Source organism: Rhinolophus hipposideros (assembly GCF_964194185.1).
Source record: "Rhinolophus hipposideros genome assembly, chromosome: 5".
NCBI lineage: Eukaryota > Metazoa > Chordata > Mammalia > Chiroptera > Rhinolophidae > Rhinolophus > Rhinolophus hipposideros.
In genome coordinates this window covers 52,848,924-52,993,102 of record NC_138051.1, presented here as the reverse complement: position 1 = coordinate 52,993,102, position 144,179 = coordinate 52,848,924, and the positions used below count along the sequence as shown (strand labels likewise).

The following is a 144,179-nucleotide window of genomic DNA, read 5'->3' as shown; positions in this document are numbered from 1 at the left end:
TCCTGGATCTGTTTCTGGAACTTCGTTCCTCTGGATGTGTCTTTGCTGTTGGGGCATGGGGTGGGACTGTTTTCCCCTCTGGGTCGCATCCTTATTTTGTGGTTATGTGGTTTTTGATTGAGATTGTCTGAGACTTCAAAGGAACCCCTAAAACATGCCAGAGAGGATAAGGAAGAAAAGCGTATTGTACATGGTGTGGTTTGGCTTATTTTCTTCCAGCTGTAAAATTTGGCCGAATGTCGAAAAAGCAAAGAGACAGCTTGTACGCAGAAGTGCAGAAACACAGAATGCAACAGCAGCAGCGAGACCACCAGCAGCAGCCTGGCGAGGCCGAGCCGCTGACTCCCACCTACAACATCTCGGCCAACGGGCTGACGGAACTTCACGATGACCTCAGCAACTACATTGATGGGCACACCCCCGAGGGGAGCAAGGCAGACTCAGCCGTCAGCAGCTTCTACCTGGACATACAGCCTTCCCCGGACCAGTCCGGTCTTGATATCAATGGAATCAAACCAGAACCAATATGTGACTACACACCAGCATCAGGTTTCTTTCCCTACTGTTCTTTCACCAATGGAGAGACTTCTCCAACTGTGTCCATGGCAGAATTAGGTAATGGCTTCTGTGTTTCTACTGGGGGGGTGTTACTTACGCCCTTTGACGTGAATGGGATATGTTTGACTTGCCTCTACTGAGTTACATTATTAAAATAGTGCAGCCAGAAGGGCAATTTACCATTACCATTTGGACCACTTCATAATTCCACCCTGCCTGCCCCCTCGCTTTGGACTGTCCACTGTTTCCCGTTGTAGGTCCAAGAAATACGTTGACCCCTGGGCATCAGAGATAGATCAACATGAACTTAAAGCAGTCTTAGAATCCCACAAACATCTGTTAAGCTTAGGGAACAGGCCTATTAACTCTGTTAGTTATTCTCTTTAGTTATACTCCAGGTAATGCTGTATACCTAAAGTCATAAAATTAGCAGTCCACAAACTGGACCTAGTCCACAGGTACGTGTGTGTTCTTGACCAATGCAAAGTTTTAAATTGTTGAATCAGTTGGCAAAATTTTAAACCTGGACAAGTCCACAAAAATTTCAGATTTTCAGCTTCTTGTGGGAATTTAAAACTGAGGCACTTACAGGGGATCAGCATTTGTGAATGGCACCAAGTGACTGGGACCAGGTAGGCGCTAGCACCTTTAGATGGGCCAGCTCCACTCTTACCATGCGTATCACTGCCCAGCCCCTGCAGGTATCTAAGTTTTGCAACCCTGATATATTCTCTAAATGGTAAAGTGAAATTGGCTTCTTTACCTGCCATAATTTTTCAGTGATGGGTATTGGTGACAAAACTGATGTATTTCATACAAGATTCACCGTCCAAAAAAAAAAAAAAAAAACCCAAAACTGTCATTTCCTTATTTCTGTGACATTGTTGCTTCTTGGGAGATGTGACCTAGAAATGTTGATAATACAGACAATGGAAAACTGCGTTTCAAGGAAGTTGGATTAGCGTCTGTGATATTTAATCAATTTTTAAGTCTAGCACTATTCTTAGAGAAACTGATAAGAACCTTTGCAGTTTTGGAATTTGATCTGTTCCTCCCCATGAGTCCTCGCACAAGGTTGTAATCCTTTGGGATATTTTAGTTACTTGCTGGGGAGGTGACAAAGTTAATATGAGGTTGGTGCAAAAGTGATTGTGGTTTAAAAGGTTAAAAATAATTGCAAAAACCGCAATTACTTTTGCACCAACCTAATACAAGGAGAGAATGAAGACTTCAGATGGGAGAGAACCAGCAGGTTCTGACTTGAGCACAGAGATCCTCAGTTCACAGAAAAAAAAAAACGGTTGTGTTCTTTAGATGGCTTCACCACCTCTGTACCCCATAAAACATTTTTTTAAGTGAAATTTATATTTCCAGTAAAATCTTTCTCCAAATAGAACAAATTGAATGTTCTTTACGGTTTTTACACAAGCACCTCTTTATGGGTCTAAATTTAAATCCTCAAGAGCAGGGACATTTTAAGCCTGGTCTTTAACCACTGAACAGCATTAAAGGTGTATCACAGCTCTTTTGATTAACAGAGAAACCTCTGAACTAGAAGCCAAGCTGAGCAGAGGTAGGTTTGATTTTATTTTTCTTGAACTAGAACAAAAAACCTTCCATTTTTGTCATGAAATCTTGGTTGGCTGAGCCTTAAGCATAACTGTAATGAAAGTAAAATTTTCAGAAATGAATAAGGATTTGATTGAAAGCTGACATGATATCATAAAAAAATGACCTGGCTTACTTTAGGTCTGCTTCCAGCTTATCATAAATACTAGTGGCTCTATTCTGTTTGCTTGTCAAATATTCAACCCTGAAATAAATCCACAGGACTTAGCCAAAGTGTAGCCCTTGAATATGACACTTTGGTTAAAAATGCACTAATACCTGAGTGGGGCCAAATATGGCTAAGCCGGTTCCCCCAGTTCTGCTTTCCCCCCACAAATCACTTTCTCATCCATACTTGTCACGTCCCATTGTAGTCTGAGGGCCCTTATGCCCTCATACTTTCTCCATGTTCTCCTAAATTAGGGCATTTTCACATGTATTATGTAATTTTCCACGATGGATAAAATTAACTTGTCACTAGGATTAGTTCCAAACCCAAAACGAAACAAGAATTTATTTGAAAATGGTATAACTGGGCTCTAACTTTCTATCTCATGTACATATACAAAATAGTTTGAAGAGTTAAGAGTAGCAAAAAGTGGCCAGACTTTGCTGCTCTTTTTCTCTTTTCCTTTGGGGCTTAAATCCCACTCTCTTTAACTAAGACTCTTGACTTCATTTTAGGCTAAATTTTGTCATCAGACTTTCAACAAATGAAAACAATTACTCTATTGGAAAATAAATTGTAAATTAACATATCCGAAGCCTAATTCTGTCTTTCAATAATAGTATCTACAGACCATTACTTTTAGTGGGAATACGTCTGCATTCATGGCTATGAAATTTTGTCCTTGATGTACAATTAGTACCTGAATTATACATTCCAGATAAGCAATCTGGGTTCATTAAAAACAAAAACCTAACTGCACTTGTTACTATAATCAATAACTAAAGTCTTGTGCAGGAGAGATAATGACGTATTGGGCAAAACAGGAGAGAAGTCAGCTTGCATGGGTTGTGGTCCTAGCTCTGCGATAGGTTGTACAACAGTCTAAGTGTAAGTCATGTGACCTCTGCAAGCTACAGTATCCCTGCCTATTGAATATGAAGATTAAGAGTGCAGACTCTGGAGCCAAATTCTGTGTGTTTAAATAATTGGCCACTTGCCAGCTATGACATCTTGGAAAGGTCACTTCATCTATAAAATGCAGATAATACTTGATAACCCTCCGAGGGCTGTTATAAAGATTAGGTAAGAAGATAGATTGATTAATTGATAGATAGGTAGATAGATAGATAGATAGATAGATAGATAGATAGATAGATAGATAGACAGACAGATGTACTCAGACTATATATTATATGAGTCTGGCACATAGTAAGTGCTACGTAAGTGTTAACTATTATCACTATTAATGTTGTTATCTGTAAACTGAAGAGAGTTTGGACCAGATGAAGTCTAAAGTTCCTTCCCACTACGAAAATCTGGGATTAACTCAGCAGTCAGGTTTTTCCGTCTGAAGTATTGGCGAAGCAATCGTGGTCGAGGAGGTGACTTGAGTTGCCTGTCACAAAGTGAGTTACCCACTGAACTCAGACCAGAAACCAGGTCTCCTAACTCCTAGTTCCAAGGTATTTCACTATTCCAGACTGTTTCTCTGAGAGGCCATACTACGTAACCTTTACTCAGTCTGACCATATTCTCCTGTGCTGAAATGGAGATTTAAAAACAGTAGTGTCTAAAATCTTACACTTGGCAAATCAAGTGTGGACTGAGAATCAAAGGCAGTTGGTGAGCATGTGGCCACTGCCCTCTACTGGTTTGTCACGTACATTGTTTCATTCCTTGGCACTTAAAGCTGGACCCAGAGAGGTAGGGATAAGTGGGACCAGTTTTCAGGATGAAGTGAAATAACAAGATGCAGACCATATAAACTAGAAAAGAAGCCTAATCTGGAAGAGAACTCTATAAGCCTCTTCCCATCCTTCACTTCATAGGATCCCCCTGCTTTCCTGCGGGATTTTCTTCGTATTGGCAAAACTTGGTTGACAGTCTAGAATCGGCCTTGTAGAGCGAGAGTTCTTTCCATAGACGACAGTTTACTACCTTATGGACACACTTGTTTCCTTGTTTCTAATTTCCCTTTGTTTTTGTCTTTATTCTCCTCTTCACAAACATCGCTGATTCTAAGACCTAATTTACTGGCTTCTCCTTTCTCTCAGCTTCTCTGTCTCTGGCCTTTAAACTCTTTTGTTTATGTTTTATTTTTTTGATATTTATTTATATTGTTTTGTGTCTGTGTGTTGACAATAGGGCCATTAAGGTTTATTGTGTTCTTGTGCTCGCTTCGGCAGCACATATACTAAAAACAGGTTTATTGTGTTCCAATGTCTCTACAGAGATTCTAGTTTCAAGCTTTATGTAGGTGAATCTGCTCTGTTTTCACACAAACGCGTCTGATTCTGCTTGACAGACACAGTAACAAATTTCCAAATAAATAAACACTCTTACGAGTGTTGCCAAGTCTGCATTCAGCATCATTCATTTAAATAGCTTCCTATTAAATATGCAAGACCCTAGGAAGGGGAATCACTTTTTAGTATGGTTTCACATCCACAGAATCTTACCGAGTCTTCTTCTAAATATTTTTCATCATCCTTTCCTTCCGTAACTGATTATGAACTGTTTCAAGCTCTTGGTCCCTCACATCTAGAGTCCAGCAGCCTTCTGATTGGTCCTCCTGCCTCCATCCTCTCCATCCTCTAATCCTCTGGTCACAAAACTGCTAGTTCTCGTTCCCCAGATACAGTGCTCAGTATGTCAGCTCCCCCTAGAGAATCCTGCTGATTCCTTTTGTTACATCAAGTCCAAACTCTCAATCCTAACTTTCAAGATCCCATAGGATCCTTCAGGATTTAGAGTCCTACCTACTCATATTTCTGTTTTGACTCTATCACTTTATCACATCTGCCTGCTCCTATAAACGCCATGTTATTTCCTTCACCTACCGTCCTTTGAATGTAGAACTGGCCTACCTCCTCACATAGCTGGCCTCAGCCTACCAAATCCTACCCATTTTTCAGGGTCCAACTCAAATATCCCTCTTTGGCCCAGAAGCACCCACCAATTCCCCTAAGCCAGCATTCATCTCTCTCTTCCCCAGCAGCACCTGTTATTTTTTCTTCTTTCTCTTCTGATATAATTCATACTTTATTGTCTAATGGCTTAAATCATCCTTTCAGCATGTCCATACTTGTTCACCGGATTGTAAGTTCCTAAAGAAATTTCTTTGGCCTCTATTTCTTTTAATATCTTCAAACTCCCTACACTCCAGTATAAGAACTAATGTTTAGGTAGCACACATTCTATAGCCCTCCCTGTTCTAAATGCTCAACTCATTTAATTCTCACAGAAGCCCTATGAAATAGATAACAATTGACCTCATTTTGCAAATGAGGAAACCAAAGCACAAAGAGGTGAAATAACTTACCCAAGGTCACACAGCTAGTAAGCAGCAGATTCAAACCCAGGCAGTCTGACTCCAGAGTTCACCTCTTATCCACTATACTATATGTAGTGACATAGTAGGCCCTCAGTAATGCTTGTTCTGCTATAGAAATACTTAGTTGTCATCATAAAAGAATACCATTTCCTAGTTTTTCAAGAGTAGTCCTTCCCAGGTCAATGGCGGATGTGTCTTTATAAATATGCCAAAAAAGAGGCTGTGTCAATAATTTCCCACACTTATCGAGGTCAGTATTTGTTAATTCCCAGAGGGACAAAAGGCACAGAAGAAGGTCAAGGTCAGGAGGGTCTTCAAAGTCACCAAGACTTAATGCTAACTGTTGGTTTTCCTTCTCCTTCATTCTTATGTTCCAAATTACAGAATAGTTCCAAATTGCTTACTTAAATGTTTAAAGATAATTAAAACTGGTTAGCGTGTTGCTTTTTGTTATTTTTTAAATCCAGTATTAAGTAAGGAAAACACTGATTATCCAAAGAAGGACTTGACTTTTCATGTTGTGATCTCTTGTTTTCTCCTTAGAACATCTTGCACAGAATATATCTAAATCACATCTGGAAACTTGCCAATACTTGAGAGAAGAGCTCCAGCAGATAACGTGGCAGACCTTTCTGCAGGAGGAGATTGAGAACTATCAAAGCAAGGTATATACCCTGGTGAATTTTACTTAAGATTGAGGCAGCGTTGAGAAGGGTGCTCATGCAGGTGATTTGATTAAGACTACAAACAAAGGTGGAATGCCTTTCATCAGACTTCTGTTTTTAAAAGTCTTTCTTACACAACTGATCATGTACTTGAGGCTGTGTTGTCTTACTGAGATGCCAGCAGATGAAATTTCTGCGATAGCAAACAAATTCCATTGTGCCTCTGATTATACACACATCTCCTGTCATTTATCAACAGGGGGCTAAATGAAGCAGTTTCCAAAAGCCTAAAGGAACTGGGATTTGTTCCGATATCATAATGGAAGGTTTCAAGGTCAGGAAGTTTGTGTAAAATAATCTCAGCCTCTCGTTTCTAGAGGTTAAGAAGAAGGAGTTTATAGAGAATGGGTACACAAAAAGGCTTGGAAGCTGTGGTCATAGCCACAGTCCAAACCTAGCAATAAGAGGCTGACAAGTGCTGCTAATTGTGTTTTTCTATAAAACACTCTAATCAACAAACCACCAAAATGGAAGGGCAGGCCTAGAGAAGGAGAACTTTTAATTATCTGTTCTGCCTTTGGATAAAGAAAATGCTGTGACTTTTTCCAATAATCATAGAAATTCAGACTTAGCGAAGACCATAGAGATTATCTAGGCTAATTTTCCCCTTCATTTTAACATAGGAGGAAATTAACATCTTTTGGCATGTGGCTGGGAAGTGCAAACATCAGGACTAGACCATGACTCCTGGCTCCTAAATCAATATTTCTTCTACCTCATCATATTGGTGGAAACAGTCTTAAACTAAGATTGGGGGAACAAGTGAGCAACACAACAGATCCAGCTCACCCTGTCACTAAATTGGATAGTGGGTGGACAAAAGGAATTAAACAGGACAGGTTGGGGAATAGCAACAGATCAGTTTGTTTGCCTTTGAGAGGGCAGATAACACCGGCAGCCAAAGTTACAAAGGGAAGCAAGAAAGCAGTAAGAAGCAGCAAAGCTTATGGAATGGGATTCAGAGTTAAAGATACTGTCATTTGAATCCCAGCTCCAATACCTACTCGCTGTGAAACCTCTGTGAGCATTCACATCCATTTATGGAGAATGGAAAAATGTTTTTGTGAAAATGAAACAAGGCAAAGATGTCATCAAACACCTAGCTCATAGTTGGTGAACAATAAATGTAATGGACTCCCCCTTTTTTCCCTTCCCTCAGTAAAGTGGTATGAAATTCCCCAAGGCAAAATAATTGCTTAAAAGAAGATACTGCTTTGATACTCTTCGTGACCCAGGGTTAAAGCAGTGGCATGCATTTACATCTTCTGCTACATATATGCTCATAACGTCTTCCTCCTCTCCCTTTGCCACCACAGAGGTAAGAGAGGAATTGGAAGAGATGAGAAAGGACTTGGAAGCAATCGCTATAACCCCCCCAAAAACTGTCTAACTGTTTATTTTTGAGCCTCTAGCCTTTTTTTCAATCCATTTCCAAAGGAGGATTTTACAAAATAGGAATAGTTAAACCGATGGTGCCAAGGATGTGGGTAACCATTGATGTTCACGTGTCTCCCTCTTTAACAGCAGCGGGAGGTCATGTGGCAGTTGTGTGCCATCAAAATCACAGAAGCGATACAGTATGTGGTGGAGTTTGCCAAACGCATTGATGGATTTATGGAACTGTGTCAAAACGATCAAATTGTGCTTCTCAAAGCAGGTATGTGCTTTGCAAGTGAATTTTGAGATCTCTTCCTAACCTGCTTTCACCCGCTTATTAAAGAAATGCTTGGTAAGGAAGGTGTCGGGAATAGTTTTTTTCCAATGATAATAGCTCGGGTTTCTCTTAGCAGAAACTGAGTTCTTTTGAAAGCTTTAGGAGCTATTTGCACGAAATATTCCCTCCATTTTGCTTCTCCTCTGGGTAGAAAGATTAATTTGAAGAACACCTGCATTCCCCAATTTTACCATCGCCTGTGTTTTGTTTTTACACTCTAGATCCTGGGGAGGTTACGATTAGTTGTCAGGAGGAAGGCTGTGGAACTCAGAGAGACATCCCTGGATTTTTTGTTTGTTGTAATAAATATGAATAATTGTTTTCCTGAGACTTTATATTGCAAGACAGAAGAGTGCCAAAGAAGTAATTTGTAAATCAGTCCTCTCTTCAGTCAACCAGGCCTTCGCTTCAGCACAAGCATTTAATTTACACTAGTGAACTTCACCCTTTTAGAGAGCTAATGTAGTAACTGATGGTCCACTAGCTAAACAGCACAGGACACCCCGTGCGCTGACTCAGAAATGGGTCTCTACGTGACTGAGGGCCTTCAAAACAACTCACCAAGATGGAATAATCCACATCCTCTTCTGCTTTTGCTTAGGTTCTCTAGAGGTGGTGTTTATCAGAATGTGCCGTGCCTTCGACTCTCAGAACAACACCGTGTACTTTGATGGGAAATATGCTAGCCCCGATGTGTTCAAATCCTTAGGTGAGGAAATCTCTGGGTGTTTGGTCTTTATGTCAGGTCTACAGGAAAAGATGGGAGCTGGGTGAAAGATCTTATTGAACAAAATGGAAACTGGTTATTTGGAAACAAAAATTACAGGATGTTATCTTACACCTATTTTACTTTCTAGTTAGTCACTGTAGAAAATTCACACAGGTCAAACACTTTTGTCTATATTATGTGTAAGGTTTAGCATTTCATTTTATCTAGTTGGTAATCGAAGAAATTTATATTATTTCTCCTCCCCCAGGTCCCTTCCAGATTTTAAGAACCAGATAGGCAGGGGATATGTTATTCAGATAAACTAGAAAATGTGATTTGATACATAAAATCAAGCAAAAAGCTAAAACTGTGCCCTTCCATACTCCTCAAATAACAACCATTAATGAGAACTAAACGTAGATATTAACTGTAGAGAAATAAAGTATTTCTAAGTGAAACTGATGTAAACTTTTTAAATAAATTATTTTGGATTTCTACAAATTACGTAAAGTAGGATATTGTCATTAAGAAGAATGAGACAGTATTTAAGATATGTTATGTGATTTTAAAACAATTAAATGACAAAAGGTACGTATACTTAAGTATAGTGGCCTATTGCCATTTAAATATGTATACATAATATGCAATCTGAAAGAATAGACACCAAACTTGACCAGTCTTTGGGGATGGATTATTTTATAGGACTTTCACATTCTGTAACAATTATGATTTTACCACTACAGTGTATCATTTGTTAGTTTTTTAAACAGTGTTTTAGATCAAATATGGTTGAAAACAAACATGAGTGAATTTTACGTTTCAGTTAGATTGTGGCTATTACACTCTGTTGGTTAAGAGTGAGCTCTGAAGTCAGGCAGCCTGATCTTGCATCTCAGGATGTTACTTCCTACATGTGTCACCTTAGGTACATGACTTTTCTCTCCAAGTCTGTTTTTTCACCACTAAAATGGGGATAATAAAAATAATACCTCCCTCATAGGGCTGTTGTGTAATAGGAGGAAATCCAGAGAAATCTCTTAGAGCACTACCTAACATACTAATCACACAGCAAAAGTTCACTCTCGTTATTTTGAATGATGATGATGTGGCCATGGTGGGGATGGTGATATTGGCTTGACAGATTTTCCTGTTAAGATTTCAAACTCTTAGACTAGAAATGTTTTCACTATCCCCGCTGATCTTCAACTCCTAGATCCCTCTTCACCTGCTTCCATTTCTCTCCTGGGGTAATAACCAAAATCCTAAACTGTCTTTATTTTAATTTTGGCAGGTTGTGAAGACTTTATTAGCTTTGTGTTTGAATTTGGAAAGAGTTTATGTTCTATGCATCTGACTGAAGATGAAATAGCATTGTTTTCTGCATTTGTACTGATGTCAGCAGGTAAGATACCAAACATAAATAAAATGGTTAAAAAATTAGGTGAAGAATGTTTACAAGGCACATACCTTGTAGAATATTTGGTGAGCTACCGAGAGAGGTTTCCACATTTGCTAAATCTATTTTTAATGTTTTAATAACACCCTCCCCTCCACACACACATACATATATATACCCCTTTATGAAGACCGCATGCCGTTCTGATAAAATCTTAAGAAATCAGAATTGAATAAAACCGAGTCCACAGTTAACCTCTTGAGAACAAGATAAATACTGTCACAGATTTGGGTTGCCCTTCTTAACACCAAGTCTCCAAAATAACGTGTTTTGGGGTTTCGTTTTTGGTTTTGGTTTTGGTTTGTTTTAGTTTTAGTTTCAGGTGTATAAAACAACTTAATGATTAGACATTTACACCCCTCACAGAGTGATAAACCTCCCTCCCAGTCTACCCCTCTGACATTGCATATAGATGTTACTATACTATCGTATATAGCTGTGACTATATTCCCTATGCTATACTTTACATCCCACAACCAGATATATATATATATACGTATATGTATATATGTATATATATATGCATATATGTATATAGTTAATTATAGTTGACATTCAATATTATTCTACGTCAGTTTCAGGTGTACAGCGCAGTGGTCAGGCATCTACAGAATCTATGAAGTGATCCCCCCGAGAAGTCCAGTACCCATCTGACACCCTACATAATCTATACAACATTATTGATTATATTCCCCATACTGCATTTCACATCCCTGTGTCTATTTTCTAACTACCAATTGGTACTTTCTAATTCCTTCACCTTCTCCCCCATCCCCAAACCCCACTCCCATCTAGCAACCATCAGGTTTTTCTCTGTATTTCTGAGTCTATTTCTGTTTTGTTTGCTTGCTTATTCTGTACTTTAGATTCCATATATAAGTGAGATCATATGGTATTTGTCTTTCTCAGTCTGACTTATTTCACTTAGCATAATATTCTCTAGGTCCATCCATGTTGTTACAAATGGCAAGATTTCATTCTTTTTTTATGACAGCATAATACTTCATTGTATAAATTTACTACAATTTCTTTATCTAGTCGTCTATTGATGGGCATTTGGTTGTTTCCATATCTTGGCTATTATGAATAGCACTGCAATAAACATAGGGGTGCATATATTTTTTCGAATTAGTGTTTTGAATTTCTTTGGATAAATACCCAGGAGTGCAATTGCTGAGTCATAAGGTAGTTCTATTTTTAATTTTTTGAGGAACCTCCATACTCAAAATAACATGTTTTTTAAGACATTGTACTTTTCCCTACAATCTATTTGTATGTCATCCACAAGTTTATCTAAATTTAATCCATATTTTCAACCAGTGTTGCCTTTTGGGGATCATCAGTTTTGCAAATTTACCATCTTTTACTTGGGCTTCTTACACATGAAGCCTTTATCCTAAATTAACAACCCTTAAGTCATCTGGAATTCTGTTGACAATTTTAGTTGCCTTGGATTATAAGGTTATTTTCATATTTTCCAGAAAGGCTAGCAGGATAACAGTGTTTCATTCAGAAATGTAATTCTTAGAAAAGCTTGAGGGGTATTGGTGATTTCATTGGACTTGTATGAGTTTGGCCTTAGTGTAAATGGCTATCTGTTGGAAGCATGGGTTGGGAGTGGGAGGAGGCTCCCTTCCTTTAAGTATCAGTAGAAATAGAAAGATTTAATACCCTGGTAGATCAGTTTTCCACTTCCATAGGAGCAGATTTTAAAAAGAGAGTGGAACTGGCCTGTTAGTCTCTTAACTCTGCTTTGTGGTATACTATGGATCTAAGAGTCAGGAGGAATTGGGGTGTTCCAACATCATGTTGGAGGAATAGTAAGGAATATCATCTTTAATGTTTAGATCGCTCGTGGCTGCAGGAAAAGGTAAAAATTGAAAAACTGCAACAGAAAATTCAGCTAGCTCTTCAACACGTCCTACAGAAGAATCACCGAGAAGACGGAATACTAACAAAGGTGAGAGCCAAAGGTTTCCAGTTAGCATAGCCTGAAGGGCCATGGTGATTTCATTGGACTTGTATGAATTAACCCTTGCCACATATCATGTTGCCAACCAACCTTGTAAGTCATCTGACTAGCCACCAAAAGCATCAGTAAGCAACAGGCTACTGAAAAGAAACAAATATCTCCATTTCAAAAAGTCCGTATTTCTCTATCTCCAGATCTCTTCTTCCACAGTGATAGAGAGCAAGGTTTGAGATGGTAAAAAAAAAAAAAAAAAAAAAAGCATGTCGGAGTAAGAGGGGAAGGTGAGACTTGGGTTCTCGTCTCGACTGCCACTTTTACTTATGAGCATCTTTTCAGGTTATTGAATTATTTGTCTTCAAAATCGCATTTAAGGTATACCTAGTATTCTATGATACAGCTATATCATCATTTACTTTTACCAGTCCTCTATTACTGGGCATTTAAGTTGCTTCAAGTGTGTTTCACCATTCTAAGCAGTGTTGTAAAGAGCATCCATATTCCCTGAATATTGATTCTAATGTCTGTTCTCTCCTGACAACATGTCTTTTCTTCTCTTTACAGTTAATATGCAAGGTGTCTACATTAAGAGCCTTATGTGGACGACATACAGAAAAGCTAATGGCATTTAAAGCAATATACCCAGACATTGTGCGACTTCATTTTCCTCCATTATACAAGGAATTGTTCACTTCAGAATTTGAGCCAGCAATGCAAATTGATGGGTAAATGTATCACCTAAGCACTTCTAGAATGTCTGAAGTACAAACATGAAAAACAAACAAACAAAAATTAACCAAGACACTTTATATGGCCCTGCACAGACCTGGAGCGCCAACACACTGCACATCTTTTGGTGATCGGGGTCAGGCAAAGGAGGGGAAACAATGAAAACAAATAAAAGTTGAACTTGTTTTTCTCATGCATATGATTTCCATTATGCCTACAGATATGGACCCTTTTTCTGTCTCGACTTCTTGATCGTTGACCTCTGTTTACAATATAAGGAGGGTACTAAAGTTGGAGGATTTCCTTTTCTTGTAGCTCACTGCCCACAGACTTTCTACAGAGTCACCCATCTATCAGTAACAACAGAGAATCCAGCAATAATCGGTGACTGGTGTGCATAGCGGAGGTTGCAGCATTACTTTGCACAACTTGCTCTTTGTTTCATGAAGGAAGTTTCTGTTTTTTTTCACCGATTATTGCCAGTCAGCAGGATGGCACGAAAAGGGTCCATAGCACTAGCAACAATAGCATTATAATATATTACAGGGTAAATGGGCATGAAGACTATATATAGCTAAAAGAGATATTGTTTATATATTGTTTTAATTAATATAAAATGTAGTTACTGGTGTAGCTTTTCCTGTTGAATTGATAAGGCACTTTCATTTTGCACCTTTTTCTTTAAATTAAATGCTAGCGTGTTCACTGTCGTGTCGCATGTGCACCAGAAACACAAGTTTAACTGAGAAGGCTTGGAAGGTACGTCAGGAGGTATTTATGCTGCTGTTTACAAAATTACTTTTAAAAGACTGGCTGGTCATATCTAGAAATCACGATGTTGGCTTCTTTTTTTTAATATGTGAATTTGGAATTAGAAACAGAACTCTCCCTGAATTATACTTTGCGTTTTGGTAAGTTTAAGGATAGATGTGTTTATGCTTCATACAAAGTTGAATGATGGATTGGTGCTGTGGACTTACACCATCGTGCACATGACTTTTAAAAAGCTTTTTCAAAATGCCGCCTCATGGAGGTAAGGGGGGGGAGGCTCATTTTATACAATTCAGTAGTTACATAGACTCCGTCTCATCTTGGAATGCTCATGCTTTGAGAACAAATCAGTAACCAGAATATTTATTGGACTTTAGCCTTTATTATAAGAAGGACCCATAGATTATATCTGGAGCAAACGCACACTCCCCATGTGAGGACATGGAGCATTCACTTTATGAATGTTTGTGTTCTTGATATAATCTAGGAACCCTAAGAGTATATCTCAGAGTGAACTATTTCTAGACTAGCTGCCTCCGAGTGCTGTAATTCTAGACTATTGCTCTCCATATTTCATAGACGGAATAGCAGAGTGAGGGAGGCATGCCATGTTGTACCAGTTTCTCTTATTTAACTATCAAATATTTTAAGCCTTTAAAGTGAAGTCAATGCTAGCTGCAAAGATTTACTTTTGTATTTATCGTCACTAGAAAACTGTGGAGTGTAATTTATTTTATTAAATATTTAGAAGATTGATTGTTTTGGTGTTCAGGTGAGAAATATTGAATTGTTTTTCTTTAATTCCATGGGTGTTTTAAAAAAAAATAATAATTCCCAATGGGGGAAGGGAGAAGGAACAGCCTGATATACGAGTGTGCATATTTTAGAAATAAGTGACCTTTGGGAATGTAGGCATTTAGAGGATAACTTTAATCCCACTTGGGCTAGAAGTCAAACTTCTGGTCTTACATCCAAGACCATGTTTGTACAGAAAAGGAAACATCCTCCCATAGTGTAAAGGTAGGAGTTTCCGAACAGCCCTTGACAGCAAAGAAAGTGTCTCCTTTACCAGCAGGGTCCCTCCTGAATCTCTGGCAGGAACTGTGACTCCTGATGTGAGGCTGGATCAAAGTGAGGGCTGCCCAGAGCCCTTCACTCCATTTTGGACTCCACTGACTTTCTGACTTGTTTCCTGAGGGACTTGGAAAAGGAGAAGGAATTATTCACACAGAAGTGTGTATGAAGCCTAAATAACATCTAAAAAATTTTTTCTAAAGTATAGTAAGGGTGTAACCATAAATAGAAGAAGACTATTTACTTAAATTCCTTAGAAGCATATAAAATTTTATGTGTTTATATAGAGAGGTTAACTATAAGCATATAGTATTTATATTTGGGCAAGAAGGGTTAAATCAAATTTTTAATTTAAATAAGCGTAGTTCCTTTAAAGTTCAATAGTATTTATACTCTGAAAAGAGTCCCAAGCTTCGTTCAGTTATTTATTTGTCCATGTTTTTTCCTATTGTTTCTCCTTTGGGGGAAAATAGTGTGTTTTTATTTTGGTTTGGTTTGGTTTTTTGTTTTTCTGTCATTCTGATTCACTAAATTTGGGGATGGTTTTATTAAAGTATATTAACTTCTTTTTAACCAAAGCTTTCTGAATATGACCAGCCTCAGGTGCTAGCGCATTAAAGAGCAACTAAACCTAATTCCAGTGTCCATTTGTGAAATGATCAGAGCTAATTGAATTTCTCTAAGGGTGAGAGAGAACTTAATGTTGAACTTAAAAGCAATTCTATTCTTTTTCCCAGAAAGGATTTTGCATGTACCTAATGCAAAAAAAAAAAAAAAAAAAAAAAGCTCTAATCTCAGTAATAGTCACATCATGGTGACATTGCTTTTAGAGGAAACCAAGACACATTGACATGATGCTGCTACTAGGTCTTTCTGAAAGAAAAGCAGCTGTGGACTTGTAGAGCAAAGTACATCGACAGTATAGGAGCAGTAGTAGAGGCTTGCTCCTTGAAATGAGCGAACGGCTATTATTTGGATTGAAGTTGGGATCTGAAGTTAAACTATAAATTCAGTTGGAAAAAAAACAGGACGTCTAGAAAAGGATGTGAAAAACTTTGCATTTTTATTTTTCTCCTTGTTATAGAAATACCAATGTGATGACAAAATACTTGGTAATACAGAACAATTACGCTCAATAGTTCTTAAAATTAAAGTTTCCTAAACTTAAATGTCCAAGTGTTTTAAAGATTAGAATCATTGTTATCCCAGCTGCCATAAGGCCTTGTATACAAATTTTTACATAGAGTAAATGAGGCTTTTCTACAAATCCTGAATACGTTCGTTTACAATGGTGTCCAAATGGTTATATTGTGAAAAAAGTGGCTTTGGTCACAATGAAAACAAAAGTGCACGTGAAAGTGCTTTTTTGGACAGTTTGCAACTGTGTTAAAGCTATGGATTTTTTTTAAGTGTTCAGCCTAATTTACATTAAAGCTATGGATTTTTTTTAAAAAGTCTTCAGCATCCTAATTCACCCTTCCTAACTTAAGGAAAACATGACTTATGACACTGCTTCTAAGTTTGGTTGTTCTTTATAGTATGGATACCCAGATGTCTGTGAGCGTATAAGGGGTGGGCTGAGGGTCAGATGAGGATGGAGTGTGTGTGTGTGTGTGTGTGATATTTTCGTGTGTATGATGTGCGTATGTCGGACCGCTTCTAGGCTACTAAGTGTCAATGGAAAAGAAAACGTATTCAAAATACTTAAATCAAAACTAGAAGATGGGAAAAAAAAAAAGATTTATTCTATACAAAGCCTTGTCTGGACCACTTTAGAGAGACTTCTATTTTTTTAACCCTTCTATAAATATTTGATGGCACTTGAAATATTCCTGCAATAAAATGTGATTTGTGTAAAGAAAAAAAAAAAGATTTTGTAATGTGAAACAAAGAAAGAAAGTAATGTAATTTTCTAAAAAAAAAATACAAACAAACAAACTTTGTATTATTTTCTTGATGGAATTTGTCTATCTGTCTTTGGAAAACTTTTTATTTCATTGAATGTGCCATAGTAGAAATATGTGTTTTTAGTTTTAGACTAAGGAATAGCTGTTTGTGTTCCGACATTCCAAAATGCAAAACAACCTAGTAGAATCTTTAATGAAAAGGTTTAAGTAGGATGTAAGCTTCTCTCATTGTTGCTTTTTTGCACATTTTCTTCATTCCTCTCTAGTGCAATATATGTACATAGAGCACTTGCGGGTGTACCTTGATCCCTCAGGGAAAAATACATATTTGTACAGTTGTGGTTGTTGTTGTTTTTTTCTTTTTTTGTTTTTTTTTCTTCTTTTTTTGGGTTTTTTTGGCTAAGGAATGTCGATTGAATCACTTGTTATTGTTGAGGGGCAGCCAGATAATAATCCTAAAGCCACTGTTTCCAACATTGATTGTTTAAATCATGTGTCCTTCCAGTGCTATTATATTAAGATAATAATAATAAAAAGTTATTTTCTGACAGTTCTTTGTGCTGATTGGTGAAAAAAAAAGGGTAAACAAGCACCTTATGATTGACTTACTGTGAAAGACAATCCATCTTGATATCAACAATAGAAGCCCTATCATTTTGAAGTTGGGGTTAGGAGTCAGAAACAATGTGCTCAGGGATCTTCTAAAACTCTTAAAACAGGGTGGCCAGTACTACTGGGACAAATTGTGTTTTTTGTTATTAATAATAATGATAATACTATCCCTCCAGGGCACAAGTGAACTGTGTAGAACTGCATGTGTGTGTGAACTCTTCACTGTCATCTCATTTTGTTGCATTCGAAATGTATGTGTTCTCCAGGCTTGTGTGCTTAAAAACATTGAGTAACTTCCAGAGCCGTAGAAAGTTATGCCAGTATGTTCAAAAGATAAATGAATAGGTAATATACCAACAGAGAGCATCATTCAAACTACAATCCTGCATCCTCCATTTACTGTTTCTCTAATCATTAAAATTAGCATTATATATTAAAAGCTATTTCAAGTTCTACGTAACATGAATAAAAATTTTTTTTTATGAATAAAAAATTTAAAAACAAGTATTGAGATGAGAGCCCTGCCTATCAGTGCAGTGAGAGAGGTAAAAGATAAAACGTGTTTTTTTTTAATGCCAGCAAATAACTATCAATTTCACTATGTTCTCCTCTAGAAGCAAACAAACAAAAAATCCTTTATGTAACACAGTTCTTCTACACTTACACATTTGTAGTTTTTAAAATGTTGAATTAACATAAGAGCTAATGTTTAAAGACAAACAAAACCCACAAGGTAACAGCGACATAAGCCAGCTTTTAGGGTTACAGTTTGCGTTTTTGAAATATACAGTCAGTGAATCTCAGTGTAATTGTTGGCTTTGATTCTTCCATTCCACACTTGGAATATATATTCAGAAGAAGTTTTACATATTTTTCTTACTACCACAGAAAAGCAAAATTTGGGAAGACTTTCCATGTCATTTAGATGAAAAAAAGAACAAAAACATTTACCTTGTTGTTTTTGATAATAGACTATAAAAAATGGCAGAAATCTCTCTCTCTTTCTGTCTCTCATATATATATACATGCGTGCACACACACACACACACAAGTTATTGACATTTTTACATATAACATTTGATTGCCACTTCTTACTTACAAAGAAATGACATAACCCCATAAAAACAACTTTATACTGTAGATTAGATTAAGTGCCCAGAAATGCAATTGCAACAGTAACTCTTGATCTATTGCTAATAGTCTATGATACACGCCTTCATTCTGTCCCTAAACACTAGTATTATTAAAGAGGTTCCACCAGATTTCATTAGAGACCTTCCTATGATTGTTTATTCTTAAGAGATGAGAAGGCAATGTCTTTACAATGCAGTTGGTTTCAGTTCTGGGTCTGTTTGCTTATTTGTTAGTGTTTTAAGTGATAGCAGTTTTGTCAGGCTCTCAAACAATTTTAAAAATAATCCACAAGCCTGCTTCCTACCAAGAAAACGGAGATGGTGGGGGAGGGGTCTCCATGTTTATCCAGACCCTCAGAACTTAGAGCAATAAATACATTCAGTCATTTATTTACAAATGAGTGACAGAATATTCAATCCAAATAGAAACATTTTTTCTGCAGTGAACCATAACATGGAGTCTTGTATTAAGAAAATGAATATGAATATTTTAAATAGATGCCTAGAGAATCTGTTTCCTGTTTACATTTAGTGTGTTTACCACATTAGAATCACATTTTCTATTTTCCTTCTAAGAACTAATGAAAGATAGCTTGCTCTTAGCTTTGACATGCTGCACATGCCATTATGTTGTTCTCTAAGCGCAACTAAATTCTCTCCAGTGTTCACGTGTGAGTCTTTTCTCATTATTACTTCCATGTGAATGAATACTATTTCTAGGAACTTGGTTATCATTGAACAGATTGCATATGTAAATGCAGATAATTCTTGAGCAATATAGTGAATGTGATTTCACAAAAAACAAAACAAAAACAAAATATCTGTATGTACTGTACACACCTTCGTGAATCCAAAATTCTCTTCTTACCCACAATAGTTTGAAATCTCATATAAAACAGTGGTAAATTTTTAAACATTAGGACATTAGCTGGCTGCTTCTTTAAATGTACCTGTATTGTCTGCCTGCTCCTTTTGTGGAGATGTGTTTTTGTATTGGATGTTTGGGCCAATGGGAGGCTTCAAGCTACAACATATTTTCCCAGTTTAAATATATTTAACATATGACAAACCCCAGACAAGGCTTTTAATATGTATAAAGAACTGCAGTGTTAGGTGGTTTATTTGCAAACCGTTTTCAATGTTGTCCATTTTTATGGCACCTTTAACAATATTCTTGTTTCCAAAGTACAAAAAAAAATAGGTTAAATAATCTAGCCATAACTGAATGTCAAGCAATAAAACAAATGACTTTTGTGCATAGACTTAAAAAAATACAAATTTTAGACATCTGCATGTAAATGCAATCTCTTGTTTACTGCTTTCTTCAACTTGAGCAATTGATTCCTTATTTACTATTAACTTAAGAACTTGTAATGGCCTGTAAACATTTTCTCTCTTACTCTTCTTTCAAATTTACCTTCGTCGCTGCTTTTGAGTCATAATATTTAATGTTCTGCACATCTCTATACAGTTAACTTTTTGGCTTTCATTCTGTATAGATAAGAAAATGTTATATTATAAACAGCCTACTCAGTGCAAATATTTATCTGTTTATCAATTCCACAATATGCTGTATAATACTGGTTTTACTATATAATCTATTTTAGACATAGCTGTTTAGAACTAGAGTGTGCTATTTTTGTGTTTTTCTGATGTGTGGTGCTAGATAAGTTACTTTTGTGAACAAAAAATACCCTTTTATTCCTAGACAATACCACCTTTGGGTCTTGTTAATTTCACTGAGTATAACTATATATTTGTATATATATACATATATATATATATCTCTACCTATGCCCAACTGGCAGCTGTATCAGAGTGCTGGATTTGGGACATGCTTTTCTCTTTAAATACATAATATCATTATATAAATTATTCTAGAGTGTATTTAATTAGGATAAAATTACTTCCTTAGTATGGATATTTGACATCTATAGGGTGAATTTGTTTATAAATATGGATATATGAAAACTTATTAGCATTTACTTTGTTTGCTACTTGGCTTTATATCATATCTCCTGAGCTAAAAAATAATTTGCCAGGCCTTCAAGATCCTAAAGAAACACTTTAGTTTAATGGAGTAATACTTTTTTTTTTTCTTACTAAGGAATTATATTATTGGCACCTGACAGGGTTGTGTACTTAGCTCCTACTATAGATAATAGGCATTTATATAAAATATCCTTGGTGGCTTGATGGCAGAATAAACCTTTCCCCTCCTACCTGAGCCATGAGAAGTCTGGAGACTAACACTGTCATGGCAGAACATGGGCCATAAAGCAAATTCAACAAGGGGTGTTCTGTTTTAATATGACCTCATTCAGTTCCATGAACTGAGTGAAGGACCTTCATTTTAAGTCATTTAGTAATGAGCTTAGTTAAACTCTTTCACCTATTCTCCCAAGACCTATTGGCATTGTTAAAAATCGAAGTATATCAAATATCTAACTAAGGATGTAGTTAACCTTATTAAATATTGATTAGAATTGTTCTGTAATATTACTGAATTTGTAAGATCTTTAGCAAAGATTTTTGAGCAATTTATAAATATAGAGCAAATGGTTCTGTTTACTGCACTTTTGTAATTGAAGGTGATAAATTCTCAAGCCATGGTTATTGGCTTCCATGCACTGCATATTTACCCACCATTCTAGACATTTTCCATTTTTTTTGGAAGAGTTGCTGTTACCTTAATTATAAATGCAATCATGTGGTTAATGAGAGCTAATGCTAATAGTTAACCTTTTAAAGTGAATTGGCTACAGTTTAGGGAGAAATCTCTTTTAACACAAATCACTTCATTCCTTATTGCTTCGCTTAGAAAGAGATGGAAACTTTTTTTTAAAGCACCATTTAGTATCCTACGCTTCCTGAAGATAGAGATTGTATTTCTTTGTGTCTGCACAATGGCCAGCACATGTCAGCATTTGATAATTGTTAAATGACAAGTGTGCCCCAATTCAAACTCTTTTCCTGGGTTGTTACGGTAAATTTATAAAGTATATCATGTCTTACGGTTAACACTTTTGTCTAAAACGAAGTATTAAATCCATATTTGCAAAGACCACATGAAATGCTGATTCTAATTGTGTGTGGGTCTTGAGGATTAAGCACACGAATTTCACGAAACTCTGTGAGTAACAAACTCAGCCTTCTGTAAATATACATGCAAGTTTGGAAACAGTAATACTGTACCTATAAATATATCTGTCTGTTTTGTGTACAGTATGTAAAAATTCCTTTTCTGCCACACTAAAAATGCAAGCCATTTATGGGTATCCTAAAAATAGTATTGTACTAAAACTTTGCTAATGGTCTTTATTAGAGGATCATCCAACTTTTCATATACATTGGGTTTTCTTTTCAATTCACTCTTACAGTATTCTGCTTATTTCCAGCTGTTTATTTTATTGAGTCCTGAATTTAAAAAAGAAATATTTTGATTCATTTTGTAAATACAAGCTGTAAAAAAAAGAGAGATTTAATGTTGTCTTTTAAATACTCCGATTTTCATTCTAATATGAATGTTGTTATATTGTACTTAGAAACTGTACCTTTAATATTACATTACCTTTATTAAAAGTGCATTGAACACATCAATTTTAGATGTGCTTTATGTACTGTTATCCTATAATAAAACTTCAGCTTCTAATGGAACACTTGTTTTTCTTCTTTATTCTTTGTTATTGAGTTGCATTGCACATCGTTTTCTAGCTTATATCTTGTCTCCAGAAAACAGTCTAGTACAACCTTGCTACTCAGTGTGGTCCACAGACCAGTAACACTGGCATCACCGGTGACCTTGACCCTATTGGAAATGCAGAATCCCAGGTATCACTCCAGAACTACTAAATCAAAATCTGCATTTTTACAAGATCCCCAGGTGATTGGTTTGCGTATTAAAGTTTGAGAAGAACTGGTCTGTAGTATAGTACTTTTGAAAACATTCATGTCCATTTTGCAGGGGAAAAAAGGTATACAAGGATCAAGCGGCCCTTTTGATCAGAGAAGGCAAAGAAAGAAGTTTCAGCTTGTAAGATAATGTCTACTGATTGGCAGTAGCTGCCCGAAGTGCAGAACTGAAGTTTCTGAGGCTGCTTCCTGTCTCAAAGTAGGAGGGTGCCATGAACGTAGGAGGGGAGCAGTCCTGAATGCACACCATACTTTGTCATCTTGCTTTCAAAATCATTAGAATGGGATCTCAGAAATGATGCTGCAGGGGTGGCCAGTTAGCTCAGTTGGTTTGAGCATCGTGCTAATGACACCAAGGTTGCCAGTTCGATCCCCGCATGGGGCACTGTGAGCTGCCCCCTCCATAAAAAAAAAAAGAAAGAAAGAAAATAAATGGGGCCACAGACTTTAATGATGCCAGAGACTAAACATCTGACCCTACCTGGGTTAGCTTTGCTGCACTCCAGCCCCATCTCTTCTCTTGAGTACATTACATAAGAGTGAATCAATAAATTTAACATCAACTAAGTATCACACTAACATAAAAGTGCAAAAACCTTACTAAAGTATTTTTAAAGTAATGACAAGGACATTCAAATCATAAAATATTCTGAAGTCCAAATAAAGGCAACTAAGTCGACGTTTTCTTCTACACACACACAATACCTAAGCATCTCTTACACTCAGTAAAATAAATATTTGAATTGCTCCCCCAAATTGCCGAATGTAACAAACAGTCCCTAATCCTGTTTTTATTTCCAACTACCTTGGAGAAGAGGAAGAATGACATTATGTCTGTGAAATATTTGTGGACTGTCAAATCTATATAAATATTTACCACCTTTCAGTATCTCAGGAAATTGAGAGTTAATAGAAATAGTGGAGTTCAAAATGTGAAATCTGTCACCTCTAAGCCTTTGGCCAAACTCATGCATAAGCTCCTCATAAAAACAACAGTTTACACTGACCTCTCCATTGTGAGTTAGCTTGCTCCACTTCAAGAGGGGTCGTTTAAAAAAAAGAGCGTAAGAGGCACATACAGTTCTGTTCATACTGATCTTATGGGAGAATTAGAAAGGAAAACAAGTGTCAGGTTATTATTAAACTCTTGGAGAGAAAGCCAAAGTAATAATCGTAATCAGTAAGATCTGACCACACATATGTCTTATTGCTACTGTTACTACTAAGCTTTATTTCATGGGGCAAAATCAAACAGGTTAGCCCCTCAAAATTAGACTTCTGCTTCTAATGTGCATTTGGATCAAATGGACGAGTGCAGAGCAAGCCTCTTTCATGCCAGGTCTGTGAAAAGACCAAACCATGCGCATGTGCTGGGAAGGGTGACTGCTGAGATGCTGAGAAACAGATGATCGTGCACATTTCTGTCTTGATTTGGCCCACAAGAAGAAACATACACCTAGTAACAATGACGATAACTTCAGTAAACAGGTGCTTGCAGTTTGAAGTGTTCTTTTGGAAATTTTGGTTTGATGAAACATTTTACAAACAAGAATAAAATGATACAATCTCTTTGGAAAACAGTTTTGCAACCCAGCAATGCCACTCCTATGTATCTACCAAAGAGAAATGAAAACACAGAGTTCACAGAAAAACAAAGTTTACACAAATGTTCGTAGCAACATTATTCATAATAGCCAAAAAGTGGAAACCATCTAATGTCCATCAATTGTCAAATGGATAAACAAAATGGGGCTTATCCATAAATGGGTAACTATTCAGCTATAAAACAGCTACTAATAATACAACATGGATTATCCTCAAAAATATTCTAAGAGAAAGAATCCAGATGAAAAAGATTATATAATGTGTGATTTGATTTATTTGAAATGTACAGAAAAGGCAAATTCTATAGAGACAGAAAGTAGATTAGTGTCTGTCTGGGGTTGGGGGTGGGAAGAAGAATTGACTGCAAATGGGCAGAAAGGATTTCCCAGGGTAATGGAAATGTTCTAAACTTAGTAATGTTGATGATTGCAAAATTCCATACAGTCACTGAAAGTCACTGAGTGATACAACTGAAATGGGTGAATTTTACGCTAGGTAGATTACACATCAATAAAACCATTTCTCACACACACACACACACACACACACACACTCTCTCACACACACAACTGGTTTCCTCATCACATAAAATCAAAAATACAAATTCCCTAGCATGGCATGAAGACGCTCTAGCTCCTCTCCCCCTTTCCAATCCTTGGACCTTCATTCCCTGTGCCCCCCACATACAACAAAGCAGTAGCTTTCCCCTTCCCCAGAATATGCAGCACTGTTTTACACTTCTGTGATTTTTCACACCTAAAAATCCATGTTGCTTTTTCTACCTGCTGAACTACTACTCATCCTTCAAGACCTTGAAGGATGTAAATTCAACTTGGCTGAAATAGTCTCTAAAGTGTCTCAGTCAGAATGAGTTCCTTCCTCATGTTCCCATAGAATCTTCTACATTATGTGTGCATGTGTGTATATCATTTCTTGTTTGTATTATAATCGTTTATTTACAATGTCACCTCCACTGTGTTATGAATTCTTTGGGGGGTAGAAAAAGCATATAATAATGGCTACTATTTGTTAAAAATTTACTCTTGACATATTATGTTTTCACATATTTACTTTTTTACATATTCTAGTCTTCACAGCAATCCTGTAGGTAATCTATTACTGTCTCTATTACTCAGATGAGGAAACTGAGGCTCAAAAAGGAGACACAACATGTCTAGAATCCCACTGCCAGTAAGCAGGAAACTGAGATACAAACATATATATGCTGGATTCCAAAAATCATGTTCTTTTCACTAAACTGCTTTATGCAGAGCATAAAGAAAAAAGGATGGGGCAGCCCCTAAGCTCAGTTTGTTAGAGCACGGTGCTCTTAACAAGGTCGCCGGTTCGATTCCCACTTAGGCCCCTGTGAGCTGCGCCCTCCACAACTACATTGAAACAGCTACTTGACTTGGAGCTGATGGGTCCTGGAAAAACACACTTAAATAAAAGTTTTTTAAAAAAAGGATGAATCTTCTTTAAAAAAAGAAAAGAAAAAAAGGATGCATATATTTAATATATTGTAATGGCAAAAGTTATGAGACCTGATTTTTAGTATCAGCTTTATCACTGATCTTGACAATCTGAGCCTCTGTTTCCTTATCAGGAAAACAAGAGGGTTAGACTAGATAATCTCTAAAGTTCCTTCTGGCTCTAAAAATTCTGATTCTGTGTGCTATCTTGCAACCACGGGAACTCAAGATACTCCAAATCAGAGCATACTGCTTGATGATAATCTAGAATCTCAACATAGGCCGTATCTGGTGATGTTACCACAGTACACTACTGTGGGCTGGTGCATGTCAGCAGCATGAGAGCTTACACAATTCTTGAGCTGTCTTTGAGCAGTTGCTGAAGACACCCAAGTCTTTCTGACTGCACCCTTTGTGAGATAGTACCCAACACATGAACTGCTACACCGCTTTGATGTCCTTCTCTGTCCTAGTACAGGCCATCAATATCACTCACCTACGAAGAAATGCTACCTGCACAGTGCTAGGCATTTGATCTGCAAGTATTCACAACCACCGTCTCCTAACGCATTTCATACCCTGCCGGATAAACTTTCCTGAAACAGGTGGGCTGATTGTGTCATTCCTATTTATAAGCTCCCCGGTTCCCCCAGCCTTCCATTTCTCATACAACGAAGTCAAAATCCGTAGTCTGGCTTGTAGTCTTTTGTGGAATGGTCCCAACCTATTTTCCAATCACTTTTCTTCTACGACTCTTCATAAATCTTGCATTCCAGGCAAAATAAACTATCTAAGGGTCTTTATATTTAAGGGAAAATTTTAACCTAAGTATAATTTTTATGTTAACATAATTTTAAACATCATAAATCATTCTGAAATCTAGAACTCGCTTTCCGGATAGCACACAAACTGGACTCTGTTCATGCAATAAGTTTATGCAGCTCCTTGTGCTGGTCTTTGTCTAGCATGCCTTTTCCCATCATCTTCATACTTCAAATGCTTCAAATGAGCTGACATGTCAAGTGGGCAGTGTGGTAACTGTCATGTATAACCAACCCCTCCATTGAAGTCTTTCGCTATTCAACGTTGCTTTCTGTCCCTCTCGCTAGTAACTCCTCTCCCTCCCTGTATTCACACGATCTTTCCATAGACATCTCCGATGCAGCTTATCATTTTCTGTTTTATGATTACTTAATGTGAATGTCTTAGATGCCCAACGATCAAGAGCTCTTGGAAAAACCTGTATTTGGTCTCAGTCCGATGTGTCCCCAGCACCAAGCACAAATCATAAGTGCTCAATAAGTCTTTCCTTAATGAACGAGAAAAAAGCTTGTGCGAGAGACAGAGCAACCGCTGGTGGAAACGCATCTGTAACCGGATGGGGATGGAGTGGAGAAGCTACTAAGGTGCAGGTACTGTGCTGAGCACAGTTCACCCCTTATTTCATTGAGTCCTTTCAAAACACCCTACTACGTAAGCATCTCTATCTTACTGATGAGGTGTCAGAGTTAGGGAAGTTAAGACAGAGGGCTAATGTCACAAAATGAGTCTGTTTGGGACTTTCCAGGGCTACACTTGTCGCCGGTCCTCCCTCCAGTGTATCATCGTCGCAAGATGGAGGACTTTTTAGGGAAACACGCGGCCCCAGCTCCTTCCACCCTGCATGCCTGGGCACGCCTCGTCTCGCAGTCTGCGACCGAACCACGGCTGGGGGAGCGGCCCTTCGGCTCGCCCGGGCCCCGCCCACTGCGTCGCTGGCGACGTCATCACGCAGTGCCGCGATGGCGCGGCCACGCCCTTTAAATACGGGCTTCCCAGCGCGCGCACGGCGGTGTGTGGAGAGGGGACGCGGCCCGGGCACGGCTGCCGCGGCCCGCGAGGTGGGCGGAAAGGCGGCTTTGCGGCCCAGACGCGGAAGGGAAGGGCGCTGCTGCCTTGCGAGCGGGCGCGCTCGTGAGGGGCGGGAGGAGGGAACATGGCGGGCCCCTCGGCCTAGCCGGGACCCTGGGCGCCTGCTTCTGGCGCGGCCGCCGCCCTCGACTTAGCTCGCCCCGTAACCTGCCTTCCTGGAGCCTCGTGTCTCTTCTCCTCGAGTCCCCTTTCCCGCAGGCACTCCGTGTACCTTCACGGGTCCTCCCACCCCGCCGCTACCGCGTCGCAGTGGGAGAGCTCCCTCGAGCGCGAGCTGGTCAGGCCTGTGCAGGGCCCAGAGGCCGGCGCCTAAGTTGGACCCTGAAGTTTCTCTCCCAGACGATCAGGCCGCCCGGGGGGACAGGAGAGACACGGAACACGGGGCAGTCAACCCAGATTTGTAGTCCAGGCGGTTCCTCGGGGCGATCCTGTGAAATGTCCCCGAAGTCGCCTGGACCTCGGTCTCCTCAAAAGTCAGGTTCTCTTAGAGAGAGTTTTGGTCTCCAGGAAGCTTTTGGCTTCCGGGGCGCGCCAGCCTCTTCCCCCATCACAGGGGACGGCTGCAAGGACGGCAGCAAGGTTTATTTTGGCAGGAAGGGAGCTGGCGGGAGAGCCGAGTAAGACGCGCAGCCCCGGGCCGTCCAGGGATGGAAGGGAGCGTGAGAACACCACGTGTTTCGGCTCTCGTGTCACAGGGTTTTGAAAGGGACGTTCCTGGAGTGAGTTACGTGGACGTTCCTGGAGTGAGTTACGTGGACGTTCCTGGAGTAAGTTACGTGGACGTTCCTGGAGTAAGTTACGTGGACGTTCCTGGAGTAAGTTACGTGGACGTTCCTGGAGTGAGTTACGTGGAGAAGGCCTTCTCCGACATCATCCTTGCTGCTCTACCGCAAAGAAGCCGCTGCAGTCTGTTTTCGGTGTCATTTGAGGGCAGGTGTTAGGAACAGGTTCTTCCTCACAGAAGTTAACACCTGGCTGGGCCCTTCACCTCTTTTATTTTATTTTTATTTTTATTATTTTTTTTAATGTTGACCTTTTGTTTTTCTTCAGGTGAGTGTTGATTCTGGAGACACCCCGCTTCTGTTGGAGCCTGCACTGCCAGGCAGCAGAATTGTGAGCTCCGCCGTGAAGCAGGTATCGTAAGACGATGAGCTCTGTGATGGCGGTGGGGGAACCAACGCTGAGCTGGTGAGTTACATCTGGTTGTCATCACCTGAAGAGAATGGAAGTGGGACCGGGCTGGGTTCAGAAAGGAGAGTTTCTGACTTGGAGAGATTGGGAGGAAACGGAGAAAAAGATACGAGTTCAGCGGCTCCCAATTTGCACCCTATCCTCATCGTCACATACTGAGCCTTTTTGAGATAGATGACTGCATTTTCTCTCCTAAAGTGGCACTCAGGTTGCTACTAGGTATAATTCCATCATGTATTTATAGTTGGTCTCTCAGTGAAGGAGAAATGCTGGAATTTTTATGTGTCTAAGAACGTTGCCCATTTCTGTGCAAGTAATAAAAAGACACGCTTCTTTAAGAATAGACAAGCTTCTTTTATATTGGAATCTACATCAAGTGATAATGTAAATGCATAGACGATATTTCCCTTTGTTAGCCAAGGAGAATACAAAAGTTATGAGAATATAAAGATGATGAAAATAGTGCCTGACAAATAGTGCCTGACTCAAAGAAGATTCAATTAGTACATGCGCAGTAAGTATTTGTTTATTGCAAACAATGCTCCCTCCCTCCAAGGAGCTCACAATCCCTAAGGCCCATGACTTTGTTTTTGGATGATGTGCAAAAAGCTTAAAATGGAATGAGATGTCACAGATACAGTACCGTAATAACTGTGCTGGTGCACAGCGAGTAAGTCATTCTCATGTTACCATTTATACCTTAATGGCTATTGTTTCGGATAAATGCCTTTAAAAACAGTAAGGAATGAATATGGAGCAAATATGCTACAATTTCCCATTTTGGGAATGGGCCAGCCAGAAGTTGCTCTTTGATTAGAAGTATACACATTTACGCTCCTTGCTGTAAAGTATGTGTTCAGATGCAGCACAGATGCTCTTATATACCATTGACATTATGAGACTACATGTGATTTAGGGCCTTTGTATAGTATCGTGGTCTTGGAACTGTTCTTTTCCTACTAATCTATGTCCTCTCAGATTAACAGTCCTCAGTGTTTTTAGTTTTTAAATTTCTCATTCAACCAGCGTTGGACGATTACTATATGGAGAGCATTAACTATAATATGTAAGTCTCTAAATTACTTATGTTATGGAAAATCATATAAGACCTTAAGATGGGTTTTAGGAGAGACACACCATTTATCACATTTGCCAAGTTAATGAAAATAGGTAGGACATGCCGTCTTTGTAGTGTCTTTTGGCCTAGCATAATAGGGCATGAAACAAAAATAAATTGAGAAGCATTTTCTGTCAGTAACCAAGTATCTTAATGTTAGGACCAGAGCCAGAAGTGAGCCCTGTTCCTGCCAGACCCTTCACTGTACTTTAATCTGTTCTATCTTTAACTCTCTAGTAGCTCTGGCATTTATTTAATTGGATACTAAAGGAAAAGCAAGGCTGGTTATTGGAACTGGAGAATTTCAGAACGGGCCTAGGCTAAAGCTACCCAAGAAGGAAAACATCTAAACTCACAGATCTGGTACATGAAATTAAAATTATCAAGAGGCGACAGTCTAGGAAAGGGGATGTAGAGGGCATGTAGTTATAGTTACAATTGTACCATTATGCTGCTTAATCTAGCATGAGATTTTGAATTGTCAAATGCAAGTAAATTACTTTGCTTCACAGGGATGTTTCCTCAAAAAATGGCCTTAAGACATTTTTCTCTCGAGAAAATTATAAAGATCATTCCATGGCTCCAACTTTAAAAGAACTATGTATTTTATCTAACAGGTAATATGTTTATTTATTTGGTTATCTGTTTCCATATTTGATTGTTATTTTTCTGTTAGCTGAAGTTTTACATCTCTCTATATCCACTACTAAACATTCAAATTATAGAAATGTAAAAATTAGAAAATAGAAAAACCCAGTACCCAATGCTGACCACTCTTTGGTATGTGTCTTTTTAGACCTTTATCCACATGTAAACAGATACATATTAAAACAAAAATGGGATCATATTATAAATACAATGAGATCTATAAGAACTGTAAAACTGTTTCACAGTTTATTTTTTCATTTAAAATAATATTTCATGTATTTCCATACCACCTGCGTATAGCCCAATTTTCTTAATGGTTGCATATTACTTCATTATATAGATATACTTTCTCACTCATTTAGCTAGTTTTATATTGCAAAATGTTTGTGTTCCTCTTTTTTGCAATTATAAGCAATACATTGATGAACTTTTTGTAATTATTTCTGAGGTAAATTAATATAAATTGAATTGTTTGGTCAGATGGTTTATATGCTTTATATTTTAATAGATACTGCTAATTACCACAGACTTTCTCCACCCCTCCCCTGTATGAAAATGCCTATTAAGTGATCATTTTCCCTTCTCACTGCTTGCCTGCCTGTAACAGCTTCATTCTTTTGTGATTGCCTATTTCTACTGTATTGTAGATGAATCTTGAAACCAAGTTACCGGGTTTACTAGAAAGGAGTGTAAATATGCCAAATGAGAAATTAGGAAACTCCTTTAGGGGAGCTCAACTTCTACTTTCAACCTTTTCTCTACTGCTGTTGTGATGGAGGAAGTATATTTCCAGCCTTTGCATCAAATGGGATTCCATCTTTTTCTGCCTTCTCAGTATCCTTTCTGTCTATTAGCATCCCCTTATTCCTGTATCTTTGTTCTGTCTTGATCAATACAGGCATACCTCATTGTATTGTACTTTACAGGATATTGTGTGTTTACAAATTGAGGGCAAGACCTTCCACTTGCAAAAAGATGATCACTCACTTAATTGCGAAACTTGCTTTATCGTAGTGGTCTGGAACCAAACCCGCAAGAGTCTCCGAGATATGCTTATATTTACGCATGCTCAATCCCTGTCTTAATCCCTGGACTTCAGGTTCTCTCCTAGTTACTTTCTTACCTCTGCTCATTTGTACTTCTCCTTCTTTAAAGACTTATGCATGCTTGCTGGGAGGGAATGAGGGACAAAGAAACTGTAAAACATGCAGAAAGCAACAAAATGGCAGTAGGATGTCATTCACTATCAAGAATTACTTTAAATGGATTAAACGCTAATCAAAAAACAGATTGAGATAATTGATTTAAAAAAAAAACTTTCCTTCAGTGCACATCCCGCTGGACTTGGTTTCACTGAACATCACTCTCTTAATTTGGCCTCACTAGTCTACAAAGAGTGCCCCCCTCTGAAGATCATCTTTGAGTTCTTGACTGGAGATACCGCACTCTCCTAGTTTTCCTCCTAGTTTTCTGGTGACTGTGGTATTTCTCAGTCTCTTGCCGTCTTCGTCTTCAGGCTTCCTATGCTGGCTCATCAGATTTTGAGCTTTCAAAGAATACTGATTTTGCACTCTTCAGCCCAGCCTTTTGAATCCGAACCTTTGAGGATATGTTCGTGGGATCAGTTAATAGACAACGTTGATACTCATTGGTTGTTTCCATTCCTTTACTATTACAAACAATGAACATCCTTTTTATACATGTACTGGTATAAGTACTGGGATAGATTTCTATAAGAGGTGGGTATGTATGTGTTTTTTATTTTGATAGATATTGCTACATTGTCATTAAAAACATTAAAGAAACAAGTGTTTTTTGATTTCACCAATGAATAAATAAGTTCACATAAAAGCAAGCAGAGGTTGTATTAGAGGCAATTTCAAAAATAAATATTTCAAAAGAGGCAATTTCAGAACTAACATTCTTTTTGCCAAGCTGCATAATTATCATGTCTTTGCTAATATCACCTATAGAAGGTTAAGACAATAGATTCCTTACAAATGTGCATGTATGGATTTTTTTTTAAAAGCTATTTCTATTATTCAACTTGTACCATTTCTTGGGGATAACTGATTTCTTAAAACATGTCAGTTAAATAAAGAATTCCCTTTGTTTGACTCAAAGAATGCCTACCAATTCTAGCTGGGATTTAGTGAACATGTATCTCTTTACCTTAAAAAAACAAACAAACAAACAAAACTCACCATTTTCAGAACTTTTATCTCAGCCTTCATCTTTTCTTCATCAGATTAAATTCTTCTAATATTAATTTTCTTTATCTTGCCATTGCTTCTTAATTATTTTAATGGTTCTTTTCAAGTACAGTTCTCTTCAGCATATCCCAGGCATGGGTTATGTAAGGGAGAGGACATCTTCCTCTCTAGGAAACAACACAGAAATCTTTTTCCCCTAGAATATGCTTGTCTTTCCTTGGATTTCTATATAGCACAAAATAATTTTTAGTATAATTTACCTTTTAGTATAGAAAAAATAAAGACGCAGGCATTGAGTTCATGTTTCTAGTCTTTTTTGCTAACTTTGAGTTTTATTAAGTTTTGTTACAGTAAGGAATGGATTTTCAGACTGTTAATTTACAGCTGTTTCTTGATGGGAAACTAGGAGATTGTAAAATTTTTATTAGCCATAGTTTTGTATTTTTTATGTTCTTTAACATTTTGGAAAATATTAATACTTTTAATTATATTACTTTCAACAAAGTGAGGTTTTTATTCAACCCTTCTGCCTCCACTGAAAAGTAAACATTTGCCTTTTTTTAATTAAAGTTTATGATTGTAGATATTTGTAACTGAATTTTAAGCCAACAAGGGAGAAAGTAGCTTTAAATAGAAAAAATATTATCAAATTTCAACGTGTTTAGTGTAGAAAAGTGAATCAAACTCAGGAGGTACAGGTAGACTTTAGATGCAGAGTCTAGAAGCACCATCTTCAAATGCTACTTAAAGAAGCTTCCCAAACCAATAGACTTAAAAACTAGGAAACTTGACGTTTTGAATTCTGCCTTTTTTCCATAAAAACTTTAAGTAAAAAAGGAGAATAGGTAGTTGACAAAATGAAGGGGGAAAACTTCAAACCATCAACTGAAATAAAATATAATGCTGTAAATGTGGATAGAGAAACCCTGTCAGATGCTTTTGGCTTGCCCCTGATGAAGATTTTGACAGCACTGCACATGGAAATGATCTTGATGTGCTGCCATTTCATTCTTTGCTGAATGTAGCCAATTTAAACTGCTAGAATTTCTTGACATTCCTACTCTGGCATATCTGAGTCAGCATCTTGTTGCTGCAGCAGCTTAATTAAATTTGCCAGTTTGTGCCACAAGGACAGACATGTTCTCATATTCAGAGAGACAGCTGTGAAGCAGTATTGTTAAGAGTTGCGGACACAATACTGTTAGGTTTGAATAGCTCTCAAGACATTTTCTAGTGAGAAATCAATTTGCTGTAATACATTTCTCCCAAGATCAGCAGTTAATATTCATTTTGTTAACCTAAAATATGCTTATTTTTATGCAGTTATTGGAGAAACTTTAGTTGTTAAGTATGTCTTTTTTCACTGTATTATTTTCAGAGCCAATCTAAGCATCCTTATTTTCATTTCCATAATTCTTTTCCCATTCACTAACCACCTCTTGATTAGTTTTCCATCCATAGTTTAGCTCTAAAGAGTGATCTTCAATATTTTTGCTTTATTTCGTGGCACCATCTTTTTCTAGAAATTTTGGAATTTTTTTACTGTATTTATTTTAATATTACAAAGTTTCTTTAAAACAAATTAGTGTTAATTTTGGATGGGGCTTAACCCATACTTTGTCCAGACACAGATCTAGGGTGGTAATTCTCAACCTTATCAGGCCAAAACCCTCCTGCTTATAACAAATATTTGTAAGAAATAAGAAACCACCACCTTTACTACCTTGAATTGAAATTCATAGATAAGAATAGCTACAGACATAATATTTAGAAATAATGTCCTAGATATATTAATGTAAAGTAGAATAATAATTTATGTTCTAATGTGTAGTTTAATATGTAAATACATGGATACTGCTGCACTAGAAGATACAATGAAGTAGTCAGGTGCACCAGCTCAAGTGGATAAGGTTGGATCTAACAGAAGTAAGATAAACTATAGCATAAAGGAATCATAAGAAAAATTAAAGAGAATGAAATGTATTATTAGGATAAGTGAAAACAGACCAGACTTATTTGTATGTGATAACAGAAAGCCTGAAAGGACCTTTGAAAGTTGTGCAGGACACCACAGTACATTACAGGCGTGTAATATTCCTCACCTCTTAAATGCCTTTAATTCTCCCCCTTTTTTGACAGCTCAGATGCACCCAAAGTCTTCTAAAATGCCCTGAGGGAGTTAATACTGTCACAGTTAAGAACCCCTGGTCTGGATATTTCTTACCTCTCCCCTCTTCCCCCTCTTAATCCTGATTTCAATGTCCTTAGGATTCTTTTAAGTCACCTATTCAGTATGTTCAGTTTGGAAACCTAAAACTACCATGGTCACATTGTATTGATGTACCCTATTTACTTTTCTGTCTTCTCCATTCATTTGTCTGATCCACTTGATTGTAAGGTCCTAGGAAGTGGAGATTGTATTGTACTCCATGTTGGTTGTATCTCCAGTACCCAGTATAAGGCTGGCACATGGTAGGTCGCTTAGTAAGGATAAATGAATGGAGGAATGACAAATGAATCAACAGGCATCCTTCTTTCTCATTTGTTTCCCTTCCTCTTGGATTATTGTTGTTTAATTCGGAACCAATTAAGGAACCAATAAGGAACAGTTCAACTGTGGTGGAAATTAGAATTATAGAAGCTAAGGAAGTTCAATTTGTGTGTCTGTGTGTGTGTGTCTGTGTGTGTGTGTCTGTGTGCTTGCTTGAAAACTATTAAAACTGTAGATTACAACAACTGAATAGCAAGAATAGAGACATTGTGAACAAAATAAGACATTTGTATTCATATCGTGTTTCCCCGAAAATAAGACCCAGCCAGACCATCAGCTCTAATGCGCCTTTTGAAGCAAAAATTAATATAAAGGTGCATTAGAGCTGATGGTCTGGCTAGGTCTTATTTTCGGGGAAACACAGTGTACCTTAACTGGGGTAGTAAGGTGATTTTTTTTTTTTAATTGGAGGTAATGATTCATAAACAACTATGGTAACAGGTTCTCTAGCCACTCACTACTTTTCTAATGTATTTCAATATAAATGCACTAAGATTTTTTTACATTCGTATAAAAACATAAAAGATATTTCCATGGATTCAGCCATGTACATGAGTGATAGAGGATTGTACAACTTTTCTAAAACCTTTATTGCATCCATAAGATATGGCACATGAGTTGGAATTTTCTTTTTAAATCTTGAGATAATTAAAGCAGAGGAAACCAGAGAATTTAGAATCTCAGTGAATTTGTTAACTTCAAGCTTGTGACTTCATCATATCCTGCTCTTTGTAGCTTTTGTTAATTATGTTAACTGATATATCTTACTGAAGAAATTAAGCATTAAAAACAATTTGCATTGTAATAAAATGTAAACACAAAATACCTGAATATGTAATTGGAAGAGTGATTTACCCCTCTTCAGTAAAGGGGAAAAAATTCCAAATTGCATAACTTGTCTATGGATTGTATCTTCCTCTCCATCACATAATTGAAGGTAAGCTTGTAATCTGATCCTATCCTGCAGAATACTTAATTTACACCAAATAGCTAAACATCAAAATGCAGGTGGCAAAGTTAAATGATAATCCAGAATTTACTGTGTTAATCATACTATATTCTCCCTGGTGATTACGAATCATGAAGTTCCATGATAGTAATCTTATGTGAAAAACACTATTTGTAAAATTTTTTTTCCAGACGTATAGGAGAAAATTCGAATGCCTCAGCAAGTTCTGTAGAAAATGAGCCGGCAGCAACTCAAGCAAAAGAAAAAGTTAAAACCACAGTTGGAATGGTTCTTCTTCCAAAACCAAGAATTCCTTATCCTCGTTTCTCTCGTTTCTCACAGAGAGAGCAGAGGAGTTATGTGGACTTGTTGGTTAAATACGCAAAAATTCCTGCAAGTTCCAAAGCTGTTGGAATAAATAAAAATGACTACTTGCAGTACTTGGTATGTATTCTGTTCTTCAGCTTCAGTAAAAAATATTTAAAAGTTAATCAGGAAGTAGTTTAAATTTGCTTTTATGTTTTTAGGTACAGTCATATTAACAAAAATGTAAGTAGTTTAATTGACGGACAAATTGGTGCATTAATGCTTTTGTTCTATTGCAATTCAGCCATTTTGCTCTAGTTCTAAGCATATTTCATCCCCCTTAAGTACTAGCCATAGAGCTTTAGTTGGGTCATTGAACCAATTTAAAATTTGTGTTTATGACTTTAAGTAATTTCCAGAACTTTGACTTTATAAATGATGTTGTGCTGAACATCATTGTTGCAAACTCTGTTCATATCTATGATTGTTTACTTAAGATAAAATTTAAAAAATAAAACTGTGTTACCAAACGCTATATGTGTTTTTAAAGCTTTGATCTGCAGTTACACATGGGTAAATTGTTCTTCAAAAAGTTTAAACCAATTTGTATCACTAATATGGGGCATTACCTTCTTGCCTCTAATTTTACGTTAATTTACAATGATTACTAATGAAAATAAGCATTTTTCCATGTGTAATGTGTTTATAAGTCATTTGTATTTCTTTTGTAATTTGCCTATTCGTTTTGTTTGCTCATTTTTCCATTTGGGTATTTTTTTAAATTAAGAGCATTTTATAAAATAAGCGTATTAATTCAAGCATGTATTGTAGTTATTAGTCATTTGCTTTTTAATTTTTGAGTTTTTCATAGCAAGTTTGTCTTTATTATATAATAATTTTTATTAACTTTTTCTTTGTGATTTTACTTTGGATATGATACTTTTTATTGTTCAGTTTCAAATTAGAGCAGTGATTGAGAAATGATTGTTTTTAACCAACCTTCTTATTCCAAAACATATCTACTTTTTAAAAATCAGGATATGAAAAAACACGTGAACGAAGAAGTTACTGAATTCCTAAAGTTTTTACAGAATTCTGCGAAGAAATGTGCACAGGATTATAATATGCTTTCTGATGACGCACATCTCTTCACAGAGGTAAAAAAAAACATGTTTTCTTAAACTGCCAAGTAATAGGCAATTGTAGCATTTTACAATGTGTGATGATCCTGCCAAAAGCATATGGAAATACCAGTATTATCAAGTTAGAGACCAAATTGTATGTAGGTCTTTTATTCCTCATGTGTTTAAATAATAGAAATACTGTATTGACACTTCAAAATCATGTACTGTGTAGTATGTTCATATTTTTTTCTATTAATAATTCAACTACTATATTTGAGAGTTATATTTTTACTCACATGGATGGTTTGATTGGATGCACTAATTTCCCATAAGAGAGAATGAGTGCTTAAGCAGTTATCTTGGTCCTTAAAAATCTAAATGGTCCTTTAGAACTTAGTCACATAAATTTGTATTTATTACCTTTGTGATAATAAATACCAGCCACCAAATGATAAATTTCAACTGTGAGTTCATTTTTTTGCATAAGTCAGACATGTTTATTAGTAAAGCATATAAATCACTCTGCCTTGTACCCTACCATCATTCAGTGGGCCTAGGAGAAATTTACAGTACACTACTTAAAGAGTAACTTTTTTTTTTTAATTTTTATTGGGGAATATTGGGGAACAGTGTTTCTCCAGGGCCCATCAGCTCCAAGTCGTCTGTCAGTCTAGCTGTGGAGGGCTCAGCCCAGCTTCAAGTCCAGTCGCCGTTTTCAGTCTTTAGTTGCAGGGGGCACAGCTCACCATCCCATGCGGGAATGGAATCAGCAACTTTGCTGCTGAGAGCTCGCACTCTAACCAATTGAGCCATCCGGCTGCCCCCTTAAATAGTTACTATTAATATATACAGTTGACCCTTAAACAACTCAGGCACAGTTGAAAATTCATGTATGACTTTTAACTCACCCAAAACTTACTACTAATAGGCAACTGTTGACCAGAAGGCCTTACCAATAACATAAACGGTCAACACATATTTTGTATGTTATATGTATTATATACTGTATTCTTACAATCTAGAGAAAAGAAAATGTTATTAAGAAAATCATAAAAAAAGGGAAAATATATTTATAGTATTTATTGAAACAAATCCGCGTATGAGTGGACCCGCATAGTTCTAACCCGTATCATTCGAGGGTAAAGTGTATTATTATAGTAGAGTTCATCTACAAACACCAACACCAGTATGGATTTTTTTTAAAGCTTTTTAAACTGGTCACTTAACACAACAATGTGATACACTCGACTCTATTGAACTCTGCACTTCAAAATGGTTAAGATGGTAAGTTTTATGTGTTTTTTACCACGAGTAAAAGAAAACTGGTCATTATAAATTGGAGGACAGCAAAGGATATTAATTTTACCTATTTTAACATTTCTTTTTTTATTTTTAATTAAATGTAGTGGGGTAACATTGGCTAATAATTTTATATAAATTTCAGGTGTATAGTATAACATCTGTATACTCCATTGTGTGCTCAGCATCCACAGTCTAGTCTCCTGCGGTCACCATATATTTGACCACCTTGACCCTCTTCATCCTCTCCCCATACTCTTTTCCCTCCAGTAACCACCCTTCTGTTGTCTGTATCTATGAGTTTGTTTGTTTTGTGTGAGTTTCCTTTACCATTTTTTATTTTTGTTTATTGTCTTTCTCCACAATGTTTGTGAGTACTCTTTTGTGCGTTGCTGTGTTCCCAGTGACAAGAATAATGCCTGGCATACAGTAATTGCTCAAGTGCTCAGTGTAATTATTTAAGTGGATATAAACATGTTTATTAACAGAGTAAGTTATTTGTTAGCTAACAGTCAGCATTAAGTCTTGTTTTTTTAGGTAGATTGATTTGGCAGCACATTTTCTCTAATTTGTATTTTACGTGTCCACCCCAAAGATTCACTGATAGTTTTCTAATTTTTTTACCATTAAAAAATTTTAATTTCATGTTATGAAATGTAATATACTTATGGAAAAGTATATAGATACTTATGGAAAAGTATATAGAACAACTATATACAGCTTAACAAAGACTTAACATACTGAACACCTATGTATGAATTCTCTTCTAAGTCACAAAATAAAACATTACCAATAACCCAGTATCTTTCCTAGATAATAACATTCTCCTTCCTGAAGAGATATTCACTATCCCAAGTTTGGTGTTTCATAATTTCCAGTCCCCGTCCCCCACTTTCTTTTCTGGTATTTATTTTGTCTCTTTTGCCTGTTTTTGATTTTATGTGAATGGAATTCTTTGTTCTTTTATATGAATAGAATTCTTCCTTCTGTCATTCAGCATTCTGTTTGTGAGATTCATATGTATGTATGTGTGTGTATTTGTAGTTAATTCATTTTCATTTCTGTACATTATTCCCTTTTATGAATAAACAAATTTATTCTGTTGATCAAAATGTGGGTTGTTTACAGTTTGAAGCTGTTCTAAGCAATGTTATGAAAATTCTCATACTTATCTCTTGGTGGACCTGTGCACACATTTCTACTGGGTATATCCTGGGAGTGCCAATAAAATGTATGCAAGTGGACGCTTTTGTCAGCGTTGCTCAAGTAGGAGTTCGCTGTAATCAGAAGTGTCTGGACACTGATGGTAACCACTTTGAGCACCTCTTGTGATTGCAAACGTCAAATGTGACTTGTATTCATCTTTTGTTATCGGAATATATTGAATATACAATTTTAATAGTTTTCCTTTCTTAAAATGTGTATACATTTTTTTGGTACCCTTTGTGTATACCTAGGAATGGAATTGTAGGGTAATAGAGTATGCATACCTTCAACTTTAGTATATAATGTCAAACTGTTTTCCCAAGTTGTAACACTTTATATTCCATCCAGCAGTGTTTGAAAGTTTTGTTGCTCCATATCCTCAACAATTGATACTTAACAGTTATTTTAGTTTTACCCTATCTAGAGAATATCGTGCTGTATATAATAAGATTGTGCATCTTTTCATATATATGTGTTCATTTCTTGTGAATTGACTGTTCCAGTTTTGCCCTTTATTCTGGATTTTTCATCTTACTGTTATTGATATGTGGGAGTTCTTTGTATATTCTAAATACAAAAACGTAATGGGTTATATATGTTGTAAGTTTGTCGGGGTTTTTTTGCCAAAACAATTTCTTTTAATCTACAAGTTCCCCCTCGATACCTTTCTTTTCCTTACAGTTTCTTTCCTAGAACCTGAGTCACTTAACCTGTAGAGTTTCCCAGTCATAAAAATTGAATCAGGCACAATGTACTGTCTGTCTGGCCTCTTTCATTCAGCATTTTTTTGAGATTCATCTGCGTTGATGCAAGTATCCATAATTTATTCCTTTTTGTTTTGTATGGTTACACGAAATTTGGTTTATAAAAATGTTCAACTGTTGATGAGCATTTGTGTTATTTCCAATTTGGGGCAATTATGAATAAAGCCACTATGAACGTCCTTGTACAAGGTTTTTTTGGAACACATGCTTTCGTTTTCTTGGGTAAATAAGTAGGGGTATAATTGCTAAATCATATAGCAAATGTAGTTAAATTTTATTAGAAACTGCCAAACTTTTTTCATAGTGGATATAGCATTTTACACTCTCACTAGCAATATATGAATACCAGTCACTCTATACTTTTACTAACAGTATTGTTAATCTCTTTAATACTGGCCAATCCATTATATTTTTAATTTGTATTTCCCTGATGAGCAGTGGTTGGACATCTTTTTATGTGCTTATTGGCTTTCTATATATTCTTTTGTGAATTGTCTGTTAAAATTTTTTTGCTGATTTTATTGGTTTTTATTTCTGAGTCTTGAAAGTTCTTTATATATTCTTAATACAAGTCTTGTATATAATATAGTTTACTCCCAGTTTGTGACATGCTTTTTCATTTTTTTAAACAGTATCTCAACAAAATTTTAATTTTGATGAAGTTTAATTTTTCAAAATGTCTTATGGTTTGTGCTTTTATATGTTCTAGCACAGAAATATTTCCAACCCCAAGTGATTCTCTTCTGGGGTCACTTTTACTTTTACCCCTACCCTACCCTACTCCTCCACCCCCTCCTAGGGGATTTCATCAATGTCTGGAGACATTTTTGGTTGTCACAACTGGCAGAGTTCTACTGGTATCCACTGGCTAGAGGTCAGAGATGCTGTTAAACATCCTACAGTGCACATGACATCCCTCACAACAAAGAATTATCCACCCCAAAATGTCAGTAGTGCTTCTGTTGAGAAACCCTGATCTAGAGGTTTTATGGTTTTAACTTTTATGTGAATGTCTATGTTTATTTCAAGTTATTTTTATACAAGATGTGAGGTTTGTATCAAAGTTCATTTATCTTTCGTATGGATATTCTAGTTGTAGCATAGTGATCTTCAAGTGAGACTGATTTTGTCTCCCCGTGGACGTTTCGTAATGTCTGGAGACATTTTTCATTGTCACAGCTCAGGAAGGAATGTTTCTGGCATCCAGTGGATAGACCCAAGGATGTTGCTAAGTATGATACAAAGTATAGGACAGCCGCCACCATAAAGAAATATCTGGTCCAAAACACCAGTAGTGCCAATGCTGGGAGACTACCTAGCACTATTGGTTGAGAAAGCTATTTTGTCTCTTATTGAATCACCTTGTTACCATCAATGTGTAGGTCAGTTTCCTGACTTAGTTCTATTGATTAATCCGAGTACCTGTCCTTTTGCCGGTACCACCCAGTCTTGTAAGTTTTGAAACCACGTGGTGGAAGTCCAGCAACTTTGTTCTGTTTTGAATTGTTTTGGTTCTTATCAGCCCTTTGCATTTCCATGTAAATTTTAGTATCAGCTTGTTAATTTCTACAAAAAACCTAAGTGAGATTTTAGTTTGGATTGCTTTGAATATATAGAACTTGTATTTTACAAATATCTCTGAAAAGAGTGTTTAGCTAGATTGCTTTTCTTTTTAAATAAAACCTGACCATCGTTTGTCTTTTAATTAAAAAGTTTAGTTGTTTCCATTCATTATAATTGATGTATATGGACTTGTTTATGGTTTCTATTTGTCTTATTTTTTTCTAAACTTCTTTCTCATACTTCCTTTGAGGGGATTGATCTTTCCCACTTTCAAACTATATGTTTACAGAGACCATAGACCATTTTGACTCTTATCCCATCCCTCCTGACCGATACTGTTGTTTTAATGCTGTCTCTTTTTAAAACCTGCTTACATTATTATTTTATATGGGCAATGTTTGTTTGAATTTATCTACAAATTTTGACAATTTTTTTGTCTTTTTTTTTCTTCTCAAGTGTACATTCTGAGTTCCTCTTCATTATTCCTGAAATGCTGTATCTTCTAGGTGTTCCTTTGATGAAGGTCTCTTGTTGATGGAACAGTCTTTTTCATTTATCTGGAAATATTTTTTTATTTTGTTTTCATTCTAGTAAGATAGTTTTACTCTATACATAATTCTAAGCTGACTTTTATTTCTCAACATTTGAAGATATAATTCTTTTTCTGGCTCATGTTATTGCTGCTGAAGAGTGTGTTGTCTGTTTAATTGTCTTTTTTTTTTAATTTATTGGGGTGACAATTGTTAATGAAATTACGTAATTTCAGGTGTACAATTCTGTATTACATCATCTGTAAATCCCATTGTGTGTTCACCACCCAGAGTCAGTTCTCCTTCCATCACCATGTATTTGATCCCCCTTACCCTCATCTCCCTCCCCCCACCCCCTTACACCTTACACTCTGGTAACCACTAAACTATTGTCTGTGTCTATGAGTTTTTGTTTCTCATTTGTTTGTCTTGTTCTTTTGTTGTTTTTGGTTTATATACCACATATCAGTGAAATCATAGGGTTCTCTGCTTTTTCTGTCTGACTTATTTCACTTAGCATTATACTCTCTAGATCCATCCATGTTATCACAAATGTTCCTATATCATCTTTCCTAAACGCCGAATAGTATTCCATTGTGCATATATACCACAACTTCTTTATCCATTCATCTATCGAAGGACATTTTGGTTGTTTGCATGTCTTGGCCACCGTAAACAAAGCTGCAATGAACATTGGAGCACATGTGTCTTTATGTATAAATGATTTCAAATTCTTTGAGTAGATACCCAGGAGAGGGATTACTGGGTCATATGGTAATTCTATTTGTAATTTTTTGAGGAACCTCTACACTGCCTTCCATAGCGGCCGCACCAGTCTGCATTCCCACCAGCAGTGTATGAGGGTTCCTTTTTCTCCACAGTCTCTCCAACACTTGTTGCTATTTGTCTTGTTGATGATAGCCATTCTGACTGGGGTGAGGTGATATCTCATTGTGATTTTTATTTGCATTTCTCTGATGATTAGTGATGTTGAGCATTTTTTCATCTATTTGCTATTTGTAAGTCCTCTTTGGAGAAATATCTCTTCGGGTCCTCTGCCCATTTTTCAGTTGGGTTGTTTTTTTTTTGCTGTTGAGTTTCATGAGTTCCTTGTATATTTTGGATATTAGCCCCTTATCGGAGGAACTGTTTGCAAAAATCTTCTCCCATTCAGTCGGTTGCCTCTTTATTTTGTCGATGGTTTCTTTTGCTGTGCAGAAACTTTAAGTTTCATATAGTCCCATTCGTTTATTTTAGCTTTTACTTCCATTGCCTTTGGAGTCAAATTCATAAAATGCTCTTTGAACCCAAGGTCCATAAGTTTAGTACCTGTGTTTTCTTCTATGCAGTGTATTGTGTCAAGTCTTATGCTTAAGTCTTTGATCCATTTTGAATTAATTTTGGTACATGGTGACAAAAAACAGTCCAGTTTCATTCTCTTGCACATGGCTATCCAATTCTCCCAGCACCATTTATTGAAGAGGCTATCTTTCCTCCATTGTATGTTTTTAGCTTCTTTGTCAAAAGTGATCTGTCCATATTTATGTGGTTTTATTTCTGGGTTCTCAATTCTATTCCATTGGTCTGTGTGTCTGTTTTTCTGCCAATACCAAGCTGTTTTGATTATTGTAGCCCTGTAGTACAAGTTAAAGTCAGGCAGTGTGATACCTCCAGCATTGTTCTTTTTTCTTAAGATTGCTTTGGCTATTCGGGGTCTTTTGTGCTTCCAAACAAATCTGATGATTTTTTGTTCTATTTCTTTAAAAAATGCCATTGGGATTTTGATGGGGATTGCATTAAATCTGTATATTGCTTTGGGTAATATGGCCATTTTAACTATGTTGATTCTTCCAATCCATGATTAAGTTCATGGTTAAGTTAATCCATGGTTAAGTTCATTCCTAGGTATTTTATTCTTTTTGCTGCAATTGCAAAGGGAATTGTTTTTTATATTTCTTTATCTGAGATTTCATTGTTAGTATATAGGAATGCAATGGACTTTTGTACGTTGATTTTGTAGCCGGCAACTTTACTGTACTCATTGATTGTTTCTAAAAGCTTTTTGTTTGAGTCTTTAGGGTTTTCTATATATAGCATCATGTCATCTGCAAAGAGGGATATTTTAACTTCTTCATTCCCAATTTGGATGCCTTTTATTTCTTTCTCTTGCCTGATTACTCTGGCAAGGACTTCCAACACTATGTTGAAAAGCAGAGGTGATAGGGGACAGCCCTGTTGTGTTCCTGAACGTAGAGCAAAGGGCTTCAGTTTTTCACCATTATGAGATTAGCTGAGGGCTTGTCATAGATGGCCTTTATTATGTTAAGGTATTTTCCTTCAATACCTGTTTTATTAAGTGTTTTAATCATAAATGGATGTTGTATCTTGTCAAATGCTTTTTCTGCATCAATTGATACAATCATATGATTTTTGTCCTTTATTTTGTTTATGTGATGTATCACATTGATGGATTTGCGGATGTTGAACCATCCTTGTGCCCCAGGGATGAACCCCACTTGGTCATGATGAATAATCTTTTTAATGCATTGTTGTATTCGATTTGCTAGAATTTTGTTTAGGATTTTTGCATCAGTATTCATCAGAGATATTGGTCTGTAGTTTTTTTGTGTGTGTGTTGTCCTTACCATGTTTTGGTATCAGGGTAATGTTGGCCTTATAAAATGAGTTAGGGAGTACTGATTCTTCAATTTTTGGAAGAGTTTGAGCAAGATTGGTATTAGATCCTGTTTGAAGGTTTGGCAGAATTCACTAGTGAAGCCATCTGGTCCTGGACTTTTGCTTTTGGGAAGGTTTTGGATGACTGATTCAATTTCTTTACTGGTGATCGGTCTGTTTAGATTTTCCAGTTCTTCATGGTTCAGCCTTGGAAAGCTATATATGTTTCTAAGAACTTGTCCATTTCTTCTAGGTTACTGAATTTGGTGGCATATAGTCCTTCATAGTATTCTTGCATGATCCTTTGTATTTCTGTTGTGTCCGTGCTAACTTCCCCTTTTTCATTTCTGATTTTGTTAATTAGTGTCTTCTCTCTTTTTATCTTAGTGAGTCTAGCCAAGGGTTTGTCGATTTTATTGATTTTTTCAAAGAACCAGCTCTTTGTCACATTAATTTTTTCTATTGTCTCTTTGTTCTCTATTTCATTGAGTTCTGCTCTGATTTTTGTTATTTCCTTTCTTCTGCTGACCTTGGATTTCACTTGTTCTTCTTTTTCTAGTTCTTTAAGGTGTAACATGAGGTTGTTTATTTGGAATTTTTCTTGTTTCTTGAGATAGGCCTGTATTGATATAAATTTCCCTCTTAAAACTGCTTTCGCTGCATCCCAAAAATTTTGGTAGGATGTATTTTTATTGTCATTTGTTTCTAAGTATCTTTTGATCTCTCCTCTAATTTCTTCTTTGACCCAGTCGTTCTTTAAAAGTATGTTGTTTAATCTCCATGTATTTGTGTTTTTTCCTGCTTTCTTTTCACAGTTGATATCCAATTTCAAAGCCTTGTGATCAGAGAATATGCTTGGTATGATTTCAATCTTCTTAAATTTGCTGAGGCTGCTTTTATGTCCCGATATATGGTCTATCCTTGAGAATGTTCCATGTACCCTCGAAAAGAATGTATAGTCTGATGTTTTAGGATGAAGTGCTCTATATATGTCAATGATGTCCATTTCATCTAATGTGTCATTTAGGGCTGCTATTTCGTTATTTGTTTTCTGTTTGGATGATATATCCATAGCTGTCAATGATGTATTTAAGTCCCCTAGTATAATTGTGTTTTGGTCAATTTCTCCCTTTAGTTCTGTTAGTAGTTGCTTGGTATATTTTGGTGCTCCCTGATTGGGGGCATAAATATTGATGACTGTTATGTCTTCTTGTTGTGTATTCCCCTTTACCATAATGAAATGTCCATCTTTGTCTCTTGTTATCTTTTTTACCCTGAAGTCTGTTTCATCTGATATCATTATGGCTACACCTGATTTTCTCTGGGTACCATTTACTTGGAGTGTCAATTTCTACCCTTTCGCTTTGAGTCTATGCTGTTCTTGTAGCTGAGATGTGTCTCTTGGAGACAGCATATGGTTGGGTTTTGTGTTTTGATCCAATCTGCTACTCTGTGCCTTTTTATTGGTGAGTTCAGTCCATTTACATTTAGGTGATTATGGATATGTGAGGATTTCCTGTCATTCTATCTTTAGTTTTCTGGTAAGGCTGTGTCTCCATTGTTTCTTTGCCTTTTCGTTGTTGTCTATTATTTCTGTGTGGTGGTATTCTATGATGTTTCCCTCTATTTCTTTTTTTATTACAGTATATATTTCAGTTCTGGATGTTTTTTGAGTGGTTACCCTTAAGATCATGTAAAAGAAAGTTTGATATTTTAATTGTCATTTCTTTCACAGAATCTGTCTTTTCTCTCTGACCACTCTTTTATTTTTGTCTTAACAGTTTCATTACAATGTGTTTTTTGTTGTTGTTTTTTTTTATCCTACTTGATTCACTGTATTTCTTATAGCTATAGATTCATATTCTTTATCAGTTTTGGAATATTCTCAGCCATTTTCAATTATTGCTTCTCCTTCATTTTCTCACTTCTGTCTGGGGTTCCCAAATTTCGCAGGTTAGACCTCAGTCTGTCTCAAATTCTCTTTTTTGTTTTTTATTATGGTAATATATAATATAATATTTACTATTTTGACCAGTTTTAAGGACAGTTCAGTGGCATTAAATACATTCATACTGTTGTGAGCATATTTCTACCATCCATCTCTAGAAATTTTTCATCTTCCCAAACTGAAACTCTATACCCATTAAATAATAACTCGTCATTCCCCCTTTCCTCCAGCCCCATTCCACTTTTTCTCTCTCTGAATATGTCTCTAGGTACCTCATATAAGTGAAATCAGACAATGTTTGTCCTTTTGTGATTGGTTTATTTCACTTAGAATAATGTCTTCAAGGTTCAACCATGTTACAGTATGTGTCAGAATTTCCTTCTCTTTTCAAAAATTTATTTTTAATATACAACAAAATTTACCATCTTACCCATTTTTATGTGTGAAGTTGAGTAGTATTAAGTACATTCGTATTGTTTTGCAGCCTATCTCCAAAACTCTTCATCTTACAAAAGTGAGACTGTATACCCATTTCTGAACTGTTTCTACTCAACACTTCTGACACCAAATATGTTGGTGTTTTTTTTTCCCTACACAAACCAATTCTTCAGCTTTCCAGACAGTAAGCCTAGGGTTCACCTGACCCCCTCCTCTGACTCAATAATTCATTAAAATGGCTTACAGAACTCAGGAAAGTAGTTTACTTACTATTTCATTTATTATAAAGAATACAACTCAGGAACAGCCAAATGAGAGAGACATGCATAGGGTAAGGTATGGGGGGAAGGGGCATAAAGCTTCCATGCCCTTTCCAGGCACATGTGTTCACCAACAGGAAAATTTCTGAACCCATTATTTAGGGGTTTTTATTGAGGCTTCATTTTGTTGGTATGATTGATTAAATCTTTGGCTTTTAGTGATTAACTCAATCTTCAGCCCTTATCTGCTTCCTGGAAGTTGGGGAATGGGGCTAAAATTTCCAACCCTCAACCTTCCAATTATGCCTTGTACTTTCTGGCAACCATCCCCCATCCTGAAGGGATCTAGGGGCTACCAGTAATCTCATTAGCATACAAGAGACATTCTTATCTCTCAAGAGATTCCACAGGTTTTAGGAGCAGCATCGGGGGACAAAGATCAAATAGATATTGTATCATCCGTTAAACAGTAACTGCAAAATACCCCCTTCCCCCAGCTCATGGCAACCATCATTCTACTTTCTGTCTCTGAATTTGTCTACTCTAGGTACACCCATATAAATAAATGGAATCATATTGCAATTGTCTTTTTGTGACTGGCTTATTTTATTTAGCATAATGTCAAGATTCATCTATGTTATATAATGTATCTAAATTTCCTTAATTTTTAAGGCTGAATAAATATTTCATTGATGTAGATGGACATTTTGTTTATCCATTGAATGTGTGTGTATAAATACTTATTCAAACCTTTGCTTTTCAAGGCTTAAATGTAGGAGTGATCTTAGAACCTACCTGATCTTAGAACTGGTTGGAGCATTTGCCCTCAAGCCACCTCACCTTTCATGGGTTTTCTTACTGCTCACTGCTCCTGCTAGTCCTCACTCTAGGTGTTCAGGGTTTATTTATTTATGGTCCTTGGAGATTCTCCTTGCTTTATACCAAGCCCAGCAATGCATAAAAAGTGTTAGCTGTAATTTATCCAGGATCTAGTGTTTTTTGGGGTAAAAGTACTCTTCAAGTACCTACTCAACCCTACTGCCAGAAGTAGTTTCTATTAAATGTTTAAGTTGCAAATGTGTATGATACCATTTTCTTTTTTCTGGCCCCAAACAAAATTTAGAGAGCATAGTCGTTTTCACCTTTCTTTGTAATGATAGATTTGTATTGTATACATGAATGTGTTTGTGGCATATTTAACTTTCAAGATATTTTTAGTTAAATAACATTCAGGGGGTGGGGTAATGGGGACAGCCTGAATCCCAACTTTCTTTGTTCACTCTTAGCTGTTTTTCAAAGACAAATAAATTATTAGTTAAAATCCTTTTTTATTAAACATACCAAATAATGATCCTTTAGTTGCTTAATACCTACCAGTTGTGAAATGCCTTTAATAATATGTATCTGAGTATAAGTGTAAAACTTAGATTTTCCTTTGACTCTTTCTCTTGCCATAATTACTGAATTAAGTGAAACTCAGTTATAAGCAGTGTAACATCCAGCAGAGTTTTAACAAAAACGATGTGCCAATAAATCTCTAACTAAAATAGTCTCTCTGTCACATAGTTGTCATATATTACTTTTTTTTCTTTGCATCTTCAGATTCTTGCAATGACTGCCATAGGACAGGAAAGTCAGGAGTGAAAATTACTAATATATAAATGTGGAGCAAAGATATTACGCTGATCTGAATTTGCCGTTAACTAGTGTTTTTTAAAACAAACAGAACATTTCCATGTTAAACCGCATTGCTTAGTTGCAAGTTATATTGAATTAAATATTAAGGGATGTATTATTGAAAAGCATAGATGGAGGAGGAAGATGTGAAAGATAGCTGGGAGTGAGGGGGATAGGAAACTATAGATGAAAAGATATACTGTGGTAAAGTTATTGATTTGTAACTTGACACATTTTATAAATGTCTAAGGGAGAGAGGACATAGATATAGTATAAAGATACGCTTATTGCTAAGAGCTTTTGTAATGTAAAATATATTCTAAAAGGTTTAGATTAGGTTCTCTGACGAGAAGAAAAAATACTTAGAAGATAATGTCTGTGTGTTTTTAAAATTGTAACCTCCCACCCCCACCCAAAACTGCTATGCCTCTTTGAGTTATTTACATGTTATCACAAGTGGCATATATACTGCTTGGGTAAAGCTGTGAATTTTATTTCCTTCCTGATTTCATTTCCTGGTAAGTAATTAATATTTTGAAAGCAGTTTGGAGAGAAAAAAAATACTCTGTAATGAATTACTTTTATTTTTTAGATTGTGGATTATCTTTTTCTCCTTTATTTTTTAGATTGTAGATTAGAATGACCTGTAAGATAACTACCTCATTAATTTTATGTGCTGAGGAATCTTTTTAGGATAGTAAACTTATTTATTTCTAATCATTCATGTAACTGCTTTTATTGCAGTAAAGTTTGTTGACATTTTCATGAGGCTTTATTTCCTTGACAGTTTCTTAAATAGCATAGAAAATATGATGTGTCTTCTCTGTTTAATTTTAAATTTTAATATGATTGCTAATTTTAGTATTATTAAATATCAGTATTTTAAGAAATTAGGTTAAAAAGAGTTGTTATGAAAAATAAGAGAGTAAATCAAATAAGGAATATATAATATGCCTGGATTGTTAGAAGTTTAGTGAAATGAGGCTAATATTTGAAATGAATAATTATATAGTCACATATCATTAAATTATTTTGTTATTAGAAAAGTACAATACAAATGAATTTCTCTTGGTTTTTATTTCCTAGAAAATTTTAAGAGCTTGCATTGACCAAGTGAAAAAGTATCCAGAATTCTATACTCTCCATGAAGTCACCAGCTTAATGGGATTTTTCCCATTCAGAATAGAGATGGGATTAAAGTTAGAAAAAACCCTTCTTGCATTGGTAAGGTTTACCATATAAAAATATATATTTTTTTTTGTCTGAAACATATTCTGTTGTTTTACATAGATAACATTTATATTTAAATTTTGAACAATAATGAGATATAACTTTTAAAACATGCAATACAAATGTATCCCTTTTTGTTTTATGGATCCCAGTACTCGATGATTTTAAAAATGTCACTACCCACTTTATTTCTTGATTTTCTTAGTTCCCATCTTTCTTTATGTTCCTGAATACAAGCAGGAAGCTTCCTTTTTTTAAAGGGGTTTTCTTCACAATCATATTGGAAGTAAGTATATGTAGCGAGGTTATTTTAGAGTTTCTACTATACCCTGTGATGATCTATACCTCATAAAATGAGAGTTTAGAATTTAAAATAGCAGGGAAATTTTCATAGCACCCTTGTCTTGAACCCTATTTAAAAAACACACACACAAAAAAAACAACGTTGGTTGTCAAGCAAAAACATGAAAGTCTTGGGTTAAGAAGTCTCTAAATTTGGTGCCAGCTCCGTGGCTCAGGTGGTTGGAGCGCCCTGCTCCTAACATCGAGGTCGCCTATTCAATTCCCACATGGGCCGGAGAGCTGCGCCCTCTATAGCTAAAACTGTGAACAATAGCTCTCCTGGGAGCTGGGCTGCTGTGTGCTGCCGTGAGTGGCCAGCAGCCATCGTGAGTGGCCGGCAGCCGGTGAGAGCTGCCGTGAGCGATGACTGGCAACCGACTACCTCAGCCAGGGGGACTGCAAGGCTCATAACACCAGCATGGACCAGGGAGCTTTGTCCTACACAACTAGACTGAGAAACAGTGGCTTGAACTGGAGGGGGAAGAGGGAGAGGCAGAAAAAAAGGGGGGACGAAAACGGCTCTAAATTTGACATTTCTATTTAGTAGAATGAAAAATTTTAAGTTAAAAGTTTCTTATGATGAAAGGATACTTAAGGAAAATATACATCAAGATTTTTTGCAATAAAACATTTATTTTTTTCTTATTTAGGGCAGTGTGAAATACGTGAAAACAGTATTTCCCTCAATGCCTGCAAAGTTGCAGCTCTCAAAAGACAACGTATCTACCACAGAGACACCGGAACAAACAGCTACAGCTATGCATTATGTAAGTAGGAAAGTGGTTTGGGATCTTCCTAAGTAATTTTCTATACCTCATAAAATACATATAACCTGATTGTTCCAAAGTTCCCTTCCTGAATTTCTCCCCTTTTATTACTTTGTTAAAGAAATTTCCAATAAGTATAATCAATTAACAAGTTATATATGTTGTTTTTCAGGATATTAGTAAAGATCCAAATGCAGAGAAGCTTGTTTCAAGATACCACCCTCAGATAGCTCTAACTAGTCAATCATTATTTGCCTTATTAAATAATCATGGACCAAACTACAAGGAACAGTGGGAAATTCCAGTGTGTATTCAACTAATACCTGTTGCAGGTTTGTGATTTGCCATGTCAGGTAATGCTCTTAACAGAAGAGTTGAAACAGTTCTAATTCAGTTGTATGAATATAGGTGGTCATTTGTCAAACACAAAAATCTAAGTTTTGATTTAAGGAGGATGTAGTTTTACATTTACATTCAGTACAACTTTTTAAATATATAGTGCTACTATAGAATTGGGAAATTTTCTTAGCACCTTTGTCTTGAACCCTATTTGAAAAAAAAAAATAACGTTGGTTGTCAAGCAAAAACATGAAAGTCTTGGGTTAAGAAGTCTCTAAATTTGGGGCCGGCTCCGTGGCTCAGGTGGTTGGAGCGCCCTGCTCCTAACACCGAGGTCGCCTATTCAACTCCCACATGGGCCAATGAGCTGCGCCCTCTATAGCTAAAACTGTGAACAATAGCTCTCCCAGGAGCTGGGCTGCTGTGTGCTGCCGTGAGTGGCCGGCAGCCATCGTGAGTGGCCGGCAGCCATCGTGAGTGGCCGGCAGCCGGTGAGAGCTGCCGTGAGCGATGACTGGCAACCAACTGCCTCAGCCAGTCAAATAAATAAATGAGCTGTTAGATCTACTGAAACTATAATGGTGTTGAGGGGTGAGAGGTAATTAGAGAAATAATTGAGTTAGGGTATCCAAAATACATGAAATGGTGAAGTTCTTCTGTCTTTCAATGAAATGAAAGTAATGTAATACTTTATAGGACAATGTCAAATGGGGTGTTTCCAGGACTTATTTCATCTGTTACTGGAATTCAGAATTAAAATAGGTCTATACTAATGAGTGTGGGATAGTTTGTTGAGTAAAATTAACATTTGCCCATAAATTCCTCTGTGCAAAAGATTACTCCCTTTTTATTTTGGTTCATATGTAATAATTTTTTTATATCTTCCAGAATTAATATTATATGTAAAAACATACTAGTAAATGAAGGACTGTGTCTAATGAAGCAAAACTACAAATTAAAGTTGAATGTAATATGCTCTCTGTGGTAAACATTTCATCACTTTTTGAAAGTATAACTCTGTAAGAACTGAGTAATAATGACAGTAAAACAATAAAAAGCAGTAAATCCTTTTTAAAAATTGTTAGAAAGAGAACATATTTTTCTTGCCAGTCAGATTCCTTGCCATCAGATCTCTAAGGGACTTTAAAGATTTTCTAGTTTAAATATACTGGTGCTACCACTTTCCTATCCTATGTCTCTTTGTTTAGTGATCCTTCTGTCATACATTTTTTTTTTAATATAACTACTAGAAACTAATCACCCCCTTCTGTTTCTATTTTAAGGTTCAAAACCGGTTAAAATAATTTATATTAATTCACCACTTCCCCAAAAGAAAATGACAATGAGAGAAAGAAACCAAATCTTCCATGAAGTTCCATTAAAATTCATGATGTCCAAAAATACATCTGTTCCAGTCTCTGCAGTATTTATGGACAAACCAGAAGATTATATATCTGAAATGGATGTATGTAATGCTTTCTTTTTTTTTTCTTAAGGGAATGTATTTGTTTTTCTTTTGAAGCCTAAAGTTTTATTGTAAGTCTCTAGCAATTAAAATCTAGGCTTTAGATTGAAACTTAAAATTGAACCCCAGGTCAAGCTAGACTTTAGGCAACTAATTTAACTTCCGTCAGCCTCAGTTTTTTCTCCTTTTATAAAAGAAAGGTGATAATACTACTTTACAATATTGTTACAAGCATTAAGTTTAATATTATATGTAAAATGCTGAGCAAAGTCTTTAGTATCTATATACTAAAAACTCAGTCAGGGATGGTGGTTATTGTGGTGGTGGTTTTAATTGTTCTCATTCATATTTAAGAGTTTTTAAGTATGAGAAAGAAGAGATGAGTTTGATTGGTGCAAAAAGTATTTGGCCAGATTGTTAATTCCTTTCAGAATACTTATTAGGCATGTGACCTTAAGCAAGCTGTATAATCTCTCTGAGTCTAGTTTGTTCATCTGTAAAATGGGTGTCACGATGTTACCTAACTCATAAGATTATTTGGAATTAAATGAGTTAATATATATAAAGCATTTAGAACAATGCTTAGCACTCCGTAAATACTAGCTTTTATTATTTTGTGTATAAAAATATTTTCCATGATTATTAAAGTAAGAGTCTGTTTATACAAAACTTTCTTCATGTATTCCACAAATATTTATTGAGCAGATACTGTTCTATGCACTGAGGGTACAGTAGTGAATAAAAATAAAGTCTCTTTTCTCTTGGAGCTTACATCAGTGGCAGAGGGCACAGATAATTAACAAAACAATAGCAAAAAGGCAGGTAGTGATAAATCCTATGCAGAAAAATAAAGTAGATTAAGGGGAAAGAGAATGAAATGGGATTATTTTGCAGTCATGGTCAAGAAGGCTTTTCCAAGGACAGGAAATAATGAACAGAGACTTGAATAAAGTGAGAGAGCAAACAAAATTAGAAAATAAAATAGGAAAACATTTCTCTTATTAATACCTAAGAGTTTGTACTATTCTAAGGATATTGCCATTTTGTCTTTTATAGTTGTTTATATGTTTTTCTCTCCATTTGCCTTTTTTTTAAATTAGGGAATATTGGGAAACTGTTTTTCCAGGACCCATCAGCTCTATGCGAAGTCGCTGTTTTTGCAACCTAGTTGTAGGGGGCGCAGCTCAGCTCCAGGTCAAGTCGTCTTCAGCCTAGTTGTGGAGGGCGCAGCTCACTGGCCCATGTGGGGAGCGAACCGGCGACCTTGGTGTTATGAGCACTGCGCTCCAACCACTGAACCAACTGGCCGCCCTGCCATTTGCCTTTTAATGTTTTTATAATCTATATAGATCATGGAGCACTTCCAACTTTTCTTATGTTTTCTTTTTTTACATTTTTTTTTTTTTTTTACATTTTTAATCTACCTGAAAACTGATAAAAAGAAAAAAATCAAGTCTTTGTCTTGCCTTTCCAGTACAAACTGTATTTCAGGGTAACGATAGAATATGACTGTCATCATTTTGTAGCTCCTAATGAAATAGTGAATCTAGATAATAGTGAATCTTGGTAATGATCACCATCAAGGCTGTTAAAATCATTAGAAGATCAATGAATTTTATAATGGATAGATTAGGTTGATGACACTTGAATCAACAGATCAATTGTAATATCACAAGAAGAAAGATAAACAGATGTCATTAGCCTCCTGATTAAAGTGGGAGTCCTCAGTACCGCATAGAACATATTCAGGTTAAAAAAAAAAAAATGTACTTGAATCTGATCAAGCTTCTAGATCATTTTAATAGGAAATTCCAGGGATAGAAGAATGTGTTAAATGACATCACAGGGATGCAGAATGTGGAAATTTTTGCAGGGTAATTATCTGGTTTCTTCTACAAACATCTGGTAGATGTAAGACTTGGCACACTATAGGGGAGAGGCATTTGACAAATTAGAAAAAATTGAGAGATGTCAACCAAATGTAGTGTAGGGATCTTAGTTGGATACTGATTCCAGTAAACAATTGTAAAAAACACGTTTATCGTACTGGGAAATTTAAACACTTGATTAGGTATTTTATGACATTAAGGAATTATTAATTTTTATTGATGTAATCAATTATGTTTTATAGAAGAATCCTTTTACAGCTCCATACTAATTTCCAGATAAATGATATTTGTAATTTTATCTATTATTTTTCAATTGATTAATGTTTGCTCTTATAATTATTAAATTTGTTCATTTTATTATGATTATATTATTTTCTTATTTCTTGAATAGGCTATAAATGATAGTTCTGATTTTTATTGTTTAGTGTTCTAATTTTTGTTGCTTTTTAAGTATTTTGTAATTTTTTAAATTTCTTTATTTAATGATTTGGGTTGGTTTTTCATGTCCAGGTGCTTGGGTTTACTGTTGTTTATTTACTTTTTTTTAAACGATTTTCTAACTTTATTTTCTTCTAAACAGCGAGTAAGATCTTAGCAGATTCTGCTTTATGCTTTATTGATGTTTTCTTTGTATATTAATTTATAGTCCATCTTTGGAAATGCTCCTTGGATTCTTGGGAGGGAAAAGGTATATCTTTGTAGTCTATATATGTGTTTTCAGTCATTCATAGATATTTATTTCAATTATTTAATATTATTCATATTTTCTATGCTTCTGTTTATTTTTACTGGAGACAGTGTATCATTGGCCAAATACAGTTGTGTTTCTGCCAAATTTCCGTTTTATTTTTCAGTTTTGACTACATATTTTAATGTTATTTGGCATGTCACAATTTATGATCAGACCATTCATCATCTACTCATCATGGGTTTCATCTTTGTTCAACATAGGATTCCTTTTTCTGAAGAATGCTTTTTGCATTGAATTCTGCTTTGTCTAACACTTACTACTGCCATTCCCTCTCTCCTTATTTCTTAATGTAGCCCTGTGGTTTTATATTTAATCTTTTTGTTTAATAATGCCTCATGTAAACAGCATGTATCTTAATTTTATTTTTTGACTAAATCTAGTAGTCTTTCCATTTTAGAAAGAGCTACCGTTTACTGAGAAGCTACTTACTATGTGTCAGGGACTATGTCAACTAACTTTCTGTGTATATTTTATCATCTAATCCTTAGAAAAAATCCAAGAAGATGACCCTGTTATCACTATTTTAGAGATTAAGCTTCAGAGAGGTTAAAAACCTACACAGGTTGATCTTACTCACTACATGTTTGCTGTCAGAACATTTCTCTCTCAAATCCTAACTGTGAGGCTAGTGGGTGTACATAGCCCGTAATGAATTTTCCATGATATTTATCTAAAGTGCTCTGCCAGATTGGCGCGAGATGTGCTGCTACTTGGAAAGAGGACAGTTTATTTCTGAAGGAATTAAAGCTGTCTATAGTTCTTCCATTACCAAAACAGTACGTGAGAAACTAAAGCCTCAATGGCTTCATGTCTCAGAATACAGTAAAGCTACTTCCTGTTCTTTTCTCCTTATATTACTGTGATTTGTTGTCCCTGATTAGATGGTAGAAAGAAAGTCACTGATTAATGTTACGGATGCACCAGAGCTGCTGCCACTTGCCCAGCTGCGTTAGAAAGCAGCTTCCTGCCAGTGGCAAAGAGGCTTTTCTCCTGATCAGCTATGTCCAGGTGTGTCTGCAAGAGTGTGTGGAGTGGGTGTGAATGAAAATCTACTGCCTTCCTGTTTGGCCCTACATTTCTTCTTTATGATCATGCCTAGTTTTTGATTTAGTGTCACTTCCTCTAGGGATGTGGTAGTTCACAAGTATTCCTAATTTCCTATGCTGTTACAGCTCAGCACGTTTGTGTTTCATCAACATTTCAGTGGGAATGTGTAAGGTTGAATAAATTAGTTGCTAGTAGTTTATTGTCATCTTAAACAAGAACCTTTCAGAGCCAGTAGACTTTTCTTTCTGCTTTTAAAGAGCATGAACTATGTATATAAGGGACAGGGACATTAAGAAATAGATGAGATGTGGCCTGGAATTTTTGCTAATAGCTTACCAATATATTTTCTTCAGATGTCTTCGGAAGTTAATGAGTGCCGAAAAATTGAGACCCTTGAAAATATGGATCTGGATTTTGATGATGATGTCACAGAACTTGAAACTTTTGGAGTAACCACCACCAACCCATCAAAGTCACCAAGTCCAGAAAGCACTTCCTCAGTACCCAATGTGACAGATACTCCCACAGCCCCCAGCGTAGCAACCACACTTGTGGCACCAACTGCATCAGACATTTCTGCTCATTCTAGGAGCTTATCTCAGTTTCTGATGGAACAGTTGCAAAAGGAAAAACAGCTGGTGACTGGTATGGACAGTGGCCCTGAGGAGAATAAAAATAAACATGATCAGAGATTTGTACCATGTGATGAAAAGGTATCAGATAATTCTGACAAGTCTTTGATGCAAGATGGTGACTTGAAAACATCTGATGCCATACAGTTAGAAAGTTCTACAGAAAATGAAACCTCTAATAAAAATGATACGGCTAATGATAGGGTAAATGCTGATGAAAGACTAAATGTTCTGGAGAACACAGACAATTCGAAGGAAAAGACTGCTACATCAGAAGCAGCAAAAACTGAAGATACAGTTCTTTGTAATAGTGATACAGATGAAGACTGTTTAATCATTGATACAGAGTGTCCAAAGAATAGTAATGAAATGACAGCTGATGTGGGTTCTAATTTAAGTTCTAAAGCAGCTAGCCCAAATGCTCCCCCAGGGCAGGCTTCTGTAGGAAACCAGACTACTACTACTTGTAGTCCTGAAGAGTCATGTGTTTTAAAAAAACCTATAAAACGAGTATATAAAAAATTTGACCCAGTCGGGGAAATTTTAAAAATGCAGGATGAACTCTTAAAGCCAATTTCCAGAAAAATACCTGAATTGCCTTTAATGAATTTAGAAAACTCTAAACAACCTCCTGTTTCCGAACAACCCTCTGTTCCTTCAGATGCCTCTAGTTGGCCCAAAACTGTGTGGCCTTCTGTGTTTCAGAAGCCAAAAGGACGTAAGTAAATATTTACAAAGAACTTTATATTAACTGTTTTGTCTGTTCCTTGTCCTTTGATTATTCTCCCTCATTTTCTCTTTGTTGTAACCTGATTTATAATCTTGACGTAGTCATTGATATTTCATTTTTTAATGTACTTATCAGTATTTTAACTTCCAAACCGTCTTTCTAAATATGTACCCTAAGTTTTATGGATTTTTGTTATCTGTGTTCATCCAACACGTACAGAGGCTACCAAGCTATAGGTAATGTAGTTTGCCAAACTGATGAAGGGAAAAATGCATCAAAAAAATCATAAATGTTTATTAGTCCAAAATTTATTCTTGGTGTTAGAGTGTAATTTTGTACTTTTTCTTTTTTTTAATTTTAATTTTTTTAATTTTGTACTTTTTCATTTTGTGAAAGAGATATAAAGCTGTACCTCAGCTCTGCCTAGATTAGGAATAATATTATTTTTTAAAACTCTTCTCACTTCATGTGTTGTCTCACTAGTTTATACTTTACCTAGGGTTAGGTAAGGTAAATAGTTAAAAGAAGGAGAACCTTAAAGCTTTCATTGCAGCTCTTGCTACAATTCCATTAAAAGTAAACAGAAATGGTAATAATGTGATGGATGGTCACCTCAGAGGAAATAAATATTAAAATTGATAGTTTAAAAATAGATAATTGAATTGTTTTATCTTGGATTATGATGGATAAAGGGTAAATGTATTTTAAAATAAAAATGAGAAATATAATTATTTTTGAAGGATTGCCATATGAACTTCAGGACTATGTTGAAGATACATCAGAATATGTAGCGCCTCAGGAAGGAAATTATGTTTACAAGTTATTTAGCCTGCAAGACCTGTTGTTACTTGTGCGATGCAGTGTCCAGAGGATAGAAACCAGACCACGTTCTAAAAAACGGAAGAAAATCAGAAGAGTAAGTTGTTACTTGGGGAGTTAAGATGTGGTAGCATAAGTAGATAATCAGCAAATATTTAACGTGCCATTGTTTTAAAGTGTAATTTTAAATTGTTGATCACTCTTATGGTAGTGTTTTCAGGTTGAATTTTTTTTAAATTGTTTAGTTGAATGTGATAGTCATGAATACCAGTAACGTACTTGCATGAACTATATAAACTGAAAAATGACACGATCATAGATTTGATCTAGACTGGAACATGTACCATATTTTGCCATGTATAATATACACTTTTTTGCCCAAATTTCTAAGTGAAAAAATAAGGATGCGCATTATACATGCGCAGTACTAATTTTGTTTCTATATAAATGTTTTTAATTATTTCATTTATGCTTATGAGTTAAAAATGTAACTCTAGAAATCAATAACGATATCCATATGCAAAAGAATACTCTGGAATATGATAGTCGGTTTTGATGAACTTGCAAAAACGAGGAGTTCTTGGCCTTCTATGATGCATAAATATTGTAAATTTGTTACAGGTACATAAAAATGTCTTGTACCTTGTGTCTGTTCTTGTGTTTTGTAATTAATTTGTTACATAAAATTTCTTGTACCTTAATATATTAAAGAGTAAATGCTACAATTCCTTTATAATACAAAAAAACAAGTACCTAAATGTAAACAAATAAAAATTTGAATTAAAAAAATTGAAACGAAAGATTTTTTTCCCCGTGAAAGTTTGGGCCAAGAATGTGGGTGCTCATTATACACTTAGCGCATTATACATGGCAAAATACGGTATGTTCCTTCTCTGTGAATTTGGATTTCCATTATGACATATTAACCGGTTTTTCTCTTATTTTGGTGATCTTCTTGACTCATTTTAGAAGTCCAAATTGTGAGAGGTAAGCTTTCACACACATTTGAAAGGTCTTCCCAGGATTGTTAGAAGACCAAATGTCTTCCTTTGTTTTTCACCTGTTCTTTCTTTTGGGGTTTGATATAAATATTTTCCTGTTAAAAAAGTTTTTGCTACAATTTGAGTAATTGTCTTTTTGAACAGTTTTCCATATTTGATATTTGAAGTTATCTTTCATATTTGTTATTTTGTGTGTGTGACCACCAAATTCTGGAAAATAAAGAACTTTTTTTTTTATTATTTTTTATGTTATAATTGATTATGTAAGAAATAGTGAAGTCTTTAATTTTTTCTTAAGAGAATTTTTTCTATTGTGTATATTTGTCGTAGTATACTTTTTTAAAAAAAAGTTTTGATGTCTGTCTTTTGCTGTCCTACCATCCACTAAGAATACTCAGTGACCACTTTATAATGTCAGTGTGTTTTGAGTTAAGGATCAGGTGAATCAAGAATTGTGATTCTCCCCGCCACCAGCAAAAAAAAAGTTGAGATGTTTCAGCATTGGCCCTTGTGGATCAAGTCCCTTACTGCTATTTTACCACACTGAGGAATAACTGGAAAAGCAAAAGAAGCGCCAACCTTTTCAAGCTGCTAATACCGTGTTTCCCCGAAAATAAGACCGGCTCTTAGATTAAGTTTTGCCCCAAAAGACGCATTAGGGCTTATGTTCAGGGGATGTCAGCCTGAAAAATCATGCTAGGGCTTATTTTCCGGTTAGGTCTTATTTTCGGGGGAACATGGTAACAGCATTGTTACAAGTCTATCATGAAAAACTTGAAGGTTAAGTCTTCAGGATCTAGGATGTATAGTTTGTCCACCAGAATCCAATGGACTTGGTGGGTCTTTTGCTTGATGATACTTTTATCCTTTGTGAAATTTAAGGAAGGATGTGAATAAATTATTAAATTCCCGGCCGGCCCAGTGGCGCAGGCGGTTAGAGCTCCATGCTCCTAACTCCGAAGGCTGCCGGTTCGATTCCCACATGGGCCAGTGGGCTCTCAACAACCAAAAAAAAAAAAAAAAATTATTAAATTCCCAGTTTTTATAATTTGGTTTTCATTACTGGTTCAGACTTGAAATTTTAGAAACCAAATGGTTTCTAATTAAATATGCGGGGGAGGTTTTTTTTAATAAGAGAAGTCAAAGAATGACAAAATACTATATGTTGATATCAGCCTCCTACTAGATAAATACTAATATTCTCTGTATTAAAAGATTTTACTTTGCTAATTTTTCTGCATCTCATCCATATTGAACTGTGATCAATGTAATGGCTGTAACATGAACATCTTAGATACAGGTAGTGTGAGTGCAATGGATAATATTTTCAAGGTTTTTTATTCTTTAATTCTTGCTGTCTCTGATTTATTTGGGTACTAACCTTGTTTCTTTTACTTTCTACTCTGTGAACCCATACCACTTTGTATTGATCTGCGAGCTTACAACACTTAGGAATTATTGATTGGCACTGTCTCTTAAGTAAGAATAACCTAGAGATATTAATATTTTGGATACTAATTCAATTCCTGAATTCCTGTTAAGGACATTGTCACTCACTTGACTAAAGTGAAATTTGAAAATATCGAGACAAAAACCTTATAGGAGAGAATTCATTCTTCATCAAAATATATTAAAACAATCGTGCCCCAAAGAATATCTAAATAGCCTTATATTTCTGATTGTGTCAAACCCAAAGTAAAATTTAAAAATTTTCAGTGAATGCTTATCATATTGCACCCATCATTATATGTAATAGTTTAGTGCACATAGTTTAAATCCGTTAGTAGAATCTATTCCCTTTGGAATCATGTTCTATTTTTCTGTTTCTCCCAAACGTTTTATACCATAGAAACTCAATAAATAGGTATTGAATAAATGAGAAAATTTGAGGGGTGAGGAGGGAGGAGCGTGTTGTTAAGAAAGGGAACTTTGGAGAAGTTGAGGCACTACTTTGAGAAATTTTTATTTAAACTCTAAGAGAGTTAAAATTTTTTTGAGAAATTTTATTTAAACTCTAAGTTAGAATGCATCCTCATTAATATTCCCTACTTAAAAACCAATTTGTTTAGATAAAGCTTTAAAATACTTAAAAGTTTTATCAACCTCTGATGTCGAAGAGCCTCATCTCTCCTTTATTTATTTATTTTTTTGGTTCTTTGGTTTTCTGTTATTGTAGTTGAGATTTTAGTTTACAATATCATTTATTTTTCCTCCTGAAAACTCTGCTTAATATGAGCTGCACATCAGGGGAGAACTTCAAACAGCAGCCAGTCTCAAATGATGGAATGAAATAGAGGGCTAATTTGGACCACAAAATGAGGCTGGAACTTAACAAAATCCACACCAAGTAACTTTGAATGATTTGATATTATCTGTTATTTTCTGTCTCAGATTTCCTAAGAGATGTATTCTAAAATGATATAAAAATTTAGATCCAGTCATTTTGAAATTTATTTTGACATTCTGGGGCCAGAAAAAGTATCCTGAAAGTGCTTGAATATTAGGAAAGAATAGAATGTACCCAATGGGATCAATGGCAGGTTACTAGCTATGAAATAATCTATTTAGGAATGTATGTAAAAGTTTAAAAGGTTTATTTGAAAAATTGGAAGACAGAGAACCAAGAAAAGCTTTCACTTAAGGGAGAATCAAGGGAAAAAGGAAATAATAGTCTAATTGTTACAGTTTGAAAACTTTGTACTTAAAATTTCACTTTAATTTTGGAATACTAGGATAAAATATTCAGACTTTTCTTACCCAAGGCTTCCTGGAGATGGCAGTAGAATACATATAGAAATTAAAAACCAGATTCAGGACTCAGTTTTATAGATATGGCAGTATTATCAAAGAAAATCCCCCGAAGTATTTTCTTTTCTGAAATAGTAATACTTTCTAATTTTCAGAACACTAGAATTAACTATTAGCTATTCATGATTCAAAAAGGGGATCTTCATCAAGTATTCTTTTCCCAACCCTGCTATAAACGCAATGTGTTCTTGAGCAAATTTCTTAACCCTCTGGGCCTTCATTTCTTTATGTCTAAATTCTATCTGTAATTATAAGCAACTGTAAATGCAGATTACCAATTGCTGAAGAACTATTATATAATAAAATGCTTTTAGCAATAAACTTATCCTAATAATACATCTTTTTTTTTTTTAATCATAAAAGTGCTGTGGGGGCCTTACTGCTCTCAAGTTTGGCCCCTGGAACAACTTGTTAAAAATGCAAAACTCTAGTCTTCACCTCAGATTCTACATTTTAATAAGAGCACCAGGTTATTCCTATGCACATTGAAATTTAAGAAACACTGCTTTAGAGTTCTACAACATTCAAAGGTAATCATATGAACTAAACTTATTTTTAACAGAAATTTTACTGGATTTAAATTGTTCTTACCACTACCATTGCGCCAAGCCCATTAAATTTGTCACTTTGTGAAAATCATGAATTCTAAAACATTTATGAAATATTTTCAAGTATATAAATAGTGACACTTAGTATAATTTCAAAAGTACTAACTAGCCATATCACTCTAAGTTCCATAAATCAGGTGTTTCACCTTCTGCAGCTGGAAAGGAAGACATTGCTGTTAAGAGCAATGTGAGCAATGTGACAGAACGTGAGATAACATGAGCACAGTGACCACGACTAACACTATTTCACAAGCATTTACTTCCTTTCATGTCCTCTTTTAAGTCAGTGGGTACAGTGACTTAAAAATGGGTACAGTCATTTTACTTAATCTATTTAGTGTCCTGACCAGTAAACTCTTAAGTGGATAATTTGCTAGGTACTTAGTGTCTGGAATAAAGCCTTTGTATTAATGAAGATAACGATGTTCACAGGTGTTAATGTAGGTATTAATGCTCATGCATTCATAGAATGAAAACAAGCTGCTCAGAGTATTGAGCCTTAGATAAAGTAATTAATGCTTGAAAGGGGCAAAAAATGTGTACCTTTTTTATCCTCTTGAAAATTATTCGTATGTATGTATTAGTCATTGCTTCCCAGAATCTAGCTTTGAACCCTTGGGCAGTTGGGTATCATAGGCTGTGTACAGGGCTCCTGCTGTTGGCCACATTCCCTGGCAGGAAGAAAATGTCTACATATGGGAGGGGTTTGATGATTGGGGAGGGGGCTCAGGATCTCTTACTCATCTACCTCTTGCCCCCCTCTACCAAGGGTTCTTTCTGTCTGTCTTTCTGTCAGAATCCTACTATATTTAAAAGGATGAAATAAGCATTTTGCAAGTGACAAACTACAGTCAAATGTATTTGCTGTTAATAGTAAATTAATGGAACTTTGAAAAAGAAAACCTTGCATTACAGCAATTTCCAGTTTATGTTCTACCGAAAGTGGAGTATCAAGCTTGTTATGGAGCTGAAGCTCTAACTGAAAGTGAACTTTGTCGCTTATGGACTGAAAGTTTACTGCATTCCAACTGCTCATTTTATGTTGGTAAGTTATATAATACATACTTTTTAATTCTGTTATAAATGTGTCCGTTTTGTGCTTTTTGTTTTCAGTTTTCTGATTGTGTTAGCTTTCCTTTCTATTATTAAAACACCGTTCCTACTGCAGTTAAATGGCGGATGGGACTAGTGATATAAAATGTTTTAATTTCCCTCTTATTCCCTGTCTGTTTCATTGTACATGAATGTCAACATAATTATTTTATTTTTACAATAATTTACTTAACAGTGTAATTAAAAATATAGATGTGTTTTCTAACGAGCTTCTTTTAAAAATACTATTTAATTGGTTTAAGCATATATTTTGAAATTTTCTTAAAATTATAATGACGTTGTTTTTAAAATCTCAAATATTGATGAACTAGTTTTTTTACTTCGTCTTTTGGGAAGATAGTCAGGGATTTACTTTGTGTTGACTGTGTTCATGTACAGTTAACAGATTTCACATGAAGAATTACTTGCTAATCATTATTGATAGTGGTTAATATCAATACCATGCTTCTCAAGACCTAATCCCATACTTCTCACTGCATCACAACATCTCATGCTGCCCCTCCATTAATCATTTTCATAGTTTGGTCACTCAGTGCATTATTTTTTGGGTTTGTTTGAGTGTGTTTTTTCCTGCTCTTAAGACTTGTTACTTTCTATTTTATTGTTCTGTTTTACATCGATCTTCCCATTAGACAGTAAGCAGTTTAAGGTCAGAATCTGATGAAACTTTGTATTCTCATAGTGCTTAGCATAATTCTTGGTATATAATAAATGTTATGAGTGTGTTTTTCTTAATCAAAAAAAGGTTATTCACTTGAAAATTTGTTTCGTATTTTAGTTAAGCAGTATTTTGCCTTCATATTTTATGAGAGTAGTAATAAGAGAATTGATTTATTCTCTCTGCTTACCCAAAAAAGAAGTGGCTAAATGCATTGTTTGGTGGTACTTAGCCGCCTCTTCCCCCTTCTTAGACACTGCTGGAAGTTTACTGTAGTAGTTTTGGGCCAGTAACCACGATTTCAGTGTTCCTCCAAAAGACCTCTTGCCGTGAAATACACCAGCAGTCTTCATGTAAGCTACTTGAACACAAGTGCCAGCCACATCCATTTTAGGAAAGAACCAAACAAAAACTTATACTTGAAATCCTTTTTCAAGTACTGAGAGAGAATAGAGATTTATGACTAAGACATGTAAAGTTTTTTTTAATGTGCAGTTTAACAAAACAGCCATCATTTATGTGGCTTACTTCATCTAAATTCTTAAAAGCCCTAAGTAATCATTGCCCTGTGTGCTGTTTATCCTCAGCAAAGCCTACCCACTTATAAGCCATTCATTTTAATGTAACTTGGATGGTGTATTTGGTTTCTTTGACAACTGTTTGGTGAGAAACTTACGTTGTATTGTGTTTTCTTTGGGGATTTTTGTTTTTTTGTATGGGGGTGAATATGTTTTGAAATGCTATTTTAAAAGTATTTATAGGTTTTGAGGGGTTTTTTAAATGTTATGTTACTCTTTTAATCTAAGATAAATGTTGCAGCAGAAAGGGAATTGTAGGAGAAATGGCTCCTAAGTAAGTTTTTATTACAGTTACTTTCTGGAAACAGGATAAAAACAGAAAGCAACAGACAATTTATCATTTTAGTGTCTGGAATGACTGAATGTAATTAAAATAAGTTATATACCAGATGTGACTATAAGGTAATATGTGAATCATTACTTAGTCTCTTTAATTTATAGTTGTACTTGACACAACGTAGACTTTAGTGGTTTGGTTTTAAGGGAGCGTGCCCGTGTACAGATGGTCAAGACTCAAAGGAGATGTGTATGAAGTACTTAGACATCTCACTTCAGAAGCATTTATTATTGCCCTTTGACATCCAACTAACAAGCTAATTAGAAATTATTTTTACCTATGTGATACTTTGCTAACTATGTTATAGTATACACTTAAAAGCACTACTGTGTTTGTTTTCAAATAGTGTTTTTTATCCTCTCTGTAACGTCAGCCTTCCTCCCTGTACTACTCCCCTCCTCCCAGGCTCTGAAGGTATAGCTCATAGGATATTGTTGGGTATGTAGTTTTTCTCTTCTCCTTTTGGTTCATTATGTACCTACCACTCACAACCAAATTATATAGTATATGATAATGTGAAATGCTCCATAACCATCCTTTAAAAAGTACAAATGTGTATGAGTATGTGTGTGTATAAAATACTAAAGCAATATTTCTAAGTCTCACTTATGAAGTATGAAGTGCTGCGGGTCAAGCACTATATATCCATTCTTGCTAATCCTCATTGTTCCATAAAATAGATGAAGTTTGTCTTTGTTTTACAGAGGAGGAAACTGAGGCTTAGAGAGTTTATTGCTCAAGATTACATTGTGCGAAATTCAGAATTTGTAGTCATAGCTTTTTTTATATATATATGAGTACTTTGTAGCTTATAGATCTTTTACCTTGGGTAAATCATTTAAACTCTCTAGGCTTAGCTTTTCCATCTATGTATAATGGATATACTAATATTTTTTCAGATGCTATATATACAAATCCTTTTTGTACTGTGTAACATATTGCCCCAAAAGTAGATTTCTCCTTGATGAAAGTAAATATTTAAAAGACACTGAAGTAACACTTTGTGTATTTTTGTACTGAGAAAAAATTAGTTATTATCCTAAAATGTCAATGAAAATATGGAAGATCATCTTTATGATACAAGAGTAAGAAAGCATTTCTTAACCAAAAATTAAAAGCAAATTAAAACAGAAAGACTGATAACTTCTCTATACTTAAACATAATTTTTAAAAATGTCTACATAGTACTCCTGTTCTAAGGTACTGTCAGTTGTAAAATATACTGTTGAATTAATAACGTTTTTCTCTACCATTTTTAACTTTTTAAGTATAATACACATTCATAAAAGAGAAAACTATATCAATACACAGTTCAAGGAATTACAACAAAGCCAACACCTTTGTAACTAGCACTCACATCAAAAAGTTGAAGACTACCAGTGCCCTAGAAGACCCCTCACGACACTTCCCAATCATAGCTTTCTTCCTCTTCTCCAATGGTAACCGCCATCCTGCTTCTAATGTAATAGTTTTGTTTTGCCTACTCTATACAAATAGGATCGTAAAGTAGTAATCTTTTATTCATGCCTTCTTTGACAACATAGTTTTTTAAAAAATTTATCCATGTTACATATAACAGTAGTTTACGAGTATTCTTACTGTTTTGGCATATTCCTTTGTAAGAATATAATACAATTTATTTGTCCATTAACTTTGGGAGCCTGTTTGAGTTGTTTCCATTTTAATGGAACTATGAACATTCTTATAAATGTCTGTTGGTACAGCATATACATAATTGCTGTTGGGTATATACCGAGGAGTGGAATTACTGGGTCATAGGTTAAGCACACTTCATCTTCAATAGCTAATTCTTAAAAGTTTTTCCAAGTGGTTGTACCAATTTACCTGTAAGAGAGAATCCTCCCTTGCCTCTTCTACCTTCTGGTATTTGGCAGCAATCCTTTGTGTCAGTGGCTTGTAGATTCATCACACACATCCCTGCCTCTGTCATCATGTGCCATCTTCTTCCTGTGTGTCTCTTTTCTCTTATAAGGACACCAATCATTGGATTAGGGGCCCACCCTCCTGCAGTAGGACCTCATCTTAACTAATTACATCAGCAATGATCCTATTTCCAAGGAAGGTCACGTTCTGCGGTGCTGGAGCTTAGGGCTCCAGCATATCTTTTTGGGGGACACAATTCATTCCATAACATGTTGTTTCTCTCTTCTTTTGTATTCCATATTGTTTTATTGTACGCCAGGATATTCTTTCTCAAGGACCAGATATTGTATATGAAAAATTATAGAGATAATTAATACGAGAGCTAAAATATTATCTTCCTCTAGACAGGATTACTTTTGTTTTCTTTTGACAGGCAGCCAGCCACACTAGCAATGCTGATAAACCTTAATCCCGTTTCTGGGATTTAGATGACTTGAAGCTTGACTTTGGATGCTAGAGACACCATTCTGTTTCCCACTTTGCTGCTCAGGTGTTGCCATTCAGGGTCTATGTGGATTCGAGTTAACGTAGCCCTGCTAACTCTGCCAGTCATCGGAAAGGCCTGCTTGCAAGGCTGGCCCTTGGCTGGGTCTGGGAACTGGCTTGTAAGCAGTCCCTACACAGGTATAAGCCTTGCTCTAGCTGAAGGATAGCTTACTGTGCCTGCACTATTTGTACAAACCATGTGGCTTATTCTGAACATTGACTTTTCTTCTGAGAGTCTGGAATTGTGGTATGTGCTAGGCAGAGGGTCCCTATATGACGAGTCCCCAATAAAAACCTTGAGTGCTGAGGATCTAATTAGCTTCTCTGGTGTACGAGAGAAGCTGGAGGAAGTAAGTGCATCTTGTGTGACTCTAGGGGGAAAGGACTCTTATATTATTATTTTTAATTGTAAAAAATACGTAACATAAAATTTACCATTTTAACCATTTTAGTGTATAGTTCAGCATACATTGTTTAGTGTGCAATTCAGTGGTATTACCTACATTCACAGTACTGTGCAGCCATCTCCACTGTTCATTTCCAGAATTTTTTCATCATCCCAAATAGAAAATCAGGAGAGGACTCTTGAACCTGGTTTCTTCTGGACTTCACCCCATTCACCTGTTCTTTTTGCTGATTTTCCTTTTGCTTTGTATCCTTTGCCATAATAAATCTTACACATGAGTACAGCTGTATGCTGAGTCCTGTGATTCCTTTTAGAGAATCACCAAACCTGGGGGACCTCTGACACAGGGTCCCAATGTAGAGCTTAAATTTTTATCTCATTGATGGAACCTGAACTCCAGCTTTTGTTCCTCTAATCTTGAGAGACTGTTGAAAGTTCTGGTCCATTTCTTAGCCTTTCCATTACTTTTTCTAGATTAATAGACACTCCTAAGAGAAAAGCAACTCCAAATGCCAGGCTCATTATCCCTGGGTTTCTTGCTTCCTCTGATTGTTGGCTCCTTTACCCACACAAATACTATATATATTCCCAATCCCTTTTCCTGGTTACCACTAACAGATTATGTAATTTAATTACTTGTGATATTTATTGCACATTTTCGTGTCTTTTGTCTTTAGTTTATTGATATATCCCAAGCACCCAGGATGGTATGTGGCACATGGGGGTATTCAATAAGTATTTTTAGAATAGATGAATTTGACTTGGATGATTGGTTAGAGGAACAGTAAAAGTCAAGGAGAAGGGAAATGGTAGAAAATAAACCATTGATTTATATACTTTATTCTTTTTACTGTCCCTAGATGTATGTAAGATAAACCATTGGGATTTAGGAAGAAAGTAGAACGCATTTCTTTTTTCTCTAAAAAAAACTTTTAACATTATGTTAAGTATGTGGATTGACAGCTGGTACTGTCTTGGATGTTGTCATAGAGTTCTGTCACATATCATATGGAAAATGTCCTCATCTCCACGTTCCAGACTTCCAGGGAGATAGTTGTAACCCCAACCCATTCCATAGGAGAGGCCACTCCCAGAGTTGGACCTCCTGGGGGAGGTTAAGCATGATTTTGTTGCCAAAACTGAAAGATGTGGTTTATTTAAAACAAAAACATCTCATATCTGTATACTTTAAAGACTTGGAATTAGCTTAGAAAAAAAAAATCTCTTTTAACATCTCCCAAAGAGCCTTAAGGAGAGGAGGACTGCAACCCCTATCTTAAGTTTGTAAGGTTAACATCAGGGAAGATGGACATTCACTAGTACAATTTCAGCAAAATCCTGTGTGTAATTGGTGTGTGGTATTAAAAACAATGTGTCATGCATTAGTAAGCGCAGCAATGAGTCACTTGTCCCATTTGGGTCTATGTGTCTTTGTGGGTATCTTTTTATTAGCTCTGACAGTCATTAAAACTGATAGCAAAATGAACTAAACTTTGAATCCATTCTTCAGATAGTTGCATTCACACAGTATCAAACCATGATTTTTCAAAACACCAAAGCATATTTAATTATAAATTGCACGTTATTTCATTATTTTAAAATTTTTGGTCTGTTTTAATTGCTATTAATGAACAGTTTTTAGTGTGTGTAGACCACTGCTCTAAGCAAAAGAGAAAAGTAAAGCTCAGAATGATTAATAACTTGCTCATAGATATGCAGATTTATCAGTAGCAGAACCAGAATTCATTCACAGTTTTAAGTGTTAATAACCTTGCCGTAAAACTAAAAAGTACTAGGGAAGAATGGGCTAGGGGTGTCAGATGCAGCAAAAGTGAAGTATAGTGTGTGTGACAGTATTAGTGTAACTTAAGACAAATGATTTATTGTGTCTCTTAGAAACTAGAATCTTAAAATCTTAACCAGGAAATTTTCAGGTGCCCATATTCTCTTTCCCATACACTCATGCACCATTCCTGTCTCAGTTGTAGTCTGAATTTACCTCTCTCAACCATTGCTATCCATTTAAATTAAAGGAACTCTTGGAGCTATTTCATGATATTGAAAGCCCAAAGAATACAATGTTGGAAGTTGATCCTAACTTAGAAACGAGTATGAAAATTCACAATGTCAGAAAAGATGGTAGCGTCCTGTCATAAATTTTAGATGACAAGCTCTGTTCAAAGTACCCTTGTTTTTTATAAAGAAATAAAACACTTTAGTTTTTTATTTTTTTAATTACAGTGTGCTAAATAAGCATTAGGTTTACTATTTATATTTCCCTATACATGTATAATTGATAGAGAATTTATAACATTTTGACAAAATTGTGAAAGTAATGGAGTAATCATAACTTTACCTTTTGATTATTAAAATTGCTTGCACAATTTTGGCTTATGTGACTGTTTTTATCATCCTATACTGCTTTTATGTATGGCTATATGAATGAATGCGTTTATGAAGTCTTTGTTTGTATTATATAAAAGCTTTATTTGTACCTGGTAAAACAGTGCTTCCCAATCTTGACACATACACAAACAGTATTTGGATAGCACACTGTTGATATGCAGGAGATGGCCCATGGCCAAAGGTCAAGGAAACTCTTGCCATCCCATGCCTTGCTTTAGCTGAGGAGATAAATTCCTCAAGCCCACGTATCATTCATTTGAGGCCCACAGGTTAAAATGCTCCAGTGTGGAGAGAATTATAAACTCCTTAGGCCCTCATAGTGCTTAGTATGGTAATCTCTGTATAGTTATTTTTGATGGATCATATTTGACATATACTATAACACATACTTTTCATGGAGATTTCTTTAAAAGGGTGAGAACTGTTAGTCTCCTCAATGGCATATGTAGTGAATGCCGAAAAATATTCTATTGTACTTAATATTCCATTTCTACAGGTATTAAACCATTAAAATATGTCTGTTATTAGTAACATCACTCTAATGAGTGTTAGAAATGGAAAGGTGAAACTAAAACTTAGCATAGGAAATTACAAGTAGGCGTGAGGAAAATGGATTTGTTGTCTTAGGAGAAAAGCATCTGGTAAAAATATTTCTAATTCTTTTTTTGAGCACAAAGCAAATGAAATGAAAGGGGGCTAGATATTAAATTACGTCTATTTTTTGTTGCCCCAATGATTGACATAAGCTTTCCGGATAGAGTTTTGATAACTAAATATTGGAAGTTAAAAAAAAATTAAAACGGTATTATTTTTAGCATTCCGGAGTGTTACACTCTTATAATGCTAACTGACATTTTTAACTATAGTATCATCTCCAAGGTGCACAGGAGCATATATTTCACCCCTTTTCAGGGATGGAAAAGAACAGGACAGTTACATGGACAATAATACGGTTTTTGTATTAACTTGATCATATAACATTTAACTCAGGGCTATCTTTTATATCACTCTTCCTTGGTACATTTCAAGGTCTCAGTGTTTTGTCTCAACCTATTTTGTTGTAGAACCTACACATTCGTTTTTAAAACAGAAGTATCTTGAGAATTTACTATTTTGTTTTTTGTGATTCTGGAATTAGGTTATGTTTGTAAGAAAGTAAAACTGAGCAGACTGTTTTGATCTTTTTTAACCATAAGAAATCTTACGATGTGTTTTAATTAAAAATAAGCCAAATTTTTTTCCAGGGGTGTAACTGACAAATAGGGTAGTAAGATATTTAAAGTGTACATCATGATGATTTGATACACGTTGTGAAAGGTGATCTCCCATCTAGTTAATTAATGTATCTATCACCTGACATATTTTTTATAAGAACACTTAAGTTCTACTCTATCAAATTTTAATTATACAATACAATACTATCAACTATAGTCACCATGTTATACATTAGATCCTCAGACTTCATTCACCAACCTCTCCCTATTCCTCTCTCCCCCCATCCCTGGAAACCACTTTCTCTGTTTGTATGGGTTTAACTTTTGAATTTATATAAGTGATACCATGCAGCATTTATCTTTGACTCATTTCACTTAGCATAATGCCCTCAGGGTCTATCTATGTTGTCATAAATAGCAGAATTTCCTGATTTCACATGGCTGAATAATATTCGTGTGTGTGTGTCTCTCAATTCTTATTTATCCATTCATCTGTTGATGAGCACTTAGGTTATTTCCATATCTTGGCTATTGTGAATAATTAAGTTGGGGTTTTATAATCTAATTTTATCTTAAGAACCAAGTATGTCTTAGACATGTGTAGATCATGCCCAAACTCTAAATTTAATTTTATCCATTTGTTTTGATAATAGGCACATATGTCTCTAAAAATTTAATCTTCATAAAAATTCAACTTTAATAGGAATTAGAAACAACAGCACTTTAACAGTTATTATTCTTCAGTTGTGGGTTTAGACATGATTTATTTTTATAGTGTGGACATGTGTAACCTTTCTACATTCACATTTTTTAGAATTACTATATATTTCTTTTATAATCTAATTTTTTATGTCACTTTAAAATACAGCTTTATTTAATAAACTTAAAATGCCTCTTTTGGAATGTAAAGTTCCTTTACAGTTATTACAATTTCATAAAAACCTCTTTGAAGAGACTGGATAACTTTGTTTTTTAAGTACTGCAATTGTTCTTTTTAAGTTTGATATTTTATTTTAGGTCATATTGATGCATTTACTTCAAAGCTTTTCCTACTAGAAGAAATTACCTCAGAAGAATTAAAAGAAAAACTTTCAGCACTCAAGTAAGAAAGTTTACTTTGTGGTAGGAATTTAAAAACTTGTTAATATGATCACTAATTTTCCTTTATCTGTAAATATTGGTGAACTTTGCATCCTTTATTTTGAAGACTTTCAGTCCTTTTATACATTGAGGCTTCTCCTGACCCAATTTGTGATCCATTCATATTAATCATCTCCATCTCCAAATTAAATGCAATGCCAGTGGCACCAGTCTTTCTGCTTAAGACAAAAGAGGTGAGAGCAAGAGAGTAGCTCATCATCTCCGAGGTGCACAGGAGCATACATTTCACCCCTTTTCAGGGATGGGAAAGAACAGGACAGTTACAGGCTCTTAGTGTTTAGGATTGTATATACTCATTTAGAAATCCTAACTTCTAAAAGTTTGCTATTCTACTAAGCATTACTATACATCAGATTGAAATGAATTTATTGGGGGGTGGGTGATGAGGGTAAAGGGGATCAAATATATGGTGATGGAAGGAGAACTGACTCTGGGTGGTGAACACACAATGGGATTTATAGACAATGTAATACAGAATTGTACACCTGAAATCTATGTAAATTTACTAACAATTGTCACCCCAATAAAATTAATTAAAAAAAATGAATTTATTGTACTCAGAACTCCAAGTATCTAAATAAAAAGGAAAATAACTTACGAACCTTATGTAATTTGCATCTCACGATTTTCTAGAAAGCACTGGTGGTAGTGTTATCTCCGAGGAAACTGGGACTCTTGAGGGACCTGCCCCAGAGCACACAGCTGAACTAGAGTGACAAGCCTTGGTAGTTAATATATTTGATTCACCACTTAGGATGAAAAATTGTCGATTTACACTAGTTGCATTGTTCCAACTTTGGGGCTTGACATAGTTTTTGAAGGGTCCCAGATTCAAACTTGATTTCTCTGCTTGTACTTAAAAACATCTCCTTCTATGATAAGGATTGCTGCTTTGGAGGGATGATGTTTTCTTTACATATGTAAAGTTTTTCTATACATTATTCACCACCTGCCCCACCCCTTCCAGTGAAAACTTTTTAAATAAATAGTAAACTGCACGAGTTTAGGTTTTGAAGAGATAACTAAAGACATACCTTATATTTCCTTTCTCTTGAACTATCCTGCCCCCAGTCAGTGGCTTCTCTATCAGTACACATTTAAAGTACCTCTCAGTTTCTTCAAAAGCTTATTCACCACCATCTCTAAAAGGCAAGCATTTCTGCAGATTAGTTCTGATAAAGACTTCTGAACATTTTTAAAAGTTTATAATTTGAATGTAAAATAGTGATCTCTTTATGACTGCTCTGACTCGAACAAGTCAAATACTTTATGATTTTGAAGAATAATCAGGAAATGGCAAAAATTAAGTAAATATAATTTAATCAAATTAGAAATTTTGGTATTTTCTATTTTACATTATCTCTTCTATTGTTTTCTTTGTTATTGAGGGCATTTCTCTATCTGAGGAGCTATAATTGTTCAGAGTAAGTTATTTTTTATTGTTTAATTTTACATGGATTTCTTCTATTTAATAGGATTTCAAGTTTATTTAATGTCCTCCAGCACATTCTAAAGAAATTAAGTAGGTAAGTATTTTTTGGATAGTTTGCATTACATCTGATTTTCTTGGATTAAAATTCATAGAAACTTTGAATACATGTTGTTAAGAATAGATACAATATAACCTGGAAGTGCAAGATTTATTATATCAAAGTTGAAATTGTGAAAATAAAGCTAAAATGATAATATCATTTACATTTTTCTATAAGGCATATCATATTGGCTTTTTATTGCCACTATAACAAATTACCACAGACTTAAAGAGGCTTAAAACAACACAAATTAATTCTCCTATAGTTCTGGAGGTCAGAAATCTGAAATCATTTTCACTAGACTAAACTCGTGTCAGCAGAGCTGGTCTGTTTGGAGGCTCTCAGGGGCCAATCATTTCCTTGCCTTCATTTTCAGCTTCTAGTGGCTACCATTCTTCCTTGATTTGTGGCCCCTTCCTCCATCTTCAAAGCACACCCACTCAAATCTCTTCTATGGTTGTCACATTGTATCCATAATCATATTTACAAAGCCATTAAAGGTAACTAACAGGTTCTGGAGATTGGGATGTGGACCTCCTGGGGGACCATTGTTCAGCCTACCATGGCTCTATTGTTTACATTTGCAGCACAAGGAAGCAACATAGAGCTAGTGATCAAAAGTCCTTAGGCCCATGGCAAATTGTGGATTCTTCACCTGATCATTTATCAGACTCAGCAGGGCAGCATTCTTTTCTGTAAGGCTCTGGGTATGGTATGTTTCCTGGTCTTTTGTGTATTTTAGAGGCCACCTGTATTTCTTGGCTTGTGGCCCTCTTGCTCCATCTCCAAAGTTTCAAAGGCAAGTTGAATCCTCCTCACATCACATCACTGATCTCTTCCAGTCACATTTCCTGAGTCTCTTCTGCCTCCCTCTTCTACATTTAAGGACTCTTCATTTTAAAATCAGCTTATTAGGAACCTTAATTTCATTTGAATTCCCTTTTACCGTTTAATATAATGTATTCACAAGTTCTAGCCTTTAGGACGTAGGCATTTTGGAGAGGCCATTTATTCAGCCTACCATAGTTTGTATCCATCTGTGTGCATTTTACTTTGATGGCTTTTAAGATATGCTTCCTTGGAGTATCTCATTTTTTATGAATTCTCTCTGTAAACCAAAGCCGCCTTCATTTTTAGTGAAGTTAGTTATGTGATTTTCATTGATGATAGCTCAATCTTTAAGATGTTATTTATTTCTACTACCAAATCGACTATCATTCATTTCTTTACATGGAAATACAAAAATGATGATTTGGGAAACTTTCCAGAGGATAAGAATATTTTTCTGTACCTCCTTTGTCGACACCTTTTGTTTTTTTTTGTTTAAAAAATAATAATAAAAACGTAACTTACCAGGTTTGTAGGTAGATCCATATTACCAAAGTATGATTAATTCTACTTTTTAATGGTATATTTTGGGGGAAAACTGATTTCTCCTTATCACTTTTGAGCTAGAAGAGTGTAAAGTCCTAAGAAATCACAGTATATTAATCATTAGCTCTTTATGTTGATGCACTGAATTCCTTAAAGCTTTCTAAGGAGAAAGGGAAAACGTAGATTTGTTGTTTGACAGAACTGATCATTGCAACAGTAGAGGTCATGATTAAGGGTATAAACTGTGGAGTCTGACTGTCTGACTTTCTATCCAAGCCTTGCACTCAGAACTTGGGGCAAATTGCTTACCATCTCTGATTTCTGTTTATCTCTAATATGGGGTTAATAATTAATATTATGCCGTGAAGGTTTGTTTTGGAAGATAATAGCAAAATGAATGGATGCAGTACAATAGTAATGACAGTAGAAACAGTCAGCACCTATCAGCTATTATTGTTACTGTTAGTCTCCTAGCACCCCATATTTTACTGTGATTGTTTAGTTGACTGTTTTTGCTGCCTTATTTTAAACTACTCAATGTAGTGAATGTGTCATATTTACTTTTGTATCTCTATTCACCTATTACTAGGTAAAAAGTAGATACAATGTTTGTTAAATGCATTAAAATGCTCTATATAGGAATGCTATGATGTATGTACACTCATGAAATGCTTTTCAGTATATGTTGTCCATGGATTAGAGAATTAGGCATACTATTTGTTTCCCATTAAATTATTGAAAACTTATAAATTAAAGGATCTCTTCAGTCTTATTTCACCATAAAAGTATTTTTAGAGGTGGTGGTACTTCATTCCCATAATTGTTTTCTATTTTTCTAGTAGTCCATGATTAAGAAAATGCTGTTGAAATTGACACATTGAGTTGCATTTCATTGTGTGGGTTTAGCTTGCAGGAGGGTTCCTACTTGTTGTCTCATGCAGCAGAAGATTCTTCACTCCTGATTTACAAGACTTCTGACGGAAAAGTTACTAGGACAGCATACAATTTGCATAAAACCCATTGCAGCCTTCCTGGTGTACCTTCCAGCCTCTCAGTTCCCTGGGTTCCACTAGATCCCAATCTGTTATTACCATATCATATCCATCATGGAAGAATACCTTGTACTTTTCCACCTAAATCACTAGGTCCCACAGCACAACAAAAGGTAAGATCTTTATTCAAATTAAATTTTCCATTAAGTTGTTTATTATGAATCTGTTTCACTGAATGTATAGTATTTCAACTTGATGTCCACGTATGCCATATTATTTATAACATCAATCTGAAAACTGTATCCATTGGAAAGGTAGATTATGTATGCTCTGCTAAGTCCAGTCGTTGTGTCAGGAAACTTTCTAAGTTTTGTAAGGTTTATAAGTCAACTAAAGAAAATTCTAACTTGCCCAGTGGGGACAAGAGTAAGGCATCAACATAATTAAATCCCTATGTTCCTACGCAAAGCAAAGTTACATTGTTTGTAATTTTTATTTATGATACTGCTTCACTTCGTTAAATATTTGAGACAATTTACAGAAGAATACATACAATAAAAATGATACAATTAAAAATTGATAAGTAGGATATGGAAAAATATAAAAACAAGTGTTAGTAATTAGGGACTGCAGAGCCTTATTAAAAGTACAATAAAATGTTAAGGACTAAATTATGTTTTGCTAAGTATTGTATAATTCAGTATTTATTAAGCTATAATTAATGTTACTCTCTTTGTAGTATCCTTCCCAGAAATACAAGTTGAATGGTTTTTCCTCAATCTGAAACTTCTGTAAACCAGGGCTAGAAAAACCATGTCATTCATTCTTTATATCATGTAAGAAATTCCAATTTGAGTTTAGTTTTAGTAAAAATTGTTCTCATGAAATTTGAATCTGAATGTTCAGGAAACAACCCAATTCCTTCCCTGGTGCCAAAAATCTTTGAGTCAAAATTGTGTCAGTTCTATAATCTCAATATGTTTGTCCCAGAGTACCCATCACTTGTGTGTCCTATGGATATTTTCTGCTCTTTTTTTCTTTCTATGTTATATTAAATTAATCTGTAAATGTCCTGTTTTGTTTTATTTTTTTAATAATTAACAGTGAATGGGATTGTTTATGTTTTTCAGTTCTCTACCCTAATGTTACTGTTTAGAAATGAGAATTCCTTCCACATTCTTAGTTAACTTTGCCCAACAAAATATATAAATGTTGTTAACTAGTGAATACAAGTGAAAGAATGAAGAAAGTTAATAATTAAGATTTTAAGCGGGCCGGCCCGGTGGCGCAGGCGGTTAGAGTTCCATGCTCCTAACTCCTAAGGCTGCCGGTTCGATTCCCACATGGGCCAGTGGGCTCTCAACAACCAAAAAAAAAAAAAAAAAAAAAAAGATTTTAAGCCATTTTGTCTAAAGTTTTGGTTAGCTATTTCCAATTAAGTTTAATATAAGTAGTGATTTTTATAACCTCCTAAGGCATAATTTAACTTAAAAATAGTAATTGAAAACTATTTTTTAACGATTTATGTTCTATTTAGAACAATGATTTCCTTTTGATTTAAAAAGTCTGTTTCTCATATATAACGCATAATTCTCTGTGGAATGGCCTATTCCTTTTTAATGAAAATGAGCAGTTTAATACCTTGACACTATTCTATATGTTTAGGGTTTGGCCACATAACAAACAATTCAGTTTTATGTATACTGCTGAGCACTTATTGATTTATATTTTTAATGCTTCATGCATTCAGACCAGGGACAAATATGTGGTGAGATTATCTTGGAACTGGTTGTTGTATATAGCCTATTATTAGGTGCAGTAGTAGGCAATTACATAACTAATGCTTGGTTTCATGTTTTTTTCAAGCCCATGGAAAGTTTTTGGTGATCTTTGATATACCTCCCTGAACTCTAGCCCTACATTTGGTGGGAATTACCCCACCTTCTGTCCTTACTCCCTCCTAATTAGGCTGTAGGAATGGGACTTTCTAGTTTAACAAAGGCACGCATAGATAGAGTTTCCAACCCTAGCAATAGGAAAAGACGAAAGCTTCACGAAACTCCAGGAAGTAAGACCCTATATATTTCATCGTGTAGAAACTCATATAACAAACGTTTCTGCCGCTAACATGACCCCTTAGTCCCTAGTCCACTTGAAATCAGATCTCATCTTTTTGTAGTGCCTTAGGCACTAATCCTGAGAAATACCCCAGCAGAGCCTGTGTCTGCCTCCTACTGTATGGAGCAAAGTTTAACAGGAGATCTCAGTTGCTTCCTGCGCTACTTCTGACTTCTGCTTCCAGTCCTTTGCAAAGGCTCTGTGCCTATCCCTGTTCTCCTTCAACAACTTCTGTAATAAACATTCATTACACACACACACACACACACACACACACACACCCTAAATATAAGTCACTATACTTTTATGGTAAGTACGAGCTGAGTGGGAAGTTGTCTAGATAACCTAAAAATCACATTTTTCTAATCAGTATGTTACAAAAGTTCATCGGATTCAGACAGATTGGCAGACTCAAATCCCAACTCAAGTTTGTCCTTTCTAGTCACCTGATTATAAACCAAAAAATGCCCCTAAAGAGACAAGATATTATGTGACAGAAACTGAGGTCTAATTCATTCTTAGTGAGCCAGTAGCCGTTTGGAGCAATGCTAATAACGTGTCTATTAGATTAGGACTATGAAAGAGAATGCTTGGAGTTAACAGTATCACCCATCACTCCCATATCTAGAATTCAATGGACAAGATGTGAAGAAACCGAAAGGGTACAAGGTGGCTAGGGAAAATAGAAGCAGACATGCACAGGTTTTGAGAAAATGATTTCAGGCTCTACAGCTTTGGTCCTTCTTTGTGAGGCCGTTCTTCATTAACCCATTTTAAACTTTATGCTCTCTCAGTGGCCAAAGGGATGACAACATTTCCAGATATCATCTTCAGCAGGATTATAATTAGTAAGGGATTGTGTTTTAAGAATACACCCCTCTTCCCTAGATGGTATGATCTAGAAAGGGAGGGTGAGTAGCAGCTTGCCCTGAGAAAGCGTAGACGTTAAGATAGAACCAATACCCCAACAAAGTTTCTTCCCCCCATTTCCCTTCTCTTTTCCCATCCTCTGGAGTCTTCTTCCAAAATTTTCTTACCCTTTATTTCTTTCTTGCAAGAATCTTCTCTTTCAGCTCTTCAGTTTTTCCTTTCTAGTTGGGTTCATTTCTTTCCTTTTCTTTCACATTTATTCATTTTTTCTTTCCCTTTGGACTCTTCTGTTTTTCTTACTCTCTCTCTCAATTTTGTAATTTCTCCTCTATTAGCTCTGACCTTGTATTTTGTTTTCCTCCCATCACATTTTTCATTTCTTCCCCTCCTCTCCTTTAGCTTCATTATTGCAAGCACATTGCTAAAAGGGCCTGTCATTCCTTCATTTTCTAATTTAACATTTCAACCTCTTACAAATTTAACACACAGAAAGTGGTTTCCCCTTTACTTCTCTTCCGCTACCCATCCGCTATCCATCCCCTTCCATAATTGTTATTTGAGAATTTAGTACTGTACAACATTGTCTGATCAAAACTTGTTTAGAAGCAGCCAGGTGGCTAGGGATTTTCAAAAATACCATAAAGAACCATTCACAAGCAAAGTAGTACATGTGTAAATAATACAGAGTTGATGGTATATAAATATGTTGTAAATATGTCAATCTATTCTGTTCTATGCTTCATCTCTTAGATTAGTGGAACAAGAATGCCTGCACACAGCCGCAGGAATCCAGTTTCCATGGAAACCAAAAGCCTGCCTGCTCAGCAAGTTGAAAATGAAGGAGTGGCTCCAAATAAAAGAAAAATAACTTAAGGACTCTACCATGGCATATGAAGAAAAACAGTTATAACAACGTTCAATTTAGAAGAATTTGAGGGGAAGCAGGCCCAAAAGATCGGTAGACAAGATGAACATTTTTCTTTTAGTGTCTTTGAGCATTCTTAGAGTGCCTTGAAAAAACATGTTGGTTATGTGAAGGAATGTTCGAACTAAAATGGAATGTTACACTCTTAACTCTTGATGTTGGAGGAAAGTCTAGATGTGTTTTAATGTTATCATGGCAGGGAAATATATAGAAAATTATTTTTATAGTAGAACTTTTCCAAAAATTGTAAATAGGAAAATAATTTTCTTTTTTCAAGAGCGATATTTACTATTGTGTATTGTTAATAATTTGAGTTATGTCACCAGTGTCTTGAGATTGGCTCAAAAGGTTAAATCTTGCCACTGTCAGAGATAATTTTGAGCAACCTGTAAACCTTGTGTCTGACCTAGTGTGACAGTTTTTTTATATACTATTTTCAAATAATGATTGTTGGCAGGTTAATAAAATTAATACCTTTATACACTTGGCAAACTCTATTGCAGAAACCAAAATTAAAAATAAAAAGCTTCCTGCCACTAAAAAGTCACAAGTTAACAGTTTCTTGTTGGGCTACCATTGGTTTGTTAAAAAAACAAAACAAAATAAAACAAAAAAAACACCTTTTTGTGTTACAGGTTTGGTGACAACTGCCTCTATCTCTTGGCACGAATCCCAGCTGAGTGTTGAAATACACTACTTGAAACAAAGAGATGAGCATGTTTTCTCCCAGAAAAATCTGATTATTTCAACTGATAAGACTAATATGTGGTAAAACATAAGCTATTTTTTCTTCATCTATACTGATTAAATTTCCCAGGACTACATAGGTGAATTTGGAAAAGGGCGTGTATCAGCTGATATTAACTGTAGCCAATTTGGACTTAAGAAGGAATGGACTTAATTTTTGTATCCTCGTTCTTTAGTTTCCGCTAAAGTTTTCAGAAATATGTGTGTCATTTGTAAAATGTAAGTTTTGTAATCCAAGGCAATATTAGCTTTGTTTTAGGATTTATTCTTTGTTTTACATTAATATAAGAAATTTACATTAATATAAGACATCTAGAAATTTGTAGATTCCTGGAAATCTTCTCAACTATGATAAAATAACGGGAATATTTTTATCCTCAACTACCAAGTTTTGTTTTGATGTTTTTGGTCATTTATAAAATATTTTGTAATTAATGAGGAATTATACTAAAATTGTTTTGCACATTTTAACATATAATTTTCTCATCCTGCCATTTCCTTTTTACAACATTGAGTTTGTTTTTTTAAGGCTTGATTTTTTTTAAACTTTGTCACATACTCCCATGTCCCAGAAATATTTTAGTTGTGAATCATTTGGCAGTGAAACCAGGGAGAGTCAGGGATTCCCTTGGAAGTTGCTCTTTTAAAAAAGCTAGACAATGATTTCGTCAGACGTCTGAATACTGGAAAGACTTGGCTTTCGTTATTTTTTAATATTACTTTATACTTAGTAAAATGTGTGATCATAAAAGTGATTATTTTGAAATTACCTTAGCCATACATTTGAGTAACCCTGATAATGTATGTAAAGCTACTCTTAGTTTTGCACTTGTGCTGAACTCAGCCTTTTTTAAAACATGTATTTGATCATGTCTTGTGTTCTTTTTTCTTGATTTTTCATACTGAGAACATGTAAGCAACAAAGACAATATGAGCAAAGGTTGTTTGTTTTTTGTTTGTTTTTTGAGGAAAACAGAAAAGCGTTGGCAAGGATGTGATGGATCTGCCCACTTACACCTCCATGGTGAAGGTGTAATTTTGTACATACCTCTTGGAAAACATTTTGTAAATGTTTGAGTGCATCTTTGTGCCACACAATCTAAAGTAGGTCTCCACTGTTACTCTCTGATAACATTCTTTTTTCACATATGATATTTATTTGTTTATTTGACTTACTATCTTGAGTAGACTACACACTCTGCAAGGGTAGGGGCATATTTGTTTTGTTCACCATTATGTAACAAACATATTTTCTGTCATGTAGTTGCTTAGTAGATATAAGTTGGATATATGAATAAATGAATATGTGGATAACAAGGGTAGATTTTTTTCTCCCCAGAAACACATTCTAGTGAAGGACACAATACTAATCTATGTGAGTAAGTGCTCTGATGAAGTAATATAAGCAAGTCATCTAACCTGGACCTAATATTTAAGGCAGGTTTTCTAAGACAAAGCTTGAGCTGAGTCTTTTAAAAATGAGTAGAAGTTATAAGGGAAAAATGAAAGAACTTCCACACAGAAAGAAAGCAGCATATGCAAAGGTGAAGTAGAATGGCCAGATTGTAAGCTATGGCCCTGGGAGATAAGAGAAAAAGCTATACCACAAGGACAAGCATGCCATGGTATGACATTTGAATTTTGTCCTGTGCAATGTGAGAACAAGTAGTGAATTTTAATAAAAATAAGTAATACCAGTTATGTGCTTGAGAAAGCTGTTGTTGACATTAGTCTAAAGAATGGAACTGGGAAAGACTGTAAGGAAGGAAAAAAGTTGGAAAGCTGTGTTGTAGTAATTGAAAATGGTAAAGGCCCTAAATTAAAGCCATAAGGGATGGGCTCAAGTGAAACAGAAAAAAACAACGCAGTGATACTGTTGGTAGGGAGAGTGAAGTATGGCTTCTAGGTTTCTCCCTTGGAATGCTGGGTAAAGGATGACTTTATGCATTGAGAAAGGAGGAGTGCAGAATGGGGATACATTCAATAAAATTGTTCAATTCCTTTGATCATTTCTGTTCTTTGGATTCTGGGTTTGCGTGCTATGTTGGTTATATATTGCTACATAATAAATTACCCGAAAACTTAGTTAGTTACACCAAGAAACATTTATTATCTCAGAGTTTATGTGGGACAGGAGTCTGGATACAGCTCATCTGGTTGCCTCTGACTCGAGGTCTTTAATAAATTTGCAGTCAAGCCATTAGCTGGTGCTGCAGCATCTGCTTCCAAAAATTCTCACTCATAGTGGTGGTGGTGGTCGTAGGTGTCAGTCTTTCACTGGTTGTTTACAGGAAGCCCCAGGCTCACTACCTGCACCTCTTCATAGGTCTGCTTGAATGTCCTGGCAGCTGCTGGCTTACCCCAGAGTGAGCAATCCAAGAGCAAGGAGGAAGCCACAATATCTTATAGCCTAGTCTTGGAAGTCAAGCACTGTCTTCTGCCGTGTTCTCCTTGTTAGAAATAACTTACTAAGTCCACACTCTTAAGCTCCACCTCTTGAAGGGAGGAGTATAGAAAGAATTAGTGAACATCTATTTAAGCTATCACAAATGCCATGAACACTTAGGGATATTGAAGAATTAGATTTAGGGTGGAAAGAAAAGAAAGGACCCCTTTTTTAAAATGTCTTATTACCAGCATGTTAAATCTGAGACACAGATATTTAATGTCAAAGATAGTTAATTATTTGAGTTTTGAACTCAAGAGAAGCCTGATCTCATCAATACAGGTTTGGGAATCTGTATCTGTGATGTTCAAAATCAGAGAAAAGGGTAAGATGACAAAGCAGAAATGAGCAGGATGAAGAACGAGCCATGAATGTAGAGACCAAAACCATAGAACTTCAGTAAAAGAAGTAGTTTCGTTGAAGTGGCTAGTATGGAAGTCCAATTTATAAACCTTAGTAATTAAGTACAGAGTGAGGTGGAAACAGTGAAATTTTTCGTTGCCAATCGATCAGCAAAACTTGGAAATAATTTCACCATTTGGATCCTGTTTTGCACTTGCAAAGGGAATTGACCTGTTCATTTCCAATTCTACTTGGATTCTGGGTTTGGACACCGTGAACATTTTATAGATATGAGGAGGCGTGAGTTCGGGGTAGAGAGGGAAGAGAACACTTTTTCTTTGTAATATTTTATTACCAACATGCTGAATCTGAAGTTTCTGAGGGGCATGCAGATAAAGATATTAAGATATTTGTTGTGTGTTAATAGGTATATGATACTTTTTAATCAAACCTTAGAATATTTGATTTGTTGAGTTTCTCATTCTCATTGAGATGTTGAAATAAAGGCGATGTATTTCCTTGATCCTTCCAGTCTTGCCATGTTCGCTTGGCTAATGTCCATATTTCTTATCAGGATATATAAGCGCAGGTACACCGGCGTCTGTCAGGGGTTTGGGTCTGATGTGCTGAGCAAAACTTCCTGAAAGAGTCAAGACCCAGGTGCCTATTTCTGGAGTGGGTCTCTGGATTACCTTATCAAGTAGGAAGATTCAGAGAATCAAGGCTTCACCTTGAGATAATGTGTTGGCTTTCAATATATGAGCTCTTGTTAATTAGCAAGGAACTACAAAAGGGTCGTTTTTTATTTCTGTACATTCATGGTATAACCTGGTTAATCCTATAAAGCATCCGGGGCAAGGGAGAGGGGAAGCTAAGTGTAAATTAATCGCAGTTTTGAAAGTCACAAAACCTAAAGATTCTGTGGTTAGTGAGTTGAATTCCTCCTTCCCCTTTCTTGAAAATAAGCATTTCTTGGAGGGGAAAAGGAAATCTTTTCTACACTCCCTAGCCTGGGTTTTGCTTATGCAAAAATATACAGCACAGAAGAGTATGCATGTTGATCTCAAGTGTCACACTGCAGTAAGGCCATAATGATACCATGGATTTCAGGTCTTTTCCAAGCACCACGTTCATACTGCTCCACCCAGGCTTTCTCATGACGTGAATTACCCAGTCTTATGCCTGCCTGCATGCTTACGCACGTAAAGCTACATCTGGTTGGATTTATTACCACCTATCAAAACCTTGCGTGTCCTCTGTGGAACTAATAATGCATTTTTGAGTGTATTGGATATAATACATTTTACCAATCTCTTGGGATTTAAAGATAAATAAGATCGGTTTGTGCCTTAAGGATATTTCCTAATATAGTTGTGGAGATAGATATGCACAATTAGCTTTAATACAGGGCAGAATATTCAAGTGGCACAATAGTGCATAGGAATAAGAAAAAAGGATGCTTGGAAGTAAGAGAAACTCGTGGTAGAAATGACCTTTAAGCTGTGTTTGAATGACAAGTAAAATATTAATGTGAACAAAAAGGAAGCAGAGCATTGGAGCATGAGGGAAAGTTATATGAAAAGTGCTGGTTTTAGGAAATAGCACATATACTCATGTAACAACCATGGAGGTAAAACATGATAAAAGGGAGATGAAGAGGTAAGTTAGAGTTTGATAGTGGAACGTGTTAAGTATTATTCCCACATAGTTTGATTTGATTCTGAAAGCAATGAGATTGAAGGCTTTTTGAGCAAGATGACATCAATTTTAGGAAATTTACAATATGGAGGATTACTTACAGAGGAGAAACACATATGACAAGGAGGCATTAACTCTACAAATAGGCAGATGGGAAAGATGTAGATTGGGAAGCCATTTAAGAGCTCTCAGCTGTCAGCGTTAACCCTACCCCCAAAATGAATGTATCTCTTATAACACTGAGTCACAACTAGGTAATAGACATTAGGTGTTGGGAATACAAGGATGAATTAAAGGTCATGGCACATGAAACAGTTTGTGTGTGTGGAATTACGACGTGAGAGGTTTCAAAGACAGCTGACGTTTTTAGCCTGGGTGCTGCCACCGACTTAGATGAAAATATTAGAGGGAAAATGTGATGGATGGGATGACAAGACAACTAGTTATGCTTTCAACCAAAGGTCAGCAGTACAAGTAAGTCATGTCCTATAGAACCTATAGACTGAAGATGTGGGTCTGCAACTTAGGGCCGATCAATAGATAGGCAGGTTGGGAGCCCACCTGTGTGGGCTCGCGTGTCTGGAACCAAGCAACTTAGCTGCAACTTACTCTGAAATTGGAGGACCTAGGCAGGGAAGTGTTACCAGGGCATCTTGATGAAAGGATCATGCAGGAGCTATGTGTACTATTTCTGGGACTTATATAAATTTGAGACTTTCAGAATAAAAACTTTTTAAAAAGGGTATAATTCACCATGTCAGGTACTCCAGGGAGGTCAAGGAGGACAGAGACTGAGGGAAAAAGTACTATTGGATTCAAAAACCCATTTGGCATAAAGACAAAAGTGTTGGAATGAAATGGTGGACTCTGGAATTCCCATTTTTAGGGTCTAGGGCATAAAACTTCCCTTACAATTCGAACTCCTAAAAACCTTTTCTCTAAATTCCCTCTGTACTTACAATGCCACAAATTCTGAATCTCAGATGCTGCCCTGTATTCTCCTACGAGTATTTTGTATACATCCATAAACAGATTGTGAACTTCTCCTAGGCAGTGTTTGTATCTCTATCCAGCTGTGTGTGTAACCCAAGACCACGCCCAGGACTAGGCAGCCTCCAAATGCTCCATCAGCACGAATTAAGTTGTACTGCTTCCTCTGAGCTCCCTGTACCCCCGCGTGTCTAGGCCGCCTCCACCTCAGTCTTGGACCTCCCTACTCACAAGGGCAAGTCTGGGCAGCTATGATTCTGCACAAGAAACTTTGAAGTCTTGTGTTTATTAAAGACACCACCAGTCACCCCCTAAGAAAGACTAAAGCTCCATGTTTTGGATACATTTTACAATACCATCTAACTCATTTAATGTTGCTCTATCTCATTTAAGAATAACATAAGAAGTACAAACTCAGGTTAGATTCAACAATTCGGAAGATACCATATTTCAAAACCTCTTTCAAACATTCTACCTGGTAGCCACAACTTGTCTGGACAAGTCTGTGAGTCTTCCCAGAACAGAAAAAAAACAAAATGTTGCAAGGAGGAGAAACTGGTGTCCCACCCCTGGCATGCTGAAAAGAAGCCTGTTCTTATAGAACTCTGCACGTGATGTTCTCCAATGCCAAGTAAACACAGTCATTCACAGTTTTATAAACTGGTCTTTCAACGAACCCCCTACCCAACTTAGGCTTCTGAACTAAACTAATGTTTTTTGGTTTTAGCCTGTTCAATGGCACTCCAAATAAAGAAGATAATTGTGTCCAGGAACAGTCTTATTGCATAAAATCCTTCCTGAGACAATATTTAAATTTGCCCTGAAAGTTTTCAACTGAAAATGAGAAATGAGTCCAGAATAAGTGATTAAGTGGTTACATCTTTGTTTAATTGAATGAGAACATTAACATTTCTATAAAACTAAGAGAATATATTTGTGGAGTTTGTGTTTTATGTTTAAATATTTGGTTGTGGGTCCCGACACTGTGCAAATAGCAGTTTTACTAATGTGAAAAATCAATAATTGAATACATTTTGCAAGTATAATGTCTGCCCTCTGCCCCACCAGAAGTGATGCAAATTTTAGTTTCCCAAGTGCCACAGTGGGCAGCTGAAAATAGTCTCTGTCCAGTTCCAATAAGCAACCTCACAGAATTGCACAACGAATTCTTTTGAGTTCAGGAAGAGCGTGAGGGAAACTGAAAACAGTGCATCAGGCTTGACTGTCTCTATATGTGTGCCTGTTGGGAGGCTAATAAAGTGGTAGGTCAGTCCCTAATTCAGTTTGGCTTTTTTTAATGCTACACTCTAGTGCCTGAAAACTTTTACTCTTAAGGAGCGAGGACTGTGTAACTTAGTAAGTGCCTAAGGCCAAAATGTCATTCTGCATCCAAGGGAGTGCTGAGTTTGCTGTCAGCACAGTCTTCTGCGTCCCAGGAGCCCATGCTAGAGTTAATTCATATCCAGCAGTTGGAGAAGTCTTCAAAATTGTAAGACTGTCAGCTGCAACTTTGAGAGGAGGAGTATGTGGAGTTGAGTCTTAGAAGGAGCTTGGGGGAAGAGGGGAACACTGCATTAGAGTTTCAGCTCCACCATTTGCTAAGGCCGTATCCCCACTTTGAGCTTCGGTTTTTTCATCTGTAAAATCCAAATATTTATGCCTTCCCAACATACTCTACTGGTTCTGATGGCCTTCCAATAAATAATGGATATAAAAGTTCTTTTTAAACTGCAACTCACTGAATACATGTATATTGTCAGATTAAATCAATGAGAGGTGTCATTTGAGCTAAAACTTGAAAGGAGTTTGCCAGACTGGAAGGGAAATTTCAAGCTGAAGGACCAAGTATGATGGATGTTGCAGAAGTACAAACATGCATGGCATGTTGGAATAGCAGGTCATCCAGGATGCCTGGCCGGGGTGCTTATGGTAAAGGGACCAGAAGGAACACGAGAAAGTGTGGGGAGAACTTGTCAGTAAAAAGCCCTGGGTGCCTTATTAGACACGGTGTGCTGTCTTGAGATAGGGAGTTATCAAAAGTTTTTAGTAGGAGGTGGCAGTAGAGGTGGGTAACATGGTTAAACTTCTATCATGGAAACCCTGGCTGTAATATGTAAGATAGCATGGGGACAGGATGGAAACTTTAGGAAGTCTGAGGGCGGGATGATCCGGGGAAGCTATTTTTCAATCTAAAGGGAAGGTTCTAGTGATGAGTCTTACTTGGCAGTCTGTCACCTTTGTTTGTGCATTGCCAAATGTGCCACATTAGTGAGGATGTGGCCAAGACAATGCGTTCTTAAATCTACTGGACTTGGACAAGTCCGAAATAGGGTGATAAGTACTGCAGACTCACGCAAGCTGAGTCAGATACCTCTCCCTCCTTTACAGCCCAAAACTAAATGGAGTAAAGGTATCTTTGCAAAACTATTCTTTGGGGCATTAAACTGCAATTATATTATTTGGAAGTGGACTCTAAACCTGGACAAAACGGTTGGTATCCTAAGAAAGTGACTTATGAAAGGATGGTGAGCTCTAAACGCTTTTATCTCTCTTCCAACCTTTTAAAATTTGGAATCTGGTATATAAGAAAGAGAAAGAAAGTGAGCCAAGCAACTGAGCCCAGATGCCCAAACTGAAACCCAAGTTGCCCACTTTTGAGGGGCTTGAGAGCCAGGGTAAGTCATGCCATTAGTTCCCCCTTCAAATGTTCTAATGTTTGTGTGACGTGGATGCTAATATTTAAATGTTTTAAATGGATACTACATCCTTGAAGGAGACATTTTCGCTTCACCAGTTAAAACTAAAGAGTAATATGGAGACCAGCACTGCCAGCCCATATGGGTCTCAGCGGTGCCCCATGCCCCCCATTCCTTTTTCAGTTTGATAGCTTGGGTATATGAATGCTTCATGTACTTTTTTTAATACTACAAGGCAGATACTTTTATTATGTACATAACTTATTAACAGATTAATTTGTTAAAAGACTAACAGAAGCAGTGTTAACGATTCTGAGAAGGATTTCATTCATGAAACAAGAATACCTGCACCTCCAGGAGAGTGGTCAGCCTTCATGCACACTGGCCAGCAGCGGTCTCTGGACCGACTCTGCGTCCACTAACTCTTGACCTTCTTTTCCTCTTCAGCTCCCTGGGGCCATGTCTAAGTTTGTTCCAGCTATCTAGAATGCCACTGGCTCTGGAAAAGGAAAGCAACTGACGGTGTTAACTGAATCGGTGTTTTAATAGAGACTACAGGAGGCCGATGTCATTTATTGGCAACTGCAACAAACGTAGCCATGGGAGTATTGGCTTTTGAGACTCTTTTCGGTGTGTAAGTACCTCATCCATAGGTATATTATTGTGGAAGATTTCATTTCAGTCCACTTTAGTTGTGGATATTTTCACCCCCCAAAATTAATTACTTTTAAATTGTATTACATGATTTTGAATATTTAGTATTCCAGGAACCCTGAAAGCTTTATTAGACTAATAGCCACTTAAGATATCGTATCAGAACGATCAGATTTTCTTAAAACTAGAAAATAGATGCTGCTGAGTCCATCAAACAATGGAATCAAATGAGGGTCTGATGAGGGCTTCATGTATTTTGCTCCTCCCTTAGCAGTATCCTGTCTTCCTACTATCCTTTTCCCGCTTAGTCATGACCCGTGGCTCAGAATGACCTCTAGATGTTCCCCAAAACGCCTCTCCAATGACCAGGATTTGCTTTAGGCTCTGAAGGTAATACTTACATGGAGAAGTTCCAAAAATATTTTCACCATTCTCGTAATGGTGGCATTAAATAAATATAGATTTTCTCCCGTGGCTAATCCTCTTTGCCTGTTTTTTACTGGAGTAGTTCGTTTACAAATTAACAGCCTCACCTCTCTATGTTGACACTCCCTCTGGATATGGAACACATTGGAATACGTTACATTTCCTCTTTTATGGTTACGCAATGAGTTTAGCTATGAGTAACTGTGAATGCACTGGCCGAAATGGAATATCTTACTTCCTTTCTGTAGTGGTTAACTGTTCCCGACAGATTTGTGGTTCCCTTGTTGGGTTCTTCTCGCCCTTTGATTTCATTTCTGATACATTTCTCAAATTATAATTCCTTATTTACCTCCACTAGCCCCTACCGTCAGAGTTACCGTGTTTTTCCTAGTATGCATCCGCTAATCCTGCCCTAGTGCCTGGAATGTAGTGGGTATTCAATGTTTGTTAAATGGAATGAATCTGTCTTGACATTTCCTTGATGTTATAGTCAGATACATGCTGGCAGCTATTTCAGGGACATAGGTGATCAAAACCAACGCGGCTTCCATCTTACACATTCATAGAAAAAATTATTTGTGAAACACTTGATAAATTAAAAAGTTCATGTAATTGATAATCAAAGAGGAAAGATAGGTGGCACCAGATATAGGGAGACCTTTTAGAAAATATTTCTGAGTTAAGCGTATTGTGACTTATATTTTTCCATTTTTTAAAAAACAATCTTAATAGTTTTTCTTAGAGTCTTTCCTTTGAGCTCCAACATAACCTGCATACGAGAGTCATGTTTATTTTTGCCCCACCCTCGTTGCTAGAGCTGATGAATCATAGAAACCCGAGAAGGGAAAGACCGGTGAAATCATCTGGTTCACCTCCAAATTAGGCAGTGGAGCATTGGGATCTGGGGAAGCCTAATCTCTCATTTGAAAGCAAAAAGAAAAAGAAAAAAGAAACACAAAAAACTGTAACTAGAGCTGATTAGAGCAGCTCACCCATCTGTTTGCCTTTTGCTTCTGGCACAATCTTAGAGATCCACCTTATTGAAAGTAATCAGGAATTCCTATCAAGGACTCCAGGAAAAAATGTTAAGGAGTTAAACTAAAATTCTACTGAGTAATAAAGTTGGATTATGAATCATTCAGTGGTTGTTTTAACAGTTTTATAGAATTTGAGACTGCTTTAAGGAAGTTTTACAAAGTTAAGAGCTAGCAAGGACCTCATAGGTGATCTGGGCTAACCTGTCCAGTTCCCAGATGCAGAAACTAAGATGGAGATGTTAGAGTATTGTTTGCCTACATCAGGAGCATCTGTCAATCCATTTCTTTCTGTGTCTCAATCGCACAGTATCCTCCCTCCCAATGCTTTCCTCCACTGTTGTCTTCTCTACCTCCTTGTTCTTCTCTATTGCATTGAAGAAATGGCAACGATGATTTAGCATCTATTTTGCTTCCTGTCAACCAAACCTAACCCCCAGGCATCACACCGGCCACAGAGGCAAGGACACTTCAGCTCTACCTGCAGCCTCTCCACCATGCTCCTTGCTTTCCTCCTACTTGATTTTGTGTTGTTCCAGCTGCAGAAGCTCGGCTTCACCTCCTATCCAGACTCTGCTCTTGTCCTTTGGACAGTTTTAGAGCTAAAAGAGAACTTAAAGATATCTAGTCAAAATCCCTCACTTTGCAGATAAGAAACAGACCCAGAGAGTCTACGTGGTTTGTCCAAGTGCACCCAGTTAGGATAGGATCTATGATAAGAACCCCTGCCTCCTAAGATGCATGCTGATTTATTAGCACAGGACTCAGTAGTAGGATACAAAGCACCTGGTATGGGCTCATACTGGGCGAGGTGTTGGAGTTGCAAAGATGAACAGGGAGCTCCCAGTTTGATGGTGCAGCCTGACATTCTCATAGCACCATGAGATAAAGATGTACTACAAATAAGACAAAGGTTGCATGAATGAAGAAGAAGCCCGCTCTACACTTCCCATAAACCTCATGCAACAGGTTATTTATTACATTAATTTGCTTAGCAAACCTTTTCTTGCATTATAGGAACTATATAAGATTTGGCCCCACTAAGTTGTATTAGCATAGATTATTATTAGAGTAACCAAAATCAAATGAAATTTTACTATATTGAGTGTTTTTTAGTTGGCAGAAGATATACATCTTTTCCTCTATAGTATTTTTTTTTTAATTGTGTTTTCTTGAATATATATGAAAAATATCATCAAAAAGGTTCAAGTTTTCCCCAAAGCCTGGCACGGGCTGTCGTAATCCTAATGTGTAAGCAGGAAGCCCTCTTTATACTAGCTATATATCCTTTTATAACTATGTTTAAAATTATAGAATATGTATTCATTGTTTACAAACACCAACAAATATAAAAAGTATATATAATAAAAGGCGAGCATTCTCCTTTACACATATACACTAATTTTTTCTCCCCAAAGTAACCAACATCCTTCCATATATTTACATATGTGTATGTACAGGTGCACACCTACACAATTATGTAAATATACATACACATAAATATTAATATAAATAGAATCAAATTAGTCATATTCATCTACTTTACTTTTTTTTTCACTCAGCCAACATAAGGCCTTCAAGTTTTAAAATATTCAAAACACTCAAAATATACCTAGTGGACATTTAATACAAATGAAAACATTTAAAGTGTAGCTATCTTTGTATGGGTGTTTTCATACTCACTATACGCATTTTATGAAAAATACTGTCCTATTTTGAGCAAACTTTTATGACTAAGAGATGTATCTTCTATTACAGAATTACGATTCTTTCCATTGATAGCAGACACTTAGCATTTAAGTATTCGTACATATGTTGTGGAGCATTACGTGGGAAATGCCACTTGAAGAAACAATAGAAACTGGTAGAATTTGAAATAATTCATCCTCTGACTTTATCAAACCATAAAAATGCAATAAAATGTGCTGAGGTAAGAACTAAGATGCTGATAGCTCAGAAAGCATCCCAATATCCCAGTGAGTTAATATTAGAATGATCATGATGGGGTGAGCATTTTTAGCCAAATGCATTTTCATAATGTTCAATATGTCTGCATTGTAACTTACTATACCAACAAGACTCTCTTACCCTCACGTTTTGCTTATTCTTCCATTTAACACTATATTTTTGAAATCTGTCTGTGTCAGAACATGTTGATCTACTCCATTCTTTTTAGCATCTTCGGTCCGTAGTACAGATTTTCCATAATTAATTTTAATTTAGCCTCACTATTGAAAATAGTGTATTTAAAATGCTATTTAATTAAAATGGGTATTTAAAATGCTGTAATAAAAATCCTTCTACACATACTGCTGTGGTCAGATAGCTTTCTAAAAGCAAAATCACTGAATCAAAGGACATGGGCATTTTAAATAGCTACTGCTAAATTGCCTTCTCACCAGTCACACATGAGAATTCCCATTTTACCTATTTTCAACAACACTGGATACTATCAGCCTTTTAATTTTTATCAGGTGAGTGTAAGTATGAATAAGAGCAAGGCAATGCATTTATGAAGAGAAATCCAGTAACAGGTACTGGTAATATCAGCATATGCCAGTGTGCATCTCTCTCCTCAAGGACCTTCTCCCTTGTTGCAGAGACCAACAACTATTATACTATAACAATACAAGAGGACAATTGAGAGCGGAGAGGTATATAGGAATTGTGAAGAAACAGATTAGAGCCAAATCTGCCTGAAGCACTTGGGGAGAAGGTGGAGGCAAAAGTCACCATTGAGGACAATGGGAAAGGCATTCCAGGCAGGTAAACAGTGGAGAAAGGCATAGAGGTGTGAATGTGATTGGCAGTGGTGCATGGTAGGAATGAAGGGGAAAGATGTGGGAAATAAGGCGATCATGTAGGTCAGAAGCCACAGAGGTTTTCCAGGGAGGGGCATATAATGAGAACTATTTCTTAGCTCATTCTGGATGCCTTGTAGAGAATCAGCTGAGACCAAAAGTATCTGTTAAACTGGGAAAGAGAAGTTGGAGTCACTGCAGACGTTTCTCTGAAAATATCTCAAAACAAAATCGAAATTGTGGTTTGTCCACACCAAGAGTACTCTGTGTGGTTTGGGTCATGATACCTTAATTCAACAAGGGTTTATTGAAATCTTAACTATGAGTTCAGTAGGAGTAGATGCGGAAAAGACCCAAAAAGCCAATGAAATCACCAGTGTTTTTTTCAGTATCTACCAGGAACTGTTCCTACATTGTCCAATCTTTACAATAGTCCTGCAGTATGAGAAAACTGAGGTTTGCAAAGTTTTCACCTGGCCAGGAAGAAGCAGAAACAGAATGAGAACCTGGGACATCAGTCTAAAGCCCCATGTGTGTTCGCTCACTCTGGTTCTCCCTTCCTTTCCCTCCCTCATCCCTCCCTCGTTTTCCTCCTTCCCTCCTTTGGGCTAAATTTTTATCTTTAGCCAATTTATACATGTGAATAGTTCTAAAAGTTACATATTTACACAAGAATTCCATATAATTCTGTATAAGTTAGAGTTAAGTTTTCATGTATTTTTTTTACTATCAGTTTAGACTATTCCATGTAATACAATCAATTGCTATCATTATTCAACATAATGCTTAAATTATCCCAAATTTTAACCAGTGAGAGCACTTTCAAATTGGCTTTTTTGTCTCTTTGATATATTCCTATCAGTTGTTTAGCCCAGAGTTCACCATGTATTTTCTCTGCCCCATCTATAGAACCAGCTGTTTATCCAAAGAGAACTGATTCATTTACTGGCGAATAGTATTTAGAAACTAAGGTCTGAATATTGAGTATAATGCCATTCCTATTTCTTACCCTTCATAAATGAACTTTTTTCATCTCTCTGGAATCTTTTAGGAACTTTTACCTGTCTCCACCCAGTGTTCTGAAATTTCATGATAATGTGCCTTGAGTTTTTTGTTTTTCCATATATTGTGGCTTTTTCAATCTAAAAACTCATGGCCTTTAGTTCTAGAAAATTGTCTTCTGTTATTTCTTGATGATTTTCTCCCCTCCGTTTTGCCTATTCTTTCTTTCTAGAACGCCTATTATTTGGATGTTGGATTTCCCAAGTAGATTTTTTTCCTCATGTGGCCACGTCTTTAAATATAAGACATTATTATATATTGATTGCGTAAAACAAGGCTCAAGGAAATAACAGCTTTATGGTTAGTGAGAGTCTAAACCACATAATGTGGAGGACTTGGGGACAGCGTGTGTCTCTCTGAAGCAATAGTGACATGTGAGAAATATGGTACAATGGAAGAAGCAGTGGATTGAAAGGCAGAAAAATATATTCCAGCCTCAGTTCTGCCACTTACTAGTTTAAGAATTATGGTAGATTGTCTGCAAAGGTGGTGGCCGACAATTCCTTCCACCTATGTAAACACCTGTCACTCTCTTTGCAAAGAGGTGGAATTTATTTCCCCTTCCTTTGAATCTGGGTTATATGACTTGCTGTGACCAGTGCAATAGAGCAGAGTGATATTGTTCCAGTTCTAAATCTGGCAGCCTCCACTTTCACTCTTAAAAACTCCCCTACTGGAGAGAAGCCCCTTTGGATCTTCCGGCTTCCTCTGGGTCTTCCTAGCCAACATGAGATAGACCAAGGAAGAGGTGAACCTGTGAACTCTCCCCTTTGCAGAATCACGAACAAATAAATGAGGGTTGTTTTAAGCCTCGAAGATTTGGAGATGGTTTTCTAGTAATAGGTATCTGAAACAGAAATTAGTACGTGGATGTGGAGTGTTGCTGTAACAAAAACCTAAAATATGTGTCACTGACTTTACTGCTAGACCATCGTAACAGAGAGAAGACTGTTAGTGGACGTTGGAAGAGCAATGAGGAAAAGCAGCCTAGGTTATATGTTGGTAGAATGTCTAACAATATTGTTGCCTGTGGTAACGTGAAAAAAAATGTGCCTAATGAATTTGTGGAGGGAAGGAGATTTCCAGGCAGAATGTTGAAAATGTAGTAGTCTTTTAGCTACATATGATAAGGTACAACAAGAAAAAAAAATACACTAAAGAAAGATCTGTTTGGTTTTCAAGCTGAAGTCTTGCCAGTGAAAGATTTTCAAAGCAAGACATGGCGTTAGGATAAAGATTGAATCATGTATGACCACAAAACCTTTTTCCATTTTTAAGATTCCAGAAGGATTTAATGTGTTATTTGATCTCAGGGCTTCTAAGAATCTTATCTGCTTTGTTCCACTGCAGCCTGACATGTACAAAGGAGAGAGAAAGGTCTGTTTTCAGAAAAAATAATGAATGTGAATGTTCGAGCATGGGGTAAACTTCAATAAGATTTATAGGAAATCCATAGTTTTTGAGAAAATTGTACTGGGTATGAATTTTTGGAGCATGGAGTGAAAATAAGATTTATAGAAAATCCACATAGTTTTAAAGAGAATTGTATTAAAGAAAGAACTGCCATTTTGGACACAGAAACATTTCAAAGTTAGAAAAGGTTTCTGGATCTTCAAGTTTCTACTGGCATGAAGTAGAGAGCTACTTAGCTACAAGTATGGCCAGTATTAGGGAAAAGGAAAGACTGTCTCAGAGAGTGGAGCCAAGGGGCCAGAGGGCAAATCCAAAAAGGGTCAGACAATTAATTAAAGCAAGGATCAGCAAACGATAGCCCATAAAGCCAATGCAGCCTGTCGGCTGTTTTTGTACAGCCAACAAGCCAAGAGCCCTGGAAGCTTTTGCTTCTAGAAAGCCAGCTGCCACTACTATCCTGGTGTAGAGAGAGATGAGGACCTGGAGAATGAAATACCAAGGGAAAGAAAGATCTAACTTGCTGTCGGTCATTCTAGCAACCCCAGATGAGGCACCAAATGTGAAGCCACTTTTAATCCTCCAAACCCAGTGGAGTTCATCATGTTGGAACTCCCTTCCAACATCATGTGAAACAGAGCCAAGCTGTCCCCAGACTCCTGTCCAAATTGCAAAATCAAGAGCCAATAAACGGTTATTTATATTTTAACCACTAAATTTTAGTGGTGATCTGTTACATTGCAGTAAGTAACTTGGATGTATTATTTAATCTCTGGGCTGAGCAGGAGGCTTTCTTTGGCCTCCAGTTTCTTCATCTATAAAAAATCTAGGATTGGACAAGTTAATTTCTTAAAGCCTCTTTCTGCTCTGACATTCTGTTACTGGGTAAATTATTCTATCATTCTATAATTTAATCAGTACCTATTATTGCTGGCTAGGCACTGTTAGACATGTTGAAGTAGAGCAGATAAAGTGTGAACAGCAAGTTGAGGCCTTGGACAGGATACACAACAGCAGACAATCTTTTTTTTTTTTTTAATTGGGGAAGGGGAACAGGACTTTTTTGGAGAACAGTGTGTACTTCCAGGACTTTTTTTTCCCCAAGTCAAGTTGTTGTCCTTTCAGTCTTTGTTATGGAGGGCACAGCTCAGCTCCAGATCCAGTTGCCATTGCTAGTTGCAGGGAGCCCACCATTTCTTGTGGGACTCGAGGAATCGAACTGGCAACCTTGTGATTGAGAGCCTGCACTCCAACCAACTGAGCCATCTGGGAAGCAGTTCAACTCAAGGTGCCATGTTCAATCTTAGTTGCAGGGGGCGGAGCCCACCATCCCTTGCTGGAGTTGAACCCGCAACCTTGTGGTTGAGAGCCCATTGGCCCATGTGGGAATCGAACTGGCAGCCTTCGGAGTTAGGAGCATGGAGCTCCAACCACCTTGGCCACTGGGCCAGCCCCAACAGCAGACAATCTTATATCTGTTGTAATAAACATTCTCCCCAGCCATGGGGGAAAAAGAAAGAAAAAAGAATCTTTGCATGGAGAGATTCCTGAGTTCATTTATACTGGCAGAACTGGCCCCACATTGCTCAGATATTTCTAAACCATGACTTCTAATAGCTTCATTTTTATAATAACGTCAGTGTAAGTTGTACAGCATGACGCAAAGTCTGGCTATTGTACAGATCTGTTTGTTTGGGTTTGCTGGATGCCTAAGAAAAGCAAAAAAAACCATTCTTTTGTATACTTGGTGGCTTTTATATATTCCACATGATTGGATTTAAATCTTATCTTCTGGACAGGGCCTATCACAGCACAATTAGGAGGAAGAGGCTGTGGAACCTGCCCAGAGGAGTAGAGAAGGGAGGCTGGATCCCGGCCACTGGTACTGTCCGCCTGGTGTTCCCTTCTGGCCCAGGATGTTCACAGGAGTGGACAGATAAACACAGTTTCTGCCTGGAGTTCTTTTGGCCTTAATTGAAGAGCTATCAATGTAAATCAGAAATTGTATCGAAAGAGTTGCTTTATTTTCTATTTGTCCTTCTGATAGTGCTTATCTTTTAACAGTGAGCTCTGTGCTGAATGTCCTGAGACCCTGCCTGTGGCCCCTGACTTTGCAGCTCACTGGCATGGCAACGAATGTCTTTTGGCCTTGCTATCATTTTTTTATTCCCAGGAATGAAATGATGCTCAACTGGAAACGTCAAGATAGATGGGAGATTGGGGCTGGCTGGCCCAGTGGCTCAGGCGGTTAGAGCTCCCCGCTCCTAATGCGGAAGGCTGCGATTCCCACATGGCCAGTGGGCTCTCAATCATCCACAGGGTTGCCAGTTCGATTCCTCGACTTCCTCTAAGGGATGGTGGGCAGCGCCCCCTGCAACTAACAATGGCAACTAGACCTGGATCTGAGCTGCACCCTCCACAACTAAGACTGAAAGGACAACTTGACAGAAAAAGTCCTGGAAGTACACACTGTTCCCCAGTAAAGTCCTGTTCCCCTTCCCCAGTTAAATCTTTTTTTTTTTTTTTTAAGATAGATGGGAGATTAAAACACAGAAGCATCAAGACAGGAGAGAGCTGCATGAAGTGAGTGTGAAAAGCGGAGATTCAAAGGCGTTACGAGAGGTCTTTGGGATTCTTAGCAATACATTCCTGCTAGTGTGAGGTTTGAATACAGTGCAGTCACATACAAAAACATGTTTGCTTACATGTTGCCACTGTGGCCTACCGAAGCACAGTAGGGAAGAAAGGTGAGAGAAACTGAGCGAAACCAAGCCAGGGAGCTGGCTAAGCAGCTGTGGGAGTGGGGAGGGGGGCACGACAGTTGTGAACGAAGAAAGGGAGGAAACTTCTTTGTTGGAAGTTGAGGTTCAAAGCCACCGCCCCACCCAGCCGGGGAAGGCGTGCCAGGAGGATGCGCAGAGCTACCCCATGAGCGGGGCGCCGAGCGAGTCCCCAGAGTCCCGGAGGGAAGCTGAGCAGAGCTCTGTCTGGGAAAGGGAACCTCCTGGGTTGGGATGTTGGTTCCTGGCTTCTGCCTTCCACCCCCAACCCTCACCCCAAACCTGGCTCCGACCTCCCTACTGCTCAGAGGCTTGGGCAGGCCAGTCTTTGCAGGGCCGGACCCCACTGACCCGCCTCTCGGTGTTCCCCCGGGGAACTGCTGGCCAGAGGTTAAGCTAACGTTTGCAGACGGTAATGGGGAGCTGGATGCCAGTGGCCCCAGCTCAGGGGAACCACATGTTTCTTGGAACAAGTCTTCCTTCCATTGCATTGATGCCAAAAGAAAAAAGAAAAAAAAAGTGACTAACCAAGCTCCGAGTCTACTAAAGTCTTAGGAATTTATTACCCTAACCCAGTACTGAGAACGCCACGTGGTGCTCAAGAAGTAAAATGAGGAAGGGAGGAGGGAACAAAGTCGGTAATGGGCCTCGAGTAAGGCTCCCGGGCGCCTCAACGGGGAGCAAGGGGGTGGGCGCCGGGCCCCCTCCCGCTTGGCGGGGCTCGGGGGACGTTTCAGGGCGAGGCCAGCCTGACGGGCGGGTGAGGGTGAGTCACCGTGACTCCGGGTGGGAGTGGGCAGGGGCCGGGGAAGGGGAGGCGGGGCGGGGCTGGCCTCGCCCGCAGAGGGAGGATGTGGCGGCTATAAAAGCCCCACCCAGGCCTGCCGGCTCCGCTCGGCATCGGGACGCTCGCACTCTCGGCGCTCGGCCCAGGTAAGCCGGGCGCGTCCCGCCCGCCCGCCCGCTATGGCCCCGGGGCCGGCGCGCTGGCGGGGCGCGGAGAGGCAGGGAAGGCGACGGCCTTGCAGAGCCGTTCGGGCGCCGGGGATCCGGGAAGGCTCCGCGCGCGGGGTCTGGGGGACGGGGCGCGTGGCGAGGGGCCTGGGCACGAGGGGAGGCGGCTGTGCCCTGACGTCCGGAGCGCGGGGCCGGCCGGCGTCCCCCACTGTCCCGAGGGCCCCCGGACGCCCCGCGTGGCGGCGCGGGCGCGGGGAACCGACGGAGGCCCCGCATTCCAGCCGCGGGGCGGGGGGGGCAGGGTGTGGCCGCTCCGGAGCCGCAGGTTCCAGCGGAGCGTTCCCCCGGGGCACGTACCTCCTGGTCTAACCGAAGCTCTCCGGTCGTCGAGGAGGTAATCCCCGTCTGTTCCAAGTTACTTTATTTGAAACAAATGCGCATTTGTGGAACTTGAGCCGAGCAGCTGGAGGGAAGCAGTGCGGGCGGGGGGTGGGGGAGAGGGATAAAGGATGGGAGGTTTATTTTGAGTAGTAATCCCCCCCCTCAAACAAAACAAAACAGAAACCTCAGCTCATTGTCCTTTGTCTAGATTATCTTGTAAGAGAGCAACTTCTGATTTCCGTGTATCTAGAGAGTTTCCCCCTCGGTTGACCACTTTTGCCTCAGGAAGTAAGTGTCCTCCATGCTTCTGTGGGGAGGATCGTCACTGTTACTCGAGTTTATACGACGGTGACTCAGGGATCTTAGGTACAGAAAAGGGCGTGGCCCCTGGGCCTCTCCTTGCAGTTCTGTGAAGTGGGTCTCAGCGCCTGGTGTGGGAGGCCTGGATTCCCACAACGGACTGTTGAGAGGGTAGGAGGTGTCCATGAATTAATTTATCTATGAAAGTGGCTTAAGAATTAGCCCATTCTTCCTCCATTCATCTAGGGTTATCGAAAGTTTCAAAAAAATATTCAAAAATTAATACGTAAAACACACTGAAAACATTCGGTGCCATAAAAATGTGTCATTTTTGTGTTAAGATTTGTCATTTTAAAGCTATGGGTATTCTGAATCTGTAAAAAAAGCAGGGGCCATATGGGTGCACCTTGGGTCATTACCAAGAACCATAAGGTCTGGGGTCCACGAATCTGGGCCCCTGAGCTCAGACAGATTCTGTTCAAAAGTATGTGCTACTGTATCTGTTTGGAACTTAGTGGTCTAAAATGCAGGATGCACTTTCCCACTGAAACAATGTTACAGGAGGTGCTTAGGTTCCCAGGCTAGCCCAGAAACCCCTGCTTAACTAGCATTGTTTTCTAAGGACTGATAGTATAGGCCGAATTTGGGGGTGTGGGTGATGGGGAAAAGAAAGCTGTAAGGGTGAGGGAGGGATACCTGGATAGGAAAAGTAAATCAATGAAATATTTTTCTGGCACTTGTATTCGTTTTAAGGTTGGCCTAGATTAAATTATTTTTATTAGGAAATTATATCTTTGCCCCCTCTCCACTTTTCTCTGCTTTCTTTCTGCCTCTTTAGAGACCCTCTCTCCTGATATCTGATAAAAGCCACCCAGGCTTATCCAGTTCTGCTGCATTATCATCCTCTTTCCCATTTCAGGGTACCCAGCTAGAGATTACCAAATTGAATCGATATTCATTATCATGTATTAACATTCAGTATTAGGAAAGATTGGTTGGTCCTAAAATGCTGGGCAACCCAGAGGAGTTGTGTTATTTTAAAAACAACAAGAAAACCTTGTTAACCTAAACAGATCTGTAAGTATAGAATTCAAGGCTATGGAACCAAGGAGCTGCATAATATAATACACAGGCGACATGGAGAAAGAGGCAGGATGAGACCAGGTTCAGAGAGGTGACCTTGAAGTGTGTCCTCTGTGGCCAATACTAAGACATTCCCACTTAGCACTTTCTTCCCTTCTCCTAAGTCCATCTTACTCTGTAAAAGCTTGAAGGGGTTTCTCCAAAAAGATCCATCTCACGTGCAATGGAAGGGTGTGACTATCAGGTGAAGTTTTTTCAGTTGGGGGCTTATAAATTGGAGACTGCCTGGATTTTGCAGGCCAAGTGGCCTGCCTCGGGTAAATGCCCAGGAAATACTGCTGACTCACTGGCTTTGATCAGGACCTTGGTCTTGGATTGGCGTCTCAATATTCAATCTCCTGTGTCTGAACTATTAAAAGGATTGTATTGATTGACATTAGGCCTGCAGTTGTGGCCATTACTTTCCTGACCAATTTCTGATTTAAGTCATTTTGCTGGCAAGATAGATATCTTTCTGTAATTGCTATTGATTTTGAGGGCTGTAGGTCTTCCTGCACCACTGGGCCTAGACTCAGGCACTAACAACACGTTGTCACAGGCCTTTGTTCTCGCTCTGTGCTTGTTCTGGGCTCTGTGCTTGCATCGAGGGTGGGTGTGTCACAGAGGCGTGCAGGCTCTACTGATGTGCTTTACACATTCATTCCACAATACTAAGCACCTACTATGTTTTACTAATAGTTATAGGCATTGCAGATACAGCAGTGAACAAAACATAAAAAAATAGACAAAATAAGGGAACAGTATAGTCAGTAATTGGATTTTGAATGTTACATTTTCCCAAATTAATGTTAGTTTCTAGACTTAGCTGGGGCTCATTTCGCCTTTAATCCAGCTGTTCCAGAGACTTGAGCTTCATATTTCACCTGCTTTAGGGAAACTTGTTTAAAGTTATCCTGACAGTGTGATATGTAGATGATGTATTACAAAATTGTACACTTGAAACCTATGTAACTTTACTAACCACTTTCACCCCAATAAATTTTAATTAAAACACAAAAGTTTTTGTTTTTTTTAAATAAAGTTATTGTGACTTAACCAGCATTTCAGATTTGATTGTGAGAATTGGAAAGAAATGGCATGCTCCTCTTTTTGGAAGTGAGAATCTTCCCCCTTCATTTTCCCTGGTGCCACGCCCAATTCTAGTTTTAGGCTACATCAGAGGAAATTCCTTCCAGTCCTTTAAAAAAAAAATTTTCCGCCCATTCACTGTCAGGCATATTTTTCTTTCTATTGCCAGAGGCAGTTCCCATGTACTTTGTGGGTGGGGGGTGGGGAGTCAGCAGTAAAGGCCAAAAGATGGCCAAGCTTGTTCTTCTGGTGGTTCCCTGAGATTACAGGCAAATCTCCCTTTTAGGGTACACCCCGAAGCTTTTAAACCTCAGCTCAGTCATGTCAAAAGTCAATAGCATCCAAGTAGACTAACCCCAGGCTTGGTGTGGAAAGTTCTGACCTACAGGAATGGCTGTGACTGGAATCCTTGCCCTTTGTCATCCCTGCCACACCCAGTCTACACACTCACAGTTCAGGAAATCAGAGTCCCAAGGCCACCTGTCAGTCCTCCTTTCCATATCCTTCCTTGTCTTTCCTGCCAGAGAAGATGTAGGTTGCATTTCCACATTTCCACATTGTCCAGTGGATGAGCTAGGCCCCAAGTGGCCTTGACAGTACAGAGGTGGGGTGCAGACCTGGGGTGCGTATCATGATGTGAAAGAGGTTGCCCGGAAGTGATCTTACCAGGCTTTGCAAAAATTTGCACAGAAGCTGGGAGTGGAAGCCTCCAGCTCTGAAGGTATGGAACTGGAACTGCATTTGAGATGTCCTCTGAGGGAGAGAGAAAACAGGAAGGAGAGTCCATTGGAAAAGAAAAAAAGAACAGAATGTGGAAAAATCGTGTGTGTGTAAACCATCCAAAAATGTGACTGAATGCCTCGTGTGTGCTAGGCACTGCTCAGACCTAGGAGGAGACTGGAATGAATAAGACAAACCCTGTGGATGGATAAGATAGAGGACTGTATATACTCAACTCTCATGTTAACAGACACACCCAGAGGACGAGCACAGAGCAGGGAGAGGTGCAGGAAAATAGGTAACAGTATTTTTTGTGTCCTGAAGTCTGAGGATGCTGGCTGATCAAGATTGAACGTTCATAGTGGAGGGTACTTGGAGAACCCGGGTCTAAGGATAGGAGGACAGTGCTGAGTGTTTGGAGAACAACGAGCAGTCCAATCCGACTTTGGTACTCGGGTGTGTGCACACGTGCATGTGTGTGCATGCGTGTAGGAGGTGTTTATGGAGCAGTAAAGTCCAGAGTGTGGAAGGTCTTGAAGGCTGAGTTTAGACTTTTTTCTGTTGGTAGCTGGGCCCCATTGGAAATACAATATGAGGACCACTGAAATTGGGTTGTGGATAGGAAGACTTTGACTTCCCAACCCTGAAAGTACTTCGTGCCAACTGACCTCATTCTTCCTGCTGGTTTCTTTCCGCCCACTGCAGCCCCTTATCAGGCGCTGAGAGCAAGAAGGCTGCACGGTGTCTTAGGTAGCAAACAAATACTGACTCAGATCAGACAACAAAAGGGACAGGCCAGAGCAAATGATGCTGTGTCCATCCTGCTCAGTGTGTTCAGGCTGCTGGGCAGAATTCCAGGATTTCTGGAGAGTGACATGGCCCTGTGACTCAGGCGTTAATCAGGACCATAAAACCAAGGAGAAAAGAGTGTGTCCTCGAGAAGAATCTGTGAAATAAAAATGCTGTGTGGAGGTGGGGGGGCGAGGAGTACAGTGGAAACTCCCCAGCCACCCCCACTTATGCATGTGTTTCACCCCCTTTTGATTTCAAATTCTAGCCTGGTTCTTTAGACTCAGGATTTTGCACAGTAAGGGCTTTGGTGGGGAAGCCCAACTCTCCACACTCCCACCCCCACCCATTTTTTGGTTTAAAAACCCTCATTTGTATCATCCAGTCCCTGATTGATTCATCCTGGTTGCTAGGGCTGTGTTTTGTGGTGATGCGTCAACACTCCACGTTTAAACTATGAAGTGGGTGTGTCCGTGAAACTGCTGGGTTGTACTCAGCCTCACTTGTGCAGACCAGCCCTAGTGCAACATGTTTTTGATTGTGTGAATTAATATTGGGGACTTTCTGGAGCTGGTTCTTAATTCATTTCAGTAGAACTTATTTTTACTATTTGAAGTGTTGACTTTTAGATTTACTTTTTTTGTTTGTTTCAACATGTTTGCAAACTTTGTTTTACTCTCGTGGCGGGGAGTTTGGGGTGGGGAGTTAAAGCTGTTTCACTTGTACTATTTTTCTTATAACTGTGTTTGAAGTGAAACAATGAAATACAAAACAATCAATAGGCTGTTTTTGTTTAAAGAACAGACCTTTAAATTATCTTTAAAATAGTCCTTCTGCTAACTGTAAATTACTTGGTTTTGAACAGTTTTTTCATTAATGGCTAACTTTTCGCTCTAAGAGCTTTTTCAGTCAGGAATTAACAGTCTTATGTATTAATATTTTCAAGGGCAGAGGAAACTGCTCTGTTCCCTTCATTAGGGTGGAGCTGTGTGAGTCTATGTTCCCACCCCGTGGTGCATTATTTCAAACCAGTTTGAAGTGGGTGTGACTGTTTCAGTAAGTCTCTCTGTACCTCTCTGTTTCCAAGGAAAAACTTTCCCTGATAAAATACTATTTTAATTATCTTGTCTAGTAAACCAGCCCTTCTCTGGGAATGGAAGGTACTGGTATGTAATGGTGCTCATCAACAGATTGAATTTGCTGATTTTTTTTTTCTTTTTTGCAAGTTGAAACCAGTTGGAGATTTGGGTGAGACCGAAGTGTTGGAAAGTGTGGTGCCGTCATGTTCTGCAGAGCAGTCTGCCAGATAAAGAGTGGTTGTTCTGCTTTTAATGCGTTTATGAATTTCACACTATGATGAGAAGTCAGTGGGAGTACGATTGTCTCATGGCACGTAGACTTAATTTTAGTCTCATTCAAAACAATAGGTACACTAAGGCAGAGCTGTTGCTTTCCATAAGAAAACTCAGCCTCCAGAACAAATGCTGTGGTGAACAGACACTGTGAGTGTTGGGAACGAATCTCTGGCTCTCTGGCCCTCCAGTATTTCCATAGCCAAGCTTAAATTGGTGCCATCTAGAAGCCCTCCACAGGGCATCACAGCAGACACGGCTTGTTTTAAGCCTGTCCTCTTGTTCGCTCACCACCCAGGGACATTCTCCATGCCATCTCCCCAGGCTTTCTCCCATCTTTTTCTGGCCAGACTTCCAGACATGATTGATTGCCCTTTTCAAACTAAGTCAGTACCTTACCTACCCATTAAGCTCTTCGCTGACCTCACTCCTAGTGTTTTAATCTTTTTTTGGTGTCTTAATCTCTTAGAATGGAGAACCATTGTGAAGGTGAAAGGGTAAAGACACAAAAGTCAGAGGATCCAGATTCTGGCTCTGTCTTGCTATTCGCTAAGTGATCTGGGCTAATCTGTCAAGTGTCTCACTGGGGCAAGAAGAGAAGAGACCTAGAAGTTCCTTGCAGGGTGGGGTCTGCATTTCATAATTGTGTGTGTGTCTCTCACAGCCCTAATGCAGTTCGGGCAAGTGTGTGCTTGTAAGGGGATTACTTGAATGTTACCATTGTTTGTAATCTAAGTAGCACTGCAAGGAATTTCTTTTTCCGCTTGCAAGGGTAGCAGCACTGACACATTCTCATTAATCAAATGAACTAGATTAAGCTAATGTTTTAACAAACATGAGTGGCAAAGCCAACTATTTCTTCTAGAGGCTAATCAATCATCCACAAAATGACTTTGCTTTGCCAGAGGACGATATAAAACAGAAACGGGCCATAGTTTATTTCTCAGGTGAAAATGTGTTTGCCATTAAGCTTGCACAAAAGAGGAAATACAGAGGGTGCCAAAAAAATGTATACACATTTTAAGAAAGGAAAACTGTATTAAAATTGTAATACTCAATATATACCGATAACAAAAGATGAATACAAGTCATGTTTGACTTCTGCAATTACAAGAGGTACTTAAAGTGGTTACCATCTGTGTCCAGACACTTGTGTTTACGGTGAACTGCTTGAGCAACGTTGACCAAAGTGTCCACTTATATACATTTTTTTGGCACCCTGGGTATATGGATACAAAAGCCATGCATAGAGTAATAGCAGGTTTCATGGATATTGCTTTGTGGTATTGACATTTTTGCTTTTTCTGCGGAATGATTATAAATACTATAAATACAAATGTTAATTATGCAAAAATAGCAACTCATTGTTTTTAGAAAAGGCAAAGACATTCTTGAATCTGGGGGGGAACTGAGACTGGAGAAGACCAGGTAAAACATACTCGCTGCTGCATTGAATTGGACCTCAGCATTTGCCATTTGAATACTTGGTACATGGCTGGAACTCAGTACACTTTTGCTCAATGGATGAATGTAGTGGCATCAGGAAGTGCTGGCATTGAAAGGTGGGAGAGAGCCCTGTGGATTGGGGTCTATAACCACCCCTTTAGAGCCGATGCCAAAGTAGTGGTGACTTGAGGAATGAGCAGGGTCTCTAAAACTGGAAGGAGAGTTGAAGGTGAGATGGGGGAGGAAACATGAATCAAGGAGATGTGAATTAAAGGAGTACAAGAAGTACAAGGAGTACGGTGTGTTTGGAGAGAAGCAAGTAACAATTTGGCCCCAGTCTCCTTTTGCTGGGGAGTAGATAGAGGGCAGTGAGGCTGGGTTCCCGTGCCAATGTTTAAGGGCAGGACTGAGCTGGAGAAAGAGAATGCCACAGACGGATGGATTTTGAACAAGATCAAATACAGAGATTTGATTGATAGTGATACGTAGAACTGATTTGATGAAAGAGCAGCACCATTGTGGCAATAAAATGGAAAGGGAGATGTGTGGGGCTTTTTAAAAACCTGTTTTCTGGGTCTCCTCAATGTGTTGTGGCTATGAGGGAAGAATGAACCTGAGTGGAGCAACAGATTGTCTTTGATTTGTACCGTCTTGAGGGTCCCATGTGGGACCTGGTTAGGCAGCTGTCTTCACAGCCAGTGCTCAGAGCTGGAAAGACAATTTGAAAGAACTACACAGTAAAAACTTCCTGTGCCTCAGTGGTTGAGAGTTCCTAAATATGAGAATCAATGTGAGATACCTGGTTTAATAAATAAGTGGAATTTAATCTACACTTCTTTGTAAGTGGGAACAATCCTGTTTGCAGCTCAGACTTTCAGGTCCTCTCTTTGTTTTATTTTGGCATTTTAATTTCTTAGCTGTTTACAGTGGGGACTAGAATTCTGCAAGGGAGGTGGTGACCACAGTTTATCCCTCACGGCAGACCTAGTCCCTTTGCAACCAAGCTCCAGAGGTGATCGTCAAAGCCAGGCTTGGGTGGCTCAGTGTACTAGACAATTCATCTCTGTTGGTGAGTCTTGGGCTGCAGGATACTAACGACACCTTTCGGGATGTTTCTTGGCCCAAGCTGAAATTGGAGATTTTTTGAGTAGACTCACAAACTTGTCTGTCTTGACAGGAAATCTCTCAAACTTAAGTCTTTAATGGACCCAGCCACTTCACAGATTTTTGGACTAGGATTGGAACATGGCAGTGTGAGCTGTATATGCAATTGGAAATTTTGTAGTAGCCACGTTAGCAAAGGTGAAAGAAATAGGTAAAACTGAATTTAAGTAGTTTTTTATTTAACCCAATTTACCCAACACTTCATAAATATAATATGTAATCAAATAAGAAATTATTGAGAGATTTGCATTCTTTTTCTCATCCTACGCCTTCAGAATCCGGTGTGGACTGGATACTTTTCAAATGCTTGATAGCTAGCTACGTGTCGCTGGTAGCAGTCCAGCTACAGAGCAAAACTTTAAAAAATAAAATAGACTTTTTTTTTAGGGCAGTGTTAGGTTCACAGAAACATTGAATGGGAAGTACAGGCAGTTCCCATATATTCCCAGCCCCACGCCCCCTCCCTCCCCCACGTCCAATGTCCCCCACCAGAGTGGGACATTTGTTACAATCGGTGAGTCTACACTGACTCATCATTATCAGCCAAAGTCCGTAGTTCACGTTAGGGCTCACTCTTGGTGCTGTACATTCCGTACATTCTGTGGGTCATGCCATGTATCCACCATTACAGGGTCATGCGCAATAGTTTCACCATTAGTTTCATACGCCTTAAAAATCCTCCGTGTTCCACTTATTTGTCCCTTCCTCCTTTTCCTCTAATCCCTGACAACCACTGATCCTTTCATTGTCTCCATAGTTTTGCCTTTTCCGGAATGTCCTATAGTTGGAATCATGCAGTACCTAACTTTTTCAAACTGGCTTCTTTCACTTATTAGTATGCTTTTAGGGTTTCTTCATGTCTGTTCAAGGCTTGACAGCCCATTTCTTTTCAGTGATGAATATTATTCCACTGGCTGGATGTGCCACAGTTTATTTGTAGAGGAGGACGTTTTGCAAGTCAGGATTATATTCTAGCAGTGGGACAATTTCTTTTTTTTTGGGGGGGGGGGGTTCTGCAAGTTGTGAGAATGAGGGGAATTAGAACAGCTGTGATTTTCTTTTTGCTGTGCTTAAAAAGCTTCTGTAAGCATCAAGAAGAGAGGACTGGTCTAGGAGAGAGCTCAGGATGAAAATCTTGCAGAAGTATATCTGTGACCACAAATAAAGGCCAATCCTCTACTCTTATATTTCCCTTCCTACACTCCACACACAGCCTGGAATCTGCTTAGTCCAAAGCCTTCGGATAAGTTAGCAAGTGCCTATGTCAAATACTCCCTCCAAGCCAGTTTTATGAAAATGTTTAGACGAAGCAAACTGTTGGAAGAGAAAGCTGAATTTGCGTGGGCACAATTTCCTTGATCAGAGAATATTAAGCAAAAAGAGACCAAAGCAGGAGTAGCTGCAATTCAGTGTCGTCTCCACTGTTTGGGGATGCAGCTCTGCTCTATTTCCTTTATTTTGGGGTTGATGATGCTGCTGAATGACCTTCCTTGTCTCAGTTGAGAGAAATTTAATGCCAGTTGAGCACTCTTTATTGGCGGGGGTTAGTGTATAGATTCCGAGAACTGTGTGATTGCAAAGCTGGAAAGCCAGTTCATCAGGCTATCGTGCCAAGCCGGAGTAAGTGTATTAACTGCAAGATGACTTCACTTCAGCCATATTGAATCTTAAATACACAATCGTTCTTTTATGGAATGAGTTAATGTCAGAAAATCTATCCACTGGCTTTCTCATTAACAGTTTAATATCTTCTAAGCATCGGTGAGCTAAGAAAATAATTACAGATAGTAATAAAGTGTTCCATTTAGGAATGGGCCAGCACAGAAATGCTATTGATTTCAGTTCACACCCATAGTTTTCAGGCCCTTTTCAATATGTTAAGTTATCGGTGAGAAATAACAGAAGTTGTAGCTGGTTTGACAAGCTTATCACTTTTTATGAGTAGTGGAAGACCCAGTTTTATCCTGTTTGAACAAGTTGCATTAGCCTTAGGGAGCATTTTGTTTGTGTATTCACAAATCAGTCTCCCCAGGTTCTAGTCAAACAGAGCAAGAGAAGGTCTAGCTGGTTCAGTACTCCATCCCAAACCTAAGGCAAACCATCACCAAGCTTTAATTTTCCCAATCATAAGATGTGAATTGCATCTATTTTGCAAAAATTACTCTAATATCCTCAGATGAAATGGTCCAAGAAATAGAGATTAGTATAATGAATCACTGCTTGCGGGGGAAAGGAAAGCCACTTCATAAAGACCTTTTGTTGTGTTTTTCCCACCAGCTTTTTGCAAAATGTCTACTGTTCACGAAATCCTGTGCAAGCTCAGCTTGGAGGGTGATGTAAGTATATCATTTTCACTTGTGTCATTTTTGCAAATTGGACATTTCTCTGGATAACTGTGTTCCTGCCTTTCTTTGTACATCTAAGGAAATTGGGACCAAATTTAGACCATCATTTCTCCTCTTGGTTCTCCTTTCTTCCTCATTACCTTAGCTATTCTTAGTAGTTCTATTTGAAAGAAATGTTTTGGTACTGGAAAGTTTTTTGGCATCACATTAAAACTGAACAGACACTAGTGACACTGGGGTGCCTAGAAATTTTTCCTGCTATATACTTTGCATGTCAGTGGTAGTAATTGTTAGGATGATACGTGACTTTTAATGTCATGCCCTGGGATTTTATTAATGGTTGGCTATATCAAAAATGACCCTGAGTGTTTTGGACTTCTTAGTGTCCAGAAATTTATTCCAGACAAGAACTTACACATTTGTTTGTTTGTTTTGTTTAGTTTAAATTTAGTACCTGGGAAAGTTTTTCTCCCAAAGCTAGGATAGTTCTTTTTTCTTATTTTTTAATTAAATAATTAAAGAACTCTACTTCATCATGTTTCCTTTTTTGCTCTGGCTATCAGGGAGCTAAGAATTATTTTTGTCTTTCCCAGAAAATATGTGAACCTGGAAATCCTGATATATTTGCTTCTTTGTGTTAGTTTAAAAATTTTAAACTATATATGACATTATAAGTCATTGCAAATACTTTCAGAACGAAGTACAATATAAATCAGGAATATGTAAAATATCTAGTATCATCTTGGCCAAAGTGGCTTTTACAAAAACTCAGCAGTGACACTGATTTGTAGGCATATCTTGCTGCTATTTCAAAATATGCTCTCATTTACATTATAATACAAAGAAGCACTCGAAGTAGGTTGGCAGCAGCTTGGATCATGTGGTATAGAACCTTCTGTATGGTCTACGGTGCTTGGCATCAGAATGTTTGGATGGATGACGTCCATGCAAGCACACATTTTATGGCGCATAAAGCCTATGTATTTTGAATCTTTCCTTTTGGAACTTTTACATGCTTGTTGCCAACAAGACAAGCTGCATATTGAGTTCCAGACAAGTCCAGGAGCTCAAGGATGTTTTTCTTTACTGAATCCTATCATTAGGTTGTTTTTAGTACCAGGTTTCATGGGTGGACCTTTCCTGTAGTCCCTGAAGTTACCGTACTCTAGTATGATGCATTTCTCTGTGTGGAGATGAGACTTATACAACAGAAAATGCCATGTATGCCCCAGTATTTTGAAGGAAGAGAAAAGTCCCTTTTCCCTCAATAATTTGATTTTCAGACAAGTGGATTTTACAGGTCTATCTATTTAATTTTGTTTCCAGAGATACTATAAAATTATGTGAAACTTTACTCACTGTTTTGGAATAAGATGACATCGTGCCTGGTAAATTAAGCCATGTGTGATATGGCTCAACGACCAAACTGCCTGCCTTTGTAAATAATTGATGGCATTGTTAATAAACAGGAAGCTGTTTTTCCTTAGATTTCCATCCCCATTTTGTAGCCACCATAGCAAATATAGTATTTAGTATTTCAAAAGAGCACATTGTCCTTCCCTTTTCCTGAATGTGTGCTCCATTTCCATTGAGTTAATCTCAATTGGAAAGTGTAAGTAGTGAAATTAGATGGAAAATACCTTGATAATCCATTGTGATTCAGAGTTAGAAATATTAACTGGATTTCGTATTTGGCCAAGATGATCACAAGCACATACGGACACATTTTGTCGCCTCCTGAACTTAGATCTCTGGCTTGTCCTGGGAGACATTTCAGAGGATGGCTTCTTAGTTGCTTACCTTACAACTTCACTGCTGATAACACCAACTGGTATGGGAGCCAGGGTGCCTGTAATGGGGTGCCTGTGGGTGGAGAGGTAAGTCAGGGCCCCTCGGCCTCTGATTCTTTCCAGAAACTGAGCCAAGGCAAAGTCATCACATTATGATGGGCATGGGGGGTGGGGGCAAGTGGGGGCAGCATTACAGGATGGGGAACCTTGACGTTGAAAGTGGGGCAGTGGTGGATGGCTCCCCTGGCCATCAGCCACCCCAAACCACATGGTTCGTCCTCTGTTGTCTGCCCTCTGCATTGGGACTAGGTAGCAGGGAGGAGGAAAGCTGCGAGAGCGTTTCAAAGAAAGCGGGAAGTTGACACTTCAGAAAAGAGAACTGATGTAGAAGCAGGCTGTTGCCCTTCCCTCACGCTGGGGTGGGGTGGGGTGCTGTGGGGGTAGGTCCCTCTGATCAGGAATGGTAATGGGCTTTGAAAAGCAAGGGAAAGGAAAAGGGTGTCATTTAAAAGGCAACAAGAAAAAAAATCTTAAGGTCAGTAGTAGGCAGAAGGGGTAGATAGTGTTAAAGACAGTAGAGGGGAGGGTACAGAGAGAAGAGAGACGAGCAGGAGGAACTTAGCTGCCATGAGGAAGATGTGGGCCATGTGGCCTGACCACCTGGGGGCCACAGCGGTGGCCAAAGTAGAGGGAGGCTTCCCTCATGCACCTGATAAGACCAGCGGGAAGGCGTTTTACATTTGCTTTCGAAAGAATTGTGAGCTCAGCAATACAGGCCCAGGTGGAAACTCGTGTGCCCGTAGCAAACACTTGGCTAAACCCACTTGTTACACACTTGCTTAGCAAACACTTGGCTAAACACACATTTTAGTTTATTTCAAAATTGTTACCAGCCCAGTTTAACACTCTTCAAAACCTTCCCAAATAGATGGTAGTTGAGTGCCCAACGTTGCATTGTCTGCTTTTGGGTTTGCACTAAAAGATAAGTGGACATACAGATAGCATATATAGACAGCATATTCTAAACTATGTAACTGACCCTTTGAAGAAGAATTCCCATTAGAAACAATGAAGTTCCATATCCTATATGTGGTGGCATAACAATACTTACTTAGTTACCTAGTCGAAGAATGATTTGAATTGATAAAGGAAACAATGGGGGGAGAAAACTATTTTAGAAGTTGATATTTGAACAAGAGGATCTTAAATTTGTATGATGTGGGTATGTTTGTCTTTTGACCTCAGCACTCGACACCCGCAAGTGCTTACGGGTCCGTCAAAGCCTACACCAACTTTGATGCTGACCGGGATGCTTTGAACATTGAAACAGCCATCAAGACCAAAGGTAGGCAGCACATTTGCCCTCTTGTCAGGCTCTGACTGAGGCCTTTTTAGTTGTCTCTCATTCTCCCTCAAATCTCTATACGTTGATCATTTGAAATTGTTTTAATGGAGTGGAGCTTTAATGAAATCGATCCAAACCTACCTTACCTTACACCTACCTATCTATCTTTCCCCCTCCTCCTCCCCTTTTTTCCTCCTCTCTTTGGAGAGATCGAAACCATGAGAAAATATTGTAACCCAGTAACATAGCAACATGGAAGTAGGCCTAAGCTGAGGGCCAGGAGGCCTGATCCCCGGGTGTGTACTTTGGGTTCAGCTCTTTACTTTGGGGCCTCAGCGCCTCTTTTGTGAAGGAAGAAGTTGGTCATGGTGATCCCTAAGGGCCCTTTTTTTAATCCTGATTCCCCTTGAATTTCATTACATCTGTCGGAAAAATGCTGGGAACTTTTTACTGGTTTGCTCTCAGATTGATCTAATGAGAGAAAAATTCAGATTCTTTTTTTTTTTACCCTACGAGTTATACCACTCCTTAGGCCTGGAGCTGGAACGGGAAGAACTGTTGGAATGAGTATGTTTCCTCGAGTTCCAGGATGAGTAAGAGAGGACCAGAAGGCATAAAGGCCTTGCTTTCTAAAGGCAGCAGATAAAGCATTTAATTGGGTAGAGTTGAGCAAGAAGTTCTTCAGGTTATCATGCTGTTTTCTACAAAAGTGCATGTTCTGAGTTAGGGGGCTTATGTTAATGAAACGTGGATCTTTGGGGTTGCGCCCCCCCTCTTCCCACCCCAATCCCTGGAAGCGTGGCTATTGCTGTGGTGATTTACCACAGTCGGTTCCCCTTCTGGACAAAGCACTTCCTTTTCACTGTGAGTAGCAGACGTGACCCAGCAGTCAGAGCTGCTGGTTCCAGCCCCTGCTAAAGAGCTAGGAGACATTTTTCTCTTCTAAGGAGAATGTTTGAACTTACTGACACACTCCGTACACTTCATACATACTGACGGGGAACCTCAACCCGGAACCTCCCACTGACATTGGAACCTATGGAGGGTGACTGTATGCCCTGGGTTGGGCCTGCATATTTACTGATGGGGCCCCGTTCTGCTCTCAGAATTGTTTTATTTTGCAGGATAAATTACATGGTCACCTTTCCTAAAACCTTTGGAGAAACTGGTGACTTTTTTCCCCCAGAGGTAGGAAGAAAAGTAGAGCCTTTACGTCGTGTGGTTCTAACAGGACATAGAGCTTTGCATCATTTGCCTGAAAGCAGCTTTAAGTTCCATGGGGACATTGTGGGCACTTTCCAGAATGCTGCCCGGACAACTGAAAGGAGAATAATGAAGTATCCAGATTTGTGCAAAAAGTCTTCAGTTGTGGCACTTAGAAATGCCATATTTGTCAAAGGCCAGGTGGGGAAGTCAGGAAGTCACTAATCAGAAAATAAAACTGAAATCTGCAGGGCTTGTCTCATTACAATCACTTCTACTCAGTGGAATACACTGCATGAGAGCATGCGTGATCATGGGTTCAAATCTTAGCTCTGCCACTCATTTACAAGCTATCTGACTGGAAAACACAACTTCCTTAAGCCTCAGGGTTTCTTTTTTTGTTTTTGTTTTTTACCAGTAAGTAGGGCTTATCAAAGTTCCCACTTCATTCATAGGATTATTGTGAAGTATCACTTAGCATACATAGTGCCTGGCGTATAGACTTTGCTCAAAATCGGTCTCTCTCTCTCTTTCTCCCTCTCTCCCTCTCTCTCTCTCTCCCTCCCTCCTTCCCTCCCTCCCCCTCTCTTCCCTTGTCCCCTTCTCTCCCTCTCTCCCTGTCCCCTCCTCCTTCCCTTTCCTAAAAATTACCCTGTCTCTCTCTTTATTTGGATGTGCCTACATTCCTGGGGCTTCCCAACATACCGTTGTAGAAACACACTCGAAGTTTAACAGTTAACTCATCTCACAAAGATGGTGCCTTTTACCAGCTTTAGACAAAGGCTGCTTTTATCCCTGCATGAGAAAGCTTTTAGCACGCTGGAATGTAAAGATTGCGCAAATGAACTCGGGTAACAGCTGCAAGTCCCATGGCAATAAAAAATACCTTCAGGCCCTTTCTGAGTTCTAGAATAATATTGAAGTTTCTAAGCAGAAACGTCTGGAGGGCTGAGATTCGGATTCCTGCTTTCCAGTTTGCTCAGAAGCAGCTGACATCACCGTTACCCCGGTTGTAGCTCTTTACTGAATTTATTGAGTGCTCGTTATGGGCAGGCTTTGCACCAAGCCCTTCAGGACTATTCATTTTAAGATGAACTTCAAATTAACCTTCTGAAGTAGTGTTCCATCACCCCCAGTGTGTGGGCAATGCCACTGAGGTCTCTTGGCCTTGGTTCAAATTGGGGTTTGAACCAGCCCCAGGCTGTGTTCCTAAGCATCGTGTGCCACCCATCTGCCAGGAGGGGACTTTTTTCATTGCCGGGTAAGTTTCAGGCATTGAAAACATTTCCTAGATGTGATTCTATTGATATCAGATACATGTCATTTGTGGCCCAGCTTTAGGTCTCCTGTCTTCTTCTCTTTCAGACTTGATGCCCAATGACTTTTATTTAGGAATTCATTTTTATTTATTTATTTACTTGCTTATTTACTTACTTATTTATTGGTGCCTAGTGATTTTAGAGAGCAACTAAATTTTCTTGAGTTGTCTGTTAGCCCATTAAAATAATTTCTGGGTTGTCAATATGTTTAAATCCTTAAATCCTTCTAAGCAACTGTTGAGAAGAGAGAATGTGATAACCATACAGAGTTCAGTGTACCAAAGATGTTAGTATCAGTATTGAGTAGTTGGGGAGTGACTTAGTAAATGATGGTAACTTCCTCTGTATTACATAGAATATCTGTAGAATGTCACAGAGACATGAAAAATAAAGTTTCTGAACAAATTTTAACATTTTTTTATTGTGGTACAATTCACATACCATACAATTCACCTACCATACAATGCACCTATATAAAATGTACAATTCACTGATTTTAGTATATTCACTGAGTTGTACAACCATCACCACAATTTTAAAACACTCCTTTTAACATATATTCGCCTTAACTATGTCAGCTGCATAGAAAAATGGATGTAAAAGGGTATACAAAGTATGATTACACCACAATTTTTTGTCAAAAATGAAAAAAAGCATTATTAATGGATATATAGAATAATGAGTAATTGATCCTTTTCCTTTTTTGTGCTTTCAGTATATTCTGCTTTTTCCAAATTTTCTATGATGACACGTTAACCTTTAAAATGGAAAGCAATAAATTTAATTACAAACAAAATGAAGTCGTTTGTTGGAAAAGTCAGATCCCTTTTATTCCTTTTCCTTCCCCTTGATATTTTTAGATAACCAACACCATTAAAAAATGAGCTAATTAAGATCTTGCCTTCCCTTTTAGAATGCCTTCTATCTTAAATGTAATTGAGAAGCTGTGCCACACCTTAACCCACTCCCACCTCAAACCTTTGTGGGGAGAACTCAATGCTAAGTAATTGGTGTTCCCTTGAAATCAAAGGAAACAAAGGGTAAACCTCAAATGCTGATACAAACAGAAGCCAAAGGACCATGACAAGAAAAGATGACTATGTGGGTGGGCCTCGTCTTCTACAGAGGGCAGCCCAAGTGTGTGCACGCACGTGCGTGCATGTGCCAAGTACAGAGCATGCCTTGTGGTACCTGCTCCGGCTGACGTACCAGCGACTTCCCGGTTGTCTGAGTACTCCCAGGAAGGAGAGCTGGGAGCATGCCACCTGTGGTGGAGAGTTCCTCAGTTGCTGTTAAACACAGGGACTGGAAATGAGCAGGCCTGGAGTGTGGCATGTTAACACGAGCAGCATCGGGCGAGAAGCAGCTCCACACATCCCTTCTCTCCCACCCTTATCATCTCTCACCTGGGCTGGTACGGCGTCTGTCCTTTTAACGGGCCTCCTTGCCTCATCTGCTTCCGATTGTCTTTTGGGCATCATCTCCAGCCTATTCAGTGCCCCAGAGAGCATTTGCTCTGGCTCTCCTTTTAATGGGATCATTAGCCTGCTTCTAACAGGCAGTTCCCACTTACCTCTCAGCCCGAGCTGACACACAGCCTTGTCAGGCTTTCTCTGAGGAGGAGGAATCCATTATTTCTTGGTCTGTGTCTCATACTACTTTAGGTACTCATGTACAGCTCTTGTCACACTGTGTTGTAGTTACTCATGTATGGATTTGTCTCTCCCCCTAGAATGTGAGCTCCTTGAGGGCAAGGACTTTATTTTATTGATTGTGTTTAATCTTCTTTACACAGCCCCTGGGACTATGTGAGAATGTAAACATTTAACCCAAATAGTCTAAGTGTACACAGATACCAGAGCACACAGGTGCGTGTAGGGGGTGGGGACACATGACTGGCAAGATGAGGCAGTAAAGGACAGTTCCAGAATCTGGATAGTATCCAGAAAGGGTAAAAGCCTTTTAATGTGCTTTGATCTGTTTTCGCAAAATGAATTGAGCTCACTCTAAGTCTGCTTTGTTTCCAGTTTGAAGGGATCTCAGTATTTCTTGAGTTGGTTACCTAAACCTAATGCATAGTTGTTTTGTGTATGGTGTGGCTTGAGGTAGACTATGCAATCACTTATCTTAATTTCTGTCTAGTTAGAAACTGAATAAAGCCATGCAAAAGTAGTAATATTGCTTAATTAACAAGAGGTTTCTGAGACTTAAATCTGTAGGAGTCTTGGTCTAGATTGGCCTTGGGTTAAATATATACTGTGGAGTGTACAACACAGCTGTGAATGGTTTGCCATATGGGTGCAAATAACTAGAAAGGAAAGTCAGCTAAATTAGAAAAGGATGAATCTAGACTACATAAAATAGATTGTAATTAGAAGTAGCACAACCCCAGAGTTAGTGTGCCAATACGTTGGTACAGCTTGGGTCTCTCTCTCTCTCTCTGGATGGGGAGGGTAATGAGTTGTCCTATTTATTGCCAGTTTTGATTTTAGCAGTATTTGTGTTCTCCGGAAGGGATGCAAAGTGGGTAATGTTTTTCTTCCCAGCTCATAAGCACAAGTATAGAAGCATAACTGCAGCAAGTTTTTGCACTTATTTTTTTCCTTACACTTTTGAAATGGAACCGCTTAAGATTTCCAGCATGGCCAAAGCCTGACATCCCTTTGCCGGTGGAGAGCATGCCAGGACGTGGGTGTTTGGTCTCACCTGCACACCTGGAGGTATATTCATTCAGTTGCGACAGCAGTTAGGAATACATTCTCTTGAAGATGCCAGGGGGCAGACTGGCTCTGCAGAGTAGCTCCTGTCCTATTAGAGAGGGTGTGGGGGGCGGGTGGGAGGTGAGGGCCCCAATCAGCAAGAACCTCTAAGTCTGAGAGTGTAGTTGTGAGAAATGCTTCCTGACTCACGTAGCTTTGGGTCATCTCACCCTCCTGGAAGGCAACATTTCCCTTTCCTTTGTGTATAGCTTTACTTTAGACCGAGTCCTCATCTTACCCCCACTGGGAAGAAAGAGGGACCAGTGCTGGCTGAGTCACTACCACCTTTATTCAGAGCACAGATTTTCTGATTGTCTTCACAACGATCTTTGTCTCCGTGGGTGTGTAGATGCCCAACCCAAGCTAAGACTCCCATAAACCATGGGTGAAGGATCCCCTGGTCCCTTTCTAATTGTAGGCATCAGCTTTTGTTGCCTGCCTGTCAGCTGTTTCTTTTTTTGTAAACCTGTCACCTCTATTTCCTGAGGAAATCCAAATACCAGTGCCAACCAAGAATAATGGAAGGAACCAGATTCTTATCTGGTGTCAAGTAATGTTGAGACAATAAATAGTAACTTCACTATCAATTGGGTTCGGGGTGGATATGTTGGGTCCTCTTCCATCTGATCAGATTTTTAATTTTCTGTCTCAAGAGGCTGATAGAATAGTGGAGCACAAAATGGTGCTGGCATTTTATGAGTAATCCTTCTCTTATGTGCAATTTGATTTGATTTGAATCTTGAGTGGTGGCCTGCTTTGTGTTTTCCTGCCGGTCCTGTAGAATATTTCAGAAATACAGTCTTGAATGGAAAGCTGACAGGGTTCTAGATTATTTTTTCAGGGTATTAGGTTGTTAAAGTATCCAGTGGAATTACCAGATAGATGGTACTTAAATCTTTTCTAAGGGTCTCAGCTGAGGAGAGACCAGAACACAGTGGAAATAGAAGACATTTGATGTCTGGGCCACACCTTCTTCTTAGGCACTTACTTTCCCTGAGTGGGGACCATGTCTGCCGGCTGTCAGTCTTGGGACAGGGGCTGAGCTTTTCAGTCTTCTCCCACCCTGTGCTTGTTTTCTTTCCCATGTCAGGCAACTGCCAGAGTTTATCATGAAACTGGACTAGTCATCTCATGGGTGCTAATGGCAAAAGTGTTCCCCATTTTCTGGATACCCTGTTTTTTCATACACCCAAACCCCAACATAGTCAGGAGCCAGGACGGTGACAGAGCATCTGAGTGGAGAAGGTAGTGGGCCTGTTACAAAACGTTACCCAGCCAGTCCTTTCTGTATCCCTGTAAATTAAGTAGTCTCATGGCCTCTGTTTTATCGGATGAGAAACTGAGGCCTAGAGAGGTAACTAACATACTCCAGATCATATAGTTCTGAGTCCCATGTAGCCTCTCTAGAGCACGACGTCTGTTACTGCCACTTACCCAGATGCCTCCCTTTTGTATCTGTTGCCCACCTGGATATCTGGCTCCTGATGAGACCCTCTGGACAGAATGCTCACTTCTGAGTGATCCAGAGAGGTGACTCCAGGAGCAGGAATTCCAGGCCAGGCAGCACCGTGGCCGATGGTGGGACGGATGCTTTTGGGCAGTAATGTGTGTGTGTGTGTGTGCTGCCGTGTTCTTCTCTGTCCCTAAAATCACTCCCAGCAGGCAGATGACTTGTGGCAGGGACTGCCCCTCTCCCACTGAGTTATTAATGGCTGTCTCCATAAGAGAGCCTTCTAGCTCTTTCTGTTGAACAAACCCCAACTGGGTTATCTCTTTAGGGACCATGCATTGTTACTTGGTGGCAAATCATTATCTACCGATTATTAGTGTGTATGTTTGTGTGTTCTCAACAATAAGTCCAATTCTGCAGACATACAGACTCATGAATGCCCTACATCCTTGTTAGGCACTGGAGGGAGGAGAGCTGTATGAAGAAGTATCAAAGTATTTCAAAAAGGTACAAACATGACGTATGACTATAGGATGAACATGTCAAACATTTATTTATTTAGTTCAATGAAACAAGCTGGTTCAAAGGGAAATTAGAGAGACTGGGTGTTTATAGGCACTGAGAAAAGAACGTTGGAGGAAGATTGTGGGACTGGATACGAGAGCGTTAATGTCCTACATGGCACTGAAGCCAAAACCTTTGGGCTTTTTATCATTTCTACTAGACGCACATCTACAAGTTAACACAGAACTTTGCGGAACTTTTGTGCTAGTCAGTAAGTAGTAGCAAGCTGAGTATGAGATGCAGTCTGGGAGAGGCCTCTTAGCCACACTGGGAGGACATGCTCTCTTCCTCTTGCATTCTTTGCAAGTTTTGGATAATTTTCTGTAGCAGGAGGCAGGATAGCCCAGTGCATTGAGCCTGGGTCTTTCGTCCTGTTTTGAATCGCAGATCTGCTTGTATGACTCGGGCGGGTCCTTGCCTTCTATGAGCATTGGTTTCTTCATGGGTAAAATGGGGAGGACAGTAACACCCACCACACCTGGATGAGGTGAAATTACATGATAAAATTGTGTAAAGCATCTAGTAAAATGTCTGACGCATAGTAGGCACTCGGTGAGTAGTTTATATTAGTATAATAAATAAAACATGTCCGCACCTATGCAGATATGGGCTTTTCCTCTCTACGTGGCCTGCCTTTGACCTTGTAAAGATAATTTCTTTCTTCAGTTTGATTTTGATATGCCCAGTAATCTAAGCCGAGTCATGGTTTTCCCATTGATCTAGATAAGGAGAGATTCCGGGCAGTTTTCCTTTATTTCCTAGTGAGTCAGCCCCGCCCCGAGGGCCTCCTGAGTCCTTCATCAAACAAAATGAAATCCATTATCTTTGTGCAGTCAGTGTGTCTTGGCAGATGTGAGTCAGCATCCTGTTGTGAGTGGCCTCTTGGTTCCTTGCCCAGGGATGATAAAGACACATTTTCCATGGAATGCCAGATGCAGAGCAGACTTGGGGTTTCCACCCCCAGAGAGGAGGAGGAAACTCCAGAAGGCCGATTTTGTGGCTTGGGATTCAGCCATTATTTTAGACTGCCAGTGTTCTTTCCGTCTTAAAACTACAGCAATGGTTTGAGAGACCCACGACCAGAGTTTTCCTGCTTGAACCCTGCTGCCTGTGGCACCTCCCTGGGCAGAGCTGTTGCTTCAGGTTGACTGGCATTTAGAACAGTGACAGTCCTACCGGCTGCCCCAGCTCAGAGTGTTGGGAACAGTTTTGTTGGCAGCCGATGAGATTAGCTGACCGTTTTTCATTCAAGGAATAAATGTTTATAGTACAAACTTGATTGTGCTGTTTCCCATCAGGAGCCAAATAAACTTGTGTCTTTGTTCCTCACCAATCTTGAAAATCTTAACTTCTATTAGTTGTGAAAAGAAATGTTTAACAATCGGTCTGGATAGCAAAATTTCTGTGTTCTCCCCCGCACAGTTTGTGGGCTCCCCCACCCACTGTTTCCCAATGCGAGCCTTTGCTTAGATTACTTTGCGACCTTCCACATCAAACACAAGTGGAATGGGATGGGAAAAGAAACATTATTCAGGTTTGTTGGTTTCTCCTTATGCTTTTGCCCCACCCACACAGTTTCTTTTAGACCCTGGGCCCTTCCGCCCAGCTAACACTTCCCTACACACTGGCATGTGAGCGATCTGAAAGTATCAATGCAGAGAGGCAGAGCCACATCTCCTGGCGTCTGCGCCTGTGTTACGTTTGTTCAAGCTTTCCTCGCGTATTGGCACTCGATCTGCATTGTCAGTGACAAGTGTGCTGCATAGGTAGCTGGGTGTTCAGTGCTCGTCCTTCTGCTGCATTCTCGGCAGAAATGGTGAGTAACCAGATGGCCCTTGCAGCCTTCACCTGTACTGAACTATTTTCCACAGGAATGAACTGCCTCACCAATTCTGATAGCAGGTCAAGAGGAAGCAGCAGTGTTCTGAAGATAAGATGGTGAAGTCCCACAGGCAGATACGTGTATTCTGGTGTTCTGACATAATACAGCCTTAACTGGCTTTGACTAGGTAGTCGATCCTGGGCTCCATGAATTTTTCCTTTTTTTCAGTTCAATTTGAAATTTGCAGACCATGGTATGGGAGAAATAGCTGATGTAAGTGAGGTTCTCAGAAGGGAGAGGGGGCTTCCACTTGCAGAAATAGCCTCCATTTAATTTCCTTGTAGTTGCTGGCATTAGCATTTTTGTCAAGTATCAGAGTGTTCCCTCGTAAGGGGTCCCAGCATGTTGGATGCTGCATCTCAGCAGGCTGTTTGCTTGGTAAATAACTGAGGTAAAATGCATTTAGATACCTTCAGACTATAGTAGTTGCTGCCTCCTAGGTGAGCTTCAGGCTAACTACCCAGGCTCTTGACGGAGATTTCCAGTAATTGGATTGAATTTTGACTCTGCGCTGGACACTTAGGTGCTGTGAACAGAAAAGCAAAAATTGTTTCATTGACTAAGAGCCTGGGATTACACAGCAGTTTGTGAAGTGAACTCTTTAGGTGTAATTTCTTACCTGAGTTGTTTGGACAAAAGTAAGCATTTCTTTCCCTAAAATTGTAGTCGACCCTGTACCTCACAGAAGCAGTTGATAGAAGTGTATTTAAAAGTCTTGCACAAAAGCAGATTTCTGTAGAGCTTTCCATTCCTCACCTATGCTTATCCATCTCTATTGGTGATTCTCAAATAAAGAAGCACCAGGGAGCTGGGTGAAATGCTGCTTCCTGGGCCTAAAGTCCTAGAGAGTCTTTAATCAGTAGATCTCAGGTGGGGCTCAGTGGACCATGTTTTTAATAAGTGCTTTATGTGATTCTAATGCAGGTGGGTTCAGGACCAGTCTGACACAAACATAACTTGGCATTTGTTCTTAAGGGAGAATACTTTTTTTATGGGTCAGTGTTCTTGGTATGTGTTCAGTTTAGCAGCCTTGAAATTGATTTCAGGAAATACTAGAATTTAAGTTATAGGATATCATTGTATTTTGTTGTTATCCAGCATTTTCAGACTTGGGTAAGAAAGTTAAGCATAAAGCAAAAACATTCATAAACAACTGGTTTTCCTAATACAAAGTTAGAGCCATAGAATATTTAGAGAGAGAGACAGCACACGCCAGGGAACGTGCATGTATGGGGGTGGATGTGCGTGTGTGTGCACATGCGTGCCCAGACACACATCCACTAGAGTAGTCTCTAATTTTAGCCAGTCTTTGAATAAAGCTACCCTGCCCACACCTAATTTAAACTAAATACGTTAAAGCTCAATTCCATCTGTTAATGGTTCGAACTGGAGGTCATTGTTCACGCCCCATACTTATGCAGATGGAGAAACTGAGCCCCAGCGAGGGCAGATGTTTCCACAGATGACAGCTGCAGAGTTGGGCCTCAGTCTCTGAGCTTCAGCTTCTGTCTATAAACTAGGGAGAGACATAGTTATCCCCACGGGGTGATTAAATAAGATAGGGGCGTTAGGATATTTTGGAAACCAAAGAGAATTATATAGATAAAGCTCCTAATTATTGCGCTTACGGTGTTTTATTAACTAATGACTCAGAACCGCGCTAGGAATCTGTTGAGGTGAAGTCCTTAGTTGATTCTAGATTAGTGAGTGCATGTTACTCATGGTGTACTTAAATACTTTTATGGTCATTATGGTGAACTTTGAAAGTATTGATAATCAAAAGAAAGAAAACTTTAAATTATCAAAAATCCCACCACTCAGATGATCAGTATTAAAATTTTGATATAAAGGCTTCTTGACATTTTTGTATATGCATATGTATTTTATAAAAATCGGGTCACACTGAATCTGGTTGCTTTGCAATCTTCTTTTTTTTTCCCTTTACGTAACAGTATATTGTGAACATTTTTCCATGTCAGTTAATACTTCATACTTACTTTAAAATATACATACATTTTAAATGACTGTATATTATCCTGTTATGTGGCCAAAAGAACATTTATTTTATCAGTCTCTTATTGGACAGTTTTTCCCCCCCCTTTTATTTTTTGATACTATATACAATGCTGAAATAAGCATTTTGAAACTGAATCTTCTATGTGTAGTTGGGTTTCTATGTTGACATTGGCTATTTTAAAAATCAAAGCTAAAGTAATAGATGCTACAATTAATATAAAGGACTAACATACCGGTATGAACTCATTTTGAAATGAATGTGTTAATATAAAAATAAATGTCATTTATTTTTATACCCAGAAATTCTAACTTTCTGCTTTTTAATCTTTCTAACGTACTTCAGCGTTGAAGATACCTTCTCTGTCAGTCTGCTCATGGCCTCTGCCTCAGAGCAGCCCGGTTCTTACCTTTCTGTTGCTTTGGAATTCTTCTGATTTCCTTTAGGCCAGGCCATTTGCGTTTTGCATGGGCTCAGCCACTCTGTCCTGTCACCAAGAATTACCTATCCAGTTACAGCCAGGATGCTTTATTAAACAAAGTTCTTAATCAGTCAAGAGAGAGACCTTTCACTTTCTGAATTCTCAAAATCGTGCTTTCTTAAGGTACATAGTATGTTAGTATTTCTGATATAAAATTGGAAACTTCCAGATACCAGAAGGCATTGCTTATCTTTGTAAATACACATGTTCCAATTAAAATAGGTACTGAAATATTTTGGTGGTACTTCAAAACTCCCAATTTAGATTTAATTTAGATTAAAACACTTATTCTTTTTAATAAAGTTGTAAAATTTATTATTAAAATTGCCCATTGAAGATTAAAAGCAGTGGAACGTTTATTTTCCTCACAAAACAGTTTAGTCTTCAATAAGTATGATTGTATTAATCAGTTAAGCTATTAAAATACATCTGCCATATTAAATCTGACTCATTTGTAATGACAGTCTCTATAATTATAGAAATTATACCTAGCCTCTTATATAGTCATAATCCTGCAATAAATATAAGTAATTGTCTCTACTAATTCAGTTCACAGTTACTGTCTATTAAATCCCCACTTAAATAGCAATTTGGGGACCTTCATTTAAAATCATAAATCTTTGTTGTTCCATCTGACTGCCAGAGGCCTACAAATGCACCTCCTACTCTTGATCCAGCAATCAACTTATGAATAAAATAGGTTTTTTAAAAAATATAAATATTTAAAAGGTCTATTTAGGCTTGAGGTTTGAGACTGTCAGAAAAAAAGAAAGAAAAGAGGGTATATACCTTGGGCGGGAGGTGCTGATAAAAAGAACAAATTTTGATGCCCCAGTATTTCTGTTTGGAAAACAGCCCATAAATTTCAGTTTGAAAAACGCTGTTTCAAACCTTCTCTATAAGCTCGAAGGACTGCAGCATATGGTTAACTATTCACAACTTGTGTTTCCATAGGTGTGGATGAGGTCACCATCGTCAACATCTTGACCAACCGCAGCAATGAACAGAGACAGGATATTGCCTTCGCCTACCAGAGAAGGACCAAAAAGGTACAGACAGTTTCGAGGCTGGAGGGCATTCCTTGCTGAATTTCATTTCCTCAGCCATTGCTTTTTCTTTTCATGACATCTGGTTCATACCAGCAAGAGCCTTCTGGGAACCTTGGGGATCCAAAGTTTTCCTCTTACAGTCTTGTAAGTCACAACTCACACACACGTGGCCCCTGGAATGCTTGGAGCCCATATGTGAAGACCACGACCTTCTCCAACCCACAGTGTGTGGAAGGGACAGTTCTGGGAATAGAAAGTTAGAAAGGAATAGGGAGTACCACCAACAACTACAGCAGGTTCCTTTGATCAAATGCTGACCTTATGCCAGGCGTGTAGTTCTCTTAGGACACTAGTCTCCACTGAGTGTTGATCCTGACACACTCCTTTCATTCTTTAAAAAAAAAAAAAGAAAAAGAAAAAAAAAACAGAAAGAAAGAAAAAATGAGCTTGAATTCTTAAGAGCTTAGCCACAAACAGATTTAGTTAGTAGTTCATTTGGTCTACCAGGATATCTTCAGCATGCCACGCTCCCACTATTTAAAGGGTCTTTGTGTGCTTTTTCTCTCACTTATCCACTAGTGGTTAAAGAACAGCCCAGGGCTTGTTCCTCCTTTATTTTGTCAGTATTAGGACATTTTATTTTTAAGGATGGGCTGCTTTATTTTTAACTTCTTGCTATTAAAAGCTTTTGATTTTTTCGTGGATGGTGCAGGAAGCATGGCTTCCTGCAGCTCCCATTTGACTTAGGGCTTTCACTCATAGCCGCAGTGGAAGTGAGCTGGAAGACATTTCTGCTCTTGGGATTGACATGACCAGCTTTCGGGGTGTTGCAGGCCAAGCAAGCCCTGCTCTTGCTCCCTCCCACATCTCCCAAAACAGTTGGAAACGACATACATAGGAAGGCATCTGGCTTCTTTCATCCCGTGTGTATTAAAATTCTTCCACCTAGACTTAGATTACTCCTCTGTAGACAGGCAGAGTGGACTGTTTTCTCTCTCCAGTTTCTCACAAGGATCTGTGAGCTGGCAGAGCTGAGTTTCGGTTGGAGCGGAAGGCCCACCTCTTTGGACAGCGAGCCTATAATTGTTCCTCAGCTGGCACGTACAGGGTGGGGTGTGGAACATGCTTGGGTGTGTGCTCAGAATTACAGAAGCCTGGATGTTGATGTCAGATCAGATAGATGGAGGACAAAGCTCTTACTGTTGGAAGGAAGATACTAGCAGAACCATGGCAGGGTTCAGTGACCTGACAGGATTTGCTGTGTGCTGGGGATAGTTTATGGTCCTGATTCGTGATGTCTCTCAGCCTTAGGCTAAGGAGAGTTGTCATCTTCTACAGAAAGATACATGAACGGCTTGAGATAATTTCTGAAGGAAACCCTGGCGGCAGAACCTTACTGTTTTGAATGAGGGGCTTACTTCATAAAGGAAGGAGAAAACCACGTACTGCAGACTACTTAGGGACATGGACCAAGGCTGCCACGAGGATGAACTTCAGCAACACGGGCAGAGCTAGTAGGAGCTGAGAGGAGGTGGGAAAGAGTGTGGATTTTCATTTTGCTTTCATGTTCAAGCAGATGCCAGGTTTCTCCATAGAAGGAATGGTTATGTTTTATTTACCTCACATTTCTGGAATTTCTGCTAAGTGCAAAGCCTTGTGCTAGACGCTGTGAAAAGCAGGAAGTTGAATGCCCAGAAGGAATTTATAGTAGTAGTAGAAGTCAGTAGGTACACAAATGCTATTTGAGGTTTGAACAGAGAATGGAGAGAGGGGAGTGTCAAAGGTAGCCTAAGTTTGGAATGACCTAACGTCAAAGTTCCAAATTGGAAAATTGGTGCTATTATTGGAAGGTGTTACTTTTAATGTCCCCTCCTAAGTGCTATGTGTAACTAGGACAGCGGGAAGCGGGAGAAAGTAGGTGGTGAAAGGGTCGGGCCAGATGATTTCTAAGACTCATCTCAGTTCTCAGCCGCTCTGAATGACTTGAGAAGATGCTCTGTGACGCAGGCTGTACTTCGCCTCTTTTTAGCTCCTGCAAGTGCCTCTAGGGGCTGAACATTGTACATGCCACAGGGTGCTGCTGGAAAGCAGAAGAGAGAGAAAGAAGGCAGAGAAGAGGAGGGGAAGAGTGAAAAGAGAAGAAAATAATTACAACAGCAGAGTGCAGTTGTCACCCAATGCTTGTCATCTGTAGGAAGTTTAATCCCTGAGGCAGTGTCATTAAGAACTGCGATGAATTAGGGTATCTGTCTACATCCATGTGTGTGGACTTCTGACTTCAAATCTGTGTGAATGGTGACATGGAACCCTTAAGAAGTAATATGCAGCGGGGACGTCCAGGGGGTCATTGAGGGCTTTAGGTCTCCATCATCACTCTCCACCCCGTCCCAACTTGGTGTGGATAAATAGGTATGCACTCAGTCTTGGATGACGGGTTTTGCATCATCCAAGGGAAACTTCATGAGCCCCTTCCAGCCATGGTGGGGCCTCTGTTTCCTTCTGGAGATTTCAGGAGCCACCCCGGAATCAGCTGCACAGACATCTCTTACGGGAGGAACTCGGCAGGTCATGGGGCCTCTCTTCCCTGGAGGCTCCTACTCAAACCAGCTCCTTCTTAGAAGGGGCCTTGACCCCGTAAAGTACCTGGTCTTCGTGGGCTGTTTCCACACACAAGTGTATTGAAAAGTGCCCTCCCACTCATTGCTTTCTGAGGAATTGCATACTGCTCTGGTTTCCTTTCGATGACTGGGGAGAAGGCAAAATCAGCTCGGATTTAGGGATTTTGTCAAAGACTGATCTTTCGGTTTCTGACATCTGGGTCTGTTGAAGGGAGTGCAGTTGAGAGGTAGTTTGACCCAAGACCCCAGAGTGTGAGAGAATCACAATCTGCTTTACAAACTTGTCCCTCTGTTATTTGACTCACCAGTGTTAAAGAGACTATTGGTTACCAACCAAGTTTCCCATGCTCTTGCCCAATTTTTCTGAAGGAACTTGCGTCAGCACTGAAGTCAGCCTTGTCCGGCCACCTGGAGACGGTGATTTTGGGCCTGTTGAAAACACCTGCTCAGTATGATGCTTCGGAGCTGAAAGCCTCCATGAAGGTAAACACGTGTGAGATGCAATCTCTGTCAAATCTGCCATTAATATTTGTGAATTACAGCTTTCTGAGTGTAATTAGGTGATTTTCACTTTTGTTGAATTTTCATTTGGAACCATCCTTTTTTGAATGAACTGAAGCTATAAAGCTCAGAATTCGTACCAAAAATATTTCAATTACTTTTTTCTAAGACTAAAGAAATTTCATGATGCTGAGAAGTCAGTTACCAGCTGCTACTGCTTGGCACCTGGGCAATTGAAATACCATTTCGAAAAACTACTTCCTTGATTACACTTCCTCCTTAAAAATGATTTGTTGTGATACCAAGCAGCAGTAAAACTCAGATTTTTTGTTAAGTGAAGCTTGCAAATTCTGCCCATGGTCTCTTGGGTGTTTCTTTTTCTGCCCATCTCCTTGTCAATCCTACTGTTTGATTCCGATTCGGGCAAAATCAGAATATACAGTGCCTATAAAGGGTGATTTCAGATCATGAATGGTACCTGTGTTTAGGTCAAAGGATTGGACATAGCACATATTATCTTTCGTTTTTCTTTTCAAAGTTATTTTGAACGTGGAATTTTAGATTAGACAGTAAAAATTCCAGTTTGGAACCCCTCTGAACTTTGTGCGTACCTAAACCCTCAGTCAAGTATTACATACATGTAACAGCTGCATCAACATAAATGCGTGTGACAGCAAAGTGTAGGAAAGCCCTTTTTCTAGTGTTCCTGCAGCACTTTGAGTAATCTGATACTGCCCTCTGCTGATAAAACTGTGTAAAGCCTCTGCCTTAGGGGGAAAGCTATATAGTTCTGATTTATTGTAAGTCCCATTGTGTTTTCTGTGATGCCACACTGTTCCTGAATTATGAAGACACCCAGCTGTAAGCCTGTCACCAGAGCTAATGTCACAGTTCAGTTGCCATCCATTTCCCCAGAGAGCACCTCCGAGAGTGAGGAAACTTCACACACCGGGCATTTCCAGGGTTTAGAACTTGATAGCTCAGGGCTGCTGAAAGATCTGTTATGAGATCTTTGTTTCTTCCTTCAGTTCTCCAGGTTAGCCCAAGCTGTGCTCAGTTTATTTAAGCAGACGTGCTCTGAGTTTCCTAAGAGGGCTATATTGCAGGGAAGGTATAATTAAGAATGATAAAATGTCAACATCACTTGATCCTGCTTGATAAACAGAACACTCCTGAAATCTGAGTCTTGGGGCCCTGGGCGCCATAGATGAGCTGGCCTCGCCTAGGTGTCTTCTGACCATCATCACTTCAGCTCAATTTATCTTATTTTCATCAAGAATTCATTTAGTTGTGATTCGTACAATTTTGCTAGTATCAATGACCAAGATTAGTGACTTGAAGCAGACCTGTTTGAGCTGTCAGTCACCATTGTAATCTATGTAATTGGGCCCAATGAAAGGTGCTTTAACTTCTAAGCCTTTGACCTTGTGCCAAGCTCTCCCATTAGCTATCACAGTTGAGTACCCTTCTGAAATCCATAAAGCTTGAAGTGACATGAACTGAACTATGCTTTAAAAAAAAAAAAAATCTGTTTTGACTTCTGGCAATACCAGTGGCAACATCTGCCATATGTTACAGTAGAAGTTGCCCTTGTGATAGGAATTGGGGACAATCTGTGGAAAGCTTGGGCCAAGTTTGGGAAATTATCAAGGTCACCTTTGACTATAGGGATAAAAACACTACTAGAATTCTCAGATATAAACACCTATGTATCAGTGATGGAATAAAACATCTTATATTGCTATATCTGTTTTATATTTCAACAATGTCAGAATATAGCATTTCTTCCAACGCATGAGTTATTTTTAGGCTATATTTCCTGTTATCCTTGAGATTGAAAAACTGTCCTCTAAAATGTTTGAAGATGCTTGGTAGTCATTCTATAACATTTGTATAGAATGTTATATAGACCTTCTGCTAAGAAGGAAAGAAATTTTGGCTTTGCTAAGAACCTCTGAGACTCATGATTAAAAACTGGAGGAAGAGGGATTGGCTCATAGATTAGATTAAGAATAAAATTCAAAATTAATCATTAACCTGAGGCTTAGTTTATATTACACAAACTACTTTTCAGGGGCATACAAACTCTAATAAGTTTAATCAATAGCTAATATACTTTTCATGTGGATAAGTAAGTTTCTTATTGTGTTAACACCTTATAATTGATTTACATTTTAAACAGTTGTAATTCTACTTAGTTCAAAGTGATATTTCCATTTTCGGAAAGACAAGAATTAGAGAATCCTGATTATTAAATCTTGACTTTGATCATAAAGCCAGCTTTGAAATACATGTTTCACTGAGTCCTTTCAAGCTGTCTGGCACGCTCAAAAGTGTATATATTAAATTTGAATACATCACCCATCAAATTCTTATTCCTTAATAAAGTTGGTGTCTAGGTTTATTTGGCACTTCATTATTTCTTTATGGTTCCCTAAAATGCCTGCAGAGTGCATAGTAATCAAGCAAAAACAGAAGTACATGAATGAAATTTTGACATTAACCCAGTTTTACATTTCAAAGGGGTGAAGCTGAAAATTTAATTTTATCTGTACCTTTCCCTGGTAAAAATGACTTAATTCCAATCTAACAATGCTGGCTGCAAATGACAACATAAAATTTCTATATTCCTTTATTTTAAATTACAGCGCAGAATTGTTTATAAAGTTATTTTCTGTCTATTAAAATAACATGTGATTGTAGAAATTGAAAAATAAAGAAAAATGGGAAGAAAAAGTTACTCATTTTATAAGCCCATCACCAACTGGCAACCACTTTTAACATTTTGGTATATTTCACTGGTGTCTGTTCCCATTCCATATATGTGTGTGTGTGTGTATATATATATATATATATATATATATATATATATATATATTTCTATAGTTGGGCTCAAATGTATCCCTTATACCACGTTTTCTTCTGGAAGCACTTTTTTTTTTTAGAGGATTTTATTGGGGAACAGTGTGTACCTCCAGGCCCCCTTTTCCAAGTCAAGTTGCTGTCCCTTCAATCTTACTTGTGGAGGGTGCTGTTTAGCTTCAAATTGTTGTCCTTTCAGTCTTAGTTGTGGAGGGCGCAGTTCAGCTCCAGGTCCAGTTGCCGTTGCTAGTTGCAGGGGGCAGAGCCCACCATCCCCTGCGGGACTCGAGGAGTTGAACTGGCAACCCTGTGGTTGAGAGCCCACTGGCTCATGTGGGAATCGAACCAGCAGCCTTCAGAGTTAGGAGCATGGAGCTCTAACTGCCTGAGCCACCGGGCCGGCCCTGGAAGCGTTTTTAAAGGAATAGAAAATAACATTACCTTGGGCTGAGGAATGCAGTAAGATCCGTCAGTAGGAATGTAGAAAGGAGCGTGCTGATGGATCCAGTCCGTGTTCGCAGTACCTGACTGAGGTCAGAGAAGTAGGCTAATGGCCAGGAGGCCTTTCCCTGCTGATGTTCATGCTTCCTGGTTCACAGGGGCTGGGGACTGATGAGGACTCTCTCATCGAGATCATCTGTTCACGGACCAACCAGGAGCTGCAGGAAATTAACAGAGTCTACAAGGAAAGTGAGTAGCCCTACTTCTGTGATGCATCCTTTTGGCCCGATTTCTGGGCTCTAGTTTGGGGCAGAATGCCTGGATTACATACATGGAAATGCCTGCCATCTGTAATGCCCGGGGGTTTTCTGTGGTCCATGGCCCTCTTCCACCTCCTTATGGCCTGGGTTTTGATTATTACGTGCCCCTAGAACTTCTACAAAAGGATAGATATGAGGGAAAGGAGAGAAAACAAAACATCTTGAAAAAAGATCTGATGGGGCGAAGTAGAAAGTATCGTATGTAGATTTCATTTATTGGGTGCTGTCCACTCTCTGCTTAGGAAGGTCCCAGCTCTGGACTGTGGTCATATAATTGTTGCAAGAGTCATGGGGGCCTATGTGCCCCAAGCAATATAGGAGGTGTGGATAGAATAAACGATACAGCTTACAGATATGTGTGTTACTACATTTCAATATAGACGTCATTTTGAGTAACATACAAATTCACACAAAAATATTATTTAATTCTTACTAGTTTTTGCCATTGTGCAGTGTGTGTGTGTGTGTGTGTGTATGTGTGTTCCTCTACATTTTTTGATGTTCAAAATGGGTATTCATAGCCAAGCTGGGGAAACAGTGTTTTGGCTATAGAAGAGGTCATTGATCCATGATGAGCTGATTTGATCCAGCCCTATCTGTCTGTTGTCACTGATAATAACACTGGGTCTCATTTTATGAAGGTAAAAATCATTCTAGGGAACCCCCTGTGCTTTGGGCAGGTAGATCCATGCTGCCAGAGCCGTTTCTGCTTTTCAGAGGCTTCTAGGGCAGGGGGTCACCAGGGTGGGTTGGTGGCTGGCTGTACAGGCAGGAAGCATAAACCCACATGTGTTGTTTTCTAAGTGTACAAGACTGATCTGGAGAAGGACATTGTTTCCGATACATCTGGTGACTTCCGCAAGCTGATGGTTGCCCTCGCAAAGGTTAGTTTCCCATTTAGTTCTTCGTCCTCACTTCCTCCCAAGGCAAGTCACATACCTCCTTTTATACTTGGGCACAAATTAACTCAGTCCTCTGTGCCTGCACCAGAAATTCCAGCTGCGTTTCCGACAGTGGGTTTGCACTGTCACTGCAGAGTTGTCATTTTTGTATAATAGGATTTCTTATCCAGCAGAACCATGTGGTCAGGCAGACTTTGGGGACCAGGAGAGGAATAGGCAGCTCTCAAGTCTTGGCCTGGCTGTATGTGCCAGCCCTTGTCACGCCACTTGGGGAAGGTCACTTTGCCTCTGTCTGTGGTCACCTAGGACCTAGTGGGAAGTGACACTCTTGTTTTCTTTCCCCTGCTGTCACTTATAAGTAGTCCTTTACTTGGAGTGGGGGGAAAGGGGGTCTAATGTTAACACATTAATGTGGATAAAAGGCATTTCCCTTCTGAGTTCTGACCAGTGTGCAGTTTAATGCCTGATAACAAATGATTGCTCAGTGTCCTGCATCCTGTCCCCTCTCACCTCCGTCAGTGTGACAACTCTGTGCCGCCTCCCTGGCTTTCTTCTCTTCCACCTGCCCTGTGCACTGCCATCCAGATATTTTTGCAGTTCATCTTCACCATTTTATTCCCCTGATCAAAACCCATTTCTGCTGCATCAGATCCAAACTTGTCAACTTCCTTTAAAAGTCCTCTGTACCCTGATTCTCCCTCACTTAATCTTCCTGGGAATCCCTCCTGCTCACCTTCTGCTCCCGCTGAGCAGCACCTCACTTACCTGTGATGTGCTCAGTGGCCCCCGGTGCTGTTCCTCCTGTGCCGGCTGGCTTTCTCCCCCTCCCCTGTGCTAGCCCCATATGACTCACCCTTCCCGGTGCACCTCGGCCGTACTCCGTTGTCTGCAGACTTTGCTGACTACATTCTCTGACAGATTTCTCCCTTATTGTCATTGCACATTTTCTTAGAGCCATAGATTACTGTGTTGTTTTAGCACATTTGTTCCACGCTTATTTCTCCATCTGGATTGATTGTAAGCTCTCTGAGGAAAGGAACTAAATATCATTAGCAGTTTTTGTGTTGGAGGATTCTGTAAGATGCTTAGCCCAGGACAGGATACCAAGGAGGGGTTGGTCATGTGACACACACCGCTCCCTTTACTGCCACAACTGTTTTACCTATTTTTGGTCTTGTCTAGACTTCAGAGTGAAGACAATTTTTAAGTGAGTATTTGTTCAGTAAAATAAATAATGGCATACATGAATGGGAGAAAAAAATTAACATTTGCAGTTTAAAAATTTGCAAAAGAGTATATTTGATGTTCTTCTTTATTTTTTTTCTGTAGGGTAGACGAGCAGAAGATGGCTCTGTCATTGATTATGAACTGATTGACCAAGATGCCCGGGTAAGTGCCAAGCTTTTTCAGTGTGTTTTCTGATAAGTGTCTGGATAGCCTGTCTAATAATTATCTTGTGTAACAGATTATCTCCAAACGTAATGGCTTAAGACAACAAACAGTTATTATCTCTCAGTTTCTGTGGGTCAGGAATTAGGGAGAGGCTTAGCTGGGTGGTTCGGGCTCAGGGCCTCTCGTGGTTTGGCAGACACGGTGTTGACCAGGGCTGCTGTCACCTGGGCTTGGCAGGGTCAGGAGCGTCTGAGATGGCCCACCCACATGACTGTTGGCAGGAGACCTTAGTATCTCCACGGGCCTCTATGATGTTGCTTGAGTGTCCTCACAACATGGCAGCTGGCTTTCCCTAGAGTAAGTGATCGAAGGGAGAAAGCAAGGAGGAAGCGAGGTGCTTATGACCTAATCTCAGGAGTCACACACTGTCACTTCTGTCCTACTCTATTCACTAGAAGTGATGAGTCACTACGTCTAGCCCATAGTCTGTGGGAAGGGAAGTAGGCGCCATTTTTGGAAGGAAGAATGTCAAAGAGTTTGTGGGCTTCGTTTTCACTTTCTGGGAGCAATAGTTATTACAAGGTATCCCTGGTATTAATTGTAGGATCTGGATTTGACTCACATACACTCATTTAGGCTTTGCTTGTGTGGGAGTACCAGTTTCTGCAGGGTGTGATAGGGCTGTGCACACTCGTGTGCATTTGCTACAAATGAACACCTACAGGGTAAATGATGAGAAAGCAGAGGAAGATGGTGGAGGCACAGCCAGGGGTAGGAAGGCTTATCGCCCCTTTATGTGGGGGAGGCTGGGAGGAGAGCAGAGGCACTTTCTTCTTTTCCGGCTGAATAGAGTTCTTGCTGGTTCTAGTCCCATAAGCCCTGAGAACTGTTTGTTAAGCTGATTGAGAGTGCTATGAACCACATGCCTTTGCTAGAGGGTCAACAGCTATCTGAACATACACGTAAGAGCTGCAGAACAAAATTTACTTAAACGCATCTTAGTTTTAAATTTCAGTATATTTCACACAGCACTTTTAGCAGGCAGTGGAGAAGGGTTTTAAATAAGATACTAGAAGTTGGGTTTTGCAACTCGCAGATACCCTGTTTCCCCGAAAATAAGGCTGAGCTGGACAGTCAGCTCTAATGTGTCTTTTGGAGCAAAAATTAATATAAGACCTGGTGTTATTTTACTATAACATAAGACTGGGTCTTACAATATAATATAATAATATAATATAATATAATATAATACCGGGTCTTATATTAATTTTTGCTCCAAAAGATGCATCAGAGCTGTTTGCCCAGCTAGGTCTTATTTTCATGGAAACACGGTAGTAGACAGACGGAATGAGAATCTATCCTTGCATAAGCGTCTTTCCCTCCCTTTCTCCCCGCCCTTGTTAGCATTATTTATAGTCTTTAAGTTTTCCAGAAACTGAAAATAAGGTTGGACCGGCTCCTTTTCCAGTTCCCTCATTTCCTCAGTCTCTCAGAAGCGAGGGTGTTGGTGCCTGACCTATAGCTGCCTTCAGTAGATGACCACTAGCTTACTTGCTATTACTGCCAAAAGGGAAGAGGGCTGGACACGCTAATGAACGTTTGATTGTCTTTCTGTATGTGATATGTGAGTAGAAGCTCCTGGTCCTTTCTTTGTATTCAGAGGAGGTATTCAGAGGTATTTGTACAGCACTCACCTCACGAACTATCTAGTCTCATGGCGATCTGTCTGTGCCTAAGGAAGACTGCACTTGATTAAGACTCATGACCTAAATAGTACATTTTTGCCCATGTCTGCTGAGCAGTCATCCTTTCTCCTTTGGCATTTTGAATGTGTAGGTTGTTAGTTTTTTACATGGCCTTTTTGCTGAATTTGCTTTGTATTGTGTAGTTACCTTTCCTGGTTGCTTGTGCTCGTAGGATCTCTATGATGCCGGAGTGAAGAGGAAAGGAACTGATGTTCCAAAGTGGATCAACATCATGACTGAGCGGAGCGTGTGTCATCTCCAGAAAGGTCGGTGCTATGCGGACAGGTCTTAGAGCCTAGGGGTCAAAATGGATTGTCCCCTCGGGCAGCCAGCTGGGTGTCTGTGCTGCGGCTCGGGTCTGCCAGGACAGAGTTCACTCTCCACATTGCCCTTGCATTTCCCCTCACCAAGTCCATTTGCCCTTCTCTTTCATCTTGAATCCTCCTTTGCCCTCAGTATTTCCCATGGTTTGGAGCTTTAGCTTGCTGCCCCTTCTTGTCCGAGGAGCGTTTTACCTTGCTATATTTGTTGAAGTAGTAGACTTTGCTGGGTGCTACGTATTGTTTCTCGTAGCTTCCAGATAAAATGCATTCCACTTGGGAGATGGAGATGTTCAAACATGGCTTGGGCAGTGCCATTCAGGACAAGTGCATGGGGCAGCTGTCCTAGGGCGACTGGTGCAATGTCAGCTCTGGTTCACCATGGCAACCCTTAACCCTCTAGGATGCTGTGATTGTCCTAATTTTTCTTTTTTTCCAAATCATGGTACACAACTGTGTGGGTGTGATCATTGACAGGTTTGTGGCTCTGTTATAATGATTTGTTGCTTTTCCTTAGTCTTTGAAAGGTACAAGAGCTACAGCCCTTATGACATGTTGGAGAGCATCAAGAAGGAAGTCAAGGGAGACCTGGAAAATGCTTTCCTGAACCTGGGTAATCACGCATGCCCCCCTCCCTTCCCTGGTGGACATCAGCTTTCATTGAACCGTGAAATGGAAGTAATGAATGACCATCCTATTAATTTAAGTGTGTTTGGGAGGTGTGGCTTCTTTACATGATTTGAGTGGTTTTATAATCTTCACTGTATAAATGTTAAATATGAAACTGAGGAAGGGCTTAAATTGCTAGAACGGAGAGTTGTCTAGGAAGAATAAAATAACCAGAGAAGGGGCTCTATTGGAGAAGCTTTCATGTCCACCTGGTTTCTGTGGCCCTCGCAGTCCCCTGGTTTACAGCCACAGTGAAACTGAGTGTTTCAGAGTGTCCCTGGTTTTCCCTGAGCCTTTCCCATTTTGCAGCCCATTCCTGTTGTGTCAGGTCATCTGGTTTGTGCCTCAGGATCTGAACCTCGCCTCCCACTGGGGGAGGAGTAACTGACCCCTTGTCTTTTCCCCACAGTCCAGTGCATCCAGAACAAGCCCCTGTATTTTGCTGACCGACTGTACGACTCTATGAAGGTAAGGACAGCCTGCGGAGAGGTCCATGTTTTCACAATAAGCTTTGCTTTTTGTGTCCCCAAAGTAAGTCTCCTTGAATAGTGGGTGGAGGAAGGAACCCCACTCTCTAGGAGCGCCCCAGTCAGCTGTGGTTGTATTTGACAGGTGAAAACCAGAAATCCATCTCCTATCTCTCCGAACTATCTGAACGTGTGTGTGTGTGTGTGTGTGTGTGTGTGTGTGTATAGAAAATAAAGTACCCGGGAGAGAAAATGCCAGATGATGATTGTGTCTGATTCTTGCCCAGATTTCTTAGTGACTCCCTCCTGTGACCTCAGAGTGAAGACGAGAATAAAAGGAGAGATTATTAAATGACCACAATGCAATAGACATTGTGTGACTTCACCTTAAACCATTAACAAGGAACCTGAGGCTTATTACTATTTTCCTGTTATTATTTTCTTGATCGATGAGGAGACTGGAGCTCAGAAAGCTTCAGCTTGCTTGAGCCTACATAGTCAGATTTGAACTTAGGTGTAGCTGCCTCCAAAGCCAGCGCAGCAACTTTCCTTTGAATGAACTACCTGTTCCCATAATCCCATCACATTTTCTCCATGCTGTAAATGTGCCTGGTGCTTTCCAGCTTCCAAGCCCTTCCATTTTTTTACCTGGATCACCCCCTTGTCCACACTGCCTCTCCCCCATCTCTCCTCAGATTCCATATCAAATATGACCCTTCCCTTGGTGCCTCTGGTGTGAAGCTCTGGAAGTCATCTCAGTGGTCCTTATTGCCTCTACCATTCACAGTGGCAGAGAGCCACCAGGAAAACGTGGTGGCGTGTCCTCTCTAAGCCCCTGAGAGCCGGGAGCTGTTTGTTATGTGGGGAAAGTCGCATACTGCCTGAGCTGAGACTTGCAGTAGTTAGTGCTCAGTTCACATTTATTGAATCCCCAAGTGGGGGTCTGTGCCGATGCCATCCTGCTGTGTTGCGTGCGCATTTTCTCTTCACGGATTAGTTTCACTGTTACCTTAGCAATCTCTTAGAGGGCAGTATCAAGAATCCAGATCAGTTCCCTGTGCAAGAAAATTTACCAGATCCATTTTTAATTATCACTGAACATTGATTCACATTGTTTTGGTGAATTGTAACCTGGAACATCTACTTGACTTTCAGGGCAAGGGGACTCGTGATAAGGTCCTGATCAGAATCATGGTCTCCCGCAGTGAAGTGGACATGTTGAAAATTAGGTCTGAATTTAAGAGAAAGTACGGCAAGTCCCTCTACTACTACATCCAGGTGAGCCCGGCCTGCAGTGCTGTGTTGGCCGAGGGCCGGGGCCCCGACAGATGGCCTGTCAGAACTGTGACAGAGTGGTGGTTTTGTTTCTAACTCACTGAAGAAGAGATGCTGATCATCCAATATCAGGCATTTATTTTGAAAGTGCCATGTACGATTTGTCTTGGAAGCCTATAGAAGCAGGCAAATATTTTCTGTTTCCCACATCTATTACTCTACAGTGATAATTGGTGTTCCTGATGATGACCTTGTAAGATTGCTGACATCCTCAGGAGACGTAGATCAGTTACATTTGACATTTTGTTATATTTCCATTTCTTGAAAAGTCCTCTGTGATAGGACTGGCAACATTTCCTCAGAACTCCCATCTCTCCCATCAATTTAGTCTCTGTTTTGGAAGGACGGAGCATTCCTACGTAAGGAGTGATTGCATTCACCGTGGTCCCGTGATGTGTAGACAGGCGTTGGCAGTCCCCCTTTCTAAAAGATCTAGACATTTCCAAAGGCACGTCAGTGGTTACCAAGGATGAATTTAGAGGTGGATTAGATATACCCAGGTTTATTAGGGCATACGTTTAAAGTTTAGATGCCATGTTTTGACTCTTAGTAATTGTTTCCTCACATCATCAGCTTATATCTATGTGACCTTAAGAATCAGAACTGTGACAGGAAACAGCACAGTGAGGCAGGAAAATACCCTATCTTGTCAGTAAGGGGAAATCCCAAGGAGAAAAGTGGTGGTGTTTGCAGGACCTGACAGCAGTTAGAGCCGGTTGGATTCTGTTGCCTTGGTCGCTTACCATGTCAATCCCCAGTATCTTGCATTCGCTCACCCTTGTGGTAATAATGTGACTTGAAAGTCTCCCCAAGCCATAACCTCCGATGATAGGATGGTTTGGAATGGTCTTCCAAGCCTTCGTGTCTGGGCAGGTCCCACAGAGTCTTCTCTGTTAATAGTGGGAGAAGCCTGTATGTCCCTGCGAAGTTTGGGTCTTCTTCATGATACTGAATTTCCTTTTTCTCCTTGGCCATATGTAGCAAGACACCAAGGGTGACTACCAGAAAGCGCTGCTCTACCTGTGTGGAGGCGATGACTGAGCCCGCGATGGTGCGAGCGAGCGTGCGTCCAGGAACAGCGCTCCTGTGTTTCCAGCTAACAATTCTAGAAAATCAGCTTGCCACTAACAGCCCTTGTACCCAGCCTTGTGAGCATGATGTTAGCGTAGCCGGCCTCCCCACCCTTATTTCATTTGCCTAAGCATTGCCTGGCTTTCCCGTGTAGTCTCTCCTTTTAGCCAAAGAAAAGAACATTCCACGGAGCTGGAAGAGAAATCTATGATGTGAAACACTTTGCCTCTTGTGTACTGTGTCATAAACAGACGAATAAACTGAATTTTTACTTTAGAATCAACCGCTTTGTTGACCTCGCTTTCAATTTGTTTAAAAACCAAACATACTTCAGGGCTGTATGGCTTGGCTGGTAAGGCTGTCCCTAGAGGAAGAAAGCTCTAGAACTGAGCTGTCTGATACGGTAGCCACTATCCAGATGTGACTAAGTACATTTAAATTATAAAGTACAAAGTGGATTTCTTCAGTTACGCCATCCACATTTCAAATGCTCAGTGTCCACTCAGCAGCTAGTGTATTGGACACCGCAGGAAGACAACATCCCCATTATAATAGAAAG

General features: G+C 38.4%; 3 protein-coding genes across 15 annotated transcripts in view; all 3 read left to right on the top strand.

Moving 5' to 3' along the window:
- RORA (RAR related orphan receptor A) overlaps nt 1-16,671 on the top strand; it is a 682,873-nt gene extending 666,202 nt beyond the window's left edge. For 3 of the 4 annotated variants that reach the window (XM_081048556.1, XM_081048555.1, XM_081048557.1), the window contains 7 exons: nt 220-615; nt 6,213-6,334; nt 7,919-8,051; nt 8,710-8,817; nt 10,109-10,219; nt 12,121-12,233; nt 12,807-16,671. In XM_081048556.1, coding sequence (XP_080904682.1) covers nt 220-615; nt 6,213-6,334; nt 7,919-8,051; nt 8,710-8,817; nt 10,109-10,219; nt 12,121-12,233; nt 12,807-12,971 — 1,148 coding nt within the window. In that variant the 3' untranslated portion in view covers nt 12,972-16,671. The remainder of the gene's footprint in view (nt 1-219; nt 616-6,212; nt 6,335-7,918; nt 8,052-8,709; nt 8,818-10,108; nt 10,220-12,120; nt 12,234-12,806) is intronic. The other variant, XR_013993354.1, reaches the window with a different exon arrangement.
- Nucleotides 16,672-27,237: 10,566 nt separating this feature from the next.
- On the top strand, nt 27,238-93,294 carry ICE2 (interactor of little elongation complex ELL subunit 2). Of its 7 annotated transcripts, XR_013993355.1 has the most exons (18): nt 27,246-27,337; nt 28,419-28,556; nt 30,189-30,293; nt 36,229-36,481; nt 37,381-37,500; nt 50,915-51,052; nt 52,051-52,167; nt 52,340-52,499; nt 53,790-53,971; nt 56,507-56,548; nt 58,012-59,008; nt 59,761-59,936; nt 65,172-65,301; nt 74,416-74,500; nt 76,035-76,085; nt 78,372-78,630; nt 82,196-82,403; nt 83,006-93,294. XR_013993355.1 is itself a non-coding variant. In XM_081048580.1 (17 exons), exons 2-17 carry the CDS (start codon nt 28,516-28,518, stop codon nt 82,316-82,318), a joined length of 2,979 nt encoding a protein of 992 aa, XP_080904706.1. In that variant the 5' UTR covers nt 27,246-27,337; nt 28,419-28,515; the 3' UTR covers nt 82,319-93,294. The 7 variants fall into 7 exon arrangements, 6 of the variants coding, with proteins under 6 accessions (XP_080904710.1, XP_080904706.1, XP_080904707.1 ...); XM_081048580.1 differs by having other exon boundaries at nt 82,196-93,294; XM_081048583.1 differs by having other exon boundaries at nt 27,265-27,337; nt 36,380-36,481; nt 82,196-93,294.
- Nucleotides 93,295-102,068: 8,774 nt separating this feature from the next.
- ANXA2 (annexin A2) lies at nt 102,069-143,907 on the top strand. 4 transcript variants are annotated; one of them, XM_081048576.1, is made up of 13 exons: nt 102,069-102,222; nt 113,054-113,112; nt 116,157-116,256; nt 128,883-128,977; nt 131,965-132,078; nt 135,558-135,648; nt 136,524-136,603; nt 137,951-138,010; nt 139,931-140,024; nt 140,596-140,691; nt 141,157-141,215; nt 142,370-142,492; nt 143,531-143,901. In XM_081048576.1, exons 2-13 carry the CDS (start codon nt 113,065-113,067, stop codon nt 143,588-143,590), a joined length of 1,020 nt encoding a protein of 339 aa, XP_080904702.1. In that variant the 5' UTR covers nt 102,069-102,222; nt 113,054-113,064; the 3' UTR covers nt 143,591-143,901. The 4 variants fall into 4 exon arrangements, with proteins under 4 accessions (XP_080904702.1, XP_080904701.1, XP_080904704.1 ...); XM_081048575.1 differs by having other exon boundaries at nt 102,071-102,389; nt 143,531-143,907; XM_081048578.1 differs by having other exon boundaries at nt 102,082-102,108.
- The last annotated feature ends 272 nt before the right edge of the window (nt 143,908-144,179 follow it).

Bases quoted from the DNA above. Each gene is read 5' to 3' on its own strand.
- ANXA2 (XM_081048575.1), top strand. From the start codon at position 113,065: ATGTCTACTGTTCACGAAATCCTGTGCAAGCTCAGCTTGGAGGGTGAT. The intron at 116,257-128,882 runs GTAGGCAGCACA...GTGTTTCCATAG, and splicing joins AACAGCCATCAAGACCAAAG to GTGTGGATGAGGTCACCATC. The intron at 140,025-140,595 runs GTCGGTGCTATG...GCTTTTCCTTAG, and splicing joins CGTGTGTCATCTCCAGAAAG to TCTTTGAAAGGTACAAGAGC.
- ICE2 (XM_081048580.1), top strand. From the start codon at position 28,516: ATGAGCTCTGTGATGGCGGTGGGGGAACCAACGCTGAGCTG. The intron at 74,501-76,034 runs GTAAGAAAGTTT...TCTATTTAATAG, and splicing joins GAAAAACTTTCAGCACTCAA to GATTTCAAGTTTATTTAATG. The intron at 76,086-78,371 runs GTAAGTATTTTT...GTGTGGGTTTAG, and splicing joins ATTCTAAAGAAATTAAGTAG to CTTGCAGGAGGGTTCCTACT.